At 44.6% G+C, this 144,179-nt stretch overlaps 1 protein-coding gene across 3 annotated transcripts; it reads right to left on the bottom strand.

The window, feature by feature from the left end:
- Positions 1–64,229: 64,229 nt before the first annotated feature.
- LOC147115826 (intraflagellar transport protein 80 homolog) lies at positions 64,230–132,848 on the bottom strand. Of its 3 annotated transcripts, XM_085990419.1 has the most exons (8): positions 132,640–132,810; positions 130,471–130,618; positions 129,981–130,152; positions 120,703–120,720; positions 106,691–106,780; positions 103,863–104,035; positions 91,778–91,901; positions 64,230–64,751 (listed from the first exon to the last, which is right to left on the bottom strand). In XM_085990419.1, exons 1-8 carry the CDS (start codon positions 132,764–132,766, stop codon positions 64,626–64,628), a joined length of 978 nt encoding a protein of 325 aa, XP_085846545.1. In that variant the 5' UTR covers positions 132,767–132,810; the 3' UTR covers positions 64,230–64,625. The 3 variants fall into 3 exon arrangements, with proteins under 3 accessions (XP_085846545.1, XP_085846546.1, XP_085846547.1); XM_085990420.1 differs by lacking the exon at positions 120,703–120,720; XM_085990421.1 differs by lacking the exon at positions 91,778–91,901 and having other exon boundaries at positions 64,629–64,751; positions 132,640–132,848.
- Between the last annotated feature and the right edge of the window lie 11,331 nt (positions 132,849–144,179).

Genomic DNA, 144,179 nt, shown 5'->3' with positions numbered 1-144,179 from the left:
CAGCACCAGCAACAGCAGCAGGAGCGCCAGGCTGCTGCTCACCCACCTGAAGCTGCACAGGCCAGAAGGGGCAAACGCCTGGAAGCCCATCGGCGCAGGAGATACCCCCCAAATGTCTACAGACACAGGGTCAGCTACATCAACATGACTGAGCAGCAGTGCCAAAGGCGGCTCCAACTTTCACGAGAGGTAGTGACTGACATCTGCACAAAGTTACAGCCCCGAGACCGGAGAAGCAGCGGACCTGCGCGGGAGCAGCCCGAGGCGGGAGAGCTTAAAGGCTTGAGAGGGAGCAGTCAGAGGCACCGAGGCCCACAGCCCCGAGACCGGAGAAGCAGCGGACCTGCGCGGGAGCAGCCCGAGGCGGGAGAGCTTAAAGGCTTGAGAGGGAGCAGTCAGAGGCACCGAGGCCCACAGCCCCAAGACCGGAGAAGCAGTGGACCTGCGCGGGAGCAGCCCGAGGCAGGAGAGCTTGAAGGCTTAAAAGGGAGCAGTCAGAGGCACCGACCAATCCAGGTTCCAGGAGAGAGGTAAAAAGTAATCCAAGTGTGACGTCACCAGGGAGCAGGTAAGTGATTGGTTGGTGAGTATTTCTCTCTTTTCAATACAAGCTTGAATTCTGTGGTGTTAAATTTCTGTGGTGTAGTGGGGATAGTTGGTAAATAAAGCGCCCTAGAGTATACCTGTAACTGGGGTATTGAATACATTTTTTAACTAATTAAAGGAGTATGTCATGGCAGGAGAGTTCAGACCCGTGTTCTGCTCCTCTTGCTCCATGTGGGAAGTCAGGGATGCTGCCAGTGTCCCTGACGACCATGTGTGCGGGAAATGCATCCAGCTGCAGCTACTTGTAGACCGCATTGCGGTGCTCGAGCTGCGGGTGGATGAATTTTGGAGCATGCGCGATGCTGAGAGGCTCGTGGATAGCACGTTTAGCGAGTTGTTCACGCCTCAGGGTAGGGCAGCACAGGGGGTGACCATCAGGCGGAGCAACAAAGGCAGGCAGGTAGTGCAGGGAACCCCTGCGGACATCCCCCTTTCAAACAAGTATACCGCTTTGGATACTGTTGAGGGGGATGACTCACCAGGGGAAGGCAGCAGCAGCCAACTTCCTGGCACTGGGGGTGCTCCTGCTGCCCAGGAAGGGGGGAAAAAGAGTGGGAGAGCAATAGTGGTAGGGGATTCTATAGTAAGGGGAACAGATAGGCGTTTCTGTGGCCGTAGACGTGAATCCAGGATGATTTGTTGCCTCCCTGGTGCCAGGGTCAAGGATGTCACTGAGCGGCTGCAGGGCATTCTGGAGGGGGAGGGTGAACAGCCAGTGGTCGTGGTCCACATTGGTACCAACGACATAGGTAAAAAGAGGGATGAGGTCCTGCAGCAAGAATTTAGGGAGCTAGGTGAAGGATTAAAGAGCAGGACCTCAAGGGTTGTAATCTCTGGATTACTCCCGGTGCCACGTGCTAGTGAGTATAGGAATAGGAAGATAGAACAGATGAATGCGTGGCTAAAGGGATGGTGCAGGGGGGAGGGCTTTAGTTTCCTGGATCACTGGGTCTGCTTCTGGGAAAGGTGGGACTTGTACAAGTCGGACGGTTTACACCTGAACCAGAGGGGAACCAATATCCTTGCGGGGAGGTTTGCTAGCACTGCTGGGGGGGTTTAAACTAACTGGGCAGGGGGATGGGGTACAGAGTGGAGCTATAGTAGGGGGTGATTTACAGCCAAATACAGAGGGAAAAACAAGTCAGCTGGGAAGGCAGAGCAAATATGTGAAGGCAAAAGAGAATATGGCAGGGCTGGAAGGCATTTATTTTAATGCAAGGAGTCTTGCAAATAAGGTGGATGAACTGAAGTTGTTGTTGAACACATGGGAGTACGATATTGTTGCTATCACGGAGACATGGTTGAGGGAGGGTCAGGACTGGCAGCTCAATATTCCGGGGTATAGAATCTTCAGGCGAGACAGAGGGGGGTGTAAAAGGGGAGGGGGTGTTGCAATATTAATTAAGGAGTCAATTACTGCTGTAAGGAGGGATGATATATTAGCGGGTTCCTCTAATGAGGCCATATGGGTAGAACTTAAAAACAAAAAGGGGGCAAGCACTTTGCTGGGAGTGTACTATAGGCCCCCAAACAGTCAGGGGGAGATAGAGGAACAGATATGTAGGCAAATCTCAGAAAAGTGCGAAAATAATAGGGTAATAATAGTGGGGGATTTCAACTTCCCCAATATAAATTGGGATAGTCAGAGTGTGAAAGGCTTAGAGGGTGCAGAATTCTTAAAGTGCATCCAGGAGAGCTTTTTGAGCCAACATGTAGAAAGTCCTACAAGAGAGGGGGCGGTACTGGACCTAATTCTGGGGAATGTAGCCGGGCAAGTGGTGGAAGTGTCAGTAGGAGAGCATTTTGGTGACAGTGACCATAATTCGGTGAGATTTAAGGTGGTCATGGAAAAAGACAAAGACGGCCCGGAAATAAGGGTTCTAAATTGGGGGAGGGCCGATTTTAATATGATAAGGCAGGATCTGGCCAAAGTGGACTGGGAGCAGCTACTTATAGGAAAATCCACATCAAAACAGTGGGAGACTTTCAGAAGGGAAATAGAGAGAGTACAATGCCAACATGTTCCTGTAAAGGTCAAGGGTGGGACCAACAAGCAAAGGGAACCTTGGATGACAAGGGATATACAAAAATGCATTAGAAATAAAAGGGGGGCTTTTGGCAGTTACAAAAGACTAAAGACGGAAGAAGCCCTAGAGGAGTATAAAAAGTGCAGGGGCATACTTAAAAAAGAAATTAGGAGGGCGAGGAGGGGCCATGAAATAACACTGGCGAGCAAAATAAAGGAAAATCCTAAGATGTTTTATAAGTATATTAAGGGCAAGAGGATAACCAGGGAAAGGGTAGGGCCCATTAGGGACCAAAGTGGCAATCTGTGTGTAGAGCCAGATGATGTAGGCGGGGTTTTAAATGAATTTTTTGCATCTGTGTTCACTATGGAGAAAGACGATGCAGACATAGAAATCGGGCAAGGGGACTGTGACATACTTGAACATATTAGCATCGAGAGGGAGGAGGTGCTAGCGGTTTTAGCAGGCCAAAAAGTGGATAAATCCCCAGGCCCGGACGAGATGTATCCCAGGCTGCTGTGGGAAGCAAAGGAGGAGATTGCAGGGGCTCTGACACAAATTTTCAGAACCTCTCTGGCCACAGGGGATGTACTAGAGGACTGGAGAACAGCTAACGTAGTACCATTATTCAAGAAGGGTAGCAGGGATAAACCAGGGAATTACAGGCCAGTGAGCCTAACATCTGTGGTAGGGAAATTATTGGAAAAAATTCTGAGGGACAAAATTAGTCTCCACTTGGAGAGGCAAGGATTAATCGGGGATAGTCAGCATGGCTTTGTCAAGGGTAAATCATGTCTGATAAATCTGATTGAATTTTTCGAGGGGGTGACTAGGGGGGTGGATGAGGGAAATGCTGTGGATGTGGTTTACATGGACTTCAGTAAAGCTTTTGACAAAGTCCCGCATAGGAGACTGGTCAAGAAGGTAAGAGCCCATGGGATCCAGGGTGCCTTGGCGCGTTGGATCCTAAGCTGGCTGAGTGGCAGGAGGCAGGGGGTGATGGTCGAAGGTTGCTTTTGTGACTGGAAGCATGTGTCCAGTGGGGTACCTCAGGGATCGGTGCTGGGTCCCTTGTTGTTTGTGATCTACATAAATGACTTGGATGAGAATGTAAAAGGTATGATCAGTAAGTTCGCAGATGACACGAAAATTGGTGGGGTGGTAAATTGCGAGGAGGAAAGCCTCAGGCTACAGGACGATATAAACGGGTTGGTCAGATGGGCGGAAAAGTGGCAAATGGAATTTAACCCTGAAAAGTGCGAGGTGATGCATTTTGGACGGACAAATAAGGTAAGGGAATACACAATGAGTGGTAGGACCCTAGGAAGTACAGAAGGTCAGAGGGACCTTGGTGTACATGTACATAGATCCCTGAAGGCAGCGGAACAGGTAGATAAGGTGGTTAAAAAGGCATATGGGATACTTGCCTTCATTAGCCAAGGCATGGAATATAAGAGCAGGGAGGTTATGATGGAGCTGTACAAAACACTGGTGAGGCCACAGCTGGAGTACTGTGTGCAGTTCTGGTCGCCTCACTATAGGAAGGATGTGATTGCCTTGGAGAGGGTGCAGAGAAGATTCACCAGGATGTTACCTGGGATGGAGTGCCTCAGCTATGAAGAGAGGCTGGACAGGCTGGGGTTGTTTTCCTTGGAGCAAAGAAGGCTGAGGGGGGACCTGATTGAGGTGTACAAAATGATGAGGGGCATAGATAGGGTAGATAAAGAGGAACTTTTCCCCTTAGTAGGGGGGTCAATAACAAGGGGGCATAGATTCAGGGTAAGGGGCAGGAGATTTAGAGGGGATTTGAGGAGGAACTTTTTCACCCAGAGGGTGGTTGGAATGTGGAACTCAATGCCTGAAAGGGTGGTAGAGGCAGGAACCCTCACAACATTCAAGAAGCATTTGGATGAGCACTTGAAATGCCATTGCATACAAGGCTATGGACCAAATGCTGGAAAATGGGATTAGACTGGACAGGGATGGATGGGCGGCACGGACATGATGGGCCGAAGGGCCTCTTTCTGTGCTGTAAAACTCTATGACTCTATGAAGACCTGCTGCCCAGAGGACCAGGTGGACAATCCTTACCAGTGGCTGTCAAAGTCACCACCGCACTCAACTTTTTTGCCTCAGGCTCATTCCAGGGATCATCAGCAGACATTTCCCAGGTGGCCGCACACACTTGCATCACTGGAGGTGGGACCAGTTCAAACCGGACTGTTTGCACCTGGGCAGGGCTGGAACCAATGTCCTAGGGGGAGTGTTTGCTAGTGCTGTGGGGGAGGGTTTAAACTAAAATGGCAGGGGGTTGGGAACCTGAGCAGGGAGACAGAGGAAAGGGAAACAAGGATAAAAGCAAAAGATAGGAAGGAGAAAAACAAAAGTGGCAGTCAGAGAAATCAACGGTTTAAATCAAACATGGCCACAGTAAATAATAATTCTAATAGGTCTAAGAGCGTTAAAAAAACAAGCCTGAAGGCTTTGTGTCTTAATGCGAGGAGCAGTTGTAATAAGGTGGATGAATTGGCTGCGCAAATAGAAGTAAACAAATACGATTTGGTTGGGATTACGGAAACGTGGCTCAAGGAAGGCCAGGACTGGGAACTCAACATCCAGGGGTATTCGATATTCAGGAAAGATAGGCAAAAAGGAAAGGGAGGTGGGGTAGCATTACTGGTTAAAGAGGGGATTAACACAATTGTAATGAAGGATATTAGCTCTGATGAGGTGGAATCTGTATGGGTAGAATTGAGAAATACTAAGGGGAAAAAAACGTTTGTGGGAGTGGTTTATAGACCTCCAAACAGTAAGGCGGAGGTTGGGGATGGCATTAAAAGAGAAATTAAAGAAGCGTGCAATAAGGGCACAGCAGTCATCATGGGTGACTTTAATCTACATATAGATTGGGCCAACCAAATGAGTAACGATACTGTGGAGGAGGAATTCCTGGAGTGTTTACGGGATGGTTTCCTGGACCAATATGTCGAGGAACCAACCAGAGATCAGGCCATCTTAGACTGGGTATTATGTAATGAGAAAGGATTAATTAGCAATCTTGTTGTAAGAGGCCCCTTGGGTCGGAGCGATCATAATATGATCGAATTTTTCATTAAGATGGAGAATGAAGTAGTTGACTCGGAGACTAGGGTCCTCAATTTAAATAAAGGAAACTATGATGGTCTGAGGAGCGAGTTGGGTAGGATTGATTGGGGAATGGCACTCAAAGGGTTGACGGTGGATAGGCAATGGCAAACATTCAAAGACCGAATGGATGAACTACAGAATTTGTGCATCCCAGTTTGGCATAAAAATAAAACAAAAAAGGTGACCCAACCGTGGTTAACAAGGGAAATTAGGGATAGCATAAGGTCCAAGGAGAGGACATATAAATTGGCCAGAAAAAGCAATAATCCTGAGGATTGGGAGCAGTTTAGGATTCAACAAAGGAGGACAAAGGGATTAATTAAGAAAGGGAAAATAGAATATCAGAGTAAGCTTGCAGAGAACATAAAAACTGACTGTAAAAGCTTTTATAGATATGTGAAGAGAAAAAGATTGGTGAAGTCAAGCGTAGGTCCCTTGCAGTCAGAATCGGGGGAATTTGTAATGGGGAGCAAAGAAATGGCAGACCAACGAAATACATATTTTGGTTCTGTCTTCACAAAGGAGGACACAAATAACCTCCCAGAGATGCCGGGGAACATAGGGTCTGATGAAAGGGTGGAACTGAAAGAAATCAGTATTTGTAGGGAAATGGTGTTAGGAAAATTGATGGGACTGAAGGCCGATAAATCCCCAGGGCCTGATAATCTACATCCCAGGGTACTTAAGGAAGTGGCCCTAGAAATAGTAGATGCATTGCTGGTCATCTTCCAGAACTCAATAGACTCTGGAACGGTACCCATGGATTTGCGGGTAGCTAATGTTACCCCACTGTTCAAAAAAGGTGGTAGAGAAAAGGCGGGGAATTATAGACCGGTAAGCTTGATATCGGTAGTGGGGAAAATGCTAGAGTCCATTATAAAAGATGTAATAGCAGAGCACTTGGAAAGCAGTGACTGGATCGGACAAAGTCAACATGGATTTACAAAAGGTAAATCATGCTTGACTAATCTACTGGAATTTTTTGAGGATGTAACTGGTAAAATAGATAAGGGAGAACCAGTGGATGTGGTGTATTTGGACTTTCAGAAGGCTTTCGATAAGGTCCCGCATAAGAGATTAGCGTGCAAAATTAAGGCACATGGGATTGGGGGCAAGGTATTGACTTGGATAGAGAACTGGTTGGCGGACAGAAAGCAAAGAGTTGCAATAAACGGGTCGTTTTCCGAGTGGCAGGCAGTGACTAGTGGGGTACCGCAAGGATCGGTCCTAGGACCCCAGCTGTTCACAATATATATTAATGATCTGGACGAGGGAATTGGATGTAATATCTCCAAATTTGCAGACGACACAAAGCTGGGGGGGGGGGGAGGGTATGCTGTGAGGAGGATGTCGTGAAACTCCAGCACGATTTGGACAGGTTGGGTGATTGGGCAGAAACATGGCAAATGCACTATAATGTGGATAAATGTGAGGTTATCCACTTTGGTGGCAAAAACAGGAAGGCAGATTATTATTTGAATGGTAATAGATTGGGAGAAGGGGAAGTGCAAAGAGACCTGGGTGTTCTTGTGCACCAGTCGCTGAAGGTAAGCATGCAGGTGCAGCAGGCGGTTAAGAAGGCAAATGGTATGTTGGCCTTCGTAGCAAGAGGGTTCGAGTACAAGAACAAGGATGTCTTGCTGCAGTTGTACAGGGCCTTGGTGAGACCACACCTTGAGTATTGTGTGCAGTTTTGGTCGCCTTACCTGAGGAAGGACGTTCTTGCCATGGAAGGAGTGCAGCGAAGATTCACCAGGCTGATACCTGGGATGGCAGGAATGACGTATGAGGAGAGATTGTGTCGATTGGGCTTATACTCACTGGAGTTTAGAAGATTGAGAGGGGATCTCATCGAAACCTATAAAATTCAGTCAGGCCTGGACAGACTTGATGCAGGAAGGATGTTTCTGATGGCCGGGGAGTCCAGAACCAGGGGTCATAGTCTAAGGATAAGCGGTAAGCCATTTAGGACTGAAATGAGGAGGAATTTCTTCACCCAGAGAGTGGTGAACCTGTGGAATTCTCTGCCACAGAGGGCAGTGGAGGCCAGTTCATTAAGTATATTCAAGAAAGAGTTGGATATATTTCTTAAGGCTAAAGGGATCAAGGGATATGGGGAGAAGGCAGGGACCGGGTACTGAATTTGGATGATCAGCCATGATCTCATTGAATGGCGGAGCAGGCTCGAAGGGCCGAATGGCCTACTCCTGCTCCTATCTTCTATGTATCTAGGTAACCGATGCCCTCTTTGCCCTCATGCACAATCACATCCATTTCACCAAGGATCGCGCAAGTGTGACGGCGCGGGCGGTTGGATTAGCTCATCTGGCAGACTTTCCAAGGATGCAGGGCGTCTTTGACTGCACACATGTGCCCCTTAGGGCACCCCATTGCAATCCAGGTATTTTTGTCAACCGCAAGGGCTTCCACTCCCTTAACGTTCAGCTGGTGTGTGACCACAAGAAGGAAATGTTGCATGTTTGTGCCATGTACCCTAGCACCTGCAATGACTCCTTCATACTACGCCAGTCTAGTGTGCTTCCGCTATTCAGGCTGCCAGACCAACTTCACAGATGGCTACTTGGAGACAAGGGCTATCCCCTGAGAACTTGGCTAATGACGCCGTTGAGGGGGCCAGCCAACGAAGCTGAGGAGTGCTACAACTCCAGCCACATTTCCACCAGATCCATTATCGAGCAAATCATCAGTTTGCTGAAGATGCGCTTCAGATGCCTGGATAGATCAGGTGGAGCCCTAAAGTACTCAGCAGCCAGGGTCTCCAGAATCGTCATGGTTTGCTGTGCACTTCACAACATGGCACAGCGTCATGGTTTGCAGTTTCCTGAGGACCAAGTGGCTCCTCACATACCCTCCTCAGATGATGATGATGATGAGGAGGGCGAAATTGACCATCCTGCAGAGGACCAACAACCAGCGGCAGCATTACACCAGAACATTGCTGCCCGGGATGCAAGGAACGCATTCATCCTGGCCAGATTTGCTTAGCCTAGCCAATCAAGCACTTTTGCCTCGCAGCTTCTTACCTGAGCATCGACAATGGCCAAGACCCTGCGGATTCCTAGCTATTTGTCCAGCATACTGACAATTGCAAGTAATCCTAAGCCCTCAATGTGAAAGTCCCATTTGCGAAATGACACACGCCACAAATGCAGCAGTAGCCATCAGACTTTTTATTGACAGAATTCATCTGATGGCTTTTTTTAACAATACATAAAATTTCACCCAAGTGACTACCCTTGTGACTACTTGTGCTTTATTTTCCTCTTACGCGTACTCCTACGTAATGGTTCCCCTGCGGCTTCAGCAGATGTGGAGTCCCCTTGCTCACTTTCCTGCTGCTCCTGTCTCGACACCTTTGGCGGGCGTCCTCTGGGGTGGCGAGCCTGTGAGGGCTCGTCGACAGTCTGCTGCTCCTGCGGCTGTGCAGGGGTTGAGACGTCTATCTCACTTGGGTGTGGACTCCGGTGGGGCTCTGACCGAGGGCTCTGCAGTGGCATGGAAGTGTGAGCGCTTGGAGAAGAGCCCCCACTTCCTTGAGGTCTGCCACCAACCTCCCTCTCATGGGTCAGCTCCCCCATCCGCGCCTGCAAGTGGCTGGAGAGCAATTTGCTGCACATCAGGGGGGCCATGGGGACCCGTATCTGCAATGGCAGTCCTACTCAGAAGGACTTCCATGAAGGTCTGGTTTCTATGTTCAATAGATGCCCATGGCTCCTCAAGAGATGTCATTCTATTCTGAACATTCACCATGTTTTCCATACCCTGGCGACTAACCTCCTCCATGGCTGTAGCCCTCCTCTCCTCTACCGTAGCCAGCCTTACCATGGAGGCAGCAATCATTTCCACGTAGGTAGCCATCCTTTCCGTGTTGATGAGTTCATGCGCCAATGACTCCACAAAGGCTCTGCTCATGTTCGCTATGGACGCCTCCATTCGCTCCACTCTTGCAGTGACCCTAGAGACAAAACCTGCCAGAGACTCCTGCATCTGTTCCTGGAGTTCCAGCACCGCTGATCTTATGGATGGACCCAGAGGCAGAGGGTCGACATGCAGCTGAGCCATGCTGGCAGAGTCCTGCGCCCTCCGTCGAGGACTCTCCACTGCTGTCCCTGTCTCCACAATCTGCTGATGCTCACTTGTGAGCTGATACATCAGATGACAACACTACTCTATGTCCCAAAGGTCCCACCGAGGTGTGAGTGTCTGCGCTGGTGCTGGGTGTGCTTATTTCTGCTGACGCTGCACCCTCAGAGGTTGCAGATTCCTCTGAGGAGCGTGGAAGCTCAGGCTCTTCCTCCTGGACAGTGGGGACGGGGGCTCTCGATGGTCCTGTGGGGGAGTAAAGGAAAGAGTTAGAGATGTGAGGTCAAGGTTACATGCACATTGCATATTGCAGATGATGATAAGTCCATCTGTTATAGCTTCAGAATCATTATCAGCGACGCATGCAATGTCAATGAGAGAGATGGAAAACTATTCTGTCACCAGCTTGCTGTGATGCACCCATCTGTCCACCCCCAACTTGCGCATCTTTTTCAACCCCGACAATTTCCAGGACGGCTCTTAGGGTGTGAGCTGGGCTAATGATGGTGGGCCTCCTCCTGTCCTGGCTCTTTCCCTTTTATTGTGAGCTCTCTTTTCCTGCAATGAGGGAGACAAGTGGAAGTTGAGTGAGAATGAAGGAGTGAGTGTAGAGATTGCATAGCATAGATACTTAGGAGACAAAGATGGAGTGAGGTTGCAAGACCAAGGCCCTCCCTGTGTGTTGTCAGTTGTGTTCAAAGCATCAGAGTGATAGGGAGTGTGAGGGCTGCATGGTGGAATAGTTATGTGATTGTGAGCATAGAGAGAGAGGGAGTGGGTAAAGGTGCATGGATGTGAGTGCCAAGTGGGATGTGGAGGAAGAGATTGCTAAAGCTGAGTGCTGGTGAGGAAAGGCAATGGGGATCAGATTGAGGGTGATGGGAACTTCATACTTACTTTTCCAGTGCGTTGAAGGTCATGGAATCTTTTCCTGCACTGCATCCAGGTGCTCCATGTGACCCCCAGGGATTTGACCTCCCCAGCCACCTGTATCCACACAGCCTTGGTCTGACTGGGAGGCCTCTTCCTCCCTGATGAGGGGAACAGGACCTTCCTGTGGGCCCTAGCCCCATCCACCAATGCCTGTAGTGCTGCCTCATCAAACTTAGGAGCTGCTCTTGGTCTCCCGCTGGCCATTGTTCCTGTAGGTTCCTGTGCCATCAAATGGAGAAAGTTTGGAAGCCTGCAGAAGAAACAAGGCTTGCTGTGGACCTTAAATGCAGCAGCAATGATGACGCCATCGGAGGGGACTTTGTCATGAAAAACCCCTTTGCAAAGGCTTCCCACATGTTGGAAATCAATTGGCCAATTGAGTTAAAATTGCATCAATCTCCCACATCCATTTAGATTCGTGTGGGAAACACGAAATTCGGGGAACACGACAATAGCCCGCACCTGAGTTAAAATCGACTCCATAGGCTTAGCTGAATGCCACTTTCAGTGATGACAACAATCACAATGTCAGTGCCAGGTCATCAAGTGTACCACCCAAAACAGTAACATTAATGAGCCATTCTACTCCCTCTATTACTAACAGATCTACAAGTAATTGAGCACACAGCAGAGCACCAATCTGCCAGTTTTGTATTGAATACCATTGAAGCATTAATCTATAATCACACTGTTAAACTATAGGAATGGCATAAAAATCATAACAGTCATTGTTTTACTGCTGTCACAGAAACAAATGTGTTTTACAATGAGAGCATTAATAGAACAAGCGAAGGTCATCTTAATATTTGTATTTAGGCGAGTCGAACCTCAGAACCTCTTTATTCCTATTTTGAGGATGTTCCCCTCTTTTTCATCTGTTTTTCTTCCTGCTCCAAGTCACTCCTGGGTTAGACACTTCCTGCTGCTGAAAGCCTGCTTCCAGACCACTGCCTGTTTTACTCCTCACCACCCACCTGGATGTGGATGAGGACATCCTAATGAACACTCACTATCTGATTTCACTCCCCTTCATGGGAAGTGCCCTATAGGAGTCAAATACAAATCTAGAGTAGTGTATCTGAGCTTGGGCACTCAGAAGTGGGAAATCAACTTGCATTTCATCTCCCCATGGAATGGCTCCATCTGGACCCTATTTTTTTTTAAACTGAACTGCTACAAACAATCATGACTAACTATAACATACTTCTATGTTGTTTCTGTCAATTTTCAGAATAATTTTGTTTAAACACCAAAGTGCTGATGATGTATCAGGATACTGAAAGAGCTACTGTGGCAGATAGTGTGGGTGGGGAGCCAAATAAAGATATATAACTGATGAAGAAAATTCAGGTTAATCAGTATCTTTACATTAATCAGCATCTCCACTGCATCCATTCAGCACGTCCTCCTCGGTAACTCATTCAACCTACTAACACAATTATGGTTAGACTGACAATGCAAAAGCCTAATGACCATAAGAATTTGAAATGGAATTATTTTATATAAACTCAAAGTAGATCCATAGCACCAAGTTGTCGATAGTTTGGAACAAATTGGAAGTCCCATTACATTTAAGAACATAAGAACATAAGAAATAGGAGCAGGAGTAGGCCAATCGGCCCCTCGAGCCTGCTCCGCCATTCAATAAGATCATGGCTGATCTGATCCTAACCGCCAATCCACTATCACAGAACCATCTCCTCAATCTAACCGAATTAGACACACGAAATAGGAGCAGGATCAGGCTACACGGCCCCTGGGCCCGCTCCGCTACCCACAGGGCCATGACCGATCCGAACCTAGACTCATGTCCAAATTCCTGCCCGCTCCCCGTAACCCTTAATTCCCTTTACTTCTAGGAAACTGTCTAGTTCTGTTTTAAATTTATGTAATGATGTAGCTTCTACAGCTTTTTGGGGCAGCATATTCCATGGACCTACCACCCTCTGAGTGAAGTAGTTCCTCCTCATCTCAGTTTTGAAAGAGCAGCCCCTTATTCTAAGACTATGCCCCCTAGTTCTAGTTTCACCCATCGGGAACATCTTCCCCGCATCCACCCGATCCGACCCCTTCACAATCTTATATGTTTCAATAAGATCGCCTCTCATTCTTCTGAACTCCAATGAGTAGAGTCCCAATCTACTCAACCTCTCCTCATATGTCCATCCCCTCATCCCCGGGATTAACCGAGTGAACCTTCTTTGTACTGACTCGAGAGCAAGTATGTCCTTTCTTAAGTATGGACACCAAAACTGTACGCAGTATTCCAGGTGCGGCCTCACCAATACCTTGTACAACTGAAGCAATACCTCCCTATTTTTATATTCTATCCCCCTAGCAATGAAAGCCAACATTCCATTGGCCTTCTTAATCACTTGCTGCACCTGCATACTAACCTTTTGAGTTTCGTGCACCAGGACCCCCAGATCCCTTTGTACTTCAGTACTTTTCAGTTTCTTGCCATTAAGATAATACCTTGCTCTTCGATTTTTCCTGCCAAAGTGCATAACCTCACACTTTCCAGTATTGTATTCCATCTGCCAAATCTCTGCCCACTTACTTAGCCTGTCGATGTCCCCTTGCAGGTTTTTTATGTCCTCCTCACTACTTTCCCTCCCACCTTAGTATCATCTGCAAACTTTGATATGTTACACTCGGTCCCCTCCTCCAAATCGTTAATATAGATTGTAAAGAGTTGGGGACCCAGCACTGACCCCTGCGGAACACCACTAGTTACTGATTGCCAGTCTGAGAATGAACCATTTATCCCAACTCTCTGCCTTCTGTTAGATAGCCAATCCTCTATCCATGCCAGAATATTACCCCCAATCCTGTGATTTTTTATCTTAAGCAATAATCTTTTGTGTGGCACCTTGTCAAATGCCTTTTGGAAGTCTAAATACACTACGTCCACTGGTTCCCCTTTATCCACCCTATACGTTACTTCCTCAAAGAACTCCAGCAAATTTGTCAAACATGACTTCCCCTTCATAAAACCATGCTGACTTTGTCCTATTAGATTATGATTATCCAAATGTCCTGTTACTGTCTCCTTAATAATGGACTCCAAAATTTTACCTACCACAGATGTTAGGCTAACCGGTCTATAGTTTCCAGCCTTCTGTCTACTGCCCTTTTTAAATAAGGGTGTTACATTAGCAGTTTTCCAGTCTGCCGGGACCTTTGCCGAGTCCAGGGAGTTTTGGAAAATTATTACCAATGCATCCACAATCCCTACCGCCACTTCCCTCAAGACCCTAGGATGTAAGCCATCAGGTCCAGGTGATTTATCCGCCTTGAGTCCCATTATTTTACCGAGTACCACTTCCTTAGTGATTTTGATCGTGTTTAGCTCCTCCTCCCCTTTAGCCCCCTGTTTGTCCAGTGTTGGGATATTCTTAGTGTTTTCTACTGTAAAGACTGATGTAAAATATTCATTCAGTGTTTTTGCCATCTCCATATTTCCCACCATTAATTTCCCGGTCTCATCCTCTAAGGGACCAACATTTACTTTAGCCACCCTTTTTCTTTTTATATAACTATAAAAACTCTTACTATCTGTTTTTATATTTTTTGCTAATTTACTTTCATAATCTATCTTCCCTTTCTTAATCAATCTTTTTGTTATTTTTTGCTGTCTTTTAAAGTTTTCCCAATCCTCTATCCTCCCACTAGATTTGGCTACCTTATATGCCCTTGTTTTTAGTCGAATACTATCCTTAATTTCTTTACTTAGCCACGGATGGCTGTCTTTTCTTTTACACCCTTTTCTTCTCAGTGGAATATATTTTTTTTGGAAGTTGTAAAATAACTCCTTGAATGTACACCACTGATCATGTATCGTCTTACCCTTTAATCTATTTTCCCAATCCACTCTACTCAATTCCGCTCTCATACCTTCATAGTCTCCTTTATTCAAGCTTAGCACGCTTGTTTGAGATCCAACCTTCTCACCCTCTAATTGAATATGGAATTCAACCATGTTATGGTCACTCATTCCAAGGGGATCCTTTACTAGGACATTTTTAATTAATCCCGTCTCGTTACACAGGACCAGATCTAAGGTTGCTTGCCCCCTGGTCGGTTCAGTTACATACTGCTCAAGAAACCCATCCCTAATACACTCAATGAACTCATCCTCAAGGCTGCTCTGCCCAATTTGATTTGTCCAATTAATATGATAGTTGAAATCCCCCATAATTATAGATGTTCCCTTATTACAAGCCTCAACTGTTTCCTGATTGATACTCCATCCAACAGAGTTGCCACTGGTCGGAGGCCTATAGACTACGCCCACTAGTGTTTTTTTCCCCTTATTATTCCTTACCTCCACCCAAACTGTTTCATTATCCTGATCTTTTGACCCAATATAATTTCTCTGTATTAGTGATTCCTTCCTTTATTAACATAGCCACCCCACCTCCCCTTCCTTCCTGCCTGTCCTTCCTGATCGTTAAATAACCTGGTATGTTTAATTCCCAGGCATTGTCACCCTGCAGCCATGTTTCTGTAATGGCCACAAGATCATACCCATATGTAGTTATTTGTGCCATTAACTCATCTATTTTGTTACGAATGCTACGTGCATTCAGATAGAGAACTTTCAAAGATGTTTTGTGACACTTAGTTCCTGCTTTTGCCCTTTTTATTACTTTACCTTTTACTCCATACCTTCTGCCCCTTCCTGACACGCTCTGGTTTTTAATTTCCCCACTGCTACCTAAGTCTATTACCTTCTCTGTTGTCATTTTTATTATTTGCTCTCTAGGAACCATTCAAATCAATGCAGCACAAACATCTTGATTATAAACCCCCAAGTGGATTCATTGTGTCAGTAGGAGTGGGACCTCTGCAAGGTTTTCATTTTTATATGGTTATGCCCACTGTAAACACCCATGTGAACAACATTCTACTTTTCTGATTCTTAGCCAGCTCTATCCATTTAATTGATTTTGGTTCCTGGTTATATCCTGTAAAACTGTAAACAGAATGTTTTTGCTCTCGTTAACACTTTTGATCCAAGCGTATTGGGTAATTTCAGTTTATACATCATGTGACGGTGCTTAGCATTTGAGTAAGCACAGGATGTGTGGGCCACTACAACTGGTGCTTACCTAAGGAAAACCACTGCTGTGGATTTGACTGCATAGAATGACACCGAACTTGTCTTTTATAACTGCACAATGATTGCAAGGCTACACTTCTGAAGTTGTGGTTAAAGCACAGTGTTAAAGCAGTATAACAGGAGGTCTACTCTTCATTTAATCTGTGCTATGCCTGATCTAGGAATAATTAATGCTGAAAAGGTGTTCAGTTCCCCAGTGCTGATAGCCCTAATCTTAAATGAACACATTTTTAAAAGTAGATGTCTTCATCTTGTTTTTGTTTCTGAGATTAGCAAAAGTTGAAGCACTTTTTTACATTTTGTCATTCATTTGACTGGCGGCCATGAAACGGATGTAAATAATAATTAAAGGTAAGTCTAACTTCCCATTGCAGAATGATCGTATCCAGCCTTTAATGCTTTAAAATTCATGACTGGGCAATATTTATCAAAACAAGAACAAAAAATCATTAGATGTTTAACATCCACCTTATGTTAATGGATGAACAAATAGCAGTATCAATAAGCAGTCAAACATTAATGGATATAAATGCAAAATACAACAAGTAACAGACATGTTAAAGTCAAGTCCCATAAGGAGAATGTTGTCTTATTTTAATGATGATACAGGAAAGTATAATTTAATCAATTATCATGCAACTAAAGCAATCATATCGAACAAATACAGTCTCTAGCAAACTGCATCAAATATTAGAGAACAAGTTATTATTGGTCTCTCCTGTGTTCACTGGACTGATTTCAAATTTGCTAATGAACTGTTAATATATAGTAGCCTAAACACAAATGCTGACTACTCAATCTTGGGTAAAGAAGTGAAATATTTGGTTTAAAACAGCAACCGCCAATGTAGAATAGTACACCAACATTCCTGTAAACCCCAAATCCTATTTCAGGATCAGCCAGTATTTATAACATTTATGCACCTACAAGATAAAATTCATAAACAGTGGTTCATCGTTGGTTCTGGACCTCTGATGAACTGAACAATATCATTCAGTAAGGTCAGTGAGAGCAGTGCGACCAAGCTTTTTTCTTTATGGCCCTAATAGTGGCACACCTTGTAGCCTCAGGGGCCACATGCAAAGTTTAAATCCATGTTCATATTTTTATTTGTATAAAAACCAAGTTACTGATACTAACAGATCTTGTTGTATTAAGTTAGGATTTATCCATCAATAAAGCAACAGCACAAAAACAACCCTTTCCAACCATTGAAGCTCACAAAATCCATACAAGACACACCAGAAAATAAGAAATAAGTGCAAATAGGACTGAGTGACCTGGGTTTCAATGGCTAGGTTGCCATGGACTCAGGGACTGCAGGTAACCCTAGGGGCATAGGTTGGATAAACCTGCTCTTTTTAAAAATTAATTCTCGGCAGTGGGTGTCGCTGACAAGGCCAGCATTTATTGCCCATCCCTATTTGCTCGAGACAGTGCTGTTGAGCCTTCTTCTTGAACCTCTGCAACCCGTGTGGTGGAGGTGCACCCACAATGCTGTTAGGTAGGGTGTTCCAGGATTTTGACCCAGACTAAAGTAGTAAGTATTACTATACAAGGAAGTGATCCTGGTTCATTTTTTTATGAAGAAGAAGATGCATATAATATTTTATCATATTTAGCTAAAACTTCCATCAGTTTTAAATATTACACACATATATATTTTTGCCTGTAATTTTGCTGTACACACAGAAAAAAAATCTCAATTGTATAGAAATAATGAAAATGCTGTGATACTTTTTCTAAATAATAAAGGTATACAGGCCTAGAAATTGAGTGGGGTTAGCGCCCATTTTGAGGCGCTAGAGGGCCTAGCGCTGCAAGTACAGCCGATTGAGAAATTCACTTGGGCGCTGCCATCGGCGTTAGCCGGTTGCGCTGCGCCGGCACCGATGACGTCATCGGTGTGCGCAGCGTCCCGGTTGCCGTGGCAACGCGCCCGAACGCCGAAATTGAGTTGCAGCCGCCTCGCCCGTGGCAGCCGCAACCAACGATTTTTCAAAAGTTCGCTACGGGTCTTAGCGCCGGCGCATTAAGGTCGCGCGGCGGCCGGCCGCTTTCCCGGCGGCCGCCTGCCCGCACCTCCCTCCCCGGACTCCTCCAACACCCCCCCGCGGCACAGATGCGTGTGGGCCGCGAGCCCGGCACTTCTCCGAGGTGCCGGGCTCATTTTTCTCCACAGATCAACGGCCAGCGGTCGGGTGCAGGCAGCTCCTCCTTAACGGAAGGAGGAGGCCTGCACTTCCCCAGCCTGCCGCACCGCATCGGGTGCCGCAGCGGCGGATTAGCGCCGCAATGCGGCAGTCAGCGCCCATTGCGAGGCGCTGACACCCTCCAGTAGCGCCGGCAGCTGTCTGGGCGCGGCGCTACTGAATTTTTGGCGCGCGCAGGGGGACTTAGCGCCGGCGCTAAATTTCCGGCGCTAAAGCCCTGGCGCGGCGCCAACTCAATTTCTAGGCCGGAATGTTTTAATATTGGCCCAAGCAACTAATCAGTCATAGTTCAATTTATTACCATTTTAGATTCTGAAATATGAGGCAGCCATTATTAATTAAACAGAAATGGACAGAAAACAATGGTCATTAAAAACCCAGTCGATTCCATAGTTTTGCCATTTTTGTTTGCAAGTTTGTATCAAACTAGTTTTTTTTCCTGCACAACATTGGAATTCCTGTTCGTGGGAGTGTTGGTTCTTGTGTGGAACCGTGCTATCTGTTTACAATCAGGCATCAGGGTACATAATGTGTTGCATTCTATTACCATGTAATGCTGTAATATACTGGTGTGATACTTATTAACCTTCTACTACCCTTAACAAAATCTTCAATGGTGTAACATTTTTAACATGCAACAAACATACAGCCAACAAAATTTGCAATTATTATCCAATAGTCCTTTGGCCTGTAGTATCAGAGCACAATACTGCTGTGACATTGGCAAGTCATATCGCTTACTCACTGTTATTAGATAACGCTAAAATCTGTTATAATCCCCAACTAGAACATTAAATACAATTGGAAAGAAAAGAAAGAATGACTCGCATTTACATAGAGCCTTTATCGACCTCAGGACGTCCCAAATCTCTTTACAGTCAATGAAGTACTTTTTGATGTGTAGCCATTGTTTTAATGTAGGAAACATGGCAGCCAATTTGCACACAGCAAGGTCCCACAAACAGCAATGTGATAATGACCGGATAATCTGTTTTACTGATGTTGGTTGAAGGATAAATATTGGTCAGAACTCCTCTGCTCTGCTTTGAAATAGTGCCATGGGATCTTTTACATCTACCTGAAAGGGCAACCTCAGTTTAACATCTCATCCGAAAGACAGCACCTCCGACAGTGTAACACTCCCTCAGTACTGCACTGGAGTGTCAGTCTAGTTTTTTGCATTCAAGTCTCTGGAGTGGGACTTGAACCCACAACCTTCTGACTCAGAGGAGAGAAAAAGTGCTACATACTGAGTCACGGCTGATATTTAGGGCTGACAGCTAGGGTTAAAATGCACTTATGTTGCTTAAAAAATGATTTTTTATCACTCATGTAGTGTGGCAACTGTTGAAATGATAATTATATCTTTACAGCTGCCACGTCAGCTTGCCAGCCAGCAAACATCAGTTCCCTTTGGGACAGTCCATCCAGTAACTGCAGATCCACACCACAGCTTTTCTGCATGTATAAACATTATTTCTATTAGCAGTGTTACCCTTCAGGGCTGATGTACACAACTGAAATGGTATGATTACATTTCTTTTCTGTTTAGCAGTCACCAGGTTAGAACAGATCGATTAATATTTTTGTCATCATTTCCAAGTCATGAACTTGTTTTTTTATAAAGGGTAAAGAAAACAGTATTTTTGACTCATTCTTGAAACAAGTAATATTCAAGGCCAAAATGGCCCACGATTTTAATACTTATTCCGTGGGCCGGATTTTCTGACCCCCACGGGCGTGTACACACCCGTAGGGGCCTCGCAAGTGCCGGGTTTAGGCATGTGAAGCGCATGCGCTGAAAACCGGCACTTGCGATCTGTCAAGAATTTGACAGATCATCCGCCTGCCCGGGAAAAGTGCCTCTGCGGGTGGAGAGTTGCACTTTTTTCACAACTTCCGCCCGCTGAAAGGCCGTAGAATTCTTACGCCTGGCATAAGGCCTGCTTTTACCAGCTTAAGAGTGTTGAAAAATAAAATTTGATAACTCGTTTATAAATTTAAAATACCCTTCAAAAAGGTAAGTTTATTTTTAGCCCTGTAAAATCATTTAATTTTTTTTCTCCAAAAAATTATTTTTTTCAATATTTAATTAAATGGAATTTTAATTATGTAATTTAATTTTTTTTTAAATATTTTAGTGTGTTTTTAAATGTGATCCCCATTCATACTTTTGACAGGTCTGTCCCTACAGACCTGTCAACAGTATGAAGGGGGATTCTATACTTTGATTGGTTCGCCTGGCCCACGTAATCCCAGGGGTGCTTGCCAACTGCATGCGCCCCTGGGATACGTGGGCCTCTGCGCATTCCCAACAGGAGAGGCCCAGGATCGGAAGCCTCGGGATCTACGAAACCAGCAGGTAGGTTCGTAGATTTTTTTCCGATCGGAGGCATCCGTCCGCAGGAAGCCTCCAATTGGAAATTCAGGGCCTCTGTGTTAAATGTGACTTGTCAATGTCAAGGAAGCACTGTCCTCTGGTACTCCAATGAAGGATTTTTTTTAAGTGGCTGCCAATCACGTGACTAAATAGAACGTGCTAATGCACTCTTTATTCTTATAATAGTCTATGTAAAAAAAAGTTTAGCAAATAAAACTTAATTATACAATGATATAATTATAAGGCCACCCACATTTTATAAATAAGATACATTTTGAATGGCAGTGAGATACAAATATACCTACTCCTAAGAAAAATTGTAATTTATGGCTGATAAGGTCTGCACGACTTATAGCAAAAAAATAGCTTTGTTTCACTGACCCCATTTTGAGAGCTTGCCAGTAAGTAAAATATTGACATTATTTAACTGTTTTCACTGGGGAAACCCCATTAAAATATGTATGCATGTCCATGCACTGATCTTGTTAGTCAGTACTATGTCCTGGAATTGCATTAGAATTAAAATCATTGACCCATATCCACAGAAGATGTGCATTATGTGATATAAAGTACTCCTACTCAAATCCGACACAGTGGATAATTAATATATAGGAACAGAAAAATCTATTCAAACATTCATGACAGATATTCTTCATAATAGTAAGGCTTTGTCTCCCTATTCTTCATAATCCAGCCTCTCCTCTTTTCAAATATTCTCATCTGCAAATCAAAATGTAAGTTAAAAACCTAATAGATGGCTAAGCGTAAAGATGTTAACAACTAAATCTATTTATGTAAACTGAATTGCTTATATAGCTGATAATTTCATTTTTATTTGCATAATTTTCTCATTGAACAACCTAACAACAGTTTCACTAAGCAGTCTACACCTCTTACAATCAGAAATCGGCCTCGATTCACTTTCTGTGCTTGCAGGATACATGAAACAGAGAATAACAATTATCCACATTACAGTACCACTACTGCATCAAGCACAGCCTCAATCTTCAGCATTCACATTTGATGAATAGAAAATATTACACACAGAGATGACAGATTTGACAGACTAATACAACTAATCAAATTTATTTACAAAATCAGATAGTTATAAAATACAGTGAATTAAAATAATGCTGGTGTACAAGACAAGTGTAAGTTAATATATACACTTCATCAAAGCTCTCTTGATCTTACTGCCAACAGGTAGAATCAAGTAAGTCATTATTAGTGGCACAACAAATGGTTATGATCCAGACTTCTCATGCTCCTTTGTAACAGGATGTTATCTCAAGTCCGTATCTTTCAGGTAGAGAGTTTCACATGAAATACATGAGCCACAAACTCATGAAGCTCTTCTTTCTGAAAAAAATTGAGAAGCAAGCTAATGCTAAAGAATCTTTAGATAGACCCAACTTATATCTGCTAAATTTCTTTGAGGAAACAATACAGACATTGCCAAACAAAACTGCAAGCTTTTGAAGAGAAAACGTCTTCAGTTCAACAGTTTTAACACACAAAAGCTAATTTATGTCTGATGTTGTATGTTAATGAAATTCACACAGATAATTCCAGATTCCGAATTGAGTGGCTAGGACCAATTTACAGAATCTCATCTTGTTAACATCTGCAAAACACAGCACCTGTATTTTAAGCACATTAACCTAATTAAACTAAGTAACAACACGGGTATTTACATAGGACAGTGAACATGAATTCACTGAAGAGAGTTTTTGTTGAAGATATTATTGGTTGTGTGGATAAGTGAAATGCTGCTTATAAAGATATACTTAGCCTTTCAGAAAGCTTTAGACAAAGCTCCACATTTGTAATTAAGGGCTATGATAAAGAATCATGGAATAGGTAATAAAATAGAACACTCTGCAGATAATTGTCTTAAAAACTGGAGAGAGGGGATAACCTAAATGGGATGTATTGATAGTCTGGGTTAAAATTTATCAAAAAAAGAACATGATTGCTTGCCTCAAAATGGCCTTTTCCTAAGAATTCTTATTCTGAATATAAGAGCATAAGGAATAGGAGGAGTAGGTCATTTGGCCCCTCGCTAGAATATTACCCCTAATTCAATGAGCCCTAATTTTGTTTAATAACCTCTTGTGTGGCACCTTATTGAATGCCTTCTGAAAATCTAAATACCCCACATCCACTGGTTCCCCCTTATCTATTCTGCTAGTTATAACCTCAAAAACTCTAATAGATTTGTCGAACACGATTTCCCTTTCATAAATCTGTGTTGACTCTGCCCAATCCTATTATTATTTTCTAAGTGCCCTGTTACCACGTCCTTAATGATAGATTCTAGCACTTTCCCTACTACTGATGTCAGGCTAACTGGTCTGCAGTTCCCCATTTTCTCTTCCTCCTTTTTTAAATAGTGGGGTTACATTTGCTACTTTCCAATCCACGGGAACCATTCTAGAGTCTATGCGATTTTGGAAAATGACAACCAATGCATCCACCATCTCTACAGCCAACTCTTTCAAAACCCTAGGATGTAGGCCATCAGGTCCAGGGGATTTATCGGCTTTCAGTCCCATTAATTTCTCCAGTACTTTTTTATTAATACTAATTTCTTTCAGTTCCTCATTCTCGCTAGACCTTGGTTCTCCACTATTTCCGGGAAGTTTTTTGAGTCTTCTTCCGTGAAGACAGACACAAAGTATTTGTTTAATATGAACTGTAAAATGTGCCCAGAACTTGAGACATATTGGCCCGGATGTTGCAGTCAATGGCGAAGGGATGGCGCTCACTGCTGACTTCGAAGAAAGCTGCCCACAAAAATTTAAAGGGCTCTGTGGCGTCAATTTCCCCATATTACGATGTCCATTTCATTCTGGCATTATCTATAGTGGCTCTCTGCTGTCCAGGAACAGTGAAGTCATCAAGCAGGATGAGCTGGCCAATCAGATTGAAGAAGTCTCAGGGACAGCAAACCAGAAAGTAAAAAGCATTGATTATCATTCACTTTTTAATCATTTTACAGAGGTTGAAATAAAGATTGGGACATACACATGGGATTAAGATAGAAGCTAACTATCATAAACAAACTTAAAAAAAATTAAAATATATTATTGTTTTAAAAATCTATGGAATTTTTATCATGGAATGGAGGGAATGACATGACACACTTCTAAAATTCATTTTTCAGGGCCCAAGAGGTTGTTCAGCAGTAATTAGTACTTAGTACACTGTTAAAAACTCGGTTACATCTTATTGCATAAAGCTTAGCTTTTTCAATGGGTTTTACAGCGAGAATAGTGCATAAAAAATTGAAATTAATGTCAAATCACTGATTCTGTGCTGATTGCATTTGCGAAGACTGCAACAGCGCTCCCTGTGGAGGAGCAGGGTATCACTGATGGCAACTTCCGGATTGCCGTGTTTAATTGTACATGTGCAGACGTCAGAAGTTGCTGTCATTTTCACATAGTAATGATGGCAAATGCTGACAGTTTTGCCATCATCACAACTGCAAATTCCAGGCCATTGAGACTTTTAGCTGAGTGAGGAAGTTCTTTTCTTTGTTTAAGGGAGTTGGGACTGAAGAAGTGTGATTCGAATGGAGTGGAGCTGGTTTTGTGAAATAGATACTAGTTTCATTTAAATTAGTTTAAACAGTGCCCAATTTTGGGGGGTTTGTCAGGAAGTGACAATCAATGGCCGCAAAGCCCTACTTTGAGTATAAAAGAAAGCCACTGAGTAAACTGGGATTTATGGCTGAGTAAAGAAGTATCTCTCTTTATTTGAGGGAAGAGGGCAGGTGTTGAGTTGCTCTATATATGTATACTCTATAATAAATATAAATATTTTAATTGAGCTGTGAGTAGACAGGAATGGGGACGCAATTCAGTGAGGAAGTAACAAAGTGAGGATCAGAAGTTTAGGTTGTTTGGGAGTTGGATAAATTTTAGTGTCCTTTAATAACCAGTACAAAAAACAAAAGTGGACTAGGAGGGTATCTCTTGTGTTTCATACACTGTGGTACATTTAACTTCCAGCTCATGATGCAAGATTGTTTTATATTCCATGAATGCAAGCTCATTGCACCAGTCACAAATCTTGAATCGTTACTGGCAATATTAAGATGAGAAGGACATGCTGTAGATAGTTATGTGATCACCTGAGGAAGGTAGAGGGCAGGGGAGGCTGTGATATGGGGTTACAAGTAGTGAGGGGAACAGTGCAGAACATGATCACAAGAGGGAGAAGGAGTTTCTACTGCTTCACTACATGCCCTTGGTGAGTGTGAGGTCTGAGGAGCCAGGAGGCTATAAAATCTTAGGACACACAGGTGATTCCACTAGCCTACAGAGGGGAGGGATAATCAGAGTAATGGTAGATTATTCCATTTTTAAATATGAAGATGGGATGATATGCATCTATGAATGATAAATCTACCAGATATGTTGCCTCCCAGGTGTGAAGATGGTGGATCTCAACATGGGTGATATGTTGATGGACTGTGATCCGTATTGGAAACAACAACATGGGCAGGTGTAGGCTGGAGACTCTGCAAAATGAAATAAGAGAACTTAAGGAAAGGACTGATGTGGTAGCTTTCTCTGAAATATTTACTGGTGCCAATTGCAGGAGCAGACTAAGATAACAGAAATCAGTTTCGCTAAAGATGTTTTCTTTTTATTCGTTCACTGGATGTGGGCGTCGCTGGCAAGGCCAGCTTTTACTGCCCCATCCCTAATTGCCCGTGAGAAGGTGGTGGTGAGCTGCCTTCTTGAATTGCTGCAGTCTGTGTGGTGAAGGTACTCCCACAGTGCTGTTAGGGAGGGAGTCTCAGGACTTTGACCCAGCGATGATGAAGGAACAACAATATAATTCCAAGTCAGGATGGTGTGTGACTTGGAGGGGAACTTGCAAGTGATGGTGTTCCCACATGCCTGCTGCCCTTGTCCTTCTAGGTGGAAGAGGTCGCAGGTTTGGGAGCTGCTTTCAAAGAAGCCTTAACGAGTTGCTGCATTGTATCTTGTAGATGGTACACACTGCAGCCATGGTGCGGAGGCGGTGGAGGGAGTGAATGTTTAAGGTGGTGGATGGGGTGCCAATCAAGTGGGCTACTTTGTCCTGGATGGTGTTGAGCTTCTTGAGTGTTGTTGGAGTGGCACTCAACCATGCAAGTGGAGAGTATTCCAATCACACTCCTGAATTGTGCCCTGTAGATGGTGGAAAGGCTTTGGGGAGTCCAGAGGTGAGACACTCACCGCAGAATACCCAGCCTCTGACCTGCTCTTGTAGCCACAGTATTTATGTGGCTGGTCCAGTTAAATTTCTGGTCAATGGTGACCCCCAGGATGTTGATGGTGGGAGGTTCAGCGATGGTAGTTCCATTGAATGTCACGGTTAGACTCTCTCTTGTTGGAGATAGTCATTGCCTAGCATTGTGGTGTGAATGTTACTTGCCATTTATCAGCCCAAGCCTGAATGTTGTCCAGGTCTTGCTGCATGCAGGCACGGACTGCTTCATTATCAGAGGCGTTGTGAATGGAACTGAACACTGTGCAATCATCAGCAAACATCCCCATTTCTGACTTTATGATGCAGGGAAGGTCATTGACAAAGCAGCTGAAGATGGTTGAGCCTAGGACACTGTCCTGAGGAACACCTGCAGTGATGTCCTAGGGCTGAGATGATTGGCCTCCAACAACCACAATCATCTTCCTTTGTACTAGGTATGACTCCAGCTAGTGGAGAGTTTTCCCCCCGATTCCCATTGACTTCAATGTTACTAGGGCTCCTTGATGCCACACTCGGTCAAATGCTGCCTTGCTGTAAAGGGCAGTCACTCTCACCTCACCTCTGGAATTCAGGTCTTTTGTCCATGTTTGGACCATGGCTGTAATGAGGTCTGGAGCTGAGTGGTCCTGGTGGAAACCAAACTGAGCAGCAGTGAGCAGGTTATTGGTGAGCAAGTGCCGCTTGATAGCACTGTCGACGACACCTTCCATCACTTTGCTGATGATTGAGAGTAGACTGATGGGGTGGTAATTGGCCGGATTGGATTTGTCCAGTTTATTGTGGACAGGAAATACCTGGGCAATTTTCCACACTGCCGGGTAGATGCCAGTGTTGTATCTGTACTGGAACAGCTTGGCTAGAGGCACAGCTAGTTCTGGAGCTCAAGTCTTCAGCACTAGAGCCTGGATGTTGTCGAGACTTACAGCCTTTGCAGTATCCAGTGCGTTCAGTTCTTTCTTGATATCATGTGCAGTGAATCGAATTGGCTGAAGACTGGCTTCTATGATGGTGGGGACCTCAGGAGGAGGCCGAGATGGATCATCCACTCTGCACTTCTGGCTGAAGATGGTTGCAAACGCTTCAGCCTTGCCTTTTGCACTCACGTGCTGGGCTCCACCATCATTGAGGAAGGGGATATTCATGGAGCCTCCTCCTCCCATTAGTTGTTTAATTGTCCACCACTATCAAGTGGTTGTGGCAGGACTGCAGAGTTTTGATCTGATCCATTGGTTGTGGGATCAATTATTAGCATGCTGCTTCCGCTGTTCAGCATGAATATAGTCCTGTGTTGCAGCTTCCCCAGGCTGGCACCTCATTTCTAGGTACACCTGGTGTTGCCCCTGGCATGCTCTTCTTCTCATTGAGCCAGTGTTAGTCCCTTGGCTTGATGGTAATGGTAGAGTGAGGGATATGCCGGGCCATAAGGTTACAGATTGCGGTGATATGCAATTCTGCTGCTGCTGATGGCCCACAGCGCCTCATGGATGCCCAATTTTCAGCTGCTAGATCTGTTCTGATTCTAGCCCATTTAGCACAGTGGTAGTGCCACACAACACGATAGAGAGTGTCCTTAGTGTGAAGACCGAACTTCGTCTCCACAAAGACTATGCGGTGGTCAGTCCTAGCACTACTGTCCTGGACAGATGCATCTGCGACAGGTAGATTGGTGAGGATGAGGTCAAGTAGGTTTTTCCCTCATGTTGGTTCTCACCACCTGCTGCAGGCCCAGCCTGGCAGCTATGTCCTTCAGACCAGCTCGGTAAGTAGTGGTGCTACCGAGCCACTCTTGGTGATGGACATTGTAGTCCCCCACCCAGAGTATGTTGTGTGTCCTTGCTACCCTCAGGTCTTCTTCCAAATGGTGTTCAACATGGAGGAGTACTGATTCATCCACTGAGGGAGGGCGGTAGGTGATAATCAGCAGGAGGTTTCCTTGCTGATATTTGACCTGATGCTATGAAACTTCATGGGTTCCAGAGTCAATGTTGAGGACTCCCAGGGCCACTCCCTTCCGACTATGTACCACTGTGCCGCCACCTCTGGTGGGTCTGTCCTGCCGGTAGGGCTAAATATCAAGGGCTAAAAATCGAGTAGTGCCCCATATGGGGTGCTAACTTTGCCAGGGCGCTACTTTTAGCGCCCCTGCACCGGAAATTGAGTGGTTGCACCACAAGAGAGAAGCGGGGCGCTACTGGAAGCATCCCGCATCCCTCTTGGGGCGCAGCGAGTCAATATCTTCTTAAAGGGGAGTGGCCTTGCGCAGCGCGACCCGGGGCCCAGCTGGGCCCCCGGGGATTGGGAGTGCCGGCAAAAGAGCCCTGCATTCAAGAGAAGTGCCGGGCTCTTGGAGCGCAGCCGGCACTCTGCGGGGGTGTGGGGAGGGGTGCGGTTCAGGAGGCCGGGGACGGGAGCGCAGGCAGGTGCTGGCAGGGGGCTAGCAACAAAAATGACCGCACTGCACTGCGACTTTAAATAGCACCTCCCCGGCCGCAGGTAGGCCCCCCTGACCCCGTCGGAGATAGCGTCTGGCAGTAAGACAGGGGGCACTCCCGAAGATCGTGGCTGGGGCACGCACAGCGCCACGGGGCACTCCCGGTTAGCGCCACCACTAACCTCCTGCTGAATTTTGCGGGAGGCATTGGCGGCGCCACACCCGGGCGCTAGTTGCTTTGCACCCCATTAGCGCCCTCTTATGAGATGAAGTTCGGTCTTCACACTAAGGACACTCACCATCGTGTTGTGTGGCACTACCACTGTGCTAAATGGGCTAGAATCAGAACAGATCTAGCAGCTGAAAATTGGGCATCCATGAGGCGCTGTGGGCCATCAGCAGCAGCAGCAGAATCGCATATCACCGCAATCTGTAACCTCATGGCCCGGCATACCCCTCACTCTACCATTACCATCAAGCCAAGGGACTAACACTGGTTCAATGAGAAGAAGAGCATGCCAGGAGCAACACCAGGTGTACCTAAAAATGAGGTGCCAACCTGGGGAAGCTGCAGCACAGGACTACATTCATGCTAAACAGTGGAAGCAGTATGCTAATAATTGATCCCACAACCAACGGATCAGATCAAAGCTTTTAGGGCGCTAACAGGAGGTGCAAAGCAACCCAATCTTTCCCCCCAGAGAGTATAAGATGGCAGCAATAGAAGAGTTAGTGCATATGGAACCAGTAGGTATTTCAGAGAAAGCTATCATATCAGTCGTTCCCTTAAGTTCTGTTATTTTATTTTGCAGTTTAAAGTGGGTAAATATAAATTAATGTCACTTGGGAATAAGGAGCAGGCAGAGGAATTACAGGATTAATGGGGAAAATAATGATCAAAGTTGACCCGGAAAGGGATTTCTAGATCATAATAGATTTACTCAAGCCATGAAGCCAATTTCTGTCAGCTGTCTCAAAAAGAATGGGATGTTGGGAAGAATGGAGAGTAGATGATAGGAAATACTCCTACAAGTATATTGAATATTGGTCAGCATTTCCCCACCCCCCCTGCCCCCCAACCAAGGTATTGAGTTCTTCTAGAACTTACATTACAGAAAGACTCTAACTAAACTTAAAATAGTGCAAAGAAGAGCAACTAAGATAAATGAGTTGAAGATAAAAGCATATTGGGATAAATTTAAGGACAGTATCTGGGATTCCTCACCAGAGAGAAGACTGACAAGGAGGAAAAAATGATTTAAGGTATCCAGAGCAGCAAAACTCAGATGCAGAAGATTAGGCCCTTCCCACTGTCCAGGGCCCCAAACACCCCTTCCAGGTGAAACAGCGATTTACTTGTACTTCTCGCAATCTAGTATACTGTATTCGCTGCTCACGATGCGGTCTCCTCTACATTGGGGAGACCAAACGCAGATTGGGTGACCGCTTTGCGGAACACCTCCGTTCAGTCCGTAAGGGTGACCCCGAGCTTCCGGTCACCTGTCATTTTAATTCACCGCTCCATTCCCACTCGGACCTCACCGTCCTTGGCCTCTTGTATTGTTCCACGGAAGCCCAACGTAAACTCGAGGAACAGCACCTCATCTTCCGATTAGGCAGTCTGCAGCCTTCCAGACTCAATATCGAGTTCAACAATTTCAGATCATAAGCTCGGCCCCCATTTCATTTTCTCTTGTAATTGTTCCACTCCTTTCCCCCCCCCCCTTTCCTTTTGTTTCTCTCTCACACCTGGCAGCTATCTTTTGCCCTGCCAGTACACTTTACACCTCATCCCAGCCTATTACCATCTCGTCTAGTTTCTAATCTCTTTTACTTCTTTTGTTTCTTTTATTCTTTTGTCCGATCGCAGCCCTGCCTCCGATCTAGTTTCTTTTCTTTCCAGTTTTGAAGAAGGGTCCAACCCGAAACGTCAACTCAAATTTCTCTCCACGGATGTTGCCTGACCTGCTGAGTTTTTCCAGCATTTTCTGTTGTTATTAGGAAGACTATTTATATTGGCAGGAGACAGCAGGACAAGGGGACATGTTTAAACCAAAGAGATACATCCAAATGGGCTATAAGGACCATTAATTTACTGAGAGGGTTGCAAGTTATTGGAATAGCTTACCAAGGAGTGTAGCAAAGGCAAATAGCTTGAATATGTTCAAGACAAAATTTGATGAGTACCTTGAAAAGAAACAAGTTATTGGATACAACTGTTGTAGCAGCAGGAAGGTAAACTAGATGGGCATACCATCTTTTCCAGCCTTGAGTTTTCTATTTAATAATGGTGTTGACATGTGTCAGCCTACACAAAGACATACATTCCCATTTAACTATTAGTAGCTCTCTATTATAATCACCTCTAGCTCTGAGAATGACATGCTTTAATGTTATGGGAACACCAAATTCTTCTTCATCACACATCATCCTGACTTGGACATATATTGTTATACCTTCATCACTGCTGGGTCAATATTCTGGATTTCCCTACCTTCCACCATTGTTGGAGAACCATCACCATGAGGACTGCTGCAATTCAATGAGGTGGCCCTCCATCACCTTGGGTCACGGGGATGGGCAATAAATACGACCATGGCAGTGTTGCTCGCCAGCCTGAAAACAATTTGTTTTTAGATGTGTTAGAAATACACTAGTAGATCTATCGACAGCTAAAATGACAGGTTAATGTTTTGGGTGTAGATCGTTTGGTAGAACTGTAACTGGAAGTTAAACCAACACCCCACGCCCCCCACCACCCACCAAAAATAATCTTTGTACGTCATCCACCGGTTTTCACATCTCCACATTTCAAAACATCTATTTACAGGCCATTAAACCTATTAACTACCCCCTGTGGTGGGATTCTGCATTCCTGACTCTGCTGGTTCTCTCCTTCCTCTTTGTTCAGTCCTACATCTTCTCTTGCTTATCTTCCAGTTTCTAATTCTGATGAATGTCCACACCCAAAAAGTTATTTTTGTCCTCTTTTTAGATGTGGATGATTCTACTGATTATTTCCACCATTTTCAGTTTGCATTATTAGATTTCTAGCACTTGCAGTTTATTTCTTTATCAGTATTTTTAAGTGTCAGTAGTGGCTCAGTGGGTAGCACTCTTGCCTCTGAGTCAGAAGGTTGTGAGTTCAAAGTCCCACTCCAGAGACTTGAGCACAAAATTCTAGGTTGACACTTCAGTGCAGTGCTGAGCAATGTTCCCTTTAAGTCGCGCGGCTACGCAGCACTCGAGGCAACCCATACAGCCGGCTTTTCAATACAAAGAACGCGCATGTGTGGTATTTTGAAGGGGCTATGTGGTGCCAAACAAAATTAGAAGGAACATTGGCGCTGAGGGAGCGCTGCACTGTCGGAGGTGCCGTCTTTCGGATGAGACATTAAACCAAGGCCCCATCTGCTCTCTCAGGTGGATGTAAAAATCCATGGCACTTTTTCGAAGAAGAGCAGGGGAGTTATCCCTGGTGTCCTGGCCAATATTTATCCCTCAATCAACATAACAAAAACAAATTATCTGGTCATTATCACACTGCTGTTTGTTGGAGCTTGCTGTGCACAATTGGCTCCTCCATTTCCTACATTACAATAGTGACTATGACTACATGTCAAAAGTACTTCATTGGCTATAAAGCGGTTTGGGACATCCTGAGGTCATGAAAGGTGCTATATAAATGCAATCTTTCTTTTTTCTTTTACATGTCTTTGCCATTCTTTCTAATATACAGTATCTATTTTACTGCTTAAGCATTCCCTATCACTAGGGCACCACAAGTTGCCTGGCATAATGTAAATAAGGAAGTTTATTATGTCTGCACATCACTTAATCAAGTATTAGAATATGTATGTCCTTTATGACACAATTGCACAGTTTTCATTTCCTGCCTTAAGCACTGCTCTGTGCATTATATATTATCCTCATTACTTTCAACAAAGGAGTTTTTATATTTATAAAAAAAAGGTATCGTGTTCATCAGAAAGGGTTGCATTATTTGGCTAACTATGCACAAATGAGACCATGACTATTGATTTTTTTTGAACGTATATCTGCTTATCCAATAATGGATCAGTTGCTTTGTTGGCTAAAAATTATGCCCACGAAGCATTAAAGTCAGTGTAACGTGACAGGGACAGAATAAACTGCCCCTGCAAACAAGTTTTTTTAAATCCTGAAAGAATGTATAAGGAACTAATCATACTTGATCAGATGTTTTCTTGAATTAATGTTCCCCACACACTGGGTACTCATTAATCTGTATTACAATCTGTCGTGCCATTGCTATTTTCAAAATATCTCAAGTATTGAACCACATTCAACTTGAGGTTCTGAGTGACTAAGTTCCAAAGGTCATCTTCCTCAATGGTGAAAGAATACTAGTTCTGAGCTTTAACCATTGTGATACCTGGACTGTATTTTCACAATAACTTAATTTATGCTGGATTTGAAAGTGTTAATCCACTTAGTACCACACTGCCATTGGAGGCACAGTAGCAGTGTTTCTTTTTGGTAAAACAAGTCAAAATTTCAACTGTAAATGTAAATTTCTCAATCTCCAATTTGAAGGACAAAAAAATTAATCTGGTTTGTTAATTAATTAATTAATGGTGATGCCTTGGTGATAAGTATTTCTGATTTATAGGTTTGGAGAAAATATTAACTCCTCACTTATTGAACTCAGTGGTGCATCGGAGACTGCCAATATATTGAGTTTTTAATTATTGGAGGCTCAGAATATGATAATTTTTCTACTGTAATTTATCAGATGCTGTGGAACGTCATGGTTCTAATGATTCTGAATCAGATAAGATGCTGATTACTAGACCTTGTGATTGGCTACCTCGGGTTAAACAAGAAACACATTACTTCATAGCTTGACAAGGATTATTTGTTTTCAACAGGAATGGTCATACATTCATTATGTATTGTTACTGCTGCTGGGATAGGAGTTCACACCAACTCTCCATTTAGTGAGAGCTTGATCTTGCTGAAACAACAAGAGGCATTGTTTCCAGTGGGCAAACCACCAATGGACCTAAAACACAGTAAATGAACAGAATGGTATATTTTTCCCCTGAATCAGTGTTAGAGTTTTCCACTCATTCCACAATAAGTTGTTAAAAATATATACTTCTTCAGGGTAATGGTAGTTGGAGAGAATGAGAGGATTGTAACAAAAGTGTTCCATTCCTCACAGTTAAATAACATTTGCAAATGAGAAACCACTGAAAAGCAAAAACATATTTGACTCTTTGTACCTATAGAACAGCAGATGTTAACAGCACAGAAGGAAACCATTCAGCCTGTTGTTTCTATGCTGGTTCTCTGCTGGAGCAATCCAAAACTAATTTCACTGTCTTGCTTTCTTTCCATAATCATGTATCACCCTCTGCTTCAAATATTTATCAATTTTCCCTTAAAAGATGCTTTAGACTCTGGCTCAATCATTTCCTGTGGCAAAGCATTCCTGCTCCAGCAATCCTCTGTATAATGAAATGTTTCCTAACCTCTCTCCTCACTCTCAGTGATAATTTTAGATGCATGACCCCGGTCACCAACACCCCAACCAGGGGAAACAGTCTTTCCCTGTTCACTCTATTAAAGTCTTTCATAATGTAAAAAACCTCTATTAAATCTTTGTTTAACATTCTCTGCTCCAGTGGAAATTGTCCCAATGTCTCGGGTCTCTCCTTGTTATTTTCCCATCTTTGGTGAATCTAAGCTGTATGATACCTATAACTTTAATGGGTTGGAATTTGTGGGGGGTAATAATGGCAAACTAACAGCATTCACCGTTATTATCCCTTTGAAACTGACTGCAACTTCAGGATGTATCACATGTGCATCTAAACGCGGAAATCCTGTAGTTGCGATCAGTCATTCACCGATCCAATACTGGCTGCACTGTGGACCCGCCCCCCAATAGCGGGCAATCAGTGTAATCAGGGAAATCAATTAAACTAATGAAAATGTGGGCTTTTCCGCGGTAATATCGGTGTTAAATACCCCATTGAAAGTTAGACCTTGTTGGATTAGGTGTAACTGGGGTTTTAACAGTGTATTGACTGCTAAACAAAGGTTATGGCCATGAAAAACTAATTTAAATTTTGTGGAGTGTCAAATTTCTCCATTATGATAAAAATTACAATTTTTAAGAAATTTAAAAATTTAAAGTTTGTACATGATACTTCAAGTTCTACATTATCCCCATGTGAGAGCCCCAATCTTTGTTTTGGGCTCTGTAACATTTTTTTAAAAGTCAGGATAAAAGCAGGTTCTCATTTCCTGCTTCCCTGTCTGTGAAAATTCTTCTCTGCGATTGGCTGCTTCGACAGCTTGTTGATGTCACAGATTCCCCACTATACTGCACTGAAATCACGTGCGCGTCAAAAAAGGCAAACTTCTCGCCACAGAGATCATGAGATCTTTGTGGGCAACTTTCTTCGAGGCCAGCGGCAATTGTCGTCGCTTCGCCACTGACCGCAAATTCCAGGCCAGTGTGCTCTTAATGGGACATCCAGAATTGCACACAGTACTCTGTGACCTAACCATTGACATATTCAAATTTATCATTATCTGTTTGATCTTGTACTCTATGTCCCTATTTATAAAAGCCTCTTTACATTTTTACAAACTCACAATCTTACTATTGTTGTTTACATTTAATGGGTGACTTGTGTATTCCAAAATATTTCGCCTTTCTGCAGTATTAGAATGTCGCTTGGCGAGAATCAGCATTTCGAACATCTTAAATTTTACACTGACCTCTCGGCCAGTCTTGCACGCTATATTTGAATTTAAACAGCAGTTATGAGTGAGCTTGCACATTCATTTTGATTGAAAATGTAACTTATTTGGCTGTAGGTTACTTCGAAGAATGTAGCTTTAATTGTGCTAACAATTGGTTACGTTGTTTTTAAGGCCACAATGTTCAGTGCCAGTAAGGTCCTGCCATAGCACAGCGCTCCTTGCAAAAAGCAGTATCCCACACCGTGCGCTTGAAAACGACACTGGATTTGGTCAATTCTACGTGATTGTCTTCTGAAGGGTGAATCACGTAAGCTCAGCGCTGTCACGCTCCCACGTTTGATTTCACTGTTGTATGCCGAATTCCTAAAGGCGGAGAGGGAAAGAGAGGAGGAAAATCTTGGATTACTCTATGGTTCATCTCTTTTTATTGGAAACCAAATTGTACAAGCGTACCTGCTGAATGTGTAAGGTCGTGTTTCATTTTTCATTCGGTTCAAATAGAATTCTTACTATTCTCAACCGAATTCCATGGGGAAATATTTTAAACGTATATTTTATATTAGTGTTATAATCGAAATCTATTTCAGCTAATTTAGAGGTGCAGTTATATATTATAATAGGATATATACTTTATCAAAGTGGTGCTTGTGTACAAATAGCTTACGGTGCTTACTGAGCGAAACTAAACGTTTTATATCAGTGATATAATAATTACATTGGTCATACACATAAATTAGAAAGGATTGCTATATGCTGCACGTGAATTAATTATTTGTCTTTAGCTATTCAGTGGTGTATTCCAACACCCACAGGCTCCTAGTGGATCAATGACCCGCGATTGTATTATCATAGGCACAGGGTAGAGCGTTATCAAGATATTTCAATGCACTATACATGGCCAGTTTTAAGGCCATCTCGGAAATGGTCATCAGCTGTGTCTTCTTTGAGCTTCACCTTGTACCTTGTATTAAACATAACAGTTAAATAACTGCAAGAAATGACCGTTCACTTCATAGAATGGATCAGATAAATTATCTAATTAACAGGAAACGTATTTCTCTACTTCTGACCAGTTTCAAATCTATGTTTTGTTTGCACTCTCATCTCTGACTTTAATAATAAAGCCAAATAATTTCACGTATAGAATTTAGCAATTCTTTCTCATTTGTGTGCATCACCAATGTAATTATTATCTGGTTGTGGGTTCAAACCCCACTCTAGCATTTGAGCCTACAATCTAGGCTGGCACTCCATTGCAGTACTAAAGGAATGCTCTATTGTTGGCGGTGCCGTTCTTTGGAAGAGATATGAAACCAAGGCCCTGAGTGCCCGTTCCAAAAGTTCAATTGGGTGTTCAGGATACCTGATCCCATAGCATTATTTGAAGTAGAGCAGGGGTTTCTCCCAGTATTTTGGTCAACATTCTACTCTCAAACAACACCATCAAAAACTGATTAACTAGCTATTCATTGCATTTCTGTTTGGGATCTTGCAAAATAACTACAGCATTTGCCTACATAACAATCACTGTTTCTTAAATAATTGCATTGTATCTGAAGTGCTTTAAGAGATTTCTCAGAGATATGGTAAGATCCTATGTGAATACAAATCTTTATTTCACTTGCACTGTGGTGCTCTGCCTTTTAACAACATTCCCTTGCTATCTCTGGCTGGAAAGCTAGACAGCAAGGGAGAACAGCATTGATTTCCAGCACAAGCAGCCGGGTGAGCTGTGAATGAAGGCGCAGAGACATATGGAGTGCTGGGTCTGCCAAGGGTCACAGGTGAGAGCTGAAGCTGCAAGTGCTCTGTGAACCTTGTAAACAATGTCGATACAGTGCCAAAAATCAGAGCTTGACATTTAAATTAGCTCCATAATAATGTTTTAAAATATGACCTTTGTTTGTAACAGATTCCATATTACTGCATGTATCACTTACATTTACTTCCTATTTCACATTCCCACAATCATGGTCTGTCTTATGCTTCAGTGACTGTAGTTTTTACTCATGCAATCTGTATCACACAACAGTCAAGGAGCAGGCAGTCCACAGTGTATTATTATCCAAGCTTCTTAATATGGGTGAAATTGCTCAATAAACTTTCAGCATTTTTACCTATTAGGAGTGTGCACCTCTGAGAGTCTTGTGCTTGCTAACTTTGAAAAGTTGGCATTATTGTTGGCAATTGGGTACAGTATTAGCAGAAACTAAGACTCCTGAATAATACGCATTTATTATATTATTATATGGTATAAAGGGAATTAACACCTGTTTTAGTAAACAGCTGTCATTGTACTGCAACTACCAGTGAAATGCCAAAATCATTTTAGCTATAGTGCTAGTAGGCAGCCATGGTTCTGTGCTCTGTTGCATCAATGTAAAGTGGTATAGGACCAAACTCTACCTGTGCACACTCAAACTCATGTACAGTCCAACAGCCTGTAACTGACTTATGTGAGTTTCTTCCAATAGAGCACAGCAAACTCTTTCAATTATTAGCTCACTGCACCAGTGTTTAAAAAGTGTGCTTTAATTGAAAATGTCCAAAATAAAACTTTAGACTTTATACTGTAGCGAATCCAAAGTAAGACCACTTCTTGGAGATGAATTCATTTGCACTAATGCTGGGCTGCACTATTAGCTCTAAACTGCTCTTTTGGGACTGGCACACTGTAAATATCCAAAGGAGCAATCCATAGGCAGCATTAGTGTTAATCTCCCATTGTTTAACCTATAAAAAGTGATCAAAAGCACATTATCGATCAATGCAGAAAGGGTACCTATGGCTATAAATTGTTCATTCTTTACATGGATGCCTATTGACTGTTTCTCTTAATTACACTTTCAAAACTGCATGTTCAAGTTCAGTGCAAGCATTGGGCAGTTTCAGGATCACCATTTCCCACTTGAGGTAAGACCTGCAACCTGAAGAAACAGATGATTGAAAACCTTCTTTGGACTTGAGTTGTCTTTAAAACATTGTTGAAAATGCAGCAATTTCAGGTTGAGCTGATGATTTGGTGTACCTGCACTTGAACTTGGCAGTTTCTGCTTCATCATAGTCAATCAGTAATACTCATGGCAGAAAATAATAAATGGCTTGTAGAATGTGGTTCAAGCCAATTTCCTTTTAGTCATCTCAGCAGTATCCAAAGTCACTTTGTTGTCATAATGAAGAACATAAAATGGGAATGTAGCATTTCAGTAAGAGTTTGTTCTTATTATTGTACATAGATGCTGCCATCAGTGAGCTTTGATAAATATCTCCACAAGTGAGCTGAGTAAATAACACAGTCAAAGTAATAACTTCACAAATGAAGATGATTATACAACATGTTTGGTGTGGAGACTGTGGTTTCAACTTAATGGGTTAGACTTCCAAAGAATGACCACTAATTGTTTGTTACATCTTCTTGCTGAGCAGTGGTTAATTGTGCTATGTATACAATGCTGCAAATGGCAACAAAAGAAGGAAATTAGGCCAAATTGCATGAGGCTGAGGAGGAAAGAAGACTGAGGAAACTGGGAAGAATCCAATCAGGAAATAAAAGGGGAGCTATGACACTTTCTAGGGTCATGATGGGAAAGGAAGAGAAAAAAAGGGGGTCAGTGAGCGCGTTCGGTGGTGGGCCGGGTGGGAATTTTTTTTTTTTGACAGCTGGTCGGAACTCCGCTGTCAACCCACTGCCATGCGCCCTTCCCAGATGTCGGGTCTGTCAGCGCTGAACAGACCTGACACACAGCGGCGGGGGAGGCAATTCAGGTCATTATGACCTTGTTAACAGCCCATTAAGAAGTATTTTCAGCTCACCTTTACATTTTACGAGGTTGCCCACAGGGTCCACGCTGCTCGGAGATCATGTCAGGTAAGCAGGTCGGGAGTTGTATGACCATGGAATCATCTCATTACTTGACAGCTGTAAATGTGCTATAAAAGCTCCCATCTCACATCTGTTCATTTTCCAAGCTCAGAAACTGTTGCTTACTGCATTTAGAAGACAGATTGAGCTTGATGCAAGTTGCAAGTGTTTGGTGTAAACTCTCTATCCAGTGTCACCTCATTGGAACAACCTCTCTCATCATTGACAGATCACTTCTATCATCTCAAGTTCACCTGTCATCTATTACATCAGCATCGGTGCCCTTGAAACTATCTCACCTTGGTCCTCAGAATCCCACCAAGATCAGTCCCAACACCAGCAGCACCATGCACACAAGCAGCGCCAACAACAACACCAACCTTCTCCGCAATCAACTAATGTGGCACAGGACAGAGGGCATCAGCACCTGAGCACATTGCTGCCCGGGAGGCCAGGGATGGCCTCGCCATTGCCAGATTTACTTCACTTGGTTCTGTACACCCTGGCTGCCACATGATGCACCAGGTTGGCACTAACCCACACCAATGCCATTCCTTTCACACTCATCACCATTGCAACTCACTAAGCCACTTCCAAAGATTCACACAAATCTGTCCAAGAACGCAAAGTGTTGAAAATAAAGATTTCAATGTTTGACAGCACATTAACAGAAACTTTACATGAACATTGGCTAAAACACACAAGTGCCTACCCTTGTGCGTTGTTAGTTGGTATGATTGGACGAGGATGAGGGGGAGTGTGAGGGGTGGCTATTGAGATTGGGAAGTGATAATGTAGATAGCGAGGGATTGGTGGAGGTGCAAGATAGGTTGGTGTAAGGATGTGCAGGAGTAGGGTAGGGGAGGCAGAGTGATGGGGATGTGATGAGTGGCACAGCAGGATGAGGTTGAGTGTGGCTTTGCAGTAACGTTTCGTGATCTACTGTGATCATTGAAAGGTTTGCACCACTGCAGCCTGGTCCTCCTGACAACATCCCTGCTTGTGTCCTCCTGTGCAATGTGCAACCAGGCTGAATTGATCTCCTGGGGAGGTCTCTTCCACCCATTGGAAGGGAAGAGAACCTCCCTGCGTGCTGTGACTCCCTCCATAAGCATATGAAGGAAGTCACGGGAGAGCCTGGGTGCAGCCCTGCACCTCTGTGCAGTGCTTGTCAGTGGTTGCAGCACCTCAATGCTGTAGAACACTGACAGCATAAATGTCAAAATTAATTTGAGCATTGTCCCTTTGAGGAAACCGGCTGATGACGCGTAATCAGATGATGTCATCAGACCCGCTTCCTTCAATTGGTTGGCAAACACGCTGGGTGGGCTTAACAAGCCCAATAAGAGGAAAATCATTTTGGATAGCGGGCTGGAGCCAGCAGCGAGGCCGGGACCCGCCACCGACCACGGACCCACCGAGGTTGGGGAAATCCAGCCCAAAGAGACTAACAGAGATCACAAAGGGTGGGTGGACAGAACAGACCGGGTGTATTGTGTTGGGAAGGTGATAAGAAAGGGAGAGCAGGGCAGGATCATGAGAATAAGAGTAATGGGAAGGAAAAATTGTAGCAGCAAGTCTCCAAAGAATGGTTTCTGAGTAGTATCTGGTGCTTCCAATGCTGTTGTGCAGTCGATTTCATTGTGTCCAAACATAATAAAAACAAGCAGTATTGCAGTGCAAAGTATACTAAAGTTCTGGTCCACAAATTTGGTTTTAGATGCAAAGTCTGTGCAGTCCAGTAAGTGAAATAACGCATCATCAGCTTGCACGGGTGGGTTGAGACTGGCAGCAGCCAAAAAATGGCAGCTTTGCTGCTGTTGGCAATGTTTACATTGTTACTGGGATAACATGCCTCTGGGTACATCAGAGAGATCCACCCTTTAGATTGGTCTTAGTGCCTCCAGAGGCAGCAACATCCCCTTATTTATCTTGCTGCAGCTAAAATCAAAGCTGACATTGAGAGCAGCATGGTAAAGTAAATGGGGCATAATTGAGGAAAATCCCAATAAAGTATTAAAATGCCATCCCAATTTTCTCCTTAAAACTCTTGTGACCTTTCCCACAGTTCAAAATAGCAATTCAAAACCTTCAAAGTGGTGCAGGATGGCATTACATGACCCAAGTCTATATTATTACATATCTAGAATAGTAAGTGTACTGGAAAATGGAATTAAACTAAATAAAAACATTACAATTCTGAATAGATGCATTGTATATGTTGCATAGATATGATACAAGCAAGGAACTAATTGTTTTTGTTTTCACGAGTGGCACACAAGCTAAAATTGCAATACTGAGTGGGGGCAATTTTAACCTAAATAAGTGCGTGGGTTTGGAGCATGGGGAGTAGTTAAATTGTTAAAAATTGCATTCCCGACCTGAACTCACCTCCAACCTGTCCACATCCGGTTTCAACGGAGGCGGGACAGGAAGGAGGATGGGGCGGGCAGCCAATCAGCTCCCAGGAGGCAGGATGTCAATTTAAATATTATAATAAGGCTGGAAGCCTCTTTTTTAACCTCCATTTTGTTTTATCTGGATGGGTTTTACACATTTCATAAAAACCAACAGTTACAGCAAGACGGGGACTGCAGGATCCAGGAGGTAAATGCCTTTATACCTACCTCCTGGATCCAAGAACCCTACCTAACCCGCCCACAAGGTCTCCAATCACCCCACCCAGGCCTCTTCCCACCCCGCCACCGCCCCCCCCCCACCGCCGCAATGGATGATACTGAAGCTGGCCACGATCTTCTCTCCCCCCCCATTGATCCTCCAGTGGCTGGTCACAATCTTCCCTTCACCTACCCCTCCATCATCCGGTGGCCGGCCATGATCTTCCCTTCACCCACCCCTCCATCATCCGGTGGCCGGCCATGATCTTCCCTTCACCCACCCCTCCATCATCCGGTGGCCGGCCATGATCTTCCCTTCACCCGCCCCTCCATCATCAGGTGGCCGGCCATGATCTTCCCTTCACCCACCCCTCCATCATCCGGTGGCCGGCCATGATCTTCCCTTCACCTACCCCTCCATCATCCGGTGGCCGGCCATGATCTTCCCTTCACCTACTCCTCCATCATCCGGTGGCCGGCCATGATCTTCCCTTCACCTACCCCTCCATCATCCGGTGGCCGGCCATGATCTTCCCTTCACCTACCCCTCCATCATCCGGTGGCCGGCCAGGATCTTCCCTTCAGCACTGGCCCCCACTCCCAGATCACGCGGACCTGATCCTCTCTCCACCCCCAATCTTCTTCCTGACCCCGCCCACCCGATCATTTTAACGGCCCGACCCCCACATGAACCCTCCCTCCTCTCTGCGGCCTAGTGCCGCAGGCCTACCCACCCGCAGCCAGCCAGCCCCTCAATCTGGCTAGCTGCGGGTGGGAAACCAAGGCCTCGCATGCAAATCAGGCCCTGCCGTTAAAGTCGGCAGGGCCTGCGAGAAACACGGCCTCCCGGGTTTCCCGACAGCCTCGGAGGCCCCCCGCCCCCAACCCACCCTCCTCCTTAAAATCCAGCCCCATACTTGTAATAGCAATATATTTTTGTGACAGTTTAAGGTCAATGAGATTCTTTAAGATGCACTAAGTGTGTTTTAAACACAGAAAGTACATTTTACTTAAACAATTAGGGGGAAATTTCAGTTGATTTGTGCCTCCCGTTAGCGCTCTAAGATAATATCATCGCTGTGCGCAGCGCCCCAGCTGCAATCTTCAGTAGCGCCCCTGACTTACCGCGAGACGCTATATCCGACAGGGTCGGGTGGGGCCTACCTGCGGCCAGGGTGGCGCAAATTAAAGGGGGGCTGCTGGGTGGGTATTTTTGTTGCTGGCCACCTGCCAGCATCTGCCCGCTTTGCCGTCCCTGGCCTTCTGTGCAGCCCCCCTGTGGAGTGCCGGCTGTGCTCCGTCAGCCTGGCACTTCTCTTGAGTGCCGGGCTCTTTTGCCAACACTCCCGATCCCTGGTGGCCCAGCTGGGCCCCGGGTCACGCTGCGCAAGGTCCCTCCCCTTTAATAAGGGGAGGAAGGCCTGCAGTACCACTTGCCTCTTGGGGCGCTCCAAGTGAATTTCGGGCGTGGGGGCCACGGCAAAGTTAGCGCCTCGGCAAAGTTAGTGCCCCAAAGGGGGTGCGACCCAATTTTTCCCCCTTAGATTTCACCTTAACTCTAAAGATCAAATAGGTTAATTTTCTTGATTTAATTTGCAGATGTACAGTTTTGGACTCCTTACCTAAGGAAGGATATACTTGCCTTAGAGGGAGTGCATCAAAGGTTCACCAGCCTGATTCCTGGGATGGTGGATTGTCCTAAGAGGAGAGATTGAGGAGACTAAGCCTATATTCCTTAGAATTTAGAAGAGCGAGAGGTGATCTCATCGAAACATAAAAAATTCTTACAGGGCTCGACAGGGTAGATGCTTGGAGGAGGTTTCCCCTGGCTGGGGAGTCTAGAACTAGGGGGGTTTCACAGTCTCAGAATAAGGGGTCGGCCATTTATGACTAAGATGAAGAGAAATTTCTTCACTCAAAATGGTTGTGAATCTTTGTAATTCACTACCCCAGAGGGCTGTGGATGCTCAGTCGTTGAGTATATGCAAGACAGATAGATAGATTTTTGGATATTAAGGGAATCAAGGGATATGGGGATAGTTCAGGAAAGTGGAGATGAGGTAGAAGATCAGCTATTGAATGGCGGAGCAGGCTCGAGGGGCTGAATGGCCTACTCTTATTTCTTATGTTCTTATTTGTCCTTTTAATGAAAAGGATTGGTTCATTTGATTGTGAAAATTTGTATGCTTGCAGACTTCCTGAATATTTATCATGGTATTTGTGACATTAATTGGATACATGTATGTATTGTTGAGTTTGTCTGGGTACCTCTACATAAAATGGAGTTGATAGAAGTGATATCTAAGAGGTTCAAAGCTGATTGTTTGAAATGTGAAGATTTGTTTTACCCGAACGAGAGGCCCAGTACCACTATCTTACAAATAAACTCTTATAAAAAGTTTCTTAGAGGATAAACAAGGCTAATATTTTGTCCAAATAAAAGCTTTGTCTATGGAATTTACAGAGACTGTTGAACTCAAATGGAATCCAGTCTTACAAAGGATAATTGACCCATTGCAGACTTATTCCAATGTATGTATATTTTTATATATTATACTGTTAGTGGACATAAATTGTTGTGTTTGATGTTTCTATATATTTATGTATATATAAAAATATATCAGCTGCTTTAGTCTGCAAACTGTGATCTGTGTGATAATATACCACTTTGAAGGGAATTGGGTAAGGTATACAAGTCTATGTTAAATCCAACAAGTCTATGTTAAGTCCAGAGGTAACTCTGCAAGGACAGAGGGTTGATAAAAAGATACAGCTTTAGGATCATAGAATATGAGGTCCAGTCCCAGGAATCACTGTTAGAAGGTTGACAGATAAAACAACTTGAGAACCCAAATTATAACTGTTACTCAATTTGCATTTGTGTCATAATAGTGCTTACCTGCCACAAAAATGGTTTTAGTGACCAAACACTGTTAGTATTAAATTTTCAGATACTAAATATGTATTGGCAAGATACAACAGTTTGGAGTCTGATCAGCGAGCTCATTATCACATTGCTGTTTGTGGGACCTTGCTGTGCGCAAATTGGCTGCCGCGTTTCCCACATTATAACAGTGACTCTACTTCAAAAGTACTCATTGACTGTAAAGCGCTTTGAGATGTCCGGTGGTCATGAAAGGCGCTATATAAATGCAAGTCTTTCTTTCTCACTATTACATAAAGCTTCTGTGAAACTTGTATAACTTACTTTGTTGCTGCTGATTACTGGGCTTTCCTTACTATTATAGTATGACTGGCATTTCATCAATCTTCATCGCATATCTTCCCTTTATAAATGAGCATGCAGCTTAAAATTTATAACGTTTAACTGTCAAAACCATTTAAGTGTTTAAATGTAGTATGTATATACTTTGAAAGGTTCCAGTGATGTGTTCATTTTACTAATTGCAATTACAAACCTGCTTGATATTTATCACTGTATCTTCTACATTATTAACCATTTTAGATACAATCATATCGAGGTGAAGACACCATTATTTCAGTTACACAATTGTTCAGGTTTATCTAATCCACTTCACTGTGTTTGTGAAAATTCACACCATTTAAATCTTCCACAGAAATGATTATATTTGCATGTTTTTTAAATTAGATTTCATAACTTGGGAAATCCGTGGAAGTCCTGTTTCTAAAAAGTGTATATATTTAGTTGCAATTTTGCATAATGCATGACCTGCTCAGGCATACATTTGGCAAAAAGTCATTTCCAATATTTTTAGAGACCGATTTCTTGGACAGATTACAAAGGCTGTTATCCAGTTTCTGTGTACTAAGAAGATTCAAAATGAAAAAAATTACAGTTAAGGTTGCTAAAGTTAAAGTTAAGCTTTTATTTTTTTATATTTAAGATTGATATTCATTAAAACAAATAATCTGAATCAATGTAATGTAAATGTTGGAGAATTGGACAAATTATCCGACTTCTACTGAAATGGAACTCAGCCAAAAATGTGGTTGGAAATGCTATGTCAAAATCTAATACTGATCCAAGGTCCTAATGGAAGATGAGTTGCATTAAGACTGCCATTAAATTGAGTTTAAAGTAACTCATGAAATCTTAATGAGAAATGCGAACTATTGCAGACTTCTTAGTAAACTGAACATTTAAGGGTAGCCAAGGTGACCTAGGAACTTGCATTAACACTCGTGTAAAACAGATAAAGGCGTAGGAAATACCTACTGCGATTCTGGGCCATTAACTGCTCGAAATGCGGCTGCAGAAAGCGAGGGAACGGCCAGCGACACAGCAACGAGGGAGAGGAGAGGATGGATGAATGAATAAAAGATACACAAATTAGTGTACGGCGCAAGGTTTGGATTTCAGAAATGAGTGAAATTGTTTTCTGTCATGTTCCGAAAACCATGTGCCGTGTTTTTTTTCCTGCTATATATATTTAACAACCCTTGTTCACTGGTCCCACTGACCTGCGTTTTTTATCCTGTTTTGACAGCACGATAGACAGAAGTCTGATGTTAAGAATTGAGGTCCTCTATGCTCGCCAAGAGAATAACTGTTAGGTGTTTGGTACCTGAATCAAGAAATTAAGAGACCGAATGATGTGTTTTCAGTCATATATACAAAAGCTATCGTTACTAGTAATCGTTTTGAGTTTCAGTCAAGTAAGCGGAAAATGTGGGGATTTATTATGCGGACTGCACGAGGGATGTTGTCTCTTTGGAAACGGCACCAATCAGTATATTCGCTGCTGCAAGCTTCCCATTCACTCTTTTCTGGACAGTATTAGTTGGATCTTAAGAAAACTTTCGGGAATTTTTATATTATGCGTACTGTTTGTCATTGGATATTTCCTACAACGCATCATCTGTCCACAACCTCGACGCTACCGAACGGACACGACCTCCTCGCTGTTCAGCGAAAACCTGAATTATGCCTCAGATAACTCCTTGCTCGACCGATTTACAGATCAGGAACTGCATGTGATTTCGCCACACGCCTGCACAACCCCTCGATCGCCACCGTCATATGAAGAAGTAAAAGATTTGCCAAGTTATGAAGAGTTCATGCACAGCAGAGACAGTATAGAAAGCACGGGCACTCCAGCTTCAACAGACCTCGGATCGCCGGTCCCGGAAACCCAAGGAAGGTCAGCCTGTGAAACTGACACGCGGTCTCAGCTTCAACCTTGATTTCCCCCCCAGAATGAGAAGCTTATTACGTAGGGAACTATTAAAACCTATGGAATATTGTTCCTGATCGTTTAATGGGGACGTATCAATTTTCGAAAAGATGTCATATACTGTACGTTCAATTTTTTTCCTGCTTACTGGTGATAAGGCAAGTTTATGAGATGGAAAAAAAGGAGTTAAGGGGCCCAATCAAACCTTTACCAACAAAAGGTATTTTTAAGATGGCGCCAAGTGTATCATTATGTAAACCTACACAGCTTCTACACTGAACTATTGGAATCGTCTATCACTCCACAGCCACTCTAGTTTGAAATAAGTTTAAGTAAATTGTATCAAACATAGACTGTTAAACACTGTATGCAGCCGACACAGTGCATACCTTTTGCTCGTTAAACCTTTGGATTAATATCCTGCACGGACTAAAACTAATACCGTTCACATAAGACTTTAGTAAATCAGGGCTATAAAGTGACAATTCCGATTAATGCAATGGAAGAAGGTCAATTGTGGAAAGGTACTTAAGCGATGTTAAAATATTAAGCAAACATAGCTTTCTTGGAGCAGAGTAAGATTTAGAAGGTTCAGATCAGGTGAGATGGGTACCATTTGCAGTGCTCGCAATTTTTTTTAAAAAAAAGCATTTTTGGAGCCACACAGTCAACAACTCCATTATCATTGTATCGAACGACCACTGGAATGGCAGAAGGCAAGCCTGACGGACCATGGTCTTTTTTCGTCTAGCAATTCCTATGTCCTTTTTTTGCTCACTTGGGTGCTGCAAAAATGCTCTAGTTATTTTGCACCTGGTACTCGGAAAATGATTGCACGTGAGCTGTCAGATACATTTCTCAAGGACACTTTTCTTCTACCTGATCAACAGGGAACAATGTAAATGCAGTACATAAGGTTGTTCTACAATATTACAGGCAGACTAGGCATGTTGCCTCATCTCCATCTGGTGTAACCTCTGGGGAGCGCACTATCTTGCATTTAATAACTGCAATATTTACTTGCTTTACAATAGGTGGTGCCATTGACATTTAGTTCGACTACTTGACATGATTTTACATGAGCAATAATTCCTCAAGTCAGTTGAATTTACATTTATGTTAAGTTTTCAAAGGAAACAATTGCACTGATGCAATACGACCGCACAACTGTTTGGATACTCATCACTTCAGCACATTATCAGTATTTGACGATTCTTGCAGATGGTATTGAATCAGAATAATAGCCAATAATAGTTTCAGTGACAAATGTAAAGCTGTTATAGTATAAGACATCTTGTCTGAAAATCTGGAATTATAATTGTAAACACTAAATAGAAAACCAATATATTTCTGAAAAATCAAAAAATGTTGACCTACTAATATTGGATCTCTGGCTTTAACTGATAATGTAACTGGACTTACAACTGATCCCTATCACAATATTTATTACAAATCTATTATAAATAAACAAACCATAGCATAAATACATTTATCCTTTCACCAACATTGTTTATCTAACCTTATGGTTGAACCTTAGGGAACTAAAGTCTGCACATACTTGAGACAAATACATTTTTCAGAAGAATATTTCTATACTAATAATCTGATGGAAAATAATTAATTTTGTCTTCAGTCTACAGCACAGTTAGCACAAGAAAAATAAACTACTTTAAAACAATTAAAAATATTTTTTCTTTAAAAAAAAATCAGAGCATTCTAACATTGTGTCATTTCTAGTAAAGCAGCAAATTACATTCCCTAAAATATGTTGCCGTGAATTCTAGAATAAAATTTATCGTCTGTGGTCCCTGTGCTAAAAACTTAAAAGAACTTGCACCTTTCACAACTTCAGGATGTTCCAAAGCGCTTTACAGCCAATTAAATGCACTTGAAGTATAGTCATTGTTGTAATGTTACAACAGTGACTATACTACATTACAACAGTGACTACACTTCAAAAAGTACTTTATTGGCTGTAAAGCACTTTGGGACGTCCAGTGGTCATGAAAGGCAGTATATAAATGCAAGTCTTTAATGTAGGGTAACACAGCACCAATCTGCTGACAGTAAAGCCCCACAAACAGCAATGTGATAATGACCAGATAATCTGTTTTAGTGATGTTGGTTGCGGGATAAATAGTGACCAGGACACTGGGGAGAACTCCCCTGCTCTTCTTGGAATAGTGCCATGGGATCTTTTATGTCCACCTGAGAGGACAGACAGGACCTTGGTTTAACATCTCATGCGAAAGTACCTCCGACAGTGCAGCTGTTCCTCAGTACTGCACCGAAGTATCAGTCTGGATTATGTGCTCAAGTCTCTGTAGTGGGAACCCACAACCTTCTGAATCAGAGGTGAGAGTGCTACTATTAAACTAGAGCTGACACCTTAAGCATATTAAACGCCCATGGATATTGGTGATGATTCATTTTTTTGTCACTAAAGAATAAAAACAATAAATGTTAACTTATTTGTTACAAAATAGCATAGCTGTCACCCTTTACTTGGTTTGCTTGCAAAAATATTTAATAATCTTCAATGCAGCTTCCTTTTTGATTACTACAAATATATACTTAATGGCTCAATATAAACTAGTCCACTTTATATTTTTTTCAAATTCTATAGAAAAGTATTTACATGTTTACATTTCAGTGCATATGCTTTGCAATAAAAGCAACCCCAGCATGCTTATTTAAATAACATATGGTACATATACAGACAATAGATTTTGGGTGAGATCGTTTTCTATTTCAAATGTGCAGTGACTATTTATGGAATGAAAGTTAAACTTCACAAACCATGGAAAATAAGAAATGCAACAATGAACAAAAAATCAAAGGGACATCTACCCCTTTAGAGTTTGGAGATGGAGCTCATGTAATTATTCATGTTATCATGATTGTTTATAAACTTTACCACACTGTTGTAGTCCAACCAAAGGCATATTCATTGGCTGTAGATCTAGTCCAAAGTAAAGAGCAAATATCCACCCAATATTGGATGTATCATACAATATCTGGTTGGATCTAGAGGCCTTGATGCAGAATACCCAATTGTAAATAGGCACCTATTCTCTGAAAGATACATCTGTTGCCAGAGTAAGACACCAAAGAGGCTGCAACCTAAAGCCACACAAAACACATTTCTTCATAAACCACCAGATCAAAACTTGGTTCACTCTTGCCTTCTGGGACTAAAGAGTGTTTGGAGGAGCAGTGAATGAGTAGGTCTAGTTGTAATAGTCTCACAAAGAGTCCTGAATCCAGAGCCCCAAAGACCTGTTGCCAATAGTACTTGAACCCTAGGTTGAAGCCCTCTGGAATATTACAACTTGCTACTAGAGTGGAGATCCCCAACTGAATGATTCTGTAACATTCTTTTGGAAGTGGATAACAATAACCAGGGATGATTCAAGCCAAATACTAAAAAAGAGGTCTTGTGAGGGCTCCAGTTAGGATTTCTCTAGGCTGACTCTGAATGTCAGCTTCACAGAGTCAAAACCTAAAATTGAACTATGTTGACATAAGATAGTTGGTTTCTTCTTGTAATGTAAGAAAATGTTCAAAATCAGCTAAAAACCAAATACTTGAACAAGTTTTCCATGAAGCCATTGAAGCACAAGGAGAAAATAAAATAGCCCATGCCATGGTACTTATACAGCATGAGAATCTGAGTTACTTCAGGTTTTTAATTTGGTTTGGTGCTCATTTATTGGAGTCCCAACAGTGAAGAAAACACTTTTTTTTGATTGAAGAGATACAAGTCTACACAAATATTTTTCAGAGTAGTTAGTTGTCCCCTGTACGTGTTGCAACTATGAGTTGGCATACTGTAACTATAAAAGATTTACTTATTTCTGTTGAGATCTGCTTATTTATTAAAGCAAATGAAAATTCATGTTTAATTTCAAAACAAAACCACTTGTTGCTTTGTCTTCAATGATTCAATACAACATATGTTAAAGTGCAAATAGATAAAAATAACAAAATAGTTATGTTCACCAAGGTGAGTAATGTCACTGTTGGGAAACTAAAATGACTCTATAACATTCTATTAGAAGTAGATAATAGCCAGTGATGTCTAGTACTGCGTACTTAAGAAAGAGAGGTCTTCAGTTAGGATTCCTCTAGGCTGACTAAGAATCTCAGTTTCTCAGAGTTGGGACCTTGTGCCAGCATTAAACAACCTCAGCTCAGGTATAACTATAGGCCAGATGCAGAGTATAGCCCCGCTATGCTGCTCATCGATGTGCCTTTAACAGAGCCTCTGAAAAGTGTGATGCATTTCACATATCTATTCATAGTACATTATTTTTATTTGCCACACCAGCCATCCTTATGGCCTTTCTGGATGTTATTGTCAATGTGGTGCTGAATTATGCACAGTTTTGTACTGCAGACTTAACTTACGAGAAATGGTTTGAGATTGCCTAAATTATTTCCATGTATGATTGTAATAGCTATCACAGAGAGGAAACATTTATCTCATCAGTCTGGGCTGGATTCAGAACCAAGTCCCAGAGGTGAAAAAACAGCAATTTAAACTGGCCAGCCACTCAACCCCTCAAATAGGAAAATAATTGTAGAGCTTAAGGTATAAACAGACAATTAATTGAATTTCTTTACAGTACAGAGGATAAAATATGGGGCTCTGTGCTTATATATTTTTTCAATTACTTTAGTGAATGGATAACTCCTGTTTCTCAAATATGATTCAGTTATAGTATGTTTACAAGGGAAAGAAAAATCCTATTACATGGGTTCACATAGATCATTGTATTTATGATATTCAAATTAACTCTTCACTATTTTAAACCAGTGTTGCATTTTCTTTTAGTTTTATGCACAGGGTGATTCAAATGAATGTGAGCTGCATTTACACCTCCAACTATCTTGAAAATGACTAAATGAGGCTAGAATATTAAAGGATTATTCCATGATCAGGCTCTATGATGCTTTATCCTCAAGTATTTATGGAAAAAAATATTACACTTCACTGAAAACTATGAAAAAACGATACTGGAAGCAGTGCTTAAGTAAAGAAATGTTCTGTTTCAACACTCCATTCGAGCAATAAATAAAGTGTGTACAACTTTAACAGGAAGAAATCCAATGCACTGCAAGAAATACATGAATAACTTTCCAGAGCTGGGCTAACAAGATGTAGTAGCTACTGCCATATGGCAAAAAGAATGAAAATTGTTAGTGGGGAGATACTATTTATACGGTGCCGGAAGAAAGTATCAGAATTAAAATATAATGCCATATGATCATAGAATCATAGAAATTTACAGCACAGGAGGCGGCCATTCGGCCCATCTTGTCCGTGCTGGCCGACAAAGAGCTATCCACCCTAATCCCACTTTCCAGCCCTTGGTCCGTAGCCTTGTAAGTTACGGCACTTCAAGTGCATATCCAAGTACTTTTTAAATGTGATGAGGGTCTCTGCCTCTACCACCCTTTCAGGCAGTGAGTTCCAGACCCCCACCACCATCTGGGTGAAATAAATTCTCTTCAAATCCCCTCTAAACCTCCGACCAATTACTTTAAATCTATGCCCCCTGGTTATTGACCCTTTTGCTAAGGAAAATAGGTCCTTCCAATCCACTCTATCTAGGCCCCTCATAATTTTATACACCTCAATTAGGTTCCTTTCATCCTCCTCCATTCCAAAGAAAACAACCCCAGCCTATCCAATCTTTCCTCATAGTTAAAACTCCCCAGCCCAGGCAACATCCTCGTAAATCTCCTCTGCACCCCCTCTAGTGCAATCACATCCTTCCTGTGACCAAAACTGCATGCAGTATTCTAGCTGTGGCCTAACTGGTGTTTCATACAGTTCAAGCATAACCTCCCTGCTCTTATATTCTATGGGGTCGATTTTCCCGAAGCTGTCGGGAAGAAGGCAGGACTACAACTTTCGGGTTTTAGACCCGCCTACATCGACGTCCGGCCAATCCGCGCGATTTTCCCTTGATTGACCTTGTTGAGCCCACCCAACGGGCTCAGTAGGCCAATTAAGGGCCACCCGGCAACAGGTGACGTCACAGACTGCAATTTCATCTGTCAAGAGTTCTTGACAGATGAAATATCAGCGTTTCACAGCTGTTTGAAGCTGTCAAACACTGACAGTCTGAGTTCTAACATGAGTCCTTATGCACAGACTCAGTTAGAACACTCAGCAACACTCAATGCTGAAGGCTGTCACTTTTCACAGATCGCAGCCATTCAGCTTTAAGTGCCGGCTGAGTGATGCGCTCCCGACGCCTACAGGAAGAAAGGCTGTTAAGGTAAGTACAGGTAAGTAAAAGTTCTTTACACACTTTAGACACACCAAACACACTTACATAGAAACATAGAAGATAGGAGCAGGAGTAGGCCATTCAGCCCTTCGAGCCTGCTCCGCCATTCAATGAGATCATGGCTGATCATCCAATTTCAGTACCCTGTCCCTGCCTTCTCCCCATATCCCTTGATCCCATTAGCCTCAAGAAATATATCCAACTCTTTCTTGAATATATTCATGAACTGGCCTCCACCGCCCTCTGCGGCAGAGAATTCCACAGGTTCACCACTCTCTGGGTGAAGAAATTCCTCCTCATTTCAGTTCTAAATGGCTTACCCCTTATCCTTAGACTATGACCCCTGGTTCTGGACTCCCCGGCCATCAGAAACATCCTTCCTGCATCTAGTCTGTCCAGACCTGACAGAATTTTATAGGTTTCGATGAGATCCCCTCTCAATCTTCTAAACTCCAGTGAGTATAAGCCCAATCGACACAATCTCTCCTCATACATCATTCCTGCCATCCCAGGTATCAGCCTGGTGAATCTTCGCTGCACTCCCTCCATGGCAAGAATGTCCTTCCTCAGGTAAGGTGACCAAAACTGCACACAATACTCAAGGTGCGGTCTCACCAAGGCCCTGTACAACTGTAGCAAGACATCCTTGTTCCTGTACTCGAACCCTCTTGCTACGAAGGCCAACATACCATTTGCCTTCTTAACCGCCTGCTGCACCTGCATGCTTACCTTCAGCGACTGGTGCACAATAACACCCAGGTCTCTTTGCACTTCCCCTTCTCTCAATCTATTGCCATTCAAATAATAATCTGCCTTCCTGTTTTTGCCACCAAAGTGGATAACCTCACATTTATCCACATTATAGTGCATTTGCCATGTTTCTGCCCAATCACCCAACCTGTCCAAATCGTACTGGAGTTTCACGACATCCTCCTCACAGCTTACCCTCCCACCCAGCTTTGTGTCATCTGCAAATTTGGAGATATTACATCCAATTCCCTCATCCAGATCATTAATATATATTGTGAACAGCTGGGGTCCTAGGACCGATCCTTGCGGTACCCCACTAGTCACTGCCTGCCTCTCGGAAAACGACCCGTTTACTCCAACTCTTTGCTTTCTGTCCGCCAACCAGTTCTCTATCCAAGTCAATACCTTGCTCCCAATCCCATGTGCCTTAATTTTGCATGCTAATCTCTTATGTGGGACCTATTGAAAGCCTTCTGAAAGTCCAAATACACCACATCCACTGGTTCTCCCTTATCTATTTTACCAGTTACATGCTCAAAAAATTCCAGTAGATTAGTCAAGCATGATTTACCTTTTGTAAATCCATGTTGACTTTGTCCGATCCTGTCACTGCTTTCCAAGTGCTCTGCTATTACATCTTTTATAATAGACTCTAGCATTTTCCCCACTACCAATGTCAGGCTTACCGGTCTATAATTCCCCGCTTTTTCTCTACCACCTTTTTTGAATAGTGGGGTAACATTAGCTACCCTCCAATCCATGGGTACCGTTCCAGAGTCTATCGAGTTCTGGAAGATGACCAGCAATGCATCTACTATCTCTAGGGCCACTTCCTTAAGTACCCTGGGATGTAGACCATCAGGCCCTGGGGATTTATCGGCCTTCCGTTCCATCAATTTTCCTAACACCATTTCCCTACAAATACTGATTTCTTTCAGTTCCTCCCTTTCATCAGACCCTATGTTCCCCAGCATCTCTGGGAGGTTATTTGTGTCCTCCTTTGTGAAGACAGAACCAAAGTATGTATTTAGTTGGTCTGCCATTTCCTTGTTTCCCATTATAAATTCCCCTGATTCTGACTGTAAGGGACCTACGCTTGACTTCACCAATCTTTTTTTCTTCACATATCTATAAAAGCTTTTACAGTCAGTTTTTATGTTCCCTGCTGGCTTACTCTCATATTCTATTTTCCCTTTCTTAATTAATCCCTTTGTCCTCCTTTGTTGACTCCTAAACTGCTCCCAATCCTCAGGATTATTGCTTTTTCTAGCCAATTTATATGTCCTCTCCTTGGATCTTATGCTATCCCTAATTTCCCTTGTTAGCCACAGTTGAGTCACCTTTTTTGTTTTATTTTTATGCCAAACTGGGATGGACAAATTCTGTAGCTCATCCATTTGGTCTTTGAATGTTTGCCATTGCCTATCCACCGTCAACCCTTTGAGTGCCATTCCCCAATCAATCCTACCCAACCCAACTTTGCACTCATGCACCCATCACTCACCTGAACACCGACATCGCGACCCCTCCAACTCCTTCAACCCGACGGCCCACCTGCTCTAACCTGGCGTGGTTTGGAGCCGTCGGGAATCCCACACGACACCCCTCAAAATAGGGATTAGGCTAAAAACTGCCTGTTAACAAGCAGTTAATTGGCACTAATCCCTTCCCGCCTGGGGTCGGCGGGTCCCAGTGCGGGGCGGGTACCCGCCGCCTCTGAAACTTGCGCGGAGCGGGGTTTGGGCGGGATGATGTCAGGACCCCCGAATTCGGGATTTTCCCCCCCCCCCCAATGCCTGAAACCCCGCCTGACGGCTCCAGGAAAATCGACCCCTATGTCTTGGCTAATAAATGCAAGTATCCCGTATGCCTTCTTAACCACCTCATCTACCTGCCCTGCTACCTTCAGGGATCTGTGGACATGCAGTCCAAGGCCCTCTGCTCTTCTGCACTTCTCAGTGTCCTACCATTTATAGTGTATTCCCTTGCCTTGTTAGCCCTCCCCAAATGCGTTACCTCACACTTCTCCAGACTAAATTCCATTTGCCACTGTTCTGCCCACCTGACCAGTCCATTGATATCTTCCTGCAGTCTACAGCTTTCTTCTTCATTATCAACCACATGGCCAATTTTTGTATCATCTGCAAACTTTTTAATCATACTTCCTACATTCAAGTCCAAATCATTTCAAAGGGATTTTGCTTTTTTGATTCTCTCCACTGGTAATTTGGGCTTTTGTACACGAGTAGAATGAGCAAGGGTTAAAATATGTTTTGATCTACTGTTGATTACTGTACAGGAATAAAAGTTCAATTCCATAACCAGGCACTGTTATCATAGTGGTTATAGATTAGGCATCACGTCAATGTATGACATTATGAAAAAATATTCTGGAGACTACTCATACTATACATTTCAAATTTTACATTAGGATAAAAGATGGCAAGTAATTCAACTGAGCAGTTCTGATGACACCATAAACTGTCAGAGTGATGCTTGGATGGTTCATGAGTGTCAGCAAAATAGGTTGAGTTATGGCTTTTAACTCACTGCTACTAATTTCTTTTTCACTTTACTATTCATATTCAAATAACTATTTTGTTCAGTTTACTTGCTGCAAGAATGCTGAGTGGTATGAAGCAGTTGAAAGTGTGATAATGATGACAATAACTCACAATTGAAGGTATATGCAATCACCTAAATAATACTTTGCTAATAAGTTTGCTTTTTGGCATAAGATTGCTGGGAAATTTATTACACACTATATACACAATCAACAAAAATAACAAATGCATGTTGAGTATTTGGCAGAGCAAAAAGTCTGCAGTTTCCCAAAGGAGACTGGAAATCTTTCAATTGTTTATTATGAATAGTTCTGAGAGCAAAAACTTGACAATAAAAACAGCTCAGTTACAGGATGCATTATTTTGTAGTCACTACTTATTTCCACAATCTTAAGCAAAATGCCTCTATGGCTTAAATCAATGCAATCTGAGGCTCCTTTGGAAGGGAAGGAGGAATCTGCAATACATGCAATAACTGAAATAGCAGAAGTTAAATTATAGAAATGGACACAGTGGTTATTATTTGTGTGGCTATCATATAATTCTCAATCTACAAGTTACCAAATCTCTGCTTTTCTCTTTTTGAAGGTATGTTGTTGTCCAGCGAGGGTACACATACTCCTCTCTCCCACTTTTTTCCCAATCTTACAGATCTCTCCCCCAGGTTACAGTTTTCATAGCTGAGGGGCTTACTCTGAAACCACCAATAACACTTTTCACTGGGTGCCAGAAAGTGCTAATGAGTGATCCAAAATATAGACTCCTCTGATTTTTCCTTCCTTCCTCCTCCAGCCATGGGGAAACATGTTGGAGGTAATTTTCGACTTGCCGCTTGGATGGTAACCTGGCAGAGTGCAATCAACAACATTTATATAGCATCTTTAACCTAGTAAAATGTTCAAAGGCACTTCACAGAAGCGTTATCAAACAAAATTTGACAATTGGTCAGGTTCTACAATGGGCAGGTGATCCACTCCATCAGGGAGATACTCCCATTATCTCTATGTGCATCACATCACAGCTGAAATAGAGAATTCAAAACCTCAAGGGGTACACTTGCAACTTGCTGCCCAGGCACTAAACTAGCATTACAGATCAGCCTGTTATAAAAACTGACTGATTTTCTGTTCCGTTGAAAATTGATGTGTTTCTGTACTGGGTGGCTGATCTGCAACACCAGTTTTACGCCCAGGTACCAAGTTGAAAATCTACCTCTACTGCTGAAATATGGAATCCAACGATGTAGGCCTGTGTGTCACATATTGGTGTTCCAATGCACATTATGTGCCATCTATTACTGCACAATTTTAACCCTTTCATTGTCACTTTTACTGAAGTAGTCACTCTGTTTCACTTGCCTCCATTTTTGTTCCTCCCTTCCTGACTTATGTTCCTCCCCTCACTCTTTTTCACTTTCCTCTTTTCTCTCCTTTCTCCCTTTTGCCTCTGCAATGGTTTTCTAGGCTGAAGGACTGTTTTGGCTGGCTTCCTGTCTCTGCACTCTGCTTCTGGGCAATCAGAGCTCTCTATGGGCACTTTCTTTCCTCTGCAGGCTTCTTTGTGCCGCTGTTGCACTCAGGTCTCAGGAGCCCTGCACTCAGGGATCTCCATCGTGCTCTCTTCCCTGTACCCAGAACTCTCTTAGGCACTCTTCCCCATTGTGTCCCTGTCTTAGTTCTGCCTCTTACCTTCTTTTATGCTCTCTTTCCCTTGCGCTCAACTTGGTGTTTCTCCCTGAACTCGCTCCTGGACTCTTTGTCATCACAATTTTCTTTTCTCCTTTTAGCCCTTACTGATGTCCTTTTTATTTCTGCATTGACTTTTCCACTTTTGATTTTCCCACAAAGGTGTATATGCACTAGCTACCCCCACCCTTCCTAGCTGTGTCCTGTTCCCTCTCTACTCCAGCTTTCATGGCTGCTGTTTTTCTCTCTTACTGACGCTTCATGTGCGAAGAGGTGCACAACTGTTGTTGTTTGGACCAAGAATTAAACTAAGAACCATAACGTTCCAGCGCATTTTAACCTCTGTGTAGTTGGTGTTTATACCATTGGTGAATGATACTGACACATGGAGCAGTAAGTGGAAAAGCATTCCATTCTACATCACTGTCATCGCTCACCTTGATCAGCACAATACCTAACCTAATAAAAAAAATCACAGGAAAAACAATCTTTTATAGCATTTGCTGTACAATATGTTATCCTGATTTAGGTCAACAAACAAATGACTAGTTGATTAATGTAGTCACTAGACCAATGCTGTATCTAACAAACATACAACAGAGTCTGTGTCAATTATTTAAAAAATATGTGCTGCCTTATTGAGTTCAAATAATCTATGCTCCTAATTTTTAGATTTACCTAGATAATGTGCTGAAAATTGTTTAGTGAGCAATTGGACGAATGTTATCTATAATCTGCTGTGCTGTTGTTGCCATTCTGTAATAAAGAACAGCACAAAAACAGAACTGTAATTAACCAGATCAGTGCAGTTGATCGAAGTAAAGCTTGATTAGATATGTACAAGTCAAAATTTAACTATAAATGCACTCGTCATAATTTCTGATTCTAAACATTAACTTGGCCTGTTTAGATTGAACTATGTTGTATAATACACATGAAACAAAACCATAAACCTATTCTAGATTTTACAGTTTTGTCAAAACTGGGCTATCCTAGGAACAAGTATAGAAACCATTCTCACCATCCCCAAATTGCAATGATCTATTGATTGCTGTCTTATGCCAAAAATATATAATAGTTAAATAATTTGTTATGGAGCTAGTTTAGTTCAACAGCTCAGTCCCAATCAAAACATGTATTAAAAAGTTGAAGTCTCCTGGTTAAAAGCAATTTCCCCACGGCCATTGTACTATAGAATGTTGTGTGCACAGTGCTCATCCCTGTAATCGTATACTTACAATCTTTTGATAAATAACATTTAGGTACATTTTTGTGCTTATCGTGGTAAAGAATGTTGGTGCTGGGAAATGGACCAGCTCCCCATTTGAGGCATCTAGTGCCAGTAAGAAATCCCGGGTTTGGTTAGCACAGCCAGCTTCAGGTTAATGTTCTTCATACACTATCCCAACAATGGGTGGAACTATGAATTTTGCGGGTGCATAAAATGAGCGATGTCGAATCAGTTGCTCTTTATACACCTTGCCCGCTTTTACAATGGAAGAGAAAGTTGGGCAGGGTATAGAATGGGCAGCCGATTCGATATTGTCCGTTGTATGCCCTGGCCGAAGCTGAAGTTCCGACCAATGTGTCTTAACCACATTCTTATGTTATTAAGGCAGTTCCATTTTCCAAACAATTCATTTTTATTGCCAATTAGTACCAAATTAGTAGACTTGATGCTCAAAATGTCAAAATCAATTCAGAGCAGCAATAACAAAGCCAATAGAATATTGAAATATGTAGCCAAAATAGCAGAATACAAGACTGAGGAAGTCATGGTCAAATTGTACAGTACTCTGGTCAGACCGTATCTTGAGCACTGTGTCAAGTTCTGGTCACCAAGACACTAGGGAGACATTCAAATCATTTGGGTCAGTGCCACTGGGATCACCCCCAGTTTTACAGATCTCAGTTATTAAGAAAGAATGGATAAACTTGGTCTCTTCAGCCTTGAAAGGAGATCTTAGAGGTGAGTTTATCGAGGGATACAAAGTTGTAAATGGTATGGAAAGGGTAAAACCAGAAATTAATTTTAATTGAAATTGTGAAAGTATGCCAAGGGAGGGTCACAGGTTTCAACTAGTTAAAGGCAAATTTAAGACTGATATCAGGAAGGTTTTCCTCACACAAATAGTGATCAACACATGGAATGGACTCCTGGATCGAACAGTGGAGGCAAAGGGCTGGATTTTTAAGTTTCCAACCAGCCCAGATGAAGGGGAGGGGGGGCAAGGGTGGTAGACCGCAGGAAACCCGGAAGTCTGGGTTTCCCTGCCCGCTGTGGAGTTTTAACTGGCTTCCAGTCGGGTGGGGAACACTGGAGGAGGGGCTGCGACCAACAGGTAGATGTGGGGTTCGATGCGGGGGGGGGTTCCAAGCCCAGGGGTTGGTGTCCGATCCTCGGGTGAGTTCGATCCCCGGGGTGTCCGATCCCCGACCTCGGGGGTGAATTCGTTCCCCGGGGGGGAGGCGGGGGTTTCTAAGCCCGGGGTGGGTTGGGGGTGAGGGTCCGATCCCTGGGGGAGTCAGATTCCCGACCCTGGGGGTGAGTTCCAATCCCAGGGTGGGATCCATTCTCTGACCCCGGAGTGGGGGGGGTTGTCCAATCCCTGACCCCGGAGAGAGGTGGGCTGCTGGTGGCTGAGCTTGGGGGGCTGTGAGGAAGCACTACTGCTCCACGAGGATTGCTCCCGGAGGCTGTGCTCGCCTTGCTGCAGCTACCGGGAATCCTGAGGTCCGGAATCCCCGGCCGGCCACAGTAAAACCTGCACAGCAGGTTAAAGCAGAGGCTTCAGGTCTCATTATCATATTTAAAATGCTAACCCGCCTCTTGGCAGCAGGTTAGCTGCCCGCCCCCCGTCCCACCTGAGTAAAAGGTGTAAGTGGGCGGATTGGAGGCAGGTGGGGCCGGGATTTAGATTTTTTAAACTTTAACTTCCACCCCGCCATCAACCCACCGGTTTTTTCATGTTAAAATTCCCCCCAAAATCCCTGAAATCATTTAAGAAACAACTGGACACTACAGTGCGGGGACTTTAGGGTCAATCTGGATGAATGAACTAAAATGGCCTTCCTCATCTGTAATTATCTTGTGATATTAGGGGCGCTCAGTGCATACTAGCAAGTATGCTGTGATTACCCAAATGCATTTCACACAGGGGCCTTACTACCAGCAATCAGAAAAGATTTTAATTCCATCGGTCTGGGCTGGATTCAAATCCAGATCGCAAAAGGGGAAAGAACAGTGCCACCCAGTCCCAAATCTATGGGGGTTAATTTCTGGGGGGTCAGCGGGTGCATTCGATGGCGGGTTGGATGGGAGAATATTTTTTTTGTCAGCGGATTGGGACACCGCTGTCAACCCGCCGCCACGTGTCTTTCCCAGATGTCGGGTCGGTAAGCGCTGAACAGACCCGACACACAGCGGCGGGGGAGGCAATTCAGGTCATTATGACCTTGTTAACAGCCCATTAAGAAGTATTTTCAGCGCACCTTCACTCGCCCATGGGGTCCACACTGCTCGGGGATCATGTCAGGTAAGCAGGCTGGGAGTTGTATGACCATGGAATCATCTCATTACTTGACAGCTGCAAATGTGCTATAAAAGCTCCCATCTCACATCTGTTCACTTTCCAAGCTCAGAAGCTGTTGCTTACTGCATTTGGAAGACAGATTGAGCTTTATGCAGGTTGCAAGTGTTTGGAGTGAACTCTCTATCCAGTGTCACCTCATTGGAACAACCTCTCTCACCACTGACAGATCGCTTCGGTCATCTCAAGCGCACATGCCATCTATTACATCAGCATCAGTGCCCTTGAAACTATCTCACCTTGGTCCTCAGAATCCTACCACGATCAACCCCAACACCAACAGCACCAGGCACACCAGTAGCACAAACAACAACACCAACCTTCTCCGCAATCAACTAATGCTGCACAGGACAGAGTGCATCAACACCCAAGCACATTGCTGCCCGGGAGGCCAGGTATGGCCTCACCATGGCCAGATTTACTTCACTTGACGCTGTACACCCTGGCTGCCACATGATATGCCAGGTTGGCACCACCCTACATCAACACCATAAAGCATCCCTACAATGCCCAGGCCATTTATTTCACACTTATGACCATTGCAGGAGGTACCGTTATGTCTCACCATTCACTGCAACTCACTAAGCCACTTCCAAAGGTTCACACAAATCTGTCCAAGAATGCAAAGTGTTGAAAATAAAGATTTCAATGTTTGAAGGAGTCATGAGAGAGCCTGGGTGCAGCCCTGCACCTTTGTGCAGTGCGTGTTAGTGTTTGCAGCACCTCAATGCTATAGAACACGGACAGCACAAATGTCAAAATTAATTTGCGCACGGTCCCTTTAAGGAAACCGGCTGATGACGTGTCATCGAATGACATCATCAGACCCGCTTCCTTCAACTGGCCGGCAAACACACCGGGCAGGCTTAGCAAGCCTAATCAGAGGAAAATCATTTTCGACAGCAGGCTGGAGCCGGCAGCAAGGCCGGGACCCACCACTGACGTTGCCCGTCATGGACCCACTAGGGTTGGTAAAATCCAGCCCTAAATCTTTATCCTCACTTTTAAAAATTAATTTAATTTTGAATGAATTCTGAAGTTAAACATTTATCCAGGCCAGTGACAACTTTCTTCTATATTTAGGGTTGTAACCTCAATATTCCATTTTGGGGTATTTTGAAGATGGCAACCAAGATCTTCTATGACAAACAGTTCATATATTTTTGTGGAAGTGCTAAAGAGCCAATTAATCTTTTAACAGCACTTATTAAAATGAATGAATACAGAGTTAAACCAAGGGTAACAGGTTGCTTAAAAAGTGTGGTTAAATAATATAGGTTACGGCCAAGTCCAGCAACTCGATATTATAAATATCTCCAATCATAAAGCTGACCAGAACTCACTTATGGCGTTGTTGCTTGTGAGTTATGGTCAGTATCACTTTCTGAGATGTCATTATTTATTCTGGCCATGACATTTCCTGTATTGTAGAAGAAAATGTACATATTACACACATACTCCTATCCTCCATTTTGTAGGGCTACAGTCAGGAACTCTAAGTCTGTCATTCATACTTTGAATAAACTGCCCCTCACCCTAAAAGTGCTAAAACAAAATCTAAAAACTAGCATTTTTTTTATTTTTCTGCTAAAAACTGCTGTGACAGGCTTGTGGGTTGGCTCTGGCCTTCATGTGTGTTGTTATTGCTTATTACTTCCTCCATTTATATCAAAGTCATAGTGAAGAGAGATAAGGTTTCAGTGAACAGATTCTCTTGATGGTGACAATGAGTTCAAAAGTCAATGGCTTTCGATGACAACCATTTACAGTGTGTCAATGAGTGTTTGTGCTAAACATCATAGTGACAACCCTGTTGTTTTTAAAAGACACACTCAATAGATTCTTGTATAAATAGTGTAACCAGGAAATTAATATTTTCAGCTGCTGCAGAATAGATTTTTTTCTATGGAACTGGTTCTAGGTTCTGTAGTTTACTAACACTTTTAGATAAATTAAAATGGAACAGTGTAGGAATTATTAAAATTTGTTTAGGAAATACTGCTGATGAAGCAATGTTCTATTATGGCAAAAATAAACATTCCAGAGTAACTTGTGGTGACACAAGGGATGGTAAACTAACCAAGCATGAAGCATAGCTGAATTCTTTCAACAGTTCAAGGCCCTTTATTCTAGCATCAAACTTGATCAAGCATTGTGACTATCAGTCAATAGGCCAAAAACTGCAGTTTAAGAATTCTGCTCACTGCTCTCTAGGAACATGTTTTAATTGTGCTCTCGTATTAAATGCATTTGCTTGACCATAATGATCTAATAATCTGTAATATTCAATATTAACTCTTTTTGGAAAAAAATTAAAGTACAGTACCATTTAAAAGGTATTTTATATAAATGTGTAATGTTAAAAAAGTGATACTATAACAGATTATAAGCACATTTCTAAAAAGCATATAAAATGTCAAATTGCACACTGTTTAATATAACCATAACAGAAGCACATGTTTCTTATGTTTCAAGTTAATGCATAAAATAACTTAATAATTCCCTCATTTCATATTCAACAAATACTGTCCATTGCTACACAAGTAAATACCACTTTAACTTTTCAGAAGATTTATATACCCATCGTTTGGCTAAACCCTTGTATGACTGTTCGCATCTGGAAATGTACTAACCAGTCTGTCAAAATAATCATGCATATGCACAGTATTGAAATATGATATAATGTGCATTAAATGCAAAAACTCCAAATGACATTAAACAATTGTAATTTATTACCAGTAACATACAATGAGAACATTTATTAAGATGATGATTGTTTGATGTCAGAACTGCAACACAAGCCTCAGAAGTTGATTACATTTATTTTAAAATAAACTAATTCTACATTCAATTTAATACAGAAGAGAAAACCACAATTTTCTGAAAAAGACACTAATATATTCTCAATTAATAACAGCATATTAATGATTTTACTTGAAAAATATGTATTTACTGTTGTACTGTGATTAAAAAATAAACTTACTGAACTTTATTTAACATGTAATCCCAAGGTCTTCCAAGTGTAAGGAAGGAAGAACTTTGAGGAGATTAAATGGTCTGCTATATAAGGTCCATCTAAAGTTAACCTAACCCTGAGCACTTGCTTTACCGGTGTAAGGATGTACTCCTGGATCCTGTTGAACCTACACCAGTAACAGTAACTGCGCGCTCTCGTTCTTTTGCAATCTCCATTTCGATTTTGGCTTGGATTTTTTCCCAGTTTACTTCTACCTGCATAAGGTATTAGATGAAATCAGCATTAGTCAAGTATTTCAATCAAATTCAATATTCTATATAAATTCCCACTAGTAGTGAGATTTAAGGTGAACGTTTTATTTTTGTTTGTTACTTTCCTATCAGCATCCAGAATAAAGATGCTATATATAAACAATTCCAGCAAAACTAAAGAAAAAGTTAAAATGATCTTTTGGAAGTGAATTTTTTGTGTATTCCAGTGAGGAATATCAATACTGAGAAAAGAATATTTTCCCACTTTGTGTTGGCTTTCCAGGTCCTATATAGAATGCGTTAGATGAAGGATAAACTTTCCTCTAAAGTATCACAATAGTGTGCTTGACCCAAACTGCAGTAGAACCTAGTCGGCCAAAATAACATTTCCAAAACTGTCATTTATGTGGCTTTTCTGGTGCCAAGCAATGGGTAGTTTTGTGCTGTGGACTCTTTTCCAGGAATTAGATTAAATAAGACTGGTCAAAATCACTTCACTTGGGGCCCACTAGAGTGCATAACTTGATTCTCAACAGTCTTGGCCAGATTCAAGGCCAGTTATTAAGTACGCAATTGTGCACACGTTGTGCCTCTTAAACCCTCAAAGGCCAGAGCAGCAGTCTGTGTTTCTGTTGTGGATGAGGCGCCAACTGGTCCCTAGCCGTTTCGGAGGTGGGGGGTGTCGGAGATTCCAATGATGCCATACACTCAACAGATTTCTGCAATGAGGAAAAAGCTTTCCTGATGTTACTACAAATGGGGACGGTCATCTCCGGAGTCACAGCTGTCAGTTGTGGTCCATCCTAGCAGACTGATCTCAGTGCTTGCATGTAGGTATAATGCTGCTGCATCATCCTTCTTTTCAGGTGAATAGATCATCAGATCTGGGTCCCAAGACTTCGACCCCATGGACAACCTACACCTCTGCCTCGGCTGGGAAGTTGGCAAAGCTTCATCCACTCCCCATTTCTCTGGCTCCCTCATGCTCTGTAAATCACCTGGTGCCACATCTTCACTTATACTATCTAATAATTCCCCCCTGATGAAAGTTTCTGAGCTGGTGTACAGGAGTTAGAAAGCAAGTGATGCAGCGGATGACATCAAGGAGTTTGGGGCAGAGGAACTGAGGGAATTAGTGACAGGATCTTGCTCCAGAGACTCCTGTGTGGCCTTGTCTTCAACATTCTCTTCCTCATCATCATCAGAAACTACTTTTTTCCCTCCTGCTTCTCTTCATCTTCCTTCTCTTTCTCATCGCCTGCCCCATTGCTCTGATTGATCTGCAGGAAAGGAGAGTTTAAGCTAACAATTGGGATAAAGGAGACAGAGAGGGATGTGGCAGCTTCTGGCTGTCTGCTGCTTCATAGGGATGCCAATGCAACTATGTAGGTCTGCACCTAGTGACCTGCTGTGCGCACTGTCCCACTGATTTCGCCATCTCTCATTGCTAGAGCAGAGTACCTTCCCAGCAGCTCCATGACCTGCTCTTTGTAGGAGGTTAGCTCTCTAATGTCCAGAATGCTCACTTTAGTACCCTACCTTGCTGGGCATTGTGCGCAGGTTTCTCCTGTAATAACTGAGTGAATTAGGTGAAGGCTAGCATTTGAGGGATTGATTTTAGAGAGTTAACAGTCTATTGGTGCCCATGGTGTCCAAGGATGAAAATGCACAGTAGCCAATTTGTTACCTTGCCTGCCATTCTCTTCTTCGGGCACTGGTTTGAATTCTGAGGGTGAAAGAGACACCTCCCTCCATGCATAGGGGAGGCACTTCCCTGAGATTTCCTCCCACGGACAACTGGCAGTCTCCTTTGTGTCTGACAGTCGGTCTCATTAAATATTTTGGGCTCTTATTTTCCACCTCCTTCCAATGCCCTGCTTCATTCTGTCGGTGCCTTTGCCTGCTCCTGCACTTGATGACATTCTTTACAAGTGCCAAAAAATCTTATATGATTCATCCATTACAGCTACCTGACAGTCAGCTCACTGTGCCAAACTCTTGACCACTTACCTGCAGCTCCTCCAGCCCATTGGTGCGATCTTCAGCCATACTTGGCATTTTAAAGGTTGCAATTTCCAAGCACAGAAGTACAGTACTCCCATGTGTTGTGCTACTGAAACACCAACAGATATGCTAATTTTGAAGATACATTGATGGCAGTGACAGTTCTAGACAGCATTGGCAGACGGAAGTCCTGGTTCAGCAGAGCAATATCAAGGCTTTTGGGACCATTGTGTTTTGTGAATGTCTGTGTCTTTTATACCTTGGGTGCCATTCCTCTTTACATGCAAATTTCACACTTGCATCTTATTAGCACCTCACACTCATAAAAATAACAATCACAACTAAATAGGCACTGTAGCTATGAATCAAATGCAAGAAAAGCAGGTAAATACATTTTCAGTGAGCACTCCTGCTCCTCCATGCCCCAACAAAAAAAACCTGGACCGTTTTCTGAGTAGCCTCCAGCCGTCATAGAATCATAGAAATTTACAGTGCAGAAGGAGGCCATTCAGGCCATCGTGCCTGTGCTGGCTCTTTGAAAGAGCAGTCATGCTTAGTCCCACATCCCTGCTTTTTGTCCGTAACCCTGCAAGTTAATCATCCCTGTCAAAATCCCTTTTAAAATTATTTATGGAATCAGCTTCCACCAACTTTTCAGGTAAAGCATTCCAGATCTCGACAACTGAGTGAAAAAAGAATTCCTCATCTCCCCTCTAGATTTTTTGCCAATGATTTTAAATCTATGACCTCTGGTTATTGACCCACTCACCAGAGGGAATAGTCTTTCTCCATCTACTCTAATCAAAACCTCTCATCATCTTGAAAACCTCAATTAGGTCACCTCTTAACCTTCTCTGTTCCAAGGAGAACAGTCCTAACTTTTCCAACTTCTCCTCATAACTAAAGTCCCTCATCCCTGGTAACACCTGGTAAACCTCCTCTGTACTCTTTCTAAGGCCTTTACACCTTTCCGGAAGTGTGGTGCCCAGAATTGTCCACAATACTCCAGCTGAGGCCTAATCAGTGATTTATAAAGTTCTAGCATGATCTCTTTGCTTTTTATATTCTATTCCTCTATTTATAAACCCATAAATAACCCATATGCTTTTTTAACCACCTGTGCCATGTGGAAACTCCAGGATGCTTCCCGTGTCCTGGACAACCACGTGTGAAGGAAGTGTCATCAGCTGGAGGAGCTGAAGCTCCGGGTTTCGGAGCTTGAGCAGCAGTTGGTATTACTGTAGTGCATCCGTGAGGCTGAGAGCTACGTGGGTAGCACGTTTCAAGAGGTGGTCACCTCGCAGTGTAAGAGTGTACAGAAAGGGAATGGGTGACCATCAGACAGACAAGGAGGATCAAGCAGGTAGTGCAGGAGTCCCCTGAGTGCATCTCACTGGTGAGGGCGATGGTTCCTCTGGGGAGTACAGCCAGAGCCAAGTCTACGGCATCACGGGTGGCTCAGCTGTACAGGGTCTTGGAGGAGGAAAATCGGGAAAGCAATAGTGATAGGGAATTCAATAGTTAGAGGAACAGACAGGCGTTTCTGTGGCCAGAGATGTGATTCCAGGATAGTATGTTGCCTCCCTGGTGCCAGGGTCAAGGATGTCACTGAGCGGCTGCAGAACATTCTGAGGGGGGAGGGTGAACAGCCAGAGGTCGTGGTCCATATCGGTATTAACAACATAGGTAGAAAGAGGGATGTGGTCCTGCAGGCAGATTTTAGGGAGCAAGGAAAGAGATTAAAAAGCAGGACCTCAAAGGTAGTATTCTCCGGATTACTCCTGGTGCCACGAGCTAGTTAGTATACAAATAGAAGAATAGAGCAGATGAATACGTGGCTGGAGAGATGGTGCAGGAGGGAGGGCTTTAGATTTCTGGGACTTTGGGACCGGTTCTGGGGAAGGTGGAACCAGTACAGGCCGGACAGGTTGCACCTCAACAGAGCCAGGACCAATATCTTCGCGGGGGGGTTTGCTAGTGCTGTTGGGGAGGGTTTAAACTAATTTGGCAGGGGTGGGCACCTGGATGTAGCATTAGAAAGGAGAAACAAGGTGCACAAAGGATTGGGAAAGACAGATAGCAATACAGTAAGACATAGTACGATATTAGATGGGGTCAGACTAAGAGAGAATACAAGTAGGCCTAAGATAGGTTTACAGTGCATGTGTGTAAACACACTAAGGCCTAGAAATTCAGTCGCGCCACTTTTGGGGCGCTAAAGTTGGGCGGTCGCTAAAGTTAGCGCCCGCCGGAAAGTGTAGGCCACTTCGCCGAAATTCAGTAGATTTGGCCAAGGAGTTTGGGCGAGCGCTGAAACTGGCGTTGCACTCCTTTCTTTAGGCGCTAAGCCGGCGGTGCGGACTGATAACGCCGAGGCCGGGCGCAGCGCAGGTGCGGTCATGTTTTGATTGACAGCAGACACCCTGACGCCGGCCAGCTCTTAAAGGGGGAAGGGTCGACATTGTCTGCTGCCACGCCCTGGATAGTGGAGCCCTGCAGCTAGGCCTCAACACTGCTGGTGGACCCAAATAGCGCCTGAAGCCATGCAGAAGGCCCGTGAACGAGCGCAGCGCTTCTCAGAGCCTGCTTTGTGGGTGCTGCTTAAGGGTTTGGAAAAGAGAAGAGAGATCTTGTGCCCGGACAGTGGCAAGAAGGCTCCCAGGAGCCAGTTCAGGAGAGCCTGGAGGGAAATCGCCCACAGGGTGTCAGCCACCAGCGATGTCCCCAGGACTGGTGACCAATGCCGCAAGAAGTACAACGACCTCACTCGGTTGGTCAAGGTGAGTAGCCTTTCCAGTGTCCTCCTCATCCTTGCATGTGCACCTCACATTATGGGCAAAGGGACCTCAAAGGCCTAATGGCCATCCCTCCTCCCGCAGCTATGGCACTGGCATGATCATCAATAGCACTTTCTGCACTTTACACACTGGCCAAGCTATTCGACCATGGGAGGCAGTGCACACAACAACAGGGCACCACACTGTACTTAGAGGCCGTCCTTTCTCTTGCAGGCCAAGCTGGCCCAGAATATGAAGAGCCGGAATGTCACCGGGGGAGGCCGTGCCCAGTTCCAGGAGCTCAGTGAGCTGGAGGAGCGCGTGGCTCGACTCATGCGTGGCCGGGTGGTTGGGCCCGTTGCTATTGGTGATGCGGACCCTGTGCTGGGCCCCAATGGTAAGGACATGACCGTTTGGACCTCTCTCGTTCCCCTTGCGCTTCAGATCTACATCCTTTGCCACTGTCCGACCAATGCGCATAATGCCACCACTCATGCCTCCCTCGCTGACGCCCTGTCCTCACTCTAAAGCTACTCTTGTGCCTTCCTGCTTTCAGCTGGTGAGGAGGAGGTCCATGAAGCTGAGAGTGCCAGTCCCTCGGAAGAGGAGGACGACGAGGACCAAGAGGAAGGCGGCACATCGGGGGAACCCTCATCCGCGCCAGGGGATGGCAATGGAGGGGAGACGTCTTGCCTGGAGGAGAGCCAGGGGGAAGTGTTGCAGGGGGGTGTAGCTCCTGGGCCCAGTGGCGTCCAGGCACGCGGGAAGGGTCTGGCAGCACGGCTGCCTTCTCCCCAGAGGGGGGAAGTGTTGCAGGGGAGGGCAGTTGCTGGGCCCAGTGGCGTCCAGGCACGCGGGAAGGGTCGGGCAGCACGGCTGCCTTCTCCCCAGAGGGGGGAAGTGTTGCAGGGGAGGGCAGTTGCTGGGCCCAGTGGCGTCCAGGCACGGGGGAAGGGTCGGGCAGCTCGGCGGCCTTCTCCCCAGAGGGAGAGTCCGCCCTCCAGTCCGGAGACAGTCCTCGCCCAGGAGGTGCGCCTCCTTGATGAAATGTCCGCGGCCTCGGAGCGGCGCTACAACGAGTTCATGGGGGTTGTGGGACAGATGCCTCAGGCCATTGAGTCCCTGGCTCATAGTGTGGCCGCTTTCGGGGACTCACAGGCCAGGGGTGTCGACCAACTCGCGGCAGCACAGGCCAGGGGTGTCGACCAACTCGCGGCAGCACAGGACGCGAGTCGCGAGTTCATGAGTGGTGCCGTGCAGACACTGGCTGATCTGATGCGGGCACAGACCAGGGCAGTTCGGGCACTCACTTCTGCCACACTCGCGGTGTCACGGAAGCATCGCCAGGGCACCCGCCGCCCTGCTGCAGCACAGCGGTCTGGCCTCCACCAGATTGCTGCGCTTGCTGCAGTGCCAGCCCGGCCGAGTGCCAGTGTCTCTGGCGACCAGCGAGCGCCTGGCATCAGCCAGCTTGCCCCCATTGCTGCAGCCGCCACTGCCACTCCCCCAGCCAAGGTGCGATGAGCTGATGCAGAGACTGATGCTGCCCAGCCACAGCTGCAGCAGTCAGCAGCCGGCCCCTCCAGGGCCGGACCTCGTCTAGGCCGACCCCCAAGGGCATCTGCCGTCACGCAGTGTGCCCCTCAGGAGTCTTCCCCCAGCCTTGCCACACCCACAGGGCCCAGGTTGAGGCGGAGCAACAGGTCGGGCAGGGGCCGGAGAAGCCTGCACAAGGACTCGCCCTCTCGGCACACCAAGTAGAGTGTGTTGCCAACTATTTTTTTTATATGGGGGTGTTTGTGTTCTGGGGGGGGGGGGAGCTTATTTTGGGAAGACCGAATTGAAGGCAAATGTTTTTTTATATGGGGGTGGTTGTGTTCTGGAGGTGGGGGGGGGGCTTATTTTGGGAAGGCCGAGGATGAAGGCAAATGTTATTGACAAGTTTTGTTATTCCTCCCCAGGTTGTGGGAGTGAGATATGTTTTTGACTGTTTTTTGGGGGTCTTGTCTGTTTCTCTGTTTCATGTGGGAAGGGCCCTGAGTTTGTTAAATAAAGCTTTTTATTTATTCAGCTTGTCCAGGTGTCATGTTTCAAGTGGTTGTTGCGTTAACCGGCTGAGGGCTTGCGGAGCGGCTGCATTCAGGTGCGTTCATTGCCACAAGCCATTCCCTGACAGGGGGCCTAGAAGTGCCGTTCAATAAGCCGCCGGCGGACGGCCCTTGGACCTTGTGGCTCCCTCCTGGGCTGGTACTCCTCCTCCTCCTCCTCATGGTCCTCCTGCTCGTCCTCCTGAGGTGGTGGTCCAACGTGAGGTGGCAGTGCCCGAGTCCTGCGGATAGCCAGGTTGTGCAGCATGCAGCAAACGACGACGAACTGGGAGACTCTATCCGGCGAATACTGTAGAGGCCCGCCGGAACGATCCAGGCAGCGGAACCATTGCTTGAGGACGCCAATCGTTTGCTCTATGATGTTTCTTGTGGCTTAATGGCTTTCGTTGTATGCCTCCTCCGCAGGGGTCCTGGGCGCGCGGAGCGGGGTCATGAGCCATGTACACAAAGGGTAGCCCTTGTCCCCAATAAGCCATCCCCTTGGGGGAGGCTGTGCCTCGAACATGTCAGCCACAGTAGTCTGGCGCAGGATAAATGCATCGTGGCTGCTTCCTGGAAAGCGGGCATTGACAGCTAGGATGCGCTGCCTGTGGTCACACACCAGCTGTACATTGAGGGAATGGTAGCCCTTCCGGTTGCGGTAATCCTCGGCATTGTCGATAGGTGCCCGCATAGCCACATGCGTGCAGTCAATGGCGCCCTGCACCATGGGGAAGTCGGCGATCCTGGCAAATCCGACTGCACGCTGCTCCTGCCTCTCTAGGGTCATGGGGAAGGAGATGAATTGGTGTCTCCTTGCGAAAAGGGCATCGGTGACCTGCCGAATGCAGCGATGCACGGCGAACTGGGAAATGTTCGCTATGTCCCCAGCAGCGGCTTGGAATGATCCGCTTGCATAAAAGTTCAGAGCCACCGTGACCTTCACTTCCACCGACAGAGACGTCCTGCACATCAGCTGTGGACGCAGATCTCTGTGAAGCAGCTGGCAGATCTCTGCAACCACCTCCCTTCTGAAGCGCAGCCTCTTAACACAATGCGCGGCAGTCATGGTGAGATAGGACACCTGCTGCCGGTATTCCCTGAGTGGGTAAGGCCTACGTTGCCGACGCCTGATGGCCCCTCTGCGTCTAGGCATGGCTGGCCCTCTCACACAGCGTCTGCGAGCCCTTCGCACATAATGCTGGAACTGAGGGTTGGAACCCCATGCAGCCCCCATAATAAACTTGCAAACAGTGAAATCACAATGAGTGAAAGTTCCAAGCTCTGGCCAGAAGCCAAAAATACCTCTCCTATGTTGTCCCAAATCAGGAAGGTCTGTTCCTTGGTCTCTGTCCAGAAATCCAAAGCACTAAAGTCATTGCAGCAAAATGGCTGGCCTTTATAGTTCAGTGTAAGTGCCCTTTAATTAGCGCTCCCCGAGGCCCGCAGGGCCTCTGCTGCGTTCCACTTCACAGTTCTTAACAGCGCCACGCCCACATTGGGCGGGCGCCACTGAATTTCCGGTTTGGGGCGCACAAACAGCGTTGCACGACGAAATGACGTCATAAGCTGCGCGCGCAGCTGAGCGGGCGCAAACACTTTGCGCCGGCGCTAAATGTCAACTGAAGTTGGGCGTGATGCGCTATCAATTACTCATAAAAGACTGAGAGTTAGAAGAGTAACTAAAGGCTTTTATTAACAACAGAATGGAGGTCTGCCTCGCGTGGTCGACCGGTCCATGATACTAAGGGCTGGGGAGCAGTCACCTTTATACTAGGACCTGTGGGAGGAGTCAGCTGAGGCATGTCCAGGCATGTACACAGTGGAATACAAACAGGACAAACAGGAATACAAACAGTGGTTTACCACATTCACCCCTTGTTTAAAATTGAGTCCGGCGGGGTGAAGTGTATTAAAAGTTAGTGTATTGGAGTCTCTCCGGAGGTCTTGTCTGCCGCTGTGATCTGCGTGGCGACAGCAGGGGTAGTGAAGTTTCCGGCGTCGAGTCCAGCGTAGGCTGTGGCACAGGCGTGTCGTCCTCGTAGATGTCGAGCGGGTCGCGGGGCCCAGGCCTGCCGTCTGCTGGGGCTGGATATCGGATCGTGAGGGGGGGTGGTAGTGGGCAGTGGGTTACTGCGGCCCCCGAGGGTGCAAGGTCTCTTATGGAGACTGTGTCCTCCCGCCCGTCCGGGTATGCGATGTAAGCATACTGGGGGTTGGCGTGGAGGAGGTCGACCCTCTCGACCAGGGGGTCCGTTTTATGGGTCCTCACGTGTCTTCTCAGTAGGACCGGCCCTGGGGACGTCAGCCATGGCGGTAGCGATGTCCCCGATGTGGACTTCCTTGGGAAGACAAACATTTTCTCATGAGGGGTGGCGTTAGTGGCAGTGCAGAGCAGTGACCGAATAGAGTGGAGCGCATCGGGGAGCACATCCTGCCAGCGGGAGGTTGGAAGGCCCCTAGACTTTAAGGCTAGCAGGACGGCCTTCCAAACTGTCGCATTTTCTCTTTCCACCTGTCCGTTCCCCCGGGGGTTGTAACTGGTGGTCCTGCTTGTGGCAATACCCCTAGTTAGCAGGTACTGACGGAGTTCGTCGCTCATAAACGATGAGCCCCGGTCGCTATGGATATAGCTGGGGAAGCCGAACAGGGTGAAGAGGTTGTTCAGACATTTAATGACCGTGGCACTGGTCATGTCCGGGCAGGGGAAGGCGAACGGGAAACGGGAGTACTCATCAATAATATTGAGGAAGTACACATTGCGGTCGGAGGAGGGGAGAGGCCCTTTAAAATCAACGCTCAGGCGCTCGAAGGGGCGAGTGGCTTTTATCAGGTGGGCCCTGTCTGGTCTATAAAAGTGCGGTTTGCACTCAGCGCAGACTTGGCAGTTCCTGGTCATGGTCCTGACCTCCTCAATAGAGTAAGGCAGGTTGCGGGCCTTGATGAAGTGGAAGAACCTGGTGACCCCCGGGTGGCAGAGGTCATTGTGGAGGGCCCGCAGTCTATCGATCTGCGCGCTGGCGCAGGTGCCACGCGATAGCGCATCCGGGGGTTCATTTAGCTTCCCGGGCCGGTACAAGATCTCGTAGTTGTAGGTGGAAAGTTCGATTCTCCACCTCAAGATCTTGTCATTTTTGATTTTGCCCCTCTGCTTGTTGTTAAACATAAAAGCAACTGAACGCTGGTCAGTGAGCAGGGTAAATCGTTTTCCGGCCAGGTAGTGCCTCCAATGACGCACAGCCTCCACAATCGCCTGGGCCTCCTTCTCAACAGCGGAGTGTCTGGTCTCCGGGCCTTGGAGGGTTCGTGAAAAGAAGGCCACGGGTCTCCCCGCCTGATTGAGGGTAGCGGCCAGGGCAAAGTCAGACGCGTCGCTTTCCACCTGGAAGGGGATGGATTCGTCCACTGCGTGCATGGTGGCTTTGGCAATGTCCTCCTTGATACGGTGGAAGGCTAAGCGGGCCTCTGCCGTCAAGGGAAAAGAGGTGGACTTGATCAGCGGACGGGCCTTGTCCGCATAGTAGGGGACCCACTGGGCGTAATAGGAGAAAAACCCTAGGCACCTCTTCAGGGCCTTGAGGCAGTGGGGCAGTGGAAGTTCCATAAGGGGACGCATCCAGTCGGGGTCGGGGCCGATGACTCCGTGTTCCACAACACAGCCAAGGATGGCGAGGCGGTTTGTGCGGAATATGCACTTCTCCTTGTTATATGTCAGGCTTAGGAGTTGGGCGGTGCGGAGGAATTTTTCGAGGTTTGCGTCATGGTCCTGCAAGTCACGGCCGCAGATGGTCACATTGTCCAGATATGGGAAAGTGGCCTGCAACGCATTTTGATCTACCATCCGGTCCATCTCCCTTTGGAAGACGGAGACCCCGTTGGTGACGCCAAAGGGAACCCTAAGGAAGTGATAGAGGCGGCCGTTTGCCTCAAAGGCAGTGTACTGGCGGTCCTCAGGGCGGATGGGGAGCTGGTGGTACGCTGATTTCAGGTCAATGGTCGAGAAGACGCGGTACTGCGCGATCTGGTTGACCATATCAGCTATACGGGGGAGTGGGTAGGCGTCCAGCAGGGTGTAGCCATTTATTGTCTGGCTGTAGTCGATGACCAGGCGCTGCTTCTCGCCGGTCTTAACGACCACAACCTGGGCTCGCCAGGGGCTGGTGCTGCCCTCAATAATCCCTTCTTTCAGGAGCCGCTCCACTTCGGTTTTAATGAAAACCCTGTCCCCGGCACTGTATCGCCTGCTCTTTGTGGCGATGGGCTTACAGTCGGGGGTGAGGTTAGCAAACAGTTGGGGGGGGGTGACTCTGAGTGTAGAGAGGTTGCACCTGGTGCGCGGCGGGCAGTTTGGAAGCTGCTGGCTGCGGACTGTGAGTGGGGGTAGGGGTCCACCGTACGCCATCGTAACACTTTTAAGGTGGCACTGAAAATCTAACCCCAGCAGGACGGCAGCGCAGAGGTCAGGCAGGACCAGAAGTTTAAAATGATCGTACACGGTCCCGTCTACTACGAGTGTCACCACGCAGTAGCCGCCGATGTCCGCCGACTGGGACTCGGAGGCCATAGAAATCCGCTGTTGCGCAGGCAGGACTGGGAGAGAGCAACGCCGCACCGTGTCGGGGTGGATGAAGCTCTCCGTGCTCCCAGAGTCAAAAAGGCAGATTGTATCGTGACCATTTACCTTAATGTCCATTGTGGAACTGGCCAGTTGGTGCGGTCTCGCTTGGTCCAGTGTAACGGATGCCAGCGTAGGGGTCGGTGTGTCGCTGCGGGTATCAGATGAGGCGGTGTCGGGGGCCTGCTGCGTCCCGGCTGTCGTCCAAGATGGCGGCGTCCATGATCCCCATGTGGCTGGAGGCGTCCAAAATGGCTGCTGTACCGGTGATTCGCACATGGCCGGGGAGGTCCAAGATGGCGGCCCGCATGGCCCACACGCGGCGCTGCTGGGGTTCGGGGTGGCTTTGGCCCTGCAGACGCTAGCGTAGTGTCCCTTCTTCCCGCAGCCCGAGCAGATCGCGTTTTTCGCTGGGCAGCGCGCTCTGGGGTGTTTTGCCTGGCCACAGAAGTAGCATTTCTGGCCTTGGGGCACTGCTGTCTGGCCTTGGGACACTGCTGCGGTAGTTGGGCCGTTGTTGGGGTGTGGCTGGGGTGGCACGGCGCTATGAGGCGGTCCTACCGTGTCCCAGGCTGTCATTCCCCGCGGCGTCCACGGTGCAGAGGAGTAGGCATCCATGCCCTGGTAGGCTGCATCCAACGATAGTGCGAGTTCAGAGGCCTTGTTGAGGTCGAGGTTACTCTGCTCCAACAGTCGCTGTCGGGTGTAATTGGATCTGTGGCCCGCTACAAAAGCGTCCCGGATAAGTTCCTCTGTGTACACGGCGGCCTTTACATCCTTACAACCACAGGCCCGGCCAAGCACAGACAGTGCCTGAAGGTATTCCACGGTCGATTCCCCAGGTTGTTGTTTACGACTCCCCAGGAGGTGCCTGGCGTACACTTCGTTCACTGGGCGCGTGTACTGGTCCTTGAGGAGCTTGATAGCGTCCGCGTACGAGGTCGCGTCTTGGATGACCGAGTACACTCGGTGGTTCACTTTGGAGGTCAGGACATCCAGTTTGTCCTCGTCCGATTTGATTGCTTCGGAGGCGGTCAGGAATTTTTCGAAACACTTAAGCCAGTGAGTAAACTTGGTGGATGAGTCCGCCTCCCGATGATCTAAGTCCAGGCATGCTGGTGTGAGGATCTTCTCCATTATAAAAATGTTGTTAATAAAATTGATGCGCTATCAATTACTCATAAAAGACTGAGAGTTAGAAGAGTAACTAAAGGCTTTTATTAACAACAGAATGGAGGTCTGCCTCGCGTGGTCGACCGGTCCATGATACTAAGGGCTGGGGAGCAGTCACCTTTATACTAGGACCTGTGGGAGGAGTCAGCCGAGGCATGTCCAGGCATGTACACAGTGGAATACAAACAGGACAAACAGGAATACAAACAGTGGTTTACCACAGGGCGTAGGCGCAGATCGGCCTGCGCCCGGGCGCTATGTGCCTAGCGCTGGAAATCTACCCCTCTTATGGCGCTAACGGCTGGCGGACGCAACTGAATTTCTAGGCCTAAGTGTGGTAAATAAGGTTGGTGAGCTGCAGGTGCAAATAGCCACATGGGAGTATGATGTCGTGGCGATAACGGAGACCTAGCTCAAAAAAGGGCAGGATCGGTACTAAATATTCCTGGATATAACGTGTTCAGGAAAGATAGGGAAGGAAAGAAAGGAGGTGGGATGACAGTATTAATTAAGGAGAATATTACAGTGCTGAAGAGAGAGGATGTCCTGAAGGGGGTCAAGGACAGAATCTATTTGGTTAGAGTTAAGAAACAATAGAGGTGCCATTACATTACTAGGTGTATTCTATAGGCCAGCAACTAGTGGGAAGGATATAGAGGAGCAAATTTGCAGGAAAATTACACTTGACACTGACATCCATGCACCCTTACCCATTCCCTCTCTATGGTCACATTCACCTAACTATTCGACTATGCAGCCCTCACACTCCCCATCACTGTGATGCTATGAAAACAACTGACAACACACAAGGAGGGCCCTTGGTCTTGCAACCTCACTCCATCTTTGTCTCCTTCTAAGTATCTATGCTATGGAATCTCTACACTCACTCCTTCATTCTCACTCAACCTCCACTTGTCTCCCTCATTGCAGGAAAAGAGAGCTCACAACAAAAGTGAGCGAGCGAGGACAGGAGGAGGGCCACCCTCAGTAGCCCAGCTCACCCCCTGGGAGGAGGCAGTCCTGGAGATCGTAGGAGTGGAGGAAGATGCGCAAGTGGGGGACGGACAGAGGGGTTCATCACAGTAAGCTGGTGACAGAATAATTTTCCATCTCTCTCATTGACATTGCACGAGTCACTGATAATGATTCTGAAGCTCTAACAGATGGACTTATGATCATCTGCAATATGCAATGTGCATCTAACCTTGGCATCGCATCTCTGACTCTTTCCTTTACTCCCCCACAGGACCATCGCAAGCGCCCATCCCCACTAGCCAAGAGGAAGAGCATGAGCCTCAAGACTCCTCAGAGGAAGCTACAACCTCTGAGGGCGCAGCGTCAGCAGAATTCAGCGCACCCAGCACCAGCGCAGACACTCACACCTCGGTGGGACCTTCGGGACATAGAGTAGTGTTGTCACCTGGTGTATCACAGCTCACAAGTGAGCATCAGCAGATTGTGGAGACAGGGACAACAGTGGAGAGTCCTAATCGGAGGGCGCAGGACTCTGCCAGCTCGGCTCAGCTGCATGTCGACCCTCTGCCTCTGGGTCCATCCACAAGATCAGTGGTGCTGGAACTCCAGGAACAGATGCAGGAGTCTCTGGCAGGTTTTGTCTCCAGGGTCGCTGCGAGTGTGGAGCGAATGTAGGAGTCCATAGCGAACATGAGCAGAGCCTTTGTGGAGTCATTGGCGCATGAATGTATCACCATGGAAAGGATGGCAATCTCCATGGAGGTGATAAGTCGCCAGAGTGCAGAAAACGTGGTGAGTGTTCAGAATAGAATGACATCTCTGGAGGAGCAATGGCCATCTATTGAACAGCGAAACCAGACCTTCATGGAAGTCCTTCTGAGTAGGACTGCCAGTGCAGATACAGGTCCCCATGGCGCCCCTGATGTGCAGCAAGGTGCTCTCAAGCCACTTGCAAGCGCTGAGGGAGACCTGACCCATGAGAGGGAAGTTGGTGGCAGACATCAAGGAAGTGGGGGCTCCTCTTCAAGTGCTCACACTTCCATGCCACTGCAGAGCCCTCGGTCAGAGCCCCACCAGAGTCCACACACAACTGAGATCAGCGTCTCAACCCCTGCACAGCTGCAGGAGCAGTAGACTGTTGCCGAGCCCTCACAGTTTCGCAACCCCAGAGGATGCCCACCAAAGGTGTCGAGACAGGAGCAGCAGGAAAGTGAGCAAGGGGCCTCCACATCTGCTGAAGCCACAGGGGAAGCACCACGTAGGAGCACGCATAAGAGAAAGATACTGCACAAATAGTCACAAGGGTAGTCACTTGGGTGAAATTTGATGTTTTCTGTGGAAAAAGCCATCAGATGAATAATGTAAATAAAAAATCTGATTGCTACTGCTGTAGTTGTAGCGTGTTCATTTCGCGAATGGGACTTTCACATTGAGGGCTTAGGATTACTTGCAATTGTCAGTATGGTGGTCAAATTGCTAGGAATCCGCTGGTTCTTGGCCATTGTCGATGCTCAGGTAAGAAGCTGCGAGGCAAAAGTGCTTGATTGGCTAGGCTAAGCAAATCTGGCCAAGATGAGTGCGTTCCTTGCATCCCAGGCAGCAATGTTCTCGCGTACTGCTGCCACTGGTTGATGGGCCTCTGCAAGATGTTCGTTTTCGCTCTCCTCCTCCTCCTCGTCTGAGGAGGATATGTGACGAGCCACTTGGTCCTCAGGAATCTGCAAGCCACGACGATGTGCCATAGGACCTAGGAGTGAGCAGCGAGGTCAGGAGGAGGAGCTATAACCCGGCATAAAAACCAGCGGCAGCGACCAGAGGCCCGAGACCAGCATCGGACCTAGGAGTGAGCAGCGAGGTCAGGAGGAGGAGCTATAACCCGGCATAAAAACCAGCGGCAGCGACCAGAGGCCCAAGACCAGCATCGGACCTAGGAGTGAGCAGCGAGGTCAGGAGGAGGAGCTATAACCCGGCATAAAAACCAGCGGCAGCGACCAGAGGCCCGAGACCAGCATCGGACCTAGGAGTGAGCAGCGAGGTCAGGAGGAGGAGCTATAACCCGGCATAAAAACCAGCGGCAGCGACCAGAGGCCCGAGACCAGCATCGGACCTAGGAGTGAGCAGCGAGGTCAGGAGGAGGAGCTATAACCCGGCATAAAAACCAGCGGCAGCGACCAGAGGCCCGAGACCAGCATCGGACCTAGGAGTGAGCAGCGAGGTCAGGAGGAGGAGCTATAACCCGGCATAAAAACCAGCGGCAGCGACCAGAGGCCCGAGACCAGCATCGGACCTAGGAGTGAGCAGCGAGGTCAGGAGGAGGAGCTATAACCCGGCAGCGACCAGAGGCAGCGACCAGAGGCCCGAGACCAGCATCGGACCTAGGAGTGAGCAGCGAGGTCAGGAGGAGGAGCTATAACCCGGCAGCGACCAGAGGCAGCGACCAGAGGCATACCAAATCAACAGCAGAGGAGAGAGGTAAAAAATAATCCAAGAGTGACGTCACCAGGAAGCAGGTAAGTGATTGGTTGGATTGGTTGGTGAGTATTTCTTCTTTTTATTACAAGCTTAAATTCGGCGGTTTTTTTCTAGGGTCTGTGCTGTAAGGGAGACAGTTGGTTAACCATTAAACTGGTGTAATTTAGAGGGATTGATTTAATCTAAATCCAATTAATTAAATAAAAAATTTATAATTAATTACATAGAATGGAGCAGATGATGTGTTACTGTTGCGAGATGTGGGAGCCGGTAGACCCCATTGAGGCTAACGGTGATTACATCTGTGACAAGTGTCTGCTGCTACAGGATCTCCAGCTCCGTGTTGATGAGCTGGAGTCTGAGCTTCAGGTACTGCGACACATCAGGGAGGGGGAGAAGTACCTGGACTCTGTGTTTCAGGAGGTGGTCACACCTATGAAGTTAATTAATTCAGATGTAGCCCATATTCAGGGACAGGACGGTGTGACCACGAGTGAGGCAGGTACGGGGATCCAGAAGGTAGTGTTGGAGGAGCCGCAGCCCTTGCTCTTGTCCAACAGGTTCGAGCTTCTTACTCCCTGTGGAGACGGAAGCAGGGGCTGCAGGGAGGATGAGCAACCTGGCCACAGCACCGTGGAGAGGGGGGCCATTCAAGAGGGGGGAGTAAATAGAAATGTTGTAGTGGTAGGGGATAGTATTATTAGGGGGATAGGTAGAGTTCTCTGCAGCCAAGAGCGAGAGTCCCGTAGGCTGTGTTGCCTACCCGGTGCCAGGGTTAAGGACATCTCCTCTGGGCTGGACAGAAACTTGGAGTGGGAGGGGGAGGATCCAGTTGTCGTGGTCCATGTTGGTACCAACGACATAGATAGGACAAGGAAGGAGGTTCTGCTGAGGGAGTTTGAGCAGCTAGGGGCCAAATTAAAAAGCAGAACCACAAGGGTAATAATCTCTGGATTATTACCTGAGCCACGAGCGAATTTGGCTAGGACAAATAAAATAAGAGAGTTAAATGCGTGGCTCAAAGACTGGTGTGGGAGAAATGGGTTTTGCTTCCTGGGACACTGGCACCAGTACTGGGACAGGAGGGAGCTGTTCCGTTGGGACGGGCTTCACTTGGCCAGTGCTGGGACTAGAGTCCTGGTGGATCATATAACTAGGGCTGTAGAGAGGGCTTTAAACTAACTAGTGGGGGGGAGGTTCCTAGAGAGCAAATAATAAAAATGACAACAGAGAAGGTCAAAGATTTAGGTAGCAGTGGGGAAATTAAAAACCAGAGCGTGTCAGGAAGGGGTAGAAGGTGTGGAGTAAAAGGTAAAGTAATGAAAAGGGCAATAGCAGGAACTAAGTGTCACAAAACATATTTGAAAGTTCTCTATCTGAATGCACGTAGCATTCGTAACAAAATAGACGAGTTAAAGGCACAAATAGCTACATATGGGTATGATCTTGTGGCCATTACAGAAACATGGCTGCAGGGTGACAATGCCTGGGAATTAAACATACCAGGTTATTTAACAATCAGGAAGGACAGGCAGGAAGGAAGGGGAGGTGGGGTGGCTATGTTAATAAAGGAAGGAATCACTGTAATACAGAGAAATGATATTGGGTCAAAGGATCAGGATAATGAAACAGTTTGGGTGGAGATAAGGAATAATAAGGGGAAAAAAACACTAGTGGGTGTAGTATATAGGCCTCCGAACAGTCGCAACTCGGTTGGACGGAGTATCAATCAGGAAATAGTTGAGGCTTGTAATAAGGGAACATCTATAATTATGGGGGATTTTAACTATCATATAAATTGGACGAATCAAATTGGGCAGGGCTGCCTTGAGGATGAGTTCATTGAGTGTATTAGGGATGGGTTTCTTGAGCAGTATGTAACTGAACCAACCAGGGGGCAAGCAACCTTAGATCTGGTCCTGTGTAACGAGACAGGATTAATTAAAAATGTCCTAGTAAAGGATCCCCTTGGAATGAGTGACCATAACATGGTTGAATTCCATATTCAGTTAGAGGGTGAGGAGGCTGTATCTCAAACAAGCATGCTAAGCTTGAATAAAGGAGACTATGAAGGTATGAGAGCGGAATTGAGTAAAGTGGATTGGGAAAATAGGTTAAAGGATAAGACGATACATGATCAGTGGTGTACATTTAAGGAGTTATTTTACAAATTCCAAAAAAAGTATATTCCACTGAGAAAAAAAGGGTGTAAAAGAAAAGACAGCCATCCGTGGCTAAGTAAAGAAATTAAGGATAGTATTCGACTAAAAACAAGGGCGTATAAGGTAGCCAAATCTAGTGGGAGGATAGAGGATTGGGAAAACTTTAAAAGACAGCAAAAAATAACAAAAAGATTGATTAAGAAAGGGAAGATAGATTATGAAAGTAAATTAGCAAAAAATATAAAGACAGATAGTAAGAGTTTTTATAGTTATATAAAAAGAAAAAGGGTGGCTAAAGTAAATGTTGGTCCCTTAGAGGATGAGACCGGGAAATTAATGGTGGGAAATATGGAGATGGCAAAAACACTGAATGAATATTTTGTATCAGTCTTTACAGTAGAGGACACCAAGAATATCCCAACACTTGACAAGCAGGGGGCTATAGGGGGGGAGGAGCTAAATACGATTAAAATCACTAAGGAAGTAGTACTTGGTAAAATAATGGGACTCAAGGCGGATAAATCACCTGGACCTGATGGCTTACATCCCAGGGTTTTGAGGGAAGTGGCGGTAGGGATTGTGGATGCATTGGTAATAATCTTCCAAAACTCCCTGGACTCAGCAAAGGTCCCGGCAGACTGGAAAACTGCTAATGTAACACCCTTATTTAAAAAGGGCAGTAGACAGAAGGCTGGAAACTATAGACTAACATCTGTGGTAGGTAAAATTTTGGAGTCCATTATTAAGGAGACAGTAACAGGACATTTGGATAATCATAATTTAATAAGACAAAGTCAGCATGGTTTTATGAAGGGGAAGTCATGTTTGACAAATTTGCTGGAGTTCTTTGAGGAAGTAACATATAGGGTGGATAAAGGTGAACCAGTGGACGTAGTGTATTTAGACTTCCAAAAGGCATTTGACAAGGTGCCACACAAAAGATTATTGCTTAAGATAAAAAATCACGGGATTGGGGGTAATATTCTGGCATGGATAGAGGATTGGCTATCTAACAGAAGGCAGAGAGTTGGGATAAATGGTTCATATTCAGACTGGCAATCAGTAACCAGTGGTGTTCCGCAGGGGTCAGTGCTGGGTCCCCAACTCTTTACAATCTATATTAATGATTTGGAGGAGGGGACCGAGTGTAACACATCAAAGTTTGCAGATGATACTAAGATGGGAGGGAAAGTAGTGAGTGAGGAGGACATAAAAAACCTGCAAGGGGACATAGACAGGCTAAGTAAGTGGACAGAGATTTGGCAGATGGAATACAATACTGGAAAGTGTGAGGTTATGCACTTTGGCAGGAAAAATCGTAGAGCAAGTTATTATCTTAATGGCAAGAAACTTGAAAGTACTGAAGTACAAAGGGATCTGGGGGTCCTGGTGCACGAAACTCAAAAGGTTAGTATGCAGGTGCAGCAAGTGATTAAGGCGGCCAATGGAATGTTGGCTTTCATTGCTGGGGGATAGAATATAAAAATAGGGAGGTATTGCTTCAGTTGTACAAGGTATTGGTGAGACCGCACCTGGAATACTGCATACAGTTTTGGTGTCCATACTTAAGAAAGGACATACTTGCTCTCGAGTCAGTACAAAGAAGGTTCACTCGATTAATCCCGGGGATGAGGGGATGGACATATGAGGAGAGGTTGAGTAGATTGGGACTCTACTCATTGGAGTTCAGAAGAATGAGAGGCGATCTTATTGAAATATATAAGATTATGAAGGGGTTGGATCGGGTGGATGCAGGGAGGATGTTCCAGATGATGGGTGAAACTAGAACTAGGGGGCATAGTCTTAGAATAAGGGGCTGCTCTTTCAAAACTGAGATGAGGAGGAACTACTTCACTCAGAGGGTGGTAGGTCCATGGAATATGCTGCCCCAAAAAGCTGTCGAAGCTACATCATTACATAAATTTAAAACAGAAATAGACAGTTTCCTAGTAGAAAAGGGAATTAAGGGTTACGGGGAGCGGGCAGGAATTTGGACATGAGTCTAGGTTCGGATAGGTCATGGCCCTGTGGGTAGCGGAGCGGGCCCAGGGGCCGTGTAGCCTGATCCTGCTCCTGTTTTCGTGTGTCTAATGCTGTTAGATTCAGGAGATAGTCCTGTCATAGTGGATTGGCGGTTAGGATCAGATCAGCCATGATCTTATTGAATGGCGGAGCAGGCTCGAGGGGCCAATTGGCCTACTCCTGCTCCTATTTCTTATGTTCTTATGTTCTTATGTTGTGAAGTGCACAGCAAACCACGACGATTCTGGAGACCCTGGCTGCTGAGTACTGTAGGGCTCCACCTGATCTATCCAGGCATCTGAAGCGCATCTTCAGCAAACCGATGGTTTGCTCGATTATGGCTGTGGTGGACATGTGGCTGGAGTTGTAGCTCTCCTCAGCTTCGTTGGATGGGCTCCTCAAAGGCGTCATTAGCCACGTCTTCAGGGGATAACCCTTGTCTCCAAGTAGCCATCCGTTAAGTTGGTCTGGCGGACTGAATAGCGGAGGCACACCAGACTGGCACAGTATGATGGAGTCATGGCAACTGCCAGGGTACTTGGCACAAACATGCAAAATTTCCTTCTTGTGGTCATACACCAGCTGAACGTTAAGGGAGTGGAAGCCCTTGCGGTTGACAAAAATACCTGGATTGCGATGGGTTGCCTTAAGGGCCACATGTGTACAGTCAACGACGCCCTGCACCCTTGGAAAGCCTGCCAGATTAGCTAATCCAACTGCACGCACCATGACACTTGCTTGATCCTTGGTGAAATGGATGTGATTGTGCGCGATGGCAAAGAGGCCATCGGTTACCTGCGTGATGCAAGTGTGTGTGGCCGCCTGGGATATGCCGTTGATGTCTGCTGCTGATTCCTGGAATGAGCCTGAGGCAAAAAAGTTGAGTGCGGTGGTGACTTTGACAGCCACTGGTAAGGGTTGTCCACCTGGTCCTCTGGGCTGCAGGTCTTGCTGTAGCATTGCGCAGATGTCACCCACTACCTCTTGCGAAAGTCGGAGCCGCCTTTGGCACTGCTGCTCAGATATGTTGAGGTAGCTGACCCTGTGTCTGTAGACCCTGTTTGGGGGGTAGCTCCTTTGCCGACGGGCTTCCATGCGCTGGCCCCTTCTGGCCTGTGCAGCTTCAGGTGGGTGAGCAGTAGCTTGGCGCTCCTGTTGTTGCTGCTGCTGTTGGTGCTGTTGTTGTTCCTGGTTCTGCTGGTGCCGCGGCTGGTCTTCGTCTTCATCTAATGTCCAGAAGGGAAGGAAATAAATGGCTCCCATGCTTCTGGTATATACCTCAATTGAGAAAGCGCTCAGTGAAGGTGGCGAGAGGGGTTTCCCAGGAGGTCACACTGGAGATGGGTGTCAGGCTCCAAACTTCCACAGCTGTGGTTATGCCTTCTAAAAGTTCCCCCAGACCTGAGACTACAAAGTCCTGCCACCTGCAAATGATGGCTGATCAAATCTCTTCTTTAATGGTTGAGCTGTAGCTGATAGTCAGCAATCCAATTGTGCTCCTGCCAGGTTACACCGTCGTGTTTCAGAACAGGTGTGTTTCACATGGGAAAAGGGTTAAAATCGCAAAGGCCTTTCAAAATGGCATTATAGAGGCAATTTAGTGCTTGTTAAGGGCCTTAACGGCCTATCCCGCCTCTTGGAGGCGGGATGGAGACGGGACCATTAGACACGAATTAATGAAAATTGTTTGGAGGCGGGGTTGGGCCCACCCGGCAGTTTTTGCAATTTTAACCCCCCACATGCCTCCAATCCCACGTCCACGGCCCAATGAAAACCCTGCCCATAGAGTACAAAAGCAAGGAAGTTATGATGAACCTTTATAAAACACTGGTCTGACCTCAACTGGAGTATTGTGTCCAATTCTGGGCACCGCACTTCATGAAGGATGTAAAGGCCTTAGCGAGGGTGCAGAAAAGATTTATAAGAAAGAGGGACTTCAGTTACGTGTATAGACTGGAGAAGCTGGGGTTGTTCTCCTTAGAGCAGAGAAGGTTGAGAGGAGATTTGACAGAGGTGTTGAAATCATGAGGGGTCGAGACAGAGTAGATAGAGAGAAACTGTTCCCATTGGAGGAAGGGTTGTGAACCAGAGGACACAGATTTATGGTGATTGGCAGAAGAACCAAAGGTGACATGAGGGAAAACCTTTTTACGCAGCGAGTGGTTAGGAGCTGGAATGCACTGCCTGAAAGGGTGGTGGAGGCAGATTCAATCGTGGCTTTCAATAGGGAACTGGATAAGTAACTGAAGGAAAAATTTTTGCAGGACTACGGGGAAAGGGCAGGGGAGTGGGACTAGCTGATGCGCTCTTGCTGAGAGCTGGCACGGGCTCAATGGGCCGAATGGCCTCCTTCTGTGCTGTAACCATTTTATGATTCTTACCAACTTGCCGTGCCACCTTTAAGGATTTGTGTATATGGACACATTCACTTTTCAATATTCTGCCATTTATAGTATACTGTCTTTTCACATTAGTCCTCCCAAAGTGCATAACTTCACAGTTCTCCGCATTGAACTCCATCTGTCATGCTTCTGTCCAGTTCACCACCCTGTCTATGTCATCCTGAAGCCTATAACGATCCTCATCACTATCTACTACTTTGCCAAGTTTCGTATCATCTGCAAACTTTAGAATGCTGCTCCCTACACAGAGTCTAGGTCATTTATAAAAATTGGAAAGAGTAATGGACTCAAAACTGACCCTTGGGGAACACCACTGCAAACCACCTCCCAGTATGAAAAAACATCCATCCACCACCACCATTTGCATCCTGTCACTGAGCCAATTTCGTATCCATACCGCCACTTTCCCTTAATTCCATCAGCTTCCATCTTCTTAATAAGCCTCATGTGTGGCACTTTAAGAAGTGCTGGTTAAGCTGCTCAATGCCTGGTACAAATGGGTAGTGTGTGTGCGACACACACCCTACCCATTTGTACCTCACAACTGCAATCAGGGTACGTTATAGGAATTCAATTTGCATATTACATGTGGCCTCCTGCCTGAAACAGGCAGGTGCTCAGGCTGCCCATCTCAGGACGCTACCCTCGAAGATGGCAGGCGGGCACCAGCAGAAATGGGGTCGCATATCAAGGAGGTTGGAATACAAACTGAGGAAGTGATACTTCAGTTGTATAATGCATTGCTCAGACCCCATCTGGACTACTGCGTTCAGTTTTGGAACTTCAGGACAGATATATTAGCCTTGGAGGGAATGCGCCGCAGAGTCACCAGAATGGTTCTGGGGTTTAGAGGGTTAATTATGAAGACAGGTTGCAGAAACTTGGCTTGTATTCGCTTGAGTTTAGAAGGTTAAGGGGTGATCTAATCAAAGTGTTTAAAATAATAATGGATTTTGATAGGATAGATACAGAGAAACTATTTCCTCTGGTGGGGAATCCAGAACAAGAGGGTACAATCTTTAAATTAGAGCTAGATCATTTAGGAATAAAATCAGGAAGTACTTTTTCCACACAAAGGGTAATAGAAATCTGGAACTCTCTCCCCAAAGAGCTGTGGATGCTGGGTCAATTCAGTGAAACAGTCGAAGGCTTACACAGATTTAGTTGGCACGAGTCTTATAATAAACTGTCTAAGCCTTTCTCTCCGCACACTGACCTTCACAAGTGGGTCTTTGTTCTCCTCCTTCTTCCTGGATGGGAAATTAACAGCTGGCCTGTGACTCGGCCCCTGTCCAGGGATTGGTCACGAGGACTGCTAATTAAACTAACTCATGCCTCTCCATCCACTCCCCGCCCCCCCACCCACCCTTTTCATATGCCTAAACGTCCCGTTTATGCTGTAAGATGGAGTGATAGGCAAACAAAATATTTTTTAAAAGTTCCATCCACTGGCAGCCCGAGGTGATTTTCAAGCATGCAGTGAAACGGTTGGTCAATACCCATGCCTAAAAGAGGGGAGAGCCTTAATTGAATATTTGACTAGGGGATATATTTATTTTGTTTGTTTTATTCATTTGCGGGATGTGGGTGTCACTGGCAAGACCAGCATTTATTTTCCATCCCTAATTGCCCTAGAGAAGGTGGTAGTGAGCCGCCTTCTTGAACCACTGGAGTCCGTGTGGTGCGGTTAGACAGGGCATATCCAGGGATGGTGATGGAGGAGTCTGGGACGTTGGCTGAAAGGTATGATTCTCTGAATATGACTATGTCGGGTTGTTGCATCAGTAGTCTGTGGGACAGCTCTCCCAATTTTGGCACAAATCCCCTGATGTTAGTGAGGAGGACTTTGCAGGGTCGACTGGGTTGGGTGTGCCATGTCGTGTCTGAATCCGGTTCCTAGGTCGATGTTGGGTGGTCCATCCGGTTTTATTCTTACTATATTTTTCGTAGTGGTTTTGATACAACTGAGTGGCTTGCTCGGCCATTTCAGAGGGCAGTTAAGCGTCAACCACATTGCTGTGGGTCTGGAGTCACATATAGGCCAGACCAGGTAAGGACAGCAGATTTCCTTCCCTAAAGGACATTTATGCCCATTGTAGGGCCCCAACGAGATTTTCATGGATCAATGGGCATGGTGTGTGTTGTGGAGGCCTTGCCCATTGGTCCCTGGCATTTATTTTCCATCCCTAATCAGTAGTCCATAAAGGGACTGTTGCAGCTTGTTCCAAAAACAGTAAAGATATTTTTTCTGTTATTTTTGTGGGGCCAGTAGGAGTAGGAGTGCTTCTAGCTGGTCTCAAAAATATTCTGGCCCACTGCTGGTCCCTGTGCAACACACTAAATAGATTTGCAATAAAGAGCTACTTCCCCATATAACCAGCAAGAAAACATTATTTACTTTAAACCAATCAAAAAATACTTATTCACAGCACTGGGGAAACCTCTTAGGGTGCATTTGCACCATACTGGCTGTGGTCCAGGTTAGGGTCTGGGGTTATTGGCCTGGATTTTACCGTCAGCGGCAAAGGAACGGCACTCACTGTTCACTACGCTGACAGCTGCCCAGAGTTTTTGCGGGCTTTTGAGCGGAGATTTGCTGTCATCGGGTGTCTGATCGAGCACGGCGCCCTCTACAGTAGATCTGTGGCATGCATGAGCAGGTAAAGCAACAGCAAGGCTCTTCAACCAATCAGATTGAAGAATCCTCAAAGGGAGTCCGATCCCTGACCCCAGGGAGTGTCCGATCCCTGACCCCAGGGGGTGGGCTCTGATCCCGAGGTGGGGGGCGAGGGTGTATGGGGAGCGGTCTGATGGTGGGGTTGCTTGGAGGGCCGGGAGAAAGCACACCTGCTTCTCCCGGCCCACAAGGAGTGCTCCCCGAGGCTGTCCTCCCCTCGTTGCAGCTGCCAGGTTTCTCGAGCCCCAGGAAACCTGGTGAACCACAATAAAACCTGCAAAGCAGGTTAAATCTGAGGCTTCCAACCTCATTAACATATTTCAAATGTCAACTCGCCACCTGGTAGTTGGCTGCCCCAGCCCCCACTTGTCCCACCTCAGTAAAACCTGGAAGTCAGCAGGTTGTAGCCAGCTTCCCGACACGCCTCAATTTATTGACCATTTAACCCCTCCACCTGCACCCACTCACCCAAGTTAAAATTCTTCCCGCAGAGTCTAAACCAGGAAGTATCAATTAGATTTAATTCATGTACAGAAAACAAAATAAAGAGAGGGAAACAAATATGGGATTAAGAGAGAGATAAAAGAGACAGACAGAAGAGGTAAAAAAAATGTTTTAAAAAATTCGCAGCACGAATTAAATTCTAAAGGAATGAGACTCCACACTTGTAAAATTAAATTTTCATTGTCAGATAGGTTGTTTGGCAGTAATTAAGACTTATCATGGTGCTAAAAATTCACTTGTACCTGAATGCACCACCCCTAACTTTTTCTGGCATGTTTAGTGGGTAACTGATGGGTAAGTAGCGCAACTTCACGCCCTTACATGGATTTCAATGCCGAGTCTATCGGCGAGGTACTGTTATAGCGCAGCCTGTGGAGGAGCAGGGTAACTCGGACTACAACTTCCAGATTTCTGCATTTAACTGCGCATGTGCGTATTCCGGAAATTCCTGTCCGATTTACTCAATGCAAAATCCGGGGCATTGTGTTTACATTGCCTGGTTCCTGCCGAGCTGGAAGGGTGGTTGTCATACCTGGAGAGAGCTTTGAATGGGCATGAATACATTAATGTACAGAATTCTCTCCCATCAGTTAAAAACATTTAAATATATAGAGAATTGGAGGGGAGAGTTCCTACTCTCTAAACATTTAAATTAAGATCAGGTAGATTTAAAAAGTGTCCCAGAGTTCCTCCAGGAAGTCTCATACTGTTTCACTCAAAAGTCAGATCGGACCATAACTCTGGATTTACACTGCCAATGATAGCATTGGTAAGAAGTGGAATTTCTTTTGTACCAATGCTAAGCTTGCAGTATAAATGCTCCCATACGAACCTCATTCTGAATTTTTTCACTAGAGATGTGCAGTCCCTTCCTCCACTGCCAGTAGCATAGCCTCTGAGTCAATGTGAGCAACATGACTGGGGAATCTGAATAAAAATGATGGATTAGACTTTCCCTGATATATCCCAGTGAACTACTGGATTGTGAATAAAGTGGTAAAATTAAATCTTTCTACAAAATTATCTGAGAACAGTTCATGACAGCTGTGCACCCTGTCAGATGGGATCTATTAATCTGTCTGCATGCTCCAATTTGAATTGATTAGCTCCCACTCAGGGTGAACAGACTCGACAGCATTTTGTTTTTCTAGTTACTTACTCCTTCTGCATACTGTAAAAATCTCTTGTTGGATTCTTCTTTGTGGAAATCCTCCAAAAATTTCTTCCTGTAAGCTAGCACGGTATCTACATGTGTCTTGTATTTTACAGCCAGCTCCAGAGCTCTGCATTTGGAAATCAATGAAAATCTTAAATACAGATGGCACAAAACACTTATGTGGCATATTATACTAATTAAAACCAAGAATAGCATCACTAGCAGGATATCCTTAAGAATTATTTTTCTACCTTCTCCCTTAATTTGTTTTTTCCAGTTAAAGTCAAGAGTGACCAAAATGAGTCTATATTTACAATATATATAATTGTGACAAAACATAAAACATTTTCTAAATTTCTTAAGGATATGAATTAAAACAAAATAAATGATCAATATTTTGTTACCTCAAATCATGGTTCACAACTTCAAACATCTGAATTATAAGCTTTTGCTATTAAATTAATCTTCTTTGGATAGTGAACAGATTAAAATACAAACAGAACTCATGATGGCTGGGCTAAATTCTTTTTTTAATATGTTACATTTTGAATTAATGACATCAATCTACAAAATTACTTGCTGAGTATGCGGATTTGCAGCCAGAGATTTTGTCAGTTAAATAGGATGTGGCAACAAAATTGTTTAAACTGACTAATTAGGAAACACTGACGTCGTCATGTGAAGAGCTCCCATGAGCATCACGTTAATCAGATTTCTCAACAATTAGGTATTATTTTAAACTTACATAAACTTAGTTTTGTATGGGAGAAGTAGCATGTCATGAGATACTTCTGTATGAAATAAACTATTTGAGATGATTGATATTGCTAAGAAATTAAAATATCTTTCTTTAAATTAAAGATTAAAAGTGTAATTAAAATGTTATGATAATTATAGAATAGCTAATAGGGCACTTTATATTCCTGAGAGTTTTTGTTTGTATCCAGTGAAGAAATGTGCTGGTAGGGATGAGGATTGTGTTTATTTTTCTTCAGGTTTTGAGTTTCAGCATTTGTGAAGCTGGATGATCATAGGCAAGAGGACAGGTCTCCCTGAACTGACAGGAAGCATGGACACTGACGTACTCACCTCATGCTCCTCCACACGCACATGCGCACACACACACACACACACACATATTCTCACAAAAAGTTGATGTATGTGGTGGGGAAGCTAGACACAGGAGGCCTCTGTTGCAAGTTTTTCTTGTGCTGGGGTCACAACCAAAATATGTCAGAAATAACTTGCATTTATATAGGTCATTTAACATAGGAAAATGTCTCAAGGTGCTTCACTGGAGCAAAATCAAACAATAATTTACACCGAGCCCAAGAAAGAGATTTTAGGACAGGTGACTAAAAGTTTGATCAGAGAGGTAGGTTTTAATAAGGATCTTAAAGCAGGAGAGGTGGAGAGACAGAGAGGTTTAGGGTAGGAATTCTAGTGCTTAGGGCCTAGACGACGGAGGGCACAGCTGCCAATGGTGGGGCGAAGGGAGTGGGGCAAACAGTTGCCATAGGAGCCTCTTATTAATCAAAGAAAGTGTCTGCGAGATCTAATCAATCGCAAAGATAATTCCTTTGAATAGAATGGAATCAATTGGTACAAAAAAAGCATCATGATGTTGTATCATAAAACACTGAGAAAGACTTAAAATATTGGAAGATAGATGGAAATAAATAAGAGTGTTAGATGAGAAAGTGGATCATTAAAAAAAAAGAAAAACCTGATCAAAATGATAATTTAATCCAAAAATTAACATACAAAATTAACATAGCCATTTAAGGAGAAGTTCAGCTGCCAACGTTGGCATAAAGCATATTGGCCCCGAAACTGCAGTGTCTGCACTGGCGTACTCTCAGAGTGCAGTATCGTATTCCCTTTGAAAGGCCCCGCAAGTTCCGGATTTCCACATCCGCTTGTACATGCGCAATATCCGGAACTTGCGATCTGTCAAGGTACACCTTAACAGATTATCCGAACCGCCTGAAAAATGAGTATTGCTGGCACAGATTGGGCAATTTGCCCAACGACTGCCCAGCAATTACCCACGCAATTCTTAGGGCCTGCTTTCATCAACATAAGTATATATACTGTATAAGGCTTAAAAAAATTAAAATCCAAAATCATGCACATACACTTTAAATAAGTTTAAGCAAATATTGGTTTGGTCTTAATGATGTTTAAAATTATTTATCAAAAAATTAAATTTTTATTGAAACATAGAAGATAGGAGCAGAAGTAGGCCATTCGGCCCTTCGAGCCTGCTCCGCCATTCAATGAGACCATGGCTGATCATCCAAATTCAGTACCCTGTCCCTGCCTTCTCCCCATATCCCTTGATCCCTTTAGCCTTAAGAAAATATCCAACTCTTTCTTGAATATATTTAATGAACTGGCAGAGAATTCCACAGGTTCACCACTCTCTGGGTGAAGAAATTCCTCCTCATTTCGGTCCTAAATGGCTTACCCCCTATTCTTAGACTATGACCCCTGGTTCTGGACTCCCCGGCCATCAGAAACATCCTTCCTGCATCTAGTCTGTCCAGACCTGACAGAATTTTATAGGTTTCGATGAGATCCCCTCTCAATCTTCTAAACTCCAGTGAGTATAAGCCCAATCGACACAATCTCTCCTCATATGTCATTCCTGCCATCCCAGGTGTCAGCCTGGTGAATCTTCGCTGCACTCCTTCCATGGCAAGAACATCCTTCCTCAGGTAAGGCGACCAAAATTGCACAGTACTCAAGGTGCGGTCTCACCAAGGCCCTGTACAACTGTAGCAAGACATCCTTGTTCCTGTACTCGAACCCTCTTGCTACGAAGGCCAACATACCATTTGCCTTCTTAACCGCCTGCTGCACCTGCATGCTTACCTTCAGCGACTGGTGCACAATAACACCCAGGTCTCTTTGCACTTCCCCTTCTCCCAATCTATTGCCATTCAAATAATAATCTGCCTTCCTGTTTTTGCCACCAAAGTGGATAATCTCACATTTATCCACATTATAGTGCATTTGCCATTTTTCTGCCCAATCACCCAACCTGTCCAAATCATACTGGAGTTTCACGACATCCTCCTCACAGCTTACCCTCCCACCCAGCTTTGTGTCGTCTGCAAATTTGGAGATATTACATCCAATTCCCTCGTCCAGATCATTAATATATATTGTGAATAGCTGGGGTCCTAGGACCGATCCTTGCGGTACCCCACTAGTCACTGCCTGCCACTCGGAAAACGACCCGTTTATTCCAACTCTTTGCTTTCTGTCCGCCAACCAATTCTCTATCCAAGTCAATACCTTGCCCCCAATCCCATGTGCCTTAATTTTGCACGCTAATCTCTTATGCGGGACCTTATCGAAAGCCTTCTGAAAGTCCAAATACACCACATCCACTGGTTCTCCCTTATCTATTTTACCAGTTACATCCTCAAAAAATTCCAGTAGGTTAGTCAAGCATGATTTACCTTTTGTAAATCCATGTTGACTTTGTCCGATCCTGTCACTGCTTTCCAAGTGCTCTGCTATTACATCTTTTATAATAGACTCTAGCATTTTCCCCACTACCGATGTCAGGCTTACCGGTCTATAATTCCCCGCTTTTTCTCTACCGCCTTTTTTGAATAGTGGGGTAACGTTAGCTACCCTCCAATCCATGGGTACTGTTCCAGAGTCTATCGAGTTCTGGAAGATGACCAGCAATGCATCTACTATTTCTAGGGCCACTTCCTTAAGTGCCCTGGGATGTAGATTATCAGGCCCTGGGGATTTATCGGCCTTCAGTCCCATCAATTTTCCTAACACCATTTCCCTACAAATACTGATTTCTTTCAGTTCCACCCTTTCATCAGACCCTATGTTCCCCAGCATCTCTGGGAGGTTATTTGTGTCCTCCTTTGTGAAGACAGAACCAAAGTATGAATTTAGTTGGTCTGCCATTTCTTTGTTTCCCATTATAAATTCCCCTGATTCTGACTGCAAAGGACCTACGCTTGACTTCACCAATCGTTTTCTCTTCACATATCTATAAAAGCTTTTACAGTCAGTTTTTATGTTTCCTGCTAGCTTACTCTCATATTCTATTTTCCCTTTCTTAATTAATCCCTTTGTCCTCCTTTGTTGAATCTTAAACTGCTCCCAATCCTCAGGATTATTGCTTTTTCTGGCCAATTTATATGTCGTCTCCTTGGATCTTATGCTATCCCTAATTTCCCTTGTTAGCCACGGTTGAGTCACCTTTTTTGTTTTATTTTTATGCCAAACTGGGATAAACAAATTCTGTAGCTCATCCATTCGGTCTTTGAATGTTTGCCATTGCCTATCCACCGTCAACCCTTTGAGTGCCATTCCCCAATCAATCCTACCCAACTCGCTCCTCAGACCATCGTAGTTTCCTTTATTTAAATTGAGGACCCTAGTCTCTGAGTCAACTACTTCATTCTCCATCTTAATGAAGAATTCGATCATATTATGATCGCTCCGACCCAAGAGGCCTCGTACAACAAGATTGCTAATTAATCCTTTCTCGTTACATAATACCCAGTCTAAGATGGTCTGATCTCTGGTTGGTTCCTCGACATATTGGTCCAGGAAACCATCCCGTAAACACTCCAGGAAATCCTCCTCCTCAGTATTGTTACTAATTTGGTTAGCCCAATCTATATGTAGATTAAAGTCACCCATGATGACTGCTGTGCCCTTATTGCACGCTTCTTTAATTTCCCTTTTAATGCCATCCCCAACCTCCACCTTACTGTTGGGAGGTCTATATACCACTCCCACTAATGTTTTTTTCCCCTTAGTATTTCTCAATTCTACCCATACAGGTTGGTGCAATGAAGAAACTTATGAATAAAATTGCAATTCTATAATTATTAGAATTCTGTACATTGTATAATTATTTGGGGAGTCCATTGCATATCAGTAGGAGATTCCCTTCATAAATGATTGTAATGGAATTCTCCTTTGTCATTGGAGGACCGGGCCCACGTGATCCCAGGTATGCTTCCGAACCACCTGTGTCCCTGGAATCTGTGGGCGATTAAGCTGCCGTCCACCTTGAGGCCCGACACCACAACTCTTCGCAGCCTGAGGGCCAGGAGGTAATTTCGTAAATGTTTCGCAGGTCGAAGGTGTACACCGGAGGTACGTCGCCGACCGCAATTTCTAGGCCATTATATTGAATGAGTCAAGTATAATAAATCTGAGGTGTTATCTTGCAGAAATCTTCATAATATCTGGGCAAAACCTTGCCATTAACATTTACAACACACATATATCAGATAATATGAAAAAAAACTTGGGGGAAAAATTCGCGACTAGTATCGCTGGGGTGAGACAAATCCAGCACCACACGCCAAATCTGCCCCCCCCCCCAACCCCGTAGCGCCGCTGGTAAGAGGTATCGCCGGGAACGTCAACGCCAGGGAGATCGTGATGTCAGTGAGCTTGTAATGCTCACTGACCACCCGATTTGCAAAATTGATTCTCGCCACTTACCTCACCACCTGGAGTAAACACCGACAGGGAGAGCTGGCGTGCAGCACCAGGAAGCTGCTTCCATGGATGTTATTTAAAGGGACCATCAGTAATCACTCGCAGCTGTCAGGTTAGTGCATTTTCAGTGTTTTTTTGTTAGTTTCACCCACTGCAACAGTTTCATTCAGTTATTTCAAGGTTCTTTTCTATCAGGAGTCTTCTTGCACCTAAAAAGTAGCTGTATTTAATGTTCAAAGATTCAAACTGCAACACGGTAACATTAATGGGGGCTGTGCTGGAAGTCAACCTCGCCCTCCAGGATCTACGGCAGAGGGAGCGGGAGGCAATGAGAAAGACTGGAACGTGTGGTCAGAGGGAGGAGGAGGACCATCAGGCCTCTGAACAGGAGGCCTTACCCTCTGAGGGTATTCCAAGAGCATTTCTCCTACCTCCAATTAAACGAGGAGCAGTGTATTAGAAGGCTCCGCATCAGCAAGGAGGTGGTCACAGAACTCTACCACCTCCTGCAACCAGACCGACCATGGCTCTTCCAGTGGCAGTCAAGGTCACTGTCGCCCTCAATTTCTTCGGATGCTTCCAGTCTGCAACAGGAGCTAACATCTCGCAGTTCGCCATCCATCGCTGCATCCGGGAGGTCACAGAGGCACTCTACAGTAGGAAAAGGGACTACATTTCCTTCCCTATCACCAGAGAGAAGCAGGACGAGCGTGCATGTGGCTTTGTCAGGATAGTGGAGTTCCCCGTGGTGCAGGACACCATTGACTGCGCCCACGTGGCTTTACGGGCACCACATAACAATCCTGAGATCTTCCATAACCACAAAGGCTACCACTCACTTAATGTGCAGTTGGTGTGCAACCACGCACAGCGAATCCTCACCATCAATGCCCGCTATCCTGGCAGCAGCCACGATGCCTTCATCCTGTGCTAAACCGGGTTATCAACACTCTTCCAGCCACCACATCAAGCTCGCAGCTGGCTGGTAGGAGACGAGGGCTATCTGCTCTCCAGCTGGCTAATGACTCCCCTCTCCAACCCCAACACTCCTGCCCAGCACTCATATAATGAGAGCTATGCTGCCACCAGGAACATCATCGAGCAGACCATCAGCCTACTGAAGCAACAGTTCCGCTGCCTTGACTGCTCAAGAGGAGCCTTCCAGTACTCAGCAGAGCGGGTGTCCCATTTCACAGAAATCACAGAAACCCCACAGTGCAGATAGAGGCCATTTCGGCCCATCGAGCCTGCACCGACACATATCCCACCCGATCCCCGTAACCCCTACACCAACACATATCCCACCCTATCCCCGTAACCTCACGTATTTAATCCCCCTAACACTAAGGGTCAATTTTTTATCATAGCCAATCAACCTAACCCGCACATCTTTGGACTGTGGGAGGAAACCGGAGCACCCGGAGGAAACCCACGCAAACACGGGGAGAATGTGCAAACTCCACACAGACAGTCGCCCGAGGCCGGATTCGAACCCGGGTCCCTGGCGCTGTGAGGCAACAGTGCTAACCACTATGCCACCGTGCTTCATGGTGGTCTGCTGCATGCTCCACAACTTGGCCATCATGAGGGCCCAGCCCTTGCCACCAGGGATTGCGGGACCAGTCAGGAGCAGGAAGAGGGAGAGGACGAGGATGAGGGGGAAGAGGAAGACAAGATCGATGGTGAGGAGGACGAGGAACAGGAGTGAGGGAGGAGGCAGCCACTCAATCAGCCTTCCGGAAGGGCGGTCTGTGACCGCCTCATCAGACTGCGGTTCGAATGAATTAAACCCCAGAACCCCGTTGTTCACCACATCCCCATCATTCCATCCCTGTTGCTGGCCATATCACACCGCAAAGCTGAAATGAGACACACCACAAAAGAATCCAAACTGAATTGATAAATTTATCAAAAATCAGTGAAAACATATTTACAACAAAAATATTAACTATTCACTCTTGTGCAATCCCTTAGTACCTATCGTTACTGTGTCTTTGCCTACTCTAGTGCTCCTATGAAGTGTTGGCCCAGTGGCTGCAGCAGGGCTGGTGGAAGGCTGCTGAGTGTCTGTGCAGGAGACTTCAGATGGCCTTGCAGGACGCCCTCGACCAGCTCTGGGCCTGGAAGGGCCGGCTGTAGACTGCACCATCTCAGCATGGGCAGCAGCAGTCTGGGCTGGCTGGATGACAGGCAGCGACAAGGGCAATGGCGGAGTGGTAGTGGTGGGAGCAGGAATGCTCTCATCCTGAGAGGTGACAGCAGGTTCCTGCTCCACTGACCCACTGCCACTCCCCCAGGGCAGCACCTCAGCATCCCTAGCAATCTGTTGCACCAGAGAGTGCTGGCCTGCTGCAACACCATGAAAGCCCCGATCGATGGTGTTAGACCCAGCCACAATGGCAGCAGTCAGAGCTTGCGTGGCATCAAACTGCGACTGCATGAGAGCAGTCTGAGATTGGATGCCACCAAGCATAGACTGCATTACAGCACTAAGACGTTGTGTCGCTTCTGCCTGTGCCGCAATGGAAACTGCCAGATCTCCCATCACACACAGCATCAGGTCTAGGTCACCAGGGTCTCTCTGGGAGTCTACCATCCTTTGCAGACTGGAAATTATGGGCTCCATGGTTTGTGCAGAGCTTTGTGCAATGTTGAAGGCGGAATCCCCCACGCTCCTTACCATTGCCGAAAGGCTCTCAGGCACCCTTGCCACTGCACCTATCGTCTCCGTGTGTATGCCCATCACCCTTCTTCTAAAGGCCTCCCCATCGAGGTCCTCATCGGAGTCCTGTGCAGCAGAACTCGCGCCTGAAGTTGCCCTCCGGGAAGCTAGCCCCCAAGATACACTTTCCCTCTGGCATTGCTGCAGCCCACTCATCCCCGGTGCCTCACCTTGTGCTGACCCCGCTACTATACTAGCCTCGAAAGAATGCGTAGTGCCAATATTTGAGCTGGTGTCTGTGGGTGAGAGATGCAGTGGCGCGGTGTGTTCTTCCTCCTCCTCTTCTCCTGACTCGCTCTCTACCATGCCCTCAGGGGCAGGCTGCGCAGGTGCTTACTGATTAGCTGAAAGCATAAAGGCACAAGAGTCGGGTTAAGGTGAGGGGAGGGGGGCAGGAAGGGAGAAATGCATGCATACAGCATGATTAGCTGGAAAGTGCAAAACGCTTGTAGGGTGAGGGGGAAGTGGGATGTGAGAAGGAGGAGTTGGGATGAACATACCGTTGTTGCCCCAGGGGAGTCAACATCACTGGTGGCCACGGCGACCACCACCTGGCACCCAATAATCTGCAGCACTCGATTCGCAAGCGCAGACAGTGGTGGGGTGTCGACTTGTCCCCCACCTGTGCGCTCCTGCTCCTTCCTGTTGTGCACCACCTTGGCCTGCAAGAGAAAGGAAAGTGTGTAAGTGAGTGTGGAGCAATGTGTGTGGGTGATGTGCCTGCCATAGTTGAATACCTGTGATTGTGTGCAAGGTGTGAGATGTGGGTGTAAGTGTTGGTAGGTAGAGATTGTTGGTGGGTGAGTGCTGGGGGTATGGTGCTTTGGACAGTGTGTGAAGACTGTGGCACAGATGGTGGTATATAGCATTTGTGGAAGCACAGGCTCACCCTGACCACCCGAGTGAGGTCGTTAACTTTCTTCCTGCACTGTGTGTGGGTCCTGGGGACCACAGTGCTGCCCGAGACATGCTGTGCTACCTTCCTCCACATGGTGCGGAAGACTTGTGGCGAGGGCCTCCTGCCACTTATCTGGAAGGAGGAGAGCATGCCAGGGGATCACAGAGACGCCGTAATTGTGACCATCTCCAAGAAAGATGACAAGTCCGATTGCAGTAATTACAGAGGAGTTTCCCTGCTATCTGCCACAGGGAAAGTCATCGCAAGAATCCTCCTCAATCGCCTTCTCCCAGTGGCCGAAGAGCTCCTCCCAAAGTCGCAATGCGGATTCCGCCCACTAAGGGGCACAATGGACATGATCTTCACCGCACGTCAATTACAAGAGAAATGCAGGGAACAGCACCAACCACTGTACATGGCCTTCTTTGATCTCACAAAGGCCTTCGACACTGTCAACCGTGAGGGTTTATGGAGTGTCCTCCTCAAATTCGGCTGCCCTCAAAAGTTTGTCACTATCCTCTGCCTGCTTCACGACGACATGCAAGCCGTGATCCTGACCAACAGTTCCACCACAGACCCAATTCACGTACGAACCGGGGTCAAGCAAGGCTGTGTCATCGCACCAACGCTCTTCTCAATCTTCCTTGCTGCAATGCTCCATCTCACCCTCAGTAAGCTCCCCACTGGAGTGGAGCTAATTTACAGAACAAACGGGAAACTGTTCAACCTCTGTCGCCTCCAGTCCAGATCCAAGGTCGTCCCATCCTCTGTCGTCGAATTACAGTATGCAGATGATGCTTGCGTCTGCGCTCACTCGGAGGTCGAACTCCAAACCATCGTAAATACCTTCACCGAAGCATACGAGAGTATGGGCCTTACACTAAACATCCGTAAGACAAAGGTCCTCTACCAACCTGCCCCCGCCACACAGTGCTGCCCCCCGATTATCAAAATCCACGACAAGGCCTTGGACAACGTGGACCACTTTCCATACCTCGGGAGCCTACTGTCAACAAGGGCAGACGTCGACGACGAAGTCCAACACCGCCTTCAGTGTGCCAGTGCAGCCTTCGGTCGCCTGAGGAAGAGTGTGTTTGAAGACCAGGACCTCAAACCCGGCACTAAGCTCATGGTCTACAGGGCAGCAGTGATACCTGCCCTGCTGTATGCCTCAGAGACATGGACCATGTACAGCAGGCACCTCAAAGTACTGGAGAGGTACCACCAACGCTGCCTCCGCAAGATCCTGCAAATCCATTGGCAGGATAGGCGCACCAACGTCAGTGTTCTTGCTCAGGCCAACATCCCCAGCATCGAAGCTCTGACCACGCTCAATCAGCTCCGATGGACGGGTCACATTGTCCGCATGCCCGATATGAGACTCCCAAAACAAGCGCTCTATTCGGAGCTCCGGCACAGCAAGAGAGCCCCAGGTGGGCAGAGGAAATGCTTCAAGGACACCCTCAAAGCCTCCTTGAAAAAGTACAACATCCCCGACACCTGGGAATCCCTGGCCCAAGACCGCACAAAGTGGAGGAGAAGCATCCGGGAAGGCGCCAAACACTTCGAGTCTCTTCACCAGGAGCAAGCGGAAGCCAAGCACAGGCAGCGCAAGGCGCGCACGTCAACCCAAGCACCCCACCCACCCGCCCGCCCCTTCAATCACCGTCTGCCTCACCTGTGACAGAGACTGTAGGTCCCGCAGTGGACTCATCAGTCACCTGCGCACTCATTTTTAATGTGGAAGCAAGTCATCCTCGGTTCCGAGGGACTGCCTAAGAAGAAGAGAAGAGAGCACTACGCTCCGTCTCTCCACAGCGAAAACCAATGCTTCATTTGAGAATCTGCGGGCTCTCTCACTGAGGCATGGATCTGCCATGAGCACACCTGGTTCAGTCCTCTGGCACCTTCTCCTTGTTCTGCTTCTGCTTGCTGAGGCAGCTGCACAACCAGCAATGCTGAGATGAGGTGCTCCAGCATCAATGAACCTCCCCCTTAAGAAGTGAAAAAAGCCTGTGGCAATGAGGAGTTGCAATTAGACTGCACCCGATATTGGTCCACTCTGAGTGTAACACCAGTGAACTTGGGTTTTAAGACTTTCTTTAGGACTCCAATCATTTTATGGAGCAGTGAGCACGAATTTTGTGTGCAGTCTAAAGCATGGTGCTAATTCTCCAACTTTTCTACTGACACCACCCATTCCTTGGCTATAATGAATTTCTAGCCCCTTGTCTTTTGAAAAAATCAATTTTAGTCAAAATCTTTCCTATGGCTGGTAAATCTCTGATGAGATGGTGTTGCCATGATGAAACAAGCTGCACTGTGAAAAGACAGGGGACAGGTTCATCACAGAAATCCTCCACAAGATTTAATCATGCTACATGAGAAGACACTGAGCTAAGGCCGAATGCTTCCTCACAGGAGATGGGGAAAATCAAGGGACAATTACCTGGGCCACATTAGTGCACCTCCTGACAGCCAATCTTAGAGCGACAATGAAGGAAGCCAGCAGTCTACTTGCCTGTCCTCTCACTCAGGGATGGTGCATAATACGGGGAGGCCCAGGAAAGGTGAACAACTACCTCGAAAACAGGAATTTACATCTCACTAAATGCTTAAACCAATAATGAATAAATGAAGATGGGAAACTAGATTGAGGCTAAATCTACACACAATCTATCAATGACTAGTCAATTCCCTCCTCTATGTAGAAGCAATAAACTAATACTTATATAGAGAGAGTACAGCAAACAAATAAGACTAGCCAAGACTGAAAAGATATCACTGGCAAAATATTATGTTCTGACTTCAATACTATGTGATTTTGGTCAATAAGCAAAGAAAAATCTATTTCAGAGCAGTGATAGCATAATTACTATCATTTAACAACACTGGCCTCTAGTGTGCAATTGTAACTCTGTAGTTAGCATTCATTTTAACCTAGTGCTGAATGTGTTTGATTTCCTCACCTTTCCCAGTTGTAGAGGTTAATATTTACTTGGATGGCTTGATAAATAAGACCCGCCTGGATTAAAATTCCCTCAGCATCCTGTGCATTTCCAGTAAATAGCAGCAAGTGTGCCATCCGTGACTCCTTTGAGGGCAAATCCTTGATTAAGTTGATATACTGTACTTTATCAATCTGGGAATTTAAAAAAAATTAACAAGTATTTGTTCAATTTGAGCACAATTACAACTTATTTAATTGTGTTGTTCTGTTTAATGTAACATTTTGAACACTGGATTTTTCAGTTGCATACATTTTTGTTAATGTTTATTATTAGCCAGCTGTGGCTCAGTGGGTAGCACACGCGCCTCTGAGTCAGAAGGTTGTGGATTCAAGTCCCGCTCCAGGGACTTGAGCACATAAATCTAGGCTGACACTCCAGTCAGTACTGAGGGCATGCTGCTCTGTCGGAGGTGCTGTCTTTTGGATGAGACGTTGAACCGAGGCCCCGTCTGCTCTCTCAGGTAGACACAAAAGATCCCATGGCACTATTTCGAAGAAGAGTAGGGGAGTTATCCCCGGTGTTCTGGCCAATATTTATCCCTCAATCAACATATCAAAAAGTTTCTCTGGTCATTATCACATTGTTGTTTGTGGGAGCTTGCTGTGTGTAAATTGGCTGCCACGTTTCCCACATTACAACAGTGACTACACTCCAAAAAGTACTTCATTGGCTGTAAAGCACTTTAGGATGTCCTGAGTTTATGATAGGTGCTATAGAAATGCAAGTTTTACTCTGCTGCTATTGAAGCATTGCAAATTTAGGCAATTATTTACTTTCCATTGAATTTCTTTGTAATCATTTTATTTCTACCCAGATAGAAAGGCTAAAAAGAAGCCTGGGGGTAAACAACAAACTTCAGAAAGTTTGCAGCCCAGATGAACAACTGTCCATGCAGGAATTGGATTCCATTTTTTGGACAATGGTCCAGAGAAGTGGTCCCTCTCTATGAATGAGAAGCTAAAAGGTCTGGAGAGAACCTGCAGTAATGTCTGCCACACGTTAAGGTTAACAAACTGAGTGTGAAGCAATATTGAATTAACTTGACTAGACCACCTCCTCTGGAATGTACATTTCCAAGGAAAGTCTAGGGAGAGATGTAGTGGTTTTTGTTGAGGTTCATCCTGAGCAGCTCCATAACACAGGACTCTGTTCTCTACTGACCGTTCCTGAGGACACATACCGAAGGAAAAACAGCTGTTGCTGGAAGGACATCAACTCAGGCCCTTTGCTGGCCTTCCAGAGCAAGGAACTGTCCAAGTGTTGCAGTCTGGCACATTCCATGGTCTAAGACTCTGCACTGAGGGATGCACTGACATTTGGTGCAGCTGCCACAAAGGTAAAATAAGGAACAGCCACAATCTGAAGCCATTCCTGCCATTATATTTGTGCACTGGGGGCTTAAATTCATATGTAGCATTCTTTCAGTTTGAATGTTTACAAAAGAACCAAATGTGAATAACCACCTCTGGAAACTGTGTATCTCCAATTTATGTAGCACCATCCAAATAGATACAAATCAATGTATTAGTGCCAACACTAACTGTATACTTCAATGTTAATTTAGTATCTGTTAAAATGCAATGTTTGGATAGAAATTAATATATCAGTCCCAACACTACCTGGAATGATGCAACTCAAATGCCCTCTGCACTATGATTATGACCGTACAATTTGCAGAATGTTTTTTTTTTCAAATGTGTTTTTGTGTATTTGTTACATTTATGAATAAAGTTTATTGTCGGAAAAAAATACTTGACTGGAGAGGGAGACTGGAGGCGAGCTTCCTTCTGGGACTCATAGCAGCCAATTTTTGTGCCCCTTACACTGGATTTTGGGCACAAATGAGACTGAAATTGGGTGGAAATGGGGCTAGCTGACATGTGGTGAAAGCTCCTTGGTAGACAGTACAACACCCCCAGCAATCTCTCATTCTCAGAAAGCACCTTTTAAAATCTGAGTCCGAGGTCCACATTTCTGTTGTATTTCTTCCTTTGTCACCACTACTTGCTCCTGCTCAATTAGGTTTTGTGCATATCCCAGTGCACTCCCCTCAAAGTCACTGTCTAATTTGCCTATTAGCTTCACAGGCTAAAATTGAATGCTGGTGCATCTTCAGCAGGGCTTTCCTTATCTCTGCCCCTGCCCCCCAAGTTCAAGTCAGGGAAAGAGAAAGAAACAAGCGTATGTCAGATCATGTTCAATATTAGACTGTATGAGGTTTGTAGGTTCATTAGCCTATGTGGGTGTAGTGACTCAGGCAGTGAGTGAAGGAGTGAGGCATGAAAAAGGGAGATGGAAAAGTTGTTCACATGCCCTGATCTAGGAACTGGCCTGCTGCTTCCTCAGTATTGTCTCAGCTCACGATTTGTATAACTGCCTCTTCAGAAGACATGGAGCTTGGGGCTTTTATCCCTCTTGTTACGGGTAATCTTCTCCTATTAAGAGTAGAAGGAGTTACAACTGACACTGGCAAAATGGATTTCAGACTTCACCATGCATCAGTCTACTGAGCCATAGTGTGCATGATGGCAGCAAGAAACACCAAGCTTTTGCAGTAGCTAGAAGACATTGTTAGGAGGAGCAGTTATTCAGAGTGAGAGAAAAACAGGAAGAAGGTGCAGGTAAGTCTTTTTTGCTGCCTATTGTGTAACCCTAAGAAGCAGGCAAGGAAATAATAGTCTATATGAGGCTTTGGGAGTGGTTCCATGAATATAACTCAAAAGTGTAACATATTAGAGAGATTAATGACAAAGATATGATTTTAAAAAGACATTTTATTCATATACCTCGCCAATTGCTGCATAAGCTACCTCTGCTGTCATAAGGTCTTTGTGCGCAATTGCCATGGCAGCAAGGCATGACCACATTGTTTGTTCCTGTTCGTGGAAAAAAAAATAGCAATAGGTTTAGTACAAGTACAATGAAAATGGGTTGCAGTTTTAAGTTACATTAGCTTTTTAATAGGCTTATATTGGGTTTGTATGTTTATGTAGTTATGATCTTATCCATAAAGGTCTTTATAATGATCATGCAGGTTCATCCCCTATGTCTGTGTCCTCTAACTATTTTCTGACTAGCTCATTGGGAGCCATGCAGGTCTGAACTTTACCACTGAAATTAAAACATGATAATAAAGCACTTTTTAAAACTGTTTTTACATCTTGCAAATATTCTTCGCCCCTCCTCTCAAAGTGTTGAATCCCGAGGCGGGAGAGCTTGAAGGCTTAAAAGGGAGCAGTCAGAGGCAACGAGGCCCACAGCCCCGAGACCGGAGAAGCAGCGGACCTGCGCGGGAGCAGCCCGAGGCGGGAGAGCTTGAAGGCTTAAAAGGGAGCAGTCAGAGGCACCGAGGCCCACAGCCCCGAGACCGGAGAAGCAGCGGACCTGCGCGGGAGCAGCCCGAGGCGGGAGGGCTTGAAGGCTTAAAAGGGAGCAGTCAGAGGCACCGAGGCCCACAGCCCCGAGACCGGAGAAGCAGCGGACCTGCGCGGGAGCAGCCCGAGGCGGGAGAGCTTGAAGGCTTAAAAGGGAGCAGTCAGAGGCACCGAGGCCCACAGCCCCGAGACCGGAGAAGCAGCGGACCTGCGCGGGAGCAGCCCGAGGCGGGAGAGCTTGAAGGCTTAAAAGGGAGCAGTCAGAGGCACCGAGGCCCACAGCCCCGAGACCGGAGACGCAGCGGACCTGCGCGGGAGCAGCCCGAGGCGGGAGAGCTTGAAGGCTTGAGAGGGAGCAGTCAGAGGCACCGAGGCCCACAGCCCCGAGACCGGAGAAGCAGTGGACCTGCGCGGGAGCAGCCCGAGGCAGGAGAGCTTAAAGGCTTGAGAGGGAGCAGTCAGAGGCACCGACCAATCCAGGTTCCAGGAGAGAGGTAAAAAGTAATCCAAGTGTGACGTCACCAGGGAGCAGGTAAGTGATTGGTTGGTGAGTATTTCTCTCTTTTCAATACAAGCTTGAGTTCTGTGGTGTTAAATTTCTGTGGTGTAGTGGGGATAGTTGGTAAATAAAGCGCCCTAGAGTATACCTGTAACTGGGGTATTGAATAAATTTGTTAATTAATTAAAGGAGTAAGTCATGGCAGGAGAGTTCAGACCCGTGTTCTGCTCCTCTTGCTCCATGTGGGAAGTCAGGGACGCTGCCAGTGTCCCTGACAACCATGTGTGCGGGAAATGCATCCAGCTGCAGCTACTTGTAGACCGCATTGCGGCGCTCGAGCTGCGGGTGGATGAATTTTGGAGCATGCGCGATGCTGAGAGGGTCGTGGATAGCACGTTTAGCGAGTTGTTCACGCCTCAGGGTAGGGCAGCACAGGGGGTGACCATCAGGCGGAGCAACAAAGGCAGGCAGGTAGTGCAGAGAACCCCTGCGGACATCCCCCTTTCAAACAGGTATACCAAGTTGGATACTGTTGAGGGGGATGACTCACCAGGGGAAGGCAGCAGCAGCCAGCTTCCTGGCACCAGGGACGCTTCTGCTGCTCAGGAAGGGAGGAAAAAGAGTGGGAGAGCAATAGTGGTAGGGGATTCTATCGTAAGGGGAACAGATAGGCGTTTCTGTGGCCGCAAACGTGACTCCAGGATGGTTTGTTGCCTCCCTGGGGCCAGGGTCAGGGATGTCACTGAGCGGCTACAGGGCATTCTTAAGGGGGAGGGTGAGCAGGCAGAGGTCGTGGTCCACATTGGGACCAACGACATAGGTAGGAAGGGGGATGAGGTCCTGCATCAAGAATTTAGGGAGCTAGGTAACAGATTAAAGAGCAGGACCTCAAAGGTTGTAATCTCTGGATTACTCCCAGTGCCACGTGCTAGTGAGTATAGGAATGGGAGGATAGAGCAGATGAATGCATGGCTAAAGAGTTGGTGTAGGGGGGAGGGTTTTACTTTCCTGGATCACTGGGCCTGCTTCTGGGAAAGGTGGGACTTGTACAAGTCGGACGGGTTGCACCTGAACCAGAGTGGGACAAATATCCTTGCGGGGAGGTTTGCTAGCACTGTTGGGGGGGGGGGTTTAAACTAACTTGGCAGGGGGATGGGATACAGAGGGGAGCTGAAATAGGGGGTGATGTGCTGCCAATTATAGAGAAAAAAACAAGTCAGCTTGGTAGACAGGGCAAATATATAAGGGCAAGGCTGGATGGCATCTATTTTAATGCAAGGAGTCTTGCAAGTAAGGTGGATGAACTGAAGGTGTTGATAAACACATGGGAGTATGATATTGTTGCTATCACGGAGACATGGTTGAGGGAGGGGCAAGACTGGCAGCTCAATATTCCGGGGTACAGAATCTTCAGGCGAGACAGAGGGGGAGGTATAAGAGGAGGGGGTGTCACAATATTAATTAAGGAGTCAATTACTGCAGTAAGGAGGGATGATATATTAGCAGGTTCCTCTAATGAGGCCATATGGGTGGAGCTTAAAAACAAAAAGGGGGCAAGCACTTTGCTGGGAGTGTACTATAGGCCTCCAAACAGTCAGGAGGAGATAGAGGAACAGATATGTAGGCAAATCTCAGAGGAATGTGCAAATAATAGGGTAATAATAATGGGGGATTTCAACTTCCCCAATATTAACTGGGATAGTCAGAGTGTGAAAGGCTCAGAGGGTGTAGAATTCTTAAAGTGCATCCAGGAGAGCTTTTTGAGCCAGCATGTAGAAAGTCCTACAAGAGAGGGGGCGGTACTGGACCTAATTCTAGGGAATGTGGCCGGCCAAGTGGAAAAAGTGCTAGTAGGTGAGCACTTTGGTGACAGTGACCATAATATGGTAAGATTTAAGGTGGTCATGGAAAAGGACAGGGATGGGCCGGAAATAAAGGTTCTAAATTGGGGGAAGGCCGATTTTAATAGGATAAGGCAGGATCTGGCCAAAATGGACTGGGATCAGCTACTTGTAGGAAAATCCGCATCAGAGCAATGGGAGGCTTTCAGAAGGGAGATTGGGATCATACAATGGCAACATGTTCCTGTAAAGGTCAAGGGTGGTTCCAAAAACCACAGGGAACCTTGGATGTCAGGGGATATACGAGAATGGATTAGGAAAAAAAGGAGGGCTTTTGGCAGATACAAAAGGCTAAAGACGGAGGAAGCCCTAGAGGAGTACAAAAAGTGCAGGGGGATACTTAAAAAATAAATTAGGAGATCAAGGAGGGGCCATGAAATAACACTGGCGAGCAAAATAAAGGAAAATCCTAAGATGTTTTATAAGTATATTAAGGGTAAGAGGATAACTAGGGAAAAAATAGGGCCCATTAGGGACAAAAGTGGCAATCTGTGTGTGGAGCCGGAAGATGTAGGAGGGGTTCTAAATGAATTTTTTGCATCTGTTTTCACAATGGAGAAGGACGATGTTGACATAGAAATAGGGCGGGGGGACTGTGATATGCTCGAACATATTCACATCGAGAGGGAGGAGGTATTGGCGGTTCTAGCTGGCCTAAAAATGGATAAATCCCCAGGCCCGGATGAAATGTATCCCAGGCTGCTGTGTGAGGCAAAGCAAGAGATTGCGGGGGCTCTAACACATATATTCAGAACCTCTCTGGCCACAGGGGATGTGCCAGAGGACTGGAGAACCGCTAATGTAGTACCATTATTCAAGAAGGGAAGTAGGGAAAAACCGGGGAACTACAGGCCAGTGAGCCTAACATCAGTGGTAGGAAAATTATTGGAAAAACTTCTGAGGGACAAAATTTATCTCCACTTGGAGAGGCAAGGATTAATCAGGGATAGTCAACATGGCTTTGTCAAGGGAAGATCATGTCTGACTAATTTGATTGAATTTTTTGAGGGGGTGACTAGGTGTGTGGATGAGGGTAACGCAGTGGATGTGGTATATATGGATTTCAGTAAGGCCTTCGATAAAGTCCCGCACAGGAGACTGGTCAAGAAGGTAAGAGCCCATGGAATCCAGGGTGCCTTGGCACATTGGATACAAAACTGGCTTAGTGACAGAAGGCAGAGGGTGATGGTCGAAGGTTGTTTTTGTGACTGGAAACCTGTGGCCAGTGGGGTACCACAGGGATCGGTGCTGGGTCCCTTGCTGTTTGTGGTCTACATTAATGACTTGGATATGAATGTAAAAGGTATGATCAGTAAGTTCGCGGATGATACAAAAATTGGTAGGGTGGTAAATAGCGAGGAGGGTAGCCTCAGTCTGCAGGACGATATAGATGGGTTGGTCAGATGGGCGGAACAGTGGCAAATGGAATTTAACCTGGAAAAGTGCGAGGTGATGCACTTTGGGGGGGGGGCTAACAAGGCAAGGGAATACACAATGAATGGCAAGACCCTAGGCAAGACGGAGGGTCAGAGGGATCTGGGTGTGCAAGTACACAGATCCCTGAAGGCGGCGGAACAGGTGGATAAGGTGGTAAAAAAGGCATATGGGGTACTTGCCTTCATTAGCCGAGGCATTGAATATAAGAGCAAGGAGGTTATGATGGAACTGTATAAAACACTGGTTAGGCCACAGCTGGAATACTGTGTGCAGTTCTGGTCGCCACACTACAGGAAGGATGTGATCGCGTTGGAGAGGGTGCAGAGGAGGTTCACCAGGATGTTACCGGGGCTGGAGCGCTTCAGCTATGAAGAGAGACTGGGCAGATTGGGTTTGTTTTCCTTGGAGCAGAGGAGGCTGAGGGGGGACATGATTGAGGTGTACAAAATTATGAGGGGCATAGATAGGATGGATGCTGAGGAGCTTTTTCCCTTAGTAGAGGGGTCAATAACTAGGGGACATAGATTCAAGGTAAAGGGCGGGAGGTTTAGAGGGGATTTGAGGAAGAACTTTTTCACCCAGAGGGTGGTTGGAGTCTGGAACTCACTGCCTGAAAGGGTTGTGGAGGCAGGAACCCTCACAACATTTAAGAAGCATTTGGATGAGCACTTGAAATGCCATAGCATACAAGGCTACGGACCAAATGCTGGAATATGGGATTAGATCAGACAGGGCTTGATGGCCGGCGCGGATACGATGGGCCGAAGGGCCTCTATCCGTGCTGTATAACTCTATGACTCTATATAAGGCTGGTTCCCCAAACAGATAGTTCTGGTAAGATGCAACATTCACGGAAGCACTGGTTGGGAAATAGCTGGCTTGCAGCTTCTCATTTTCCATCCAGGAGTGCCTGATTGGGGGAATTGGTCTATATTCCCAAGGACACGGGACTCCCTCTGGTACCTTGCTCAAGGATGTGCCTTGACAGCGAGTGCCAGCAGGTTGTTCCACCATGGGGAATATCACAATGCAGCCCACAAAATGGATGTTCCATCATCGGTCACTGGATGGCAATCAGGAGTATGAACACTAGTAAATTTTTCCCTCCCTAGCCGAGGCATACTGACATCAACTGTAGCATCCTTACCATCCCACAGCTGCCATCAACTAACTCAGCACCACCTGGTATCAAACATACATGGGACCTTACTGGTTTGTATGGCTCATTCACTCACTAGATAAGCTTGTTGAGTTATCGGGGAAGCTGTCAATAAGCCACGTAATAGATCTATATTTTTCCTTTACAGCAGTACATCCATGGAATATTCAACATCTTATCCATGACCTTTTCATTGTAGATGTATAAATATATTTTCGATTTAAAAATATTGTTTTAGCTACATGACACGTTTCTTAATTAAATCAAATCTCGAGATAGTTGTATTTTATCCATTCAAAAAAACAAATGAAGCAAAGATTATAAATGTTGCCATATTGGTTACCTCTAACTATGTATATAATAAACTTACACCAAAGTGATTCCCCTTCAGAATAATATAATCTTATTTTATGGTTGATCTGAGCAGATATTTGTCCTCCTGCTCTCTTTTTGTTAAATGGACAATACTGCTGTATTCAGGAAATCATGGATGGCTCCAGGTCCTAAACAGCCTGTTCTGATAACTGTACTGCAGCACTACCATATCAGAGGCTGCCAACAAGCTCCTGCTGCAGCAGACATTGAAACAAAGTCTTAAACATATTTATAAAGAACAGTTGATAATTTTGCTACATCTAGTACACAGAGGAAACCTTTACCAATTGTGTCTGTTGCAGTACAAGTATTCCAATGACATTTTGATGTTATTTTTTAAAAATTAAAATTGAGAAAAATAATTTGTAATTCCAGATGTTATCAGTCCTGGTGATGCTGCTATAGCATCCTTTCTAGATAAAAGTGTGAATGGAATCAAACTGTAGCTGGTCCTGGTGGTCAGTCACTGTTCCTTTATAGGGGACCCGAGCTTTCTTATTGCTCCTGTTGGCGGGGAGTTTGAAAAAGCGAGAAGTTCAAGTCGCGGACTTCACATCTTTAAATCCACTTTACCAATGTCACATAATTCCTTCAAACTTGACTCATTTGGCTCTAAAATAACTCACACCTGCTTCAAGTTCAGGCAGTTTTCAGTTTCTGCAACTGGATACCAAATATCCAATTATATAAGTTGCTATTAATATAAAAATGGAATAGGAGTTCCAAATTTTTCACACAGATAAAATGCCCATTTGAGTAACTATGCAAAAGACAGATTTTTGTCTATACTTTTTAATGGTTGAAACTGGTGTTTCACAAGGTGCTTGTGAGGAGGGTTGACCTCTGCGCCACTCCGCAGCACCATTCCACAGGTCAACTTTGCAGTATGCCTGCAAGAAGGAGCAGCCAGGTTTCAAGCCACTGCTGACCATTACTGTTCCTGCATGTGCCAGCCCTATGCTGCAAGGTCGCTGCAGCTATCCGATGGCAAAGTTCCGCATTTTCCTCGCTGCTGACTCAGAATCTGAGAAGACAAGTCCCCTTGTCATTCCCAGGTAGGTGTCAGGATGCCACTAAACAGGTAATGCTCGCTCTTGTTCACCCTGGCATGCCCTCTTTCATACAATAACATGTAAAGCATGGAGTGCTTCTACAGAATATTCCAGCATAAGTCAAGCATTCATAGCTTGTAGTGATCCCACTAGTGTTGGCTGTGCCGCCTCCTCGGGGGAGTCCTTACCAGGACGACCACTAAAAACAAAATCATTTCACATTTCTCTGCAGATGCAGGGGTGAAGATGCCAGCAAGAGGGCATGGAACACATCTTGGGCAGTCTGACTTGCTTGGCATCTTTCACCGGGTCTTCCTCTGCCTCCAAGCATCAGCTTGGAGGATCCCAATTGGTAAACCCACCAGTCACAATAAAGAGAGGCAAAACATAAATAAGTAGCAACTACTGGCACAAAATATCTCAAAAGCTTAAATGGCTGGAAAATGCACAAAAATTACCACCAAGGGCCCAGAAAAGGTCTCAAAACATTTACCTTTACCTGCGGGAATTGGCTATCACGTTTCCCACGTTACAACAGTACTTCAAAAGTACTTCATTGGCTGTAAAGCACTTTGAGACATCCGGTGGTCATGAAAAGTGCTATATAAATGCAAGTCTTTCTTTTAACATCTGCGGACTACTTAAAGGGCCTCCTGCCTGAAGGTCTGCCTTAGGCTCCCTTTTCACTAGGTTTCCTGGGCATCGTGGGGGCTTGGCATACACTGGCAGCAAAATGGAGCAGCATCCATCCCTGTTGCCTTTTGCATATAGTAATGAAGCTGCAGTCTGCTTCAGTTGGGAGCTTCAATTGCCTTCCCATTCCTAAATAATAACAGAAAATGCTGGAAAAACTCAGCAGGCCAGGCAACATCCGTGGAGAGAAAATAGAGTCAACGTTTCGGGTCAAACCCTTTGTCAAGACTGAAGGCCAGGCTGGGAGAGAACAAAAGAGAAGTGAAGAGACATTAAGAGGTATTCAAAACGAGGTGAGATGGTGATAGGACTAGTGGAGACAAAAGACGGCTCTAGATTAGGTGTGAAATGCGCTGGCAGAATGGGAGACAGCTGCCATGTAGGAGAGAAAAAAAAGGGGGGGGGGAAGGGCCAAAACAAAGGTGTGGATATAAAATAAGTAAAAATGTAATGGGGGCCAAGGTTATGATCTGAAATTGTTGAACTCGATATTGAGTCCAGAAGGCTGTAAAGTGCCTAATCGAAAGATGAGGTGCTGTTCCGAGTTTACGCTGAGCTTCCGTGGAACAATGCAAGAGCCCGAGTACAGTGAGGTCTGAGTGGGAATGGGGCGGTGAATTAAAATGACAGGCGACCGGAAGCTCGGGGTCATCTTTACGGACTGAACGGAGGTGTTCCGCAAAGCAGTCACCCAATCTGCATTTGGTCTCCCCAATGTAGAGGAGACCACATCGTGAGCAGCGAATACAGTATACTAGAAGAAGTACTAGTAAATCGCTGTTTCACCTGGAAGGGGTGTTTGGGGCCCTGGACAGTGGGAACGGGGGAGGTATAAGGGAAGGTGTTGCATCGCCTGCGCTTGCACGGGAAGGTGCCGGGCGAAGGGGAAGGGGTGCTGGGGTGATAGAGGAGTGGACTAGGGTGTCTCGGAGGGAGCAGTCCCTGCGGAATGCTGAAAGGGGAGGGGAGGGGAAGATGCGTTTAGTGGTGGGATCACTTTGGAGGTGGCAGAAATGGTGGAGGATGATCCGTTGAATGTGGAGGCTGGTGGGGTGAAAGGTGAGGACAAGGGGAACCCTATCGTGGTTACGGGAGGGAGGGGCAGGGGTGAGGGCAGAAGTGTGGGAGATAGAATGGACACGGTCAAGGGCCGTGTCAACCACGGTAGAGGGGAATCCTCAGTTGAGGAAAAAGGAAGACATGTCGGAAGCACTGGTGTGGAAGGTGGCATCGTCGGAGCAGATGCGGCGGAGACGGAGAAACTGGGAGAATGGAATAGAGTCCTTACAGGAGGTGGGGTGGGAGGAAGTGTAGTCCAGGTAGCTGTGGCAGTCAGTGGGCTTGTAGTGAATGTTGGTCAGTAACCTATCCCCAGAGATGGAGACGGAGATGTCAAGGAAGGGAAGGGAAGAGTCGGAGATGGACCATGTGAAGGTGAGGGAAGGGTGGAAATTGGAGGCAAAGTGAGTTCAGGGCGAGAGCAGGAAATGGCACCATTCCTGTCTGGAACATGGAGTGGGACTGAGATTTGGTGTGAATCCGGCAGTACTTCTTTCACAGTCCAGTACGCTCGGTCTGTGCCCGAAATCAGGGCATTAAAGATCTTACTTTGGCTCTCACTTATGTATTTCTCAAATGTTAAGAAATTAAATTCACAGTTCAGAACATCTAGATAAATAGGACCAATGAGATTCTAATTTAATTTGATTTGATTTCTGTCACAGGTACCTATTTCACTTCAGAATTTAAATCAAGTTCCCTTTAAAATCTTCTGTACAGCAGTTGCTTCAGTAGCGTTAAACATTACAGTACCTAAATGTGGCAGATTTACTGCAAAATAATATTTCCTCTGAAACTTTTTTTTCAATAATTCTTTTGCTTAAAAGGATCATCAGCAACACTGTGAAGGAGTGAATGCACAAAGCGACTCTTAGAAAACCAGCTACATTAAGCTTTCAACGGCTGTAAGGACTGGGTAATGATTACTGGAGTTATTCTGTCAGTTAACTAATTTTCTCAGTAACCACTGATCCTATCTCCATAAAAAAAATCTAGTTTTACTGCAGATGTATTAGCTACACCCAAGAAATATAGTTAACGCTGACATTTTGGTCAAATAAACAAACCAAAAAAACATAATTAACAGGGATATAAAACTCATTATGCTGGCGTCTCTGTCAGATGGGGGTCTATTATTCTGTCTGCATGCTACAGTTTGAAATTATTAGTGTCCTATTTTAGAGTGGACAGAACTCCAAAAATGGAGTACTGCTGATATAAAAAGTAAAATAATAATGACAGATCATGTGCTTCGCCTCATTATTTATCACCAGGTTTTATTTGGGTGAAGGAGAGAAAGGCATAAAAGGGTTGCAGTATTTGAGAGTTATTTACATAGAGTAGAATGTAAACAAATCAAAATACATTTGTTCATTTGTCGTCTTCCCAGTATATTATTTGACAGGAACATAATTAGCCAGTTCAACATACACATGTAAGGTAACCAAAAAACAATGAACTGCAGTTAAAAGCCGGCAATTAATACCAATTAAGTACTCAGTGGTAGACATTCTTCTTCATCACTTGGGCGGTAATCTGGTGGAGCAGATCACCCGCCCATTGTAGAACCTGTTCAATTATCATTGCGTTGATTTCACAGTCTTGTGAAAAACAGAGATAATTACCAGGGGGGGTGATTTTAACTTAGGCTGCCGACGTAAACAGGGCAGCAGCGGCCTGAAGATGGCACACCGCCTACTTACGCCGGTGCACTAACCTTTGCCACCCTCAAAGGGTCCTTCTGCTGGGTGTCCAGAGTACACACCTATGACATACGTAGGACCCCGACTGCAATTTTGATGGACAACTGGGGGATTCACTGCCATGTACGATCCACCCTGTTTTACCAGGCGGTACAGCAGAAGAGGCCCCCAAAAGATAAATTTAAAATTATTTTTGCGTGGCCTGAAGGAGCAGGACCTACCTTCCTGCTGGTTAAGATGTCCTCCAGGCTGCCTGATGTTACATTGTTCCAGTGCTGGCGAGGTGCAGTGGGGGCGGGGGGGTACCCCGTTTGGTGCCTGTAGCTTGCTGGCGGTATGGTAATGAGGCCCGGCCCTCACAATGGACCATGTCTCTCACCGATAGGATTGGGCAGCCGGCCAGCATGTTCCGCTGGTAGTTAAAATCTACCCCCAGATCTCTAGCACAGCACCCACTGCACACATCAGTATCAGATCTATTCAAATGAGATTGGGCATATGAATGGTCCTTTTTAAGAATGATATCAGTGACTCGAAAGTCGATCACTATTATTTACAGACAGATTTCTTGTTTTGCCCTTTTGCAAGGCACATTTCACATTTTTCGCACTATAATATCACTCTGAACCACTCATGAGCGAATGGGGATGATAGACAAGTAAACTACCCCTCAGCTTCTTCTATTGGTGCTATTTAACCAGTCATCAGAAGCTGTACAAGAGCAATAAAGGTGGACTCCACCTTTAATTTTTCTTGCCTCTCCCAGGGGGATAAATACTTGGTGACACAACAGAGATCATAAACATTTGGAAGGAAGCATACATGTTACCAGCCTGCTGCAGTCTGTTGATATACCATCAAACAGTGGCACCCTACTTCCTCTTTTCTATTTTAGAATGCCAACAACCCTACTAATTTACCACCATCGGTACCAAACCTGTACCAGAAGGAACCAAATAAAATGTTATAATAGGTAAATGCATGTACAGTGTGATACTAAGCTATGGAGACAAGGAAGGTCACAGATTCGATCCTGTGTCTGTGCTCAGTTAATGATCCTAGCTGGGCAGCAGTTGAGTTGTTACATCTGGCTTCAGTGTCTCTTAGCTAGGGATGGAATAAAATCAGCCAAGAATGCAAGAACACTATCAAGTATGCATTTGAGGATGTAAGTTAAAAAAGAATTGGGCTTAGCTATGATACCCTCCACAGCTGAATAAACTGTTGACACTCACTGCTTGAGGCTCACACATAAAGAATGAACATCTGGATAAGGTATTGAAAGCTGTTAGCAGCCATAGAATAACATCATTGGGGTTGAAATGTATCTTTGTGGGGGTGGGGGGGGGGCATAAAATGAGCGCTAATGAATCACCAGCCTGTTGTACACTCGGCCCAATTTTCTTTTTCATTAAAGTCAATTGAAAGGAAAATCAGGAGAGCTGTAAATGTACTGCCGATTCACTATCACCCGTTTTGCACTACCACCAAGACCATTTGCATCCCCAGTATCTTCAGGAGAGCAGAGGAGAAACTGTGACATCAATAAACATTGGCCCGTATTTTCCGATCGCAGGCTTCCCGCGTGCGGAGGCCTGCGATCTGGAAAAATCTACGCCCTTACCCGAGGTCTCCCGGGACGCGCACACTTCCAATCCTGGGCCTCTCTAAACTCCAAGTGCGCAGGGCCCACGTATCCCAGAGGCGCAGGCAGTTCGTAGTGTCCCTGGGATCACGTGGGCCATGGGGAGCCAAAGAAGGTCTTCCTGTCAAGTGTATGAATGGAGATCACCCCAAAAACATAGTAAAACTTTAAATAAATGTTTAAAAAAAATCATTTTTAAAATGACTTGAAATTACAATAAATTAAATATTTTAAACAAAAATTTAAATTTTTGAAAAAAATAATTCAAGTTTTTTTACGGGGCTAAAAATAAACTTACCTTTAAAGTGTTTTTAAATGATAAATCAGTGACATTTAAAAAAAAACTTTCTTTCAACTCTTATCCTGGTAAAAGCAGGCCTTACGCCTGCTTTTACCAGGCGTAAGAATTGTAAGGGTTTTCTGCAGGCAGAGGGTCTCCAAAAAGCAGAACTATCCGCCCGCAGAGGCCCTTCTCCAGGGCAGTCGGAGGATCTGTCAAGACCATTCTTGACAGATCAGAAATGCCGGTTTTCAGCGCATGCGCTGTATATGCCTGAAACCGGCATTTCCGATGTCCCTATGGGTGGGTACACAGCCCATACCCACCCGTAGGGATTGGAATATCTGGGCCTATAATTATTGGGAACCCTCTAGTCTTTTGCCAGTATTCTGCAATAGAACATCTAGCCCCAACATTAATCACCAACAGATAACTCCTTGATAAATTTGCAATAATTAACTTCTTCCTGGCCACTCTCTAATCATTGGCATTAACAATTACAGTTATCATCAGCAGAAAATGGACCCAAAATGAAGTAAATCGCGCACATAAATGTGAAACTGTATATACATTATAAAATATATAGATATCTGGAAGTGACTTTAAGGCTGCAAAACTAATGCTACGATTCGGATGACTACCCAAGCATACTCTCATGGTTTATGGTTTCACTTGAACTGCTAAATTAGATTACTGCCTTGTAATCACTTCCAGGCAGTGTACATGGTAACCATGATCAACTTTCATTCCAGACCAATATCTTCAAGAAACCATATAAACACTGATATTGCTAAATATTTCAGATAGTCAACAGCTTTCTGCTGTTTGCAAGGGTAAAATTATATTGATTTTTTTGGTGTTCTGTGACATTGTAAATTTACACAAGGAAGAGTAAATATGTTGGCATTAAAAATGTGACTACAGTGCTAGGAATTCTGTAGGAATATGTTGAATATTTCCTGCTCATTAAAACAATGCCCAATTTCTGTTAGTTTGACAGTCAGACATAATTTAAACCTAGCCAACATTACTGTCTGTTGAAGTAGATACTGCAGTGTGTTGAAGTACTCATGCATTATCTACTCCTCCTTCAAGGTTTTAAAACATTGTTTCTTTTGGAGATCTTGCCAATGCTTCAATGGGGAATGTATTGATGGGTAGAGCAGTAATTAAGATTGCCTGAATTGAATTAATATTCTATAATTTATATTACCTTTCCAAACTATTATTGTTCAGAATACAGCTTTGATATATTTGGGGAAAAACAGGACGCCAAAGAAACATAAACAATAAAGGCCTGGCTCTGCAAACTTCCATGGCACTTTCTCAGGCAAATATTGTGTATAGTGTACGACAGATTAATTTAGTGTTTAACATGTGTAAACCATACATTTACTTCCACATATAAAAAACTGCTGTTGAGTTTTGTGGAGTCAGGCCTCAGCAAAGGAGTACTTTTAACATTTCAGGATTCTAAAATTATAAATCATTTGAAATGCTGCTAAGGTGTAAATGAAAGGAAATCAAAGAAGCGAGAATGATTCACTTAACGCACAGCACAGTCATGAAACAATATGAAACAAGGCAAAGAAAATCTACTTTCAGACATCAGCAAACTCACCTCATCAGGTGTTGTCGTCTAAATGGCAGAAAGAAAAGCAAAATTGAAAGAAGTAGTTTAATGAAAGAAAGTTGCGGCAACAGTAAACAAGTAAATCAGATCTACAAGTTGCAATGTGAAAGCTCTTTGAAACACTGTAAATCAGGGAAATGTTTTACACATTGGATAAACTTGTGCAGCATATAATGTAGTTAGATAAGGGATAGCATAGACCCATACAATACTGTATTTACCACTATGTTTCAGTAGTTCTTGCTTGTACCTCTTAAAAATGTATTTAAAAGCATTTAGTATAAATGTCAACTACCTCATCAGTGTCATGGGCGGGACAATATCACTGTTACTAATAGAAAATAGCCAAGCGTACTGCTAATACTGTCGTTTTTTGGTTCCAGTCACTCTGGTATAGATCGCATTGGGTTCATTCCAAGATCTGCAATATTTTCTCCATTGCAGATATTTGAAATCCAATTGCACTAATGTGGAACAAGGACATGCTTGTGGATACTTAGTGTGCTTCTGATACTTAAAAAAATGCAAATAGGTCAAACAATGGTCATGATTAGATCAAGCCTATATTTACTCTACCACAATTTTAAGTGAGGTGAGATTGTCATGTTAGTGGGCACTGAAGTGGGAATTTATACCAGAGTAGGATTCATGTTGAATTTTAGCCCCAAACTGAGAAGGGTATTTCCTACGTGACAGTATTTCATTTCCCACACCAGCCATTCTGTGATTTCCCAGCACTAATTAGTGACAAATTAGGGTAGCTTTGTGTCTGTATATATGGTGTGGAGATGCCAGTGTTGGACTGGGGTGGACAAATGTAAGAAGTCACACAACACCAGGTTATAGTCCAACAGTTTTATTTGAAATCACAAGCTTTCGGAGCGCTGCTCCTTCATCAGGTGAAGTCACCTGACGAAGGAGCAGCGCTCCGAAAGCTTGTGATTTCAAATAAAACTGTTGGACTATAACCTGGCGTTGTGTGACTTCTTACATCTGTATATATGGATATTATTGTTGGAATTACAATGGAAAACAGCAGGGCTTGTGTTTCAGCGATCTTGAAGTTACCAAAGGGACTTACAGTAATGTTACAGGATAGTGACAGTTATAGGTGTATTATCACCTTCAAGGCTCATGGGAACACAACCACCTCCAAGTCACACATCATCCTGACTTAGAAGTATATCGCCATTCCTTCATCGTCACCGAGTTAAAATCCTGGAATTCCCTCCCCTAACAGCACTGTGGGAGTACCTTCACCACACAAACTGCAGCGGTTCAAGAAGGCGGCTCACCACCACCTTCTCAAGGGCAATTAGGGATGGGCAATAAATGTTGGCCTTGCCAGCGACGCCCACATCCCGTGAATGAATAAATAATTATTTTTTTTTAAAGCACGATAAAGAAAGAATTAATAACTTCAGGCTTCAAACACTTACAGAATTGCAACCAAACACAAACCAATAAAAATTGAAAAGATGCATAAGTCACTAAAAGTAATATAAAATCTACATTCATTGTTGGTCTGAGTATGTTAGAAGGTAGTAACATAAACAATGACCTCAAATTAATTCAAAAATGATGAAAGACATTCAAGTGCTTTACAAGTTATTTGAACTCCAAGATTATGCATTAGCCATGTAATCTTCAAGCTAAATCAGCTATTGTTATGTAGTGTACACACAGCTTCTTTTGTATATGAAAATGTACTTATTGTGAGTAACTACTGGTGACAACAGTTATCATATAATTGCTCACAATGAGACTGTATATGAGGTAAGTAAGATCCTTATATATATTTTTAAACTATAGGGCCAAATATTCGTGGGGCCCATAGGAACTGACAAATCATCTGTACAGTGCGCACATGCTCACTGGGATTTTCTGGAGTTAGCCTTCTTTATTTATTTATACTGTGAGATCCCATCCATACTGGGCTGACTGCTGGGAGCTCACCAAAGGGGCTGGGCAGAAAGTCACACCAAGGGTAACAGGGAAAATTAAATAGATAAAGCCACTGCTAGTTCAAGCCATGGAAAGGCCATAACTAATTTAAGGCATAAAGGCCTAAAAATTCAGTTGATTTGTGCCTCTTAGGGCGCTAATGGGGCGCAAAGCAACTAGCGCCTGGGCGCGGTGCTGCCAACATCGCCCACGAAAATTCAGCGGGCGGTTAGCGGCAGCAATAACCGTTAGCGCCCCGCAGCACTGCGCCGCCGGCGATGACGTCATCGCCGTGCGCAGCGCCCCGGCCACGATCTTCGGTCAAATACCCAGTAAATTCTATGCCGTAAAGGTTGTTTCCTTTTAGGAGCTTTAGGGAGATGTTTTCTTTGTGTCCATTAAAAATGGCCTTTGAAAGGGAATTTCAACACAATAGCTGGAAAATTGCACACGACACACATTAAGTGTTTTTCCATGTATTTAGCAGCTTTAATGAGGCTATGACACCAAATGCGTACATGTACTCTAGCGCACACAGTGCAGCTGGTTGGAGAATCAAAATCCACCCTTATGTTTCATAAGAGTTGATGAGTAACTAAGTGTTCTACACATAGGATAACAGTCTGGAATATCTCATGAAACAATAATACTTTGAAGGGTTAAGATGAAGTATTAAATCACAATGGCAGTGTTCAAGTAACTTCTTAACATCAAGATGTGTTACATCCTTAACACACATCATAAAGAATTTGGTGATTTCTAATTCTTTCTATTTACTATTTTCATTTTTCATATTTTAGTTAGCAAAGGGTGTCATGTAAGATACCAATAGATCCCATATTCCTATGATTGTATTACATGATTTGACAAGCTATGATGTTGGTATTTATTTTACTCAATGCTTCTATATATTATAAGCTGTACCCCATCAGATTACGTTAAACTATAAGAGAACTATTCAGCCAGTACATGACCGTCTTTTAATCCTTAAGAATTTGTTACACCCTCGCGCTTCCACCATCCTCTAGCTCCCATTGTATCCCCTACCCCTTCATGTTCCCATTTCTCCTCCTGTTACCTCCTGACTCCCATCACTAACCCTCCCGCTTCCCACTTGATCTACCTGCTCAATGCCTGTATTCTCCCCTCTCCCTTCCGCCACTGTCACTCACTTCATCCTTAATCCTCCATTCATTCTACCCCCCCACTCCCACTTGCTCCACCCAAGGGCAGGCGGAGAGAGGCTGGAAGCCTCCTCGTCCTCAACCAGTTTCCTTCCTCCTATCTCTTCCTGTCTATTTCCCTCAAAGAGGCTTTGTTTGTTTTCAATATTCAACTATTTTCATAAAATCAAATTAGAAGAAGAAACTGTCTGCCTTTCTCTCTCTTTGTGTCTTTGTCCAGCTGGCTCTCTCAACCCCCTTTTTCTCAAACCTCTCTCCCTCAATCCCGCTGTCTTAACCCCCCCTTTCTCGCTCTATTCCTCGTTCTGTCAATACTCTCCCCCTCTCTCTCTCAACCCTATCTTCTCTCAACCTCTCTGCATACACACCAACTTAAAAAATTGAAAAAGTTGACAAACAGCTTCACGAAAACTGACAACTCAAACAACAGCTGTTGCACAAGCCTTGGCGAGTTGCTGCAGTGCATCTTGTAGGTGGTACACACTGCAGGCACGGTGCACCAGTGGTAGAGGGAGTGAATGTTTAAGGTGGTGGATGAGGTGCCAATCAAGCGGGCTGCTTGTCCTGGATGGTGTTGAGCTTCTTGAGCGTTGTTGGAGCGGCACTCATCCAGGCACTCCTGACTTGTGCCTTGCAGATGGTGGAAATGCTTTGGGGAGTCAGGAGATGAGGCACTCACCACAGAACACCCAGCCTCTGACCAGCTTTTGAAGCCACAGTATTTATGTGGCTGGTCCAGTTAAGTTTCTGGTCAATGGTGACCCCCCCAGGATGTTGATGGTGAGGGATTCGGCAATGGTAATGCCGCTGAATGTCAAGGGGAGGTGGTTTGACTCTCTCTTGTTGGAGATGGTCATTGCCTGGCACTTGTGTAGCGCGAATGTTACTTGCCACTTATCAGTCCAAGCCTGAATGTTACCCAAGTCTTGCTGCATGCAGGCACGGACTGCTTCATTATCTGAGGAGTTGCGAATGGAACTGAACACAGTGCAATTATCAGCGAACATCCCCACTTCTGACCTTATAATGGAGGGAAGTTCATTGATGAAGCAGCTGAAGATGGTTGGGCCTAGGACACTGCCCTGAGAAACTCCTGCAGCAATATCCTGGGGCTGAGATGATTGGCCTTCAACAACCACCTTCCTTTGTGCTAGGTATGACTCCAGCCAGTGGAGAGCTTTCCCCTGATTCCCATTGACTTCAATTTTTCTAGGGGTCCTTGATGCCACATACTACTGCCTTGATGTCAAGAGCAGTCACTTTCACCTCACCTCTGGAATTCAGCTCTTTTGTCCTTGTTTGGACCAAGGCTGTAATGAGATCTGGAGTTGATGGTCCTGGTTGAACACAAACGGAGCATCGATGAGCAGTTTAATGGTAAGTGCCGCTTGATAGCACTGACATCGACACATTCCATTACTTTGCTGATGATTGATAGTAGACTGATGGGGCGGTAATTGGCCAGATTGGATTTGTCCTGCTATAAAGCTAAAAAAGCTATAGTGAGCAATGGCAATTATGACCTCTCTCTCAGTCCCTCAAGCCCCTCTTTCTCTCTCTCTGAACCTCCTCGCTCCCTCAACCCTCTGTTTCTCAACCCACTTCTCACTTTCTCTTACTCTCAACCCCATCTCTCTCTCCTTATACCCTTCCTTCCAATTTGTTTCCCTCAAATATGTTCTGCTTACTTTCAAAATTCAACTTTCAAAATTCAACTTAAAAAAAAATTAAATTAGGATGAGGAAAGAAACTGTTTGGCTGGCTTTAATTCTATTTGCGTTTTTCTCTTTGTCTCTCTATATATCTGTATATATGTGTGTGTAAAATATATAAAAAATCTTACATCTGCATGTACTTTTTGTGCCAAAATGTTCCCATTGTAATTTCCTATGTCCATATTTATGATGGGTTTTGTCTATGTAAACTTGTCAAGCTGTAATTACCCAATCTGACTGCTTGCTGGCTTTATGCCCAGTCTGTGAACATCTTCAGTTCCTCTCAGGAAAATTTAAGTGCATCTAATTAACATCTTGTTTTATCTTCAGTCAAGTTTTGATTTCAAGTTTAAGGTACATATTCGCTACTTTTACTTTTCCTGGAGTAAATCTTCAACTTTTTTTTTTTTTAAGTCTTAGGCCGCGATTTCGCCTACCAAGGCAGGTCTAGTGTAGCCGGAGTCGGTGGCGGGGTGCGACCCTGCTGCTGGTTCCAACCCGCTCTGTGAAAATGATTTTACTCTGATTGGGCTTGTTAAGCCCACCCAACACGTTTCCCAGCCAATTGAAGGAAGTGGGTCTGATGACGCGTCATCAGCCGTTTCCTTAAAGGGACAATGCGCAAATTTACTTTGACATTTGTGCTGTCAGTGTTCTACAACATTGAGGTGCTGCAAATACTGACAAGCACTACACAGAGGTGCATGGCTGCACCCAGGCTCTCCCATGACTCCCTCCATATGCTTATGGAGGGAGTCACAGCATGCAGGGAGGGCCTCTTCCCTTCCCATGGGCAGAAGAGACCTCCACAGGAGATCAACGCAGCCTGGTTGCACATTGCACAGTTGGACACAAGCAGGGATGTCGTTAGGAGGACCAGGCTGGAGTGGCGGAAACCTTTCAATGATCTCAGATCACGAAACATTACTGCAAAGCCACACTCAACCTCATCCTACTGTGCCACTCATCACATCCCCATCACTCTGCTTTCCCTACCCTACTCCTGCACTTACCTTGCACCTCCACCCATCCCTCTTTATCTAAATGATCACTTCCCCGTCTCACTAGGCACCCCTTACACTCACCCTCATCCTAGTCCAATCATACCAACTAACACTCAAGGGTAGGCACTTGGGTGTTTTAGCCAATGTTCATGTGAAGTTTCTGTTAATGTGCTGTCAAACATTGCGTTCTTGGACAGATTTGTGTGCACCTTTGGAAGTGGCTTAGTGAGTTGCAGTGAATGGTGAAACATAACGATACCCCCCGCAATGGTGATGAGTGTGAAAGGAATGGCTTGGGCATTGTAGGGATGCTTTATGGTGTTGGTGTGGGGTGGTGCCAACCTGGTGCATTATGAGACAACCAGGGTGTACAGCATCAAGTGAAGTAAATCTGGCCATCCCTGGTGTACCGGGCAGCAATGTGGTCGGGTGCTGATGCCGTGTCCTGTGCAGCACCAGCTGATTGTGAAGAAGGTTGGTGTTGTTCTTAGTGCTGCTGGTGTTGGGCTGATTGTGGTGGGATTCTGAGGACCAAGGTGAGATATTTTCAAGGGCACTGATGCTGATGGACTAGATGGCAGGTGAAGTTGAGATGACAGAAGCAATCTATCAATGGTGAGAGAGGTTGTTCCAATGAGGTGACACTGGATAGAGAGTTTGCTCCAAACACTTGCAAGCTGCATAAAGCTCAATCTGTCTTCCAAATGCAGTAAGCAACAGCTTCTAACCTTGGAAAGTGAACAGCTATGAAATGGGAGCCTGTATACACCATTTGCAGCTGTCAAGTTAAGAAATCATCCCATGATATAACTCCCGACCTCCTTACCTGACGTGATCCTCGAACAGCGGGGAAGCCGTGGGCGAACTCTTACAATCTAAAAGGTGAGCTTAAAATAGTTTTTAAGTGCCTGTTAACAAGCTCTTAATAATCTAAATTGCCTCCCCTGCCGCTTGGTGATGGGTTTGTTCAGCGATGACAAACTCGACATCTGGGAGACTAGCGTGGAAGCGGGTTGACCTGCTGTGAAAAAATACCTCACCCACTGACCCCCGAAAAATCCCCCCCTTGGAGGCAGAAATGTGATGGGCCCACTCTACCAGCGCAGTGCAACTCCTGTCTGCCCAAAGCAAAGGCTGCAGAGCCTGTTCCAAATTGCAGGGATAGGGTCACTTTCCTGGTTGGGGCTGGCCACTTGTATCTGTAAGGAAGCGTCACTGGGGACTGCCACGATCCAGCAGTAGATGTTGGCGTGACCCATTGCTGCCCCAATAGAGGGACACAGATGTCCAATCATGACAGAATATAAAAATAAAAGGTTTTGTTGCTCTGCTGCTCCTAAAGGAGGAGAAATTCTCCACTTAGTACTGAGATGAGGAGAAATTTCTTCACTCAGAGGGTTGTGATTCTTTGGAATTCTCTACCGCAGAGGGCTGTGGATGCTCAGTCGATGTTTATATTCAAGACTGAGATCGATAGTTTTTTGGGCACTAAGGGAATCAAGGGATATGGGGATAGGGCGGGAAAGTGGAGTTAATGTAGAAGTTCAGCCATGATCTTATTGAATGGCGGAGCAGGCTCGAGGAGCCCTATGGCCTACTCCTGCTCCTATTTCTTATGTTCAATAAAGGCAATTTATCCCCTCCAGGACTGATTACCTTAGCCTGGGCAAGTCCTGGGGCCTCTTCAAGGACGTCAATGGAACTCTCGCTGAGAGCTGGTGTGAGGCCTTATGAGGTTGTACTGAGCAGAATTCCTGGAGTAGTCTGGGAACTCCCCCAGATATTTCTGCTCGACAAGTGCGGGTAGGCTCACTCCCCCCACTGTAATTTATTGGGCACTTTGCATAGGGTGGAATCCTGATGGAACTGGGTTCCACTTCAATATCCGTCCCTTGTTGGGCGATCCATCCACTCTCCACCCTTGTGCCTGATTTGAATTTCAGGGCCTTAGTTTTTCATACTTTTTACTAATTTAAAATGGATAAATTAATGGATATATAATGTCAAAATTGCAAATAAACATTCAGTTTGAATCTTGCTGAATTAGTGATCTGTGCAGTCTCTAAATGCTTAACTTTCTTGTTTTCTCCTTTTGCTTAATTCAGCATCTTTTGACATTATACAGGGAAATTTTACAGGGGAATTGTTTTCTCTGAAAGTTGTACTTACACACCAGACAAAAAAGGTTCCAGGAGGGAGGTATTATCCAAATTACTTGAAAAGCAAATATTGCTTATCAGATGATGGCAAATATTTTTTGCTATTTGCCAAATACTTTGGCTAATATCTTCTGCTGGAAAACGTTATACTGATGCATAGGAAGAATTGTCAAAGAGCAATTTTCCTTGCAACATTAAGCAGAGTGTCATTATAAGCAGTTGATGTATCGATGCACAAAATACACTAACGTATTATTACTGTGATACAAATCCATGTAAATAGTGCATGTCAACTTTTACTGCTAAGGCTGTATGTACCAATTAATGCTTTAATGTATTACAGACATAATAACCCAGAAATTACAACTGGCAATTTTAGCCGATGAATGCTCAACACATTTGTATGACATTGTTTTGTTGTTATTTTAGCAGCTATGTTAAATTATTTTAAAGTGGGTTACATCTGCATTAAAATACTGGACAGAGGAATGTCGAACAAAAGCATTCATCTGCTAATATTGGCACAGCAATTTCGAGGTTAATATTTTTGAGCATAGAAGATGAGTTTTAACTATTTTGACCTGCTGTCATCGCATTTGCAGTGACGTTTTCAAATAACCACTAAACCCCACACATTGGTAAAAACCTGGAATGTTGATCCTGTACTCTTTTTTTAAAGTATGCTCCAATGAGTGTAGTGCAATGAGGCCATGATTAACAGGCTGGACTGTGAGTAGAAGAGATGTAATACCATAATCAGCAAACAACATTGGGGGTAAGTTTGAACTACGATGTAGGCAGAGAACTGGCAGAATCGGATCAGGCGCGCGCTAGACTTCAATGGACTAGTTTTCCACCCGGCCGAAGTTGAAAGTTACCCCCATTATCTGAGGAATAGCTGTATTTAAATTCTGACTTTTACTGGAGCCACCTATTTTGTTGCAAACCACAGATTTCAACAACAATATTTTGGGTGGATGTGACTTTAACTGGGAATTGGGAGTTGTGACATATATTATGTAGTAACCAAAGATTAAAGAAGAAAAACTACCTGTTTGGGATTTACTGATTTTTTTTCTATATATCATTGCCTTTTTAAGTGGTTTTTGATTAGTCCAATTTATATTTTACCATTATCTGCAATATGAGTCTCCCTTTTAATACAATGGTATTTTAGGGCAAACTGAACATTAGTACTTATATACTGCATTGAATAACTGTTCCACAAATTAATTTACATCGCAACCTTTTTGCAAATACCTTGACAAATCGACACAGGCGAACAGCATCTTCCCACCGTGAGGTACTAACATATTCATGTAAAATAGCAGGGTAGGGTGATATACTTGTATATATCAATGAGCCATCAGCTCTTCTGACTGTCACCTGGTTTCCCACATAGTTCACAATCTGAGGACTTTTACCAAATTCACTGTAAAACAAAACCTCCATAGATTCAAATGCCTAAAGAGGTCATTTGATATTCACTGTTCTTTGCTTTAATACACAGCCATTAAAATAACAGTCAGAAAACATCATACAAATGCCAAAAGTTCATCCGCTAATATTACCAGCAGTCATTTTTAGCACAACATTTTCAATTGTAAATACAATTACTTTTAAAAATTTCTCCTGGTGAGCTTGTGATTTAAAATTGGCATGGATGAACATAACATTTACAAATTCTGTTTGCAATTTGTAGAAAAAAGGCATACGATGATTATTTGAACTTTACACAGAGTAATTCTACCTTGCATCTTTTTCATAAACTGTTTTGGATAGAAGCTCCTTGTCCACATAGATTGTGTTGGGATAATACCAAACTACAAAATACATATTCTGCATTCCACATAATATATTGATCTTGTCATTCCAAGCTATAGAATGCATCATAGTACCTGAATTAAAACAAAAATATCTTTAGTTAAAAATATGTTGTTTCTTTTTCCAATACTGGTTTCAATGTTAATTTGTTTATCTTGAAGATTCAAGCAACTGTGTTTGTACTACACAGGAAACATCATACATAGGGTTACCAACTCTGATTTTTCCAAGCTCCAATATTTTTACCACTAATAAGCAAAAGTGTTATTAGTTGTGCCCCGGTGATTTTTCTTCTGGGTCGCTGGTGACAGTGTCCAGGAGATTAAACTTTAATTCCTGGAGATGCCAGGACAATCCTGGAGAGCTAGTAACTCTTAACTATTCATGCTGCAGTGTTAAAAAAGATATGCTAACTCTCAATGCAATAAAAAATACTCATTCTGCGCCAGCAAAAATAAAAAGGTTATGAACGTAACTGTCTTCCTTTCAGGTTCTATCAGAGAACGACCTCAAGCAATTTTGTCATCAATTTTATTTTTTATTTTTAAAAAGTTTTTTTTTTAAAGTTAGTGTTAATTGATTAAGCCACTTTTTACATAAGGTTTTATTGCATATTTTCAACTTAACATGCTCAGTAGTAACAAAATTAATTAGCACGTGTAAAGTTATAGTATCGTCCACTCTTGGATCACTTTGAGGATGAAAGAAAACTTATGGTCATTGCACCACTATGAAAGCATTGACATTTAGAAACAAACTCTATGGAAATGGAAATTCAACTCCGCTGGCTTTGGACATGAAATGGGAGTTACGTTGCCAATGCCCGCCCAAAGACGTCGGCCTGAAGCCTGAAATTGGGCCTCAACTACAGGAAACCACTGAGCCGGCCCACAGGTAGGTTCTGGAGGGAGGGGAAGTGAAGTGGAAGGGGGCCAGCCCAGGCTGGCAGCGGCCCGCAGTATTTTTGTTAGGAGGAGCACTTTCATTTCTCTGTAAGCTTTAACCTCTGGGGTATTGATTTTTGGAAGTTATTACAGATAGCTTACAATAAAAAGTTATTTTCATCCTAAAGCATAGTGGAGTCGATTTTACTTCTCCCCCGCCCCCCACTCCCCACCCCACCGCCAAGCAGAAACCAGGCAGGGGGTGGGGAGTGGTAGTTAAAATGGTGGGGGACTTATTCATTCTTGTCCCACCCTTTTAAGCTGTAGGTGGAAAGGACACCCACCACAAACCGGCGGGATTCTCTTTAAGTAAGCAGATTGGGCTCCAATCATGTCATCGGGGCTGGATTTGCTAGTTTAATTTGAGGCGTGAGCCACCAGGCCAACCAGCTGGGAACAGGAGCCAGGACAAAAAGAGCCCCAGCATAGTTTTTTTTACCTTTTGTTTCAGTCTCCGCGTAAGCCAGAAGGAGCAGGAGTGCTCCTCCGGATCCCACATGGAAACCTTGGGCCTCCCTTGCCCCGAGCTTTTCTCCCCCTCCCCCAAGTGGTATTCCCTTCTTGGAGCACTTACCTTGTGCCGGGAACCATCTCCCTGGGTCCCTGGCAGTAGCCTTCTGCTGCTCGATTTTAATAGCTGGTCAGCCACTACCCGCCGCCTTCCCGGTGGTTTTTTTCGGTTTGCTCGGTTTGCCATGTTCCCGTCCGGGAGTTAATATCAAGCCCAGTATCTTATTTGTTTTACAGTAAGTATTACAGTGCACCAGCCATTTTAAATTTGCTGTTAGTAATCTCGCTGGGCTGTGTTCATAAGAACCATCCCTTTGATACAAGTTATGTGAAACAATAATTTATTACTTCAGCAAAAGCTTCATATAATGGGCCAATCTGATCACAGAAAATAGGTCTTCAATAACAGATTGATGTATTGAATTTGTTTAAATTACAGTACTTTGACCATAAATAGGCACTGGTGCCCAACCTGTGACCTGAAAGCAGCCCCTTTGGGAATTTCATGGGAATCACATTTACAGATAGGCCTGTAAACTAATACCTGTGGAAATTCTACCCCATGATGCTGAATTAGAGAAACAACTGCTGTAACACACCAATCTTCATTAAACACAATAGCTAACCATTTCACTACTTACCAATTTTGATGATTTTTTGTTCTTTCCCAAATCTGCGCACTGAGGTGATGTACAGATCTCGATTTTTGTCAACGATGGCAATTTTTCTTTCATTGAGTGAGCCAAATTGATCCAGTGCAACCTCCATCACTTCTATCTGTAACAACCATCACAGGTAACCAACTATTAATCACGTACCAGATATAATAGTAAGCTATTAACCCTCACAATTCTACAAATATTTGTGAGTAGGATGCTTTGTTCTGATAATTTGAAATAAGTACTCTGTATGATTAAATAAAATACATTGCCAGTGTGTCCCAGATTTCATAATGAGTACAGTAGATGACTACTGTTCATGCATGTACACATTCTGCAGCATGCAAAAACCACTAAAATTGTTTGTCCTTATGTTCACTTTGCACAATATTATCTCCAATGTGTCTGCATTGTCAGATGTGCTGTCATTCAAATGAGATGATAAACCAAGGCCTGTCTGCAGGTTCAGGTCATAGGATTACATAGAATATACAGCACAGAAACAGGGCATTCGGCCGAACCAGTCCATGCCGGCGTTTATGCTCCACTCGAGCCGCCTCCAGTCTTTCCTCATCTAAATCTATCAGTGTAACCCTCTATTCCCTTCTCCCTCATATGCATGTCCAGCCTCCCCTTAAATGCATCTATACTATTCGCTTCAACCACTCCCAGTGGTAGCAAGTTCCACATTCTCACTACTCTTTGGATAAAGAAGCTTCTTCTGAATTCCCTGTTGGATTTCTTGGTAACTATCTTATATTGATGGCCTCTAAGTTATGCTCTTCCCCACAGTGGAAACATTCTCTCTGTATCCCTCAGCCTTTTTTTTCCCCAAGAGAAAAGAGACCCAGCCTATTCATCCTTTCCTGATAAGTATACCCTCGCATTTCTGGTATCATCCTTGTAAATCTTCTCTGCACCCTTTCCAGCACCTCTATATCTTTCTTATAATATGGTGACCAGAACTGCACGCAGTAGTCAAAGTGTGGTCTAACTAAGGTTCAATACAGGTTTAGCATAGCTTTCCTACTTTCAATTCTATCCCTCTAGGAATAAACCCTAGTGCTTGGTTTACATTTTTAATGGCCTTGCTTGTCTGTGGTGCAACTTTTAGTGATTTGTGTATTTGTACTCCAAGATCCCTTTGTTCCTCTACCCCACCTAGACTCGCACCCTGATCCTTGTGGAACACCACTACCCATCTTCTGCCACTGTGAATAGCTACCCTTTACTCCCACTCTCTGCTTTCTGTCTTGAAGCCAGCTAGCAATCCATTCTGCTACTTGTCCCCTGACTCCGCATTCTCTGGCCTTATTCATTAGTCTATTAAGGGGTACCATATCGAAGGCCTTTTGAAAATCTGGATAAATTACATCTATTGCATTAGCATTGTCTACTCTCTCTGTTACCTCTTCAAAAATTCAATAAGGTTGGACAAGCAATATTTTCCCTTTTGAAATCCATGCTGACTATTCATTATTATACTTTTCGTTTCTAGATGTTCTTCTATTCTCTCTTTTAGTAGGGATTCCAATATTTTTCCTACCACCGATGTTAAGCTGACTGGTCTATAATTCCCTCAACATGTTCTATCCCCCTTCTTAAATATAAATATTATGTTAGCTATCCGCCAGTCCTCTGGCACTACACCTTTTTCTAATGAATTATTAAATATGTGTAGTAATGCCTCTGCTATCTCTTCCCTAGATTCTTTTAAAATGCGCGGATGCAATCAGGGGTTTTATCCTCTTTGAGTTTGATTAGTTTATTTAATATATCCCTTTTTTTATGTTAAATACATTTATCTCATTATTCATCTCATCATCCAATGTCATGTCCACCTGTTCTATCTCCCTGGTAAATACCGAAGCGAAATAATGATGTAATATTTCTGCCATCTACCTATCGTTACCTGTGGAAATGTCCTATCCATCTCTTAATGGCCCTATTTCCATCCCAACCTTCCTTTTTTTATTGATGTGCCTGTAAAATATTTTACTATTTTGTTTTATGTTCCTTGATAATTTAATTTCACAGTTCCTCTTTGCCTTCCTAATTGTTTTTTTTTACTTCTCTCCTAATCCCTTCATATTCGCTCTTATCATGCATTCCTCTGCTGTCTATGTACTTAATGTATGCCTCTTTCCTTACCCTCAATTGTTCCCTTATGTCTTTATTCATCCATGGAGTCTCATTAGTGTTTAGTTTGTTCTTTCCTTTTAGGGGATTTATTTTTCATGCACTCTGTTGAACACCATTTTAAATGTTTCCCATTGTCGTTCTACATCTTTGTTTGCCAATATTGTTGCCCATTTTATCTTCCCCTCAAAATCAGCCCCTCAAAATCAGCTTTTCTCCAATCTATTAACCTGTTTTTTGTCATACTTATGTCCTTCTCCATTATCATCTAAAAGCATATTATATTATGGTCACTGTTGCCTATATGTTCCCCTACTTTTACTTCTCTTATCTGCTCTGGCTCATTCCCCACAACTAGATTCAATAGCGAATCATCCCTTGTTGGGCTTTTTACATAATGGGTTAGAAAGTAGTCCTTTAGACATTGTAGGAACTCCATTCCCTTATCCCCTTTACCTACCTGTTCTGTCCAATTAATATCGGGGTAGTTGAAATCCCCCATGATTATTATTCTATGTTTTTTACAAATTTCTCTAATTTGTCTTTATAGTTCTTCCTCCACATCCCTTCCACTATTAGGTGGTCTGTAGACTATGCCTATTAGTGTGATTGATCCTTTATTATCTTTTATCTCTATCCATATGGATAGATCGATATTAAAAATCTCATTTCACTTTTTCAAACAGCGGAGGTGTCCTAGCAAATATTCCTCCCTCGAACACCACCACCAAAAAAAGATTCGCTGCTCATTCATCTCGCTGCTATTTGTTGGATCTTACTTAATGCAAAATGGCTGCCAGGTGTGCCGACATAACAGACACTGCACTGCTGAATAGTTATTTGCGAAGCGCTTTGGAACAATATTTAGTATCTTATCAAGTCTCTCAAAAACAAACGTAAACAGTTCTTTCTCAATTTCAATCTAACCTAATTGGTCATTCCTAGAAACTGGAGTACCTTTTATTCTGTTGGTTAATGCTAATTATTCTTAACTGTATCTTTTACTGCATTATTCCCAGCCAGGGCCTCTTAAAATTCTGAGATTCTGTAAAAAAAAATTGTAGCTATCTCTTCCCTCATTTGCCTGGATGTTTCTTTTTTGACTCTGCAGCTTCTATCTCCTTAGGGGTTTCACTATCTTAGAGGTTTCACTATCTTAGGAACAAATTCTAACTGTATGGTATTAAATCATTCTTTTTAAACCACATTTGACATTCAACATGCATATTATTATACTACAATTTGTGTCTTAGTTATAACTGTCTGACTGGTATGTGCAAAATTGCTAAATTGGTTAATGCGCCTTTGGCTAAAATACAACTTTATACAGATTTTCTAAAATATGGGTAAACTGACATAATTTTATCCAAAATTTACCGCTTACACAGAATAAGAGAAAACTACATACAGGTTAATAAATGTCTGGTGGTGAGTCTGAAGGTAGTAATTCAATCAAGCATTTCTGGTGATGCAAGAGTGTACATCAGTGAAACCATGACATTGAATTACAACCCCTATATCTTTTCCCTGCACTCCTGTGAGCCATCTTAAGAGAATTGCCTTAAATTGAGCTTCTCAGCCTAAAAATTTACTGATGCCGTGCCTATTTTACAGGTGTAAAAACGGTCCATAAGTGTCCAATATGGTGGACATCAAGCATGGTGACTGAGCGCACATTCCATGCTGGTCAAGGCTCCAGTATAGGCATCATGCCTGAAACAGGCACAAGGCTCTTTGCATAAACAAATAGGGGACCTATTGCCTGTTGGAGACCTTCTTCCAGAATTTTAAAATTATTTTGCGATGTACCTACTGGAGTGTGCTTTACTCCAACTTTTAACAGCCAATAGCGCAACTCTGTGGAGTTTCTGGGGCAGTAAGAAATGCTACCAATATACCCCCAAATATACGCACCAGTGAGGCCCGTGCAACAGACCAGCACAAGCCTTCTGAACCCCCATGAAAATCCACAGCAAGTAAAATCCAGTGTAAGGGAGTATTGTTTAGGATTACTAATCTTAAATAATAAAAAAAGTAAAATAAAATATAACATCCTAAATAAAGAGGAGAATGGAAAAAGAGACGATGGGAAGAGCAGAAGTTTCCAAACCTATTTTTGTTTAACCACTAGAGCGCAGCAGATAAGTTAACTTGTCTGTAAGAGATCGAGTTACTTGCTCCACAAATTAAATAACTTATCCTATTGTAGAACTCTTAGTTTGACGCTAAAAATGTGTAAAAAGTTCGTCTTTGCCAATTTTCATACTTGTTGGCCTCTAAGGTCTGAAAAACTGGCCTTCAGATTTGTTCTTCAGCCAGAGGCAAGTCTTTCCAATGTTGGTTCCACCTCCAAAATGGACAGTTAAAAATCAAGTGATTACAAAGAATTATGATTAACTTTTACTCTACCTATTTTTTGTCCTTTTGTTGATGACAAGCAGAAGTTGTCAGGAGGAGACACTGAGCTCACAGTGTGAGGCAGCTGAACTACCAATAGTAGGGATAAACCCATTAACCCAGAATGGTTTAGTGATGTGTCATTTCAACCTTCAATTTGTGAATTCAGCTCACACTGATGGAGTTGTATTCTCATGCCAATTCTCCTGCTAATGTTACCACTAGTCACTGTTTAAATACAATATATACTTAAAAAAAAGAAAATGGGGAGAATAAAATAAGGCCAATTTTTTTTGAGCTCTATATGTTTTACAAAGAAAGTACGAATGGTGAGACCCTCCTCCTCTTTAAATTCAAGAGACTATTTTTATCACTTTTACCAATGAATCAGAGAGCTATGATCTAATATAGATACAGATTATCTATAATCTCAAATTCTTCGCTGGCCATTACAGTATATGGAAAAAAAAGTAATTTTCTTTCTTGCCAATTTTCTCTGCACCACTCCTATCCTGAAGGTATTGACTCCTGACTGCGGTATGGCTCCACAGGTCCTCTGGTACCTTGCCTAAGTGATCATTATTTGGGTGCGGCCCTCGACAGCGAGTAATAGCAGACTATTCGATCATGGGACCTCCATGGGGCTGTGGTGGAAAGGGTGGACAGCTTTAAGTTCCTCGGAGTCCTCATCACGGAAGACCTCTCCTGGTCCCTCAATACCTCCTCTTTGGTGAAGAAGGCCCAGCAGCGCCTATATTTCCTAAGGAGGCTGAAGGGATGTAACCTGTCACCCCTGATCCTCTCTAACTTTTACCGCTGCACAATAGAGAGCATCCTGACGAACTGTATCACACTATGGTATGGCAGCTGTAGCTCCTATGACCGGAAAGCCCTGCAGCGGGTAGTCAAAACTGCCCAACGCATTACCGGCACCCAGCTACCGACCATAGAGAACATCTACCAGAAACGCTGTTTACAGAGGTCACTGACCATCATCAAAGACCCTACCCACCCCAGCCACAGTCTGTTCGCCCCCCTGCCATCTGGGAGACGCGACAGATGCATTCGCACCCGAACGACCAGATTTAGGAACAGCTTCTTTCCCAGGGCTGTCATCCTACTGAACTCCACAAATAAACTTTAAAGCCTGCACATCTGCCAATGCACTTTATTGGCCCAGTAATTCCGTTCCAAACGCGTGAGTACGGTCGGGGTACTCACGCGTCTGGCCGGAGGAAATGCCAGTTTTCAGCATGCACAGCGCATGCGGGGAAAACCGGCATTTCCTGTCCTCTGAACGAAGGGGTTCAGAGGCACAGCGCGTGCGACTGCACAGGCAGCGTGTGCGCAGTGAACTTCGTCAATTTCATTCATGGATTCAGTGAGGTTAAGTCCTTACAACTTACACATGAAAAAAGCATGTGTAAAGTTGCTCCAGAGGCTGCGGAGGAAGATATATTTTATCGTGGAGCTTCTGAAAGGCAATATTTTTGTTTGGGAAAGGGAGGAAAGTTATTTGAAGAAATGCTGAGGTAAGTTTTAAAGTTTAATTATTTTTTTTAAACGGGTTTTCAGTACTGTAGGTAGAAGGAGCAATTGTGGCTGTGTGAATTGAATTTGCTGTGTTTATTAAATGTGAAAATGACTGTTCTAAAATGAGTAATGTAACATTTCCAACATTTTTAATATATTCTTTTAAGTAATTATGTGTATGTCCGTATATATTCCTTTACGTATATGTATGTATGTGTATATTCCTTTACTTATGTGTATGAATGTATGTATTTAATTATGATTTTCCAATAAGTTACTTTCTCTGAAAGTCATAATTAAATACATACATTCATACACATAAGTAAAGGAATATATATATACATACATATACGCAAAGGAATATATACAGACATACATACATAATTACTTAAAAGAATATATTACTGATGAAAAGTTTCTTTCTTAAAAATGTTGGAGTCATTTTCACATTTAATAAACACAGCAAATTCAATTCACATAGCCACAATTGCTCCTTCTACCTACAGTACTGAAAACCTGTTTTAAAAAACAAAAAAACTTTAAAACTTACCTCAGCATTTCTTAAAATAACTTTCCTCCCTTTCCCAAACAAAAATATTGCCTTTCAGAAGCTCCACGATAAAATATATCTTCCTCCGCAGCCTCTGGAGCAACTGTACTCATGCTTTTTTCATGTGTAAGTTGTAAGGACTTAACCTCACTGAAAGCATGAATGAAACCGTCGAATTTTACTGCGCACGCGCTGCCTGTGCAGTCACACGCGTTCTGCCTCTGAACCCCTTCGTTCAGAGGACAGGAAATGCCGGTTTTCCCCGCATGCACTGTGCATGCTGAAAACCGGCATTTCCTCCGGCCAGACGCGTGAGTACCCCGACCGTACTCACGCGTTTGGAACGGAATTACTGGGCCAACATTTTACATGTCAATAAAATGAAAAATTTAACAATTGCACGATTTGCCCCCTCGCATCTGCGACTGAGGGTCCAAGGAGGTGCATTGCGCAAGAGGTCATCGTCGTACGTATCCTCACACTGTTCCCTTTCGGGAACTGTATGAAGTGGTGGAAGGATTTCTGGCCACGTTAACGCTCCTTCCGTGACCATAACCATCTTCATACCAGCCATTAGGGTGGTTAGTCCTATGGCGTGAGGGTTTCACGGGCTCCCACAACCCATCTGAGGGGGGGGGGGGGGTCACCCACACCCGCGGACGCAAGTATCCCGCTGGATGTCCACCCAGAATTTATAGTTGGAGCTCCGACTCCACTTGCCGGGACTGTCTGGAGCGGGGTTCGAAACCCTACTCCTTCTGCCCCAGCGGCGGGGATGCTTACCGCTACGCAAAAGGCCCACTCCGCACAAAAGGTGACACCCATACGTTTCCTGCGCCTTTTCCCTACCCGTGACTGGAGCCCTATGCTGCCACTTGAAAGACCAAGCTATCATCTGTCCTTTTTGCGGCGCCTTGGACTTCTCATTACCAATGATGAGCAGGCGCTGCGCCTCCACCTCGTTGAGGAGATTGCTGAGGTCATCATCAGTTCAATTGTGAGTTCTTTTAATGCCGTGAATTGTGCTCATTCCAGCCATTTCACGTTGCTAATCGGAGTGGGCCTTTGGCGTAACGGTAGGATCCCCGCCGCTGGGCCAGACGGGGTAGGGTTTCGAACCCCGCTCCGGACAGTCCCGGCAAGTGGAGTCGGAGCTCCGGCTCTAAATTCTGGGTTGACATCCAGTGGGATATTTGCGTCCGTGGGTGTGGGTGGCCCCCCCTCCTCGTATAGCTTGTGGGAGCCCGTAAAACCCTCCTGCCATAGGACTAACCACCCTAATGGCTGGTACAAAGATGGTTACGGTCACGGAAGGAGCGTTAATCATGGCCATAAATCCTTCCACCACTTCATACAGTTCCCCAAAGGGAACAGTGTGAAGACACGTATGATGACGACGACGTTGCTAAATAAATAAATGGAATGAAAAAAATTCTTTCAGGGCTTTTAAAAGTCTTTAAATTGCTTTAATTCTGTTTAAAACTACTTCAGATTCTTCAAAGTAATGTAAACGTTTTTAAAAGTTTATAAAAGTTACCAAAAGCTTCATAAAAATACCAAAAACCTATTTGAAATGCTGCTCTGCATGTAAAAATGCTTTGCAGCTTGTGAGAAACATTGGGGGCGTGTCCTATTAAACTGAGACCTCAAGGGGCGTGTCTCAGTTGCACTGCGCGCTCCAGGCTTCGCGCTGGCTGCACTCCTGGGCGGCGTGACGTCAGACGCTGCCCGGGATTCTGCTCTTTCAAAAAGGAATTCCAGGCGTCCCTGGAGGTGAACGGCAGGCGCGTCGGGTAAGTGCAGATCGGGGGCTTGCACGCGCAGCAAGCCCCCGATCCGAATTTCTGCCCCATTATGTTTATGTTAATGTATTACAAGCCAAATGAATGTTGAATGTTTAAATGTCTTAATCTAAATGTACACTCTCGGGAGCCGCAAGCCTACATTTCGTTGTACTGCACTTGTGCACTAACAATGACAATAAAGTTAATTATTATTAGTATTATTATGATTATACCTGACATCCACCCAGATGCATTTTGCAGTAGGAGTCACTAGATATCAGAAGAAGAAATCCTGACTAATTGCCCCTCCCTAACTCAGGGGTACTGAGGCCAACTGTACTTGTAGTTATCGTGCTATACTCGTAACCACAATCTCTAGGTTACTAATCTTGCACGATAAACACTACACTACAGGGCAAGCAGAATTAAAGTATACACATATTTTTGGTTAGAATTTAGGTTTTCATGCTTATTTTAGCAGGTTTAGAGTTAATAGCAAGGTAATAAATCTATTCCTGATGCTTGCGTATCTTTCTTACTGTAATATTATTTCCAGCGTCAGAGTGGGTGAACTGAATGCAAAGAAAACTAGTCAGTCCAGGGGGCCAGACATTTCCGTGGACCTGTCAGCAGTCTGAGGGGTAATACCTTCACCAAGATCATTTATCAATGTTGTGAACAGCAGAAGACCCAGGACTGATCCCTGTAGTACTTCCTTGGTCACGTCTGTCCAATTAGAGCTACTACTATTGATCACTATCATTTGTTTTCTAATATTTAACAATTTATTATCTCAATTTACTATTTCCTCTTTTATCCCAAAAGCTTTCACTTTTACCATAAATCTCTTGTGAGACCCCTCATCAAATTTCCCCTGAAAATCAAGCTGTATAAATCCACTCCATTAGCATCAATCGAAGAATATCTGCTACATCCTCAAAGAATTTCAATGGGCTTGACCTAACTTTTATAAACCCATGACTATTGCTTTTACTTTCTTCCTTTTTGATGGCTGTTTGTACTGTTCAGTGGTAATTTCTTGCCATGGCTGACAAGTTCACCTCACTTTTTGAGGTGTATTTTAAAGGCAGAAATTGGGCGGCAATGGCTTCTACCTGATCATGCTGCCTGAAAACGGCAAGGAAATTCACTCGCCGTATCAACTGCATAAGCTTTGGAATGATGGCAGAAAGGTAGTTTGGAGTCCTCATTAAAAAATGAATAGGTCCACAAGAAACGCTCCCAGTTGTGGTGTAATTAATGGAATGCTTCTGCTTGAAGATTCCAATCCTTCAGGATAACTTGCTTTCTATTCAACCAATCTACTTGCATATTAAAGGGACTTGAAAACTTGATTGCATCAATTGGTTTAACACAATTAAGATGGAACATCACATACTGAAAGAGGAATCTGTGAATGTCCATCCAACTCTTGGCATGCTGACACCAGGCTCTTGTTATATAACTGATTGAGAAAGTACTGATGCTTGACATATTGTTTAAAATACTGAAAGCTAGTGTACATTCTGGAAAACTACTTCTGTTACTAATAACTGTACAAATAATGCAGTATAATAGATAGAGATCAGAGTCTAGCTTCATTCTCCTAAGCCCATCATGAAAGGCTGTAGTCTACAAGAGTTGGGATTTGGAGGCTGTATTCGAAACTCCAGAACATGTGTGGCCAATATTTATCCCTCAATCAACACCTAAAAACAGATTATCACATTGGTGGTAGGACCTTGCTGTGCGCAAATTAGCTGTCGTGTTTCCTACATTACAACTGTGATTACACTTCAAAAGTAGGTCATTGGCTGTAAAGCGCTTTGAGATGTCCTGAGGTCGCAAAAGGCGCTATATAAATGCAACTCTTTCTTACTTCTTTCTTTTACTGAGGCTGTGGCACTGAACTATAGACTTATCAATTTGAGGACTAAGCTGTCAAGGCTTCTGTAGAAGAGTCCAAACAATCTGTCAAATCCATCTGATAGGTTGTGCTGTTGACCTATATCACAAATATGCAAGATCTGAGATAAATCAGGATCTCAGCAGTGTTGTGCAAGACAGAACTGAGGAGAGAAGAGCGCTCTTACATTTAGCACATTTAATGCACAATTAAACACACTGCCTACTGGCTTGCAACTGACTATCCCACTGGTTCTTTCTCGTCATCCTGCTACTAAACCAACTTTTTAAACATAAAAGTTTCAAATTTTGGCTTTGCGAAACCAAACCAAAGCAAAATCACCACCTTGAGGTGGTCTCACATCACTAGACAAACACTGAATTTATGAAAATTGGCACAGTTCTACAGCTCATTGTGCATCAGTAACATGAAAACTGGAATATTATTGCACCATTAAACCTTTATAAACCATCAGCTTACTCAATAAACAAGCACTGCATAGAGTTAGCACATTAAATGCCTTGAGTGGTACTTTAGCAGTTAAAATAAAAATTATTTACATTTTTGTTGAAATTATACATAGTTCAGTTGGAGTTTAGGATACATTTTCCAGGGGAAAAAAATCATTTATAAAATAAAGATCGTTACAATTTCAACATACTGTGTACCCGTGTCTATCTTGTATTGCAATTTGTTCCAATTCACTGCAGTAAGCCTCTGAGCTTGTTGCAACTTTCCCTTAGGCTGTGACACTCACTATATTCTATGTCGAATCTGCCTGCTGTCTAAATTTGAGAGGTGTTAAATTGGAATCTCTGACAGTAACAGATTTTTAAGCATATGAAGAACAAATGAAAATGAACAGTCACACTTACTGTTGTAGACATGCTGGCCCATATTTTGCTGTAATAATAATGGTGAGGCTAACAGCGCTCATTGTTATTACAGGGTAAATCTGACAGCAACTTCTGGCGTCTGCGCATGCTCAGTTAAACACGGAGATCCAGAAGTTGCTGTCAGAGATACCCTGCTCCTCCCCAGGGTGTGCTGTTACAGTGCTCGCCGATAGACTCGGCACTGGAATCACTATAATGGTGTGAACTTAGGGTAATTACCCACTCGTCTCGCACTAAAGACGGATGAAAAAGATAGGGCTTGTGCATTCAGGAGTAAGTGAGTTTCTAACAGTGTAATAAGTGATAATTACTGCTGA

The sequence above is a fragment of the Somniosus microcephalus genome, chromosome 6, assembly GCF_052327205.1.
Source record: "Somniosus microcephalus isolate GS21.2 chromosome 6, FLI_Smic_1.0, whole genome shotgun sequence".
In the NCBI taxonomy this organism is placed as follows: domain Eukaryota; kingdom Metazoa; phylum Chordata; class Chondrichthyes; order Squaliformes; family Somniosidae; genus Somniosus; species Somniosus microcephalus.
The sequence above is the reverse complement of the archived record's forward strand: the minus strand, read 5'-3'. Positions and strand labels throughout refer to the sequence as shown.

Bases quoted from the DNA above. Each gene is read 5' to 3' on its own strand.
- LOC147115826 (XM_085990419.1), bottom strand. From the start codon at position 132,766: ATGGAGGTTGCACTGGATCAATTTGGCTCACTCAATGAAAGAAAAATT. The intron at 104,036-106,690 runs GTATATGAATAA...TTAAATTCCCAG, and splicing joins CTTATGCAGCAATTGGCGAG to ATTGATAAAGTACAGTATAT. The intron at 91,902-103,862 runs GTGAGGAAATCA...TTCCAAATGCAG, and splicing joins AACCTCTACAACTGGGAAAG to AGCTCTGGAGCTGGCTGTAA.